The sequence below is a fragment of the Nerophis ophidion genome, linkage group LG11, assembly GCF_033978795.1.
Source record: "Nerophis ophidion isolate RoL-2023_Sa linkage group LG11, RoL_Noph_v1.0, whole genome shotgun sequence".
NCBI classification, from domain to species: Eukaryota; Metazoa; Chordata; class Actinopteri; order Syngnathiformes; family Syngnathidae; genus Nerophis; species Nerophis ophidion.
Window position 1 is genome coordinate 45,662,188 of NC_084621.1, and position 144,179 is coordinate 45,806,366.

Genomic DNA, 144,179 nt, shown 5'->3' on the forward strand with positions numbered 1-144,179 from the left:
TGTCCTTGGTCTTCCCCGTGGCCTCCCCGTTGGACGTGCCCTAAACACCTCCCTAGGGAGGCGTTCGGGTGGCATCCTGACCAGATGCCCGAGCCACCTCATCTGGCTCCTCTCGATGTGGAGCAGCAGCGGCTTTACTTTGAGTTCCTCCCGGATGGCAGAGCTTCTCACCCTATCTCTAAGGGAGAGCCCCGCCACACGGCGGAGGAAACTCATTTCGGCCGCTTGTACCCGTGATCTTATCCTTTCGGTCATGACCCAAAGCTCATGACCATAGGTGAGGATCCTTCTTCACCACAACGGATCGATACAACGTCCGCATTACTGAAGACGCCGCACCGATCCGCCTGTCGATCTCACGATCCACTCTTCCCCCACTCGTGAAAAAGACTCCTAGGTACTTGAACTCCTCCACTTGGGGCAGGGTCTCCTCCCCAACCTGGAGATGGCACTCCACCTTTTTCCGGGCGAGAACCATGGACTCTGACTTGGAGGTACTGATTCTCATTCCGGTCGCTTCACACTCGGCTGCGAACCGATCCAGTGAGAGCTGAAGATCCCGGCCAGATGAAGCCATCAGGACCACATCATCTGCAAAAAGCAGAGACTTAATCCCGCGGCCACCAAACAGTAACCCCTCAACGCCTTGACTGCGCCTAGAAATTCTGTCCATAAAAGTTATGAACAGAATCGGTGACAAAGGACAGCCTTGGCGGAGTCCAACCCTCACTGGAAACGAGTCCGACTTACTGCCAGCAATGCGGACCAAGCTCTGACACCGATCATACAGGGAGCGGACCGCCATAATAAGACAGTCCGGTACCCCATACTCTCTGAGCACTCCCCACAGGACTTCCCGAGGGACACGGTCGAATGCCTTCTCCAAGTCCACAAAGCACATGTAGACTGGTTGGGCAAACTCCCATGCACCCTCAAGAACTCTGCCGAGAGTATAGAGCTGGTCCACAGTTCCACGACCAGGACGAAAACCACACTGTTCCTCCTGAATCCGAGGTTCGACTATCCGGCGTAGCCTCCTCTCCAGTACACCTGAATAAACCTTACCGGGAAGGCTGAGGAGTGTGATCCCACGATAGTTGGAACACACCCTCCGGTCCCCCTTCTTAAAGAGAGGGACCACCACCCCGGTCTGCCAATCCAGAGGTACCGCCCCCGATATCCACGCAATGCTGCAGAGTCTTGTCAACCAAGACAGCCCCACAGCATCCAGAGCCTTAAGGAACTCCGGGCGGATCTCATCTACCCCCGGGGCCTTTCCGCCGAGGAGCTTTTTAACTACCTCAGCAACCTCAGCCCCAGAAATAGGACCCTTGTTCACAAACACTAAGACATCAGTGAGTCTTGTAATCCCTCCAAATGACACAGTCGCGGCTGAACTCAAATGCACTGACAAAAGAACGAATCATTTCATTAAGTGATTCAGTTCGTTCACTCAAATGATTCATTCGAACGAACAAAACGTTCGCGAACGACCCATCACTAGGGAGGAGGGTGGAGTGGTGAGGAGCACTGCACTGCGCTCACATTTTTTTTTAAATCGGAGTGATTCGCTTAATTTGGTGAAGTATCGATACCATCACACCAGTGTCGATACGATACCGATACTCACGATACGCCCACATTCTGTCTCTCACAGTTGAAGTGTACCATAGCAAGGGCGTAGAATTGGGTAGGGACGCTAGGGACACGTCCCTACCAATTTCCAGCCGCTACTGTGTAGTCACTATCAATACAAGCGCTGCCCGTAATATTTAGTCAATGATTATGGCACAGAAAGGGTTAAATGTCGGTCTCTGCTAGAAGTCCCGCCTCTAACCTAAATATCGCTCCCTGATTTGTTGCAAGTTTCATGCTAACTTACGTGTGATTGGCTGTCCCCGCTGTCACTCCTTCTGAATGTAAAAGCTAGCCTACATGCTAGTTGCTAGCGACCGGCTGAGAGGCAGTGCAACTGTCAGTGTAAATTGTTAACATGTCCGGCATTTGTTGTTCCTGATGGATTTTAATATCAGTGCTGTGATTTACCAATAAAGGCAATATGAAATAGGAATACTCAATCAATTTAATGTAGTTTTATTCAACCAGAAATACATATAATCCAATAAAATAGCCTCACTGTGGAAAAAACAGTCCCACCTATCCAAACGTTAGCTCCAAATTAGCACTGCATCTCGTCTTTTCCTCCGCTCTTTTTCAGGTGAAAGTCAATGCTCAGTCCCCTTTACCATTGTTAACCCTCCCTGGAGGTGAAAGTTAACCTTAAACATGTGAATTCAACTACTTTAGTCCGTTTTTTAACATCGTAAAAACATCAGCTGTCTTTTTCTACGGACTGCAACAGTCCGTTGTCATGGATACATGACAACAACTTCCATTCATAGCAGTCATGCGTGCCTGAGGCGGAGTGATAGCCTACGCTGTGATAAGGCTTTAGAATAGTAGCCGTGCTCAATATTTAAACCACGGTTAACAGCCAATCAGATCGCCTGATTTCACCTTTCCGTTTTATTTTGTTAATTTTTTTTTAGTTTCATGTAACATATTTGCAGTACAAAAGCAGCAATAGAAAGAAGTAGTTGAAGGGGAAAATTTTGAGTGATTTAAACACAAGTTGGGGAAAAGATTATTACAGTTCATTTATGTTTATTTACAATGTTGTATTGCATGAATGTATTTCTGATGTTGTTGATGGACAGTAGGCTATGTTCATTGACAGTATGATGCACAGTTGCACTACAGCCCTACACTAAAGAGTAAAGATGAGAACTCTTCCAAGTTGTCTCCTTTGCTTTCATTTTAGTTACTTTACCCTATAACATCTGCATGACGTGAAATTATGATTGCTAATGTAAAAAAAAAAAAAAAAAAACTTTCAGAGTGCTGCCTTGGAGCACTTTTGTGTCCCCACCAATCTCAAAAGCAAAACTACTCCCTTGTACCATAGTACAGAAAGTGACAGGAAGAAAGGCTCTGATTGTTTGGGGCCACCTGCTGGTTTACATGTACTTTATAAATCTCTTGACCTGGAATGCAAGACTTGCTCATGTTTAATATTCACCATATCTAGGTCTCTGTAAAATGTATGACTTTTTAAGACCATAATGACAAATGTAAAATCCATGTCACATCCATACTAACAAAAAAGTATACAAGTCGATCCCTGTACAGCTCTTTAGGATGGGACTTCCACAATGTTAACAAATGCTTGCCACCACAATGGCTCCACATAACATAATTATATGTTTAACACCTTCCCTAGTCATATTTTATATGAGATTGTATTACATATTTTACAACAATGTGAACAGTACAATTCCGAATGTTCTATACCAGTGGTCCCCAACCACCGGGCCGTGGCCCGATTGGTACCGGGCCGCAGAAGAATTTTTTATATAAAAAAAATAATAAATAAAAAAAAAAAATTTAAAATTTATTTTTATTTTTATTAAATCAACATAAAAAACACAATATACACTTACAAATAGTGCACCAACCACAAAAAACTCCCCTTTTCATGTCAAAAAACGTCCCTTTTTCATGACAAAGAAGAAAAAAAAAGAAAAGAAAAAAAAAGGACACCCCCCACGGGCCGCGGGACAAATTATTAAGCGTTGACCGGTCCGCGGATGCAAAAAGGTTGGGGACCACTGTTCTATACTGTATGTATCGCTGAGACGGTACTCGACGACCCTGACTTAATCAAGTTGAAAAACGTATTCAGGTCTTGCCATTTAGTGGTCAGTTGTACAGCGATAAGCGTCATAATTCTTCGCCAAAATAGACGGTCACAAAAAGAAATAGTTGAGAAATGAGCAAAAAGCAGCAGAAAACATGTTTCAAAACTCACGCCACTGTCCCGCCATTCCGGGCTATTCGGAGCAGACGTTTAAAGGCCTACTGAAATGAGATTTTCTTATTTAAACGGGGTTAGCAGGTCCATTCTGAATGTCATACTTGACCATTTTGGGATATTGCCATAATTTTGCTGAAAGGATTTAGTAGAGAACATCGACGATAAAGTTCTCAACTTTTGGTCGCTAATAAAAAAGCCTTGCCTTTACCAGAAGTCGCAGACGATGATGTAACCCGTGTGAGGGCTCCTCACATCTTCACATTGTTTATAATGGGAGCCTCCAACAAAAAGAGCTATTCGGACCGAGAAAACGACAATTTCCCCATTAATTTGAGCCAGGATGAAAGATTTGTGTTTGAGGATATTGATAGCGAAGGACTAGGAAAAAAAAAAAGGAAAAAAAAAAAAAGGTGATTGCGATTGTAGCTGAGATAGGCGCCAGCGCCCCCCACTACCCCAAAAGGGAATAAGCGGTAGAAAATGGATGGATGGATGCATTGTGAGCGATTCAGATATTTTTAGACACATTTACTAGGATAATTCTGGGAAGTCCCTTATCTTGTTGTGTTGCTAGTGTTTTAGTGAGATTATATAGTACCTGATAGTCGGAGGGTGTTTCCACGGGTGTCTTGACGCCAGTCTCAGAGGGAATTAGTCACGGCAGCAGCAGCACGACAGAAGCTCCGCTGATCTCCAGTAAAAGGCGACTTTTTACCACAATTTTCTCACCGAAACCTGCCGGTTGACAAGTGGTCAGGATCCATGTTCGCTTGACCGCTCTGATCCATAGTAAAGCTTCACTTCCGGGAATTTTAAACAAGGAAACACCGTGTGTTTGTGTGGCTAAAGGCTAAAGCTTCCCAACTCCATCTTTTTACTTTGACTTCTCCATTATTAATTGAACAAATTGCAAAAGATTCAGCAACACAGATGTCCAAAATACTGTGTAATTGCGCGATGAGAAGAGACGACTTTTAGCCGCTAGTGGTGCTGCGCTAATATGTCCCCTCCAACTCAAGACGTCACGCGCACGCGTCATCATTCCGCAACGTTTTCAACAAGAAACTCTGCGGGAAATTTAAAATTGCAATTTAGTAAACTAAACCGGCCGTATTGGCATGTGTTGCAATGTTAATATTTCATCATTCGTATATAAACTATCAGACTGCGTGGTGGGTAGTAGTGGGTTTCAGTAGGCCTTTAAGTTATTATGCTCCACTAACTGCGGGTGACAAAAAGTATTGTCCCTCTTCATTCGTAATCTTTCTAATTAGGTCAAGAAAATGTTGACACCGGTTAAAGAAAATATTGAAATTGCCACAAATGCGCCAGGATTGAGGCCAATTTACTTCAGTGGGTGTAGTCATGATGTCATTTGCGCATGCGGGCTAGTTATGGGGCGCATTCGGTTCACATTACAAATACAATTATTTTTGTTATATGAACTACATGAAAAGTTACGAATATTAGGCTTTTAATCCTACAATGTGGCCGTATCTTTGTTTCAAACATTTTCTAGCCTTCTACATGCAGATTTAGGACATACTTGCCAACCTTGAGACCTCCGATTTAGGTTTAGCTCGGTTGGTAGAGTGGCCGTGCCAGCAACTTGAGAGTTGCAGGTTCGATTCCCGCTTCCGCCATCCTAGTCACTGCCGTTGTGTCCTTGGGCAAGACACTTTACCCACCTGCTTCCAGTGCCACCCACACTGGTTTGAATGTAATTTAGATATTGGGTTTCACTATGTAAAGCGCTTTGAGTCACTAGAGAAAAAGCGCTATATAAATATAATTCACTTCACTTCACTTCACTCCGATTTTGGGAGTTGGGGCGAGGGGCGTGGTTGGGGGCGGGGCTTTGTTGGGGGCGTGGTTAAGAGTGGAGGAGTATACTTACAGCTATCCATCCATCCATTTCCTACCGCTTACTCCCTTTGGGATTGCGGGGGGTGCTGGTGCCTATCTCAGCTACAATCGGACGGAAGGCACGTACACCCTGGACAAGTCGCCGCCTCAACGCAGTATGTGTAGAAATCTTTATTTATAATTGAATCACTTGTTTTTTTTCCAACAAGTTTTTAGTTATTTTTATATCTTTTTTTCCAAATAGTTCAAGAAAGACCACTACAAATGACCAATATCTTGCACTGTTATACAATTTGATGAATCAGAAACTGATGTCATATTGCTGTATTTTACTTCTTTATCTTTTTTTTTCAACCAAAAATGCTTTGCTCTGATTAGGGGGTACTTGAATTAAAAAGATTTTCACAGGGGGTACATCTCTGAAAAAAGGTTGAGAACCACTGCTCTAAAAGCCGTAGATGTTATTGTCACATATGCATGCACAGTAGATGGCAGTATTGTCCTGTTTAATAGTGTCACAACATTGCTGTTTACGGCATACGAACTGCTTTACAGTAGACACAAACGTGACTGCTGTTGTTGTGTGTTGTTACTGCGCTAGGAGGACGTTAATGATACTGCCTAACAATAAACCCACATAAGGAAACCAAGAATTCGCCCTCGATCATTCCACAGTTTATATTGTGGGAAAGCGGATGTGAAAACAGGCTGTCGACACGTCACTCGGTTCCACATGGAGCTGGAGGGGGCGTGGCCTCCAGCTCCGCCTGAATTTCAGGAGATTTTCGGGAGAAAATTTGTCCCGGGAGGTTTTCGGGAGAGGCGCTGAATTTCGGGAGTCTCCCGGAAAATCCGTGAGGGTTGGCAAGTTTGATTTAGGAAAATGCTGGTTATGTGCAGAAGGGGCAATGCAGAGCATTTAGGGAGACTCCTGTGCCTTACTTCCACTTCTGCATTATTTCTTTATTTCATTGTTTTCTTGCTATTTGACAAGAAGTCAGATTAAGCCCAGAAGACAAAATAAAAACCAGTGTTTACTAGCACAACGTCTGTACAAATGACCAGTGATACACACCAGTACAGGTTACAATATACCAACATGAGTAGATTTACGCAACAATAAAGAGGAAAAAAATAAATGGTTTATTTTACATCTTTTTAAACCCTACTATATTGCCCAGGTGCGGATTGGCTGGCTAATCGTGGGAATAGAACCTGGGTCAACTCACTTGATTTATTCTGGTGCTGTGCAAATAATGCTCTCCTCCATACCTGTATGTCACGCCCCACACACACTTTTGCTAGCACACACACAGGCGTGCCGTTTGTGTTTTCAGTTCAATATGTGCAAGATGAAATTCCAGTTAAAGCGGCTCAGTGTTCCTGTCCAGTCACTTTGTGACATCAGTGATGTGCGTGTGTGTGGGTCGGTGAAAAGAGGAGATGATGTCATCGTAAAACTGATGACAGCCTCCCTTTCTCCATGTTGGGAAGAAAACACAGACCCTCATGATCCACCATCCTCCTCCTACTCCTCCTTAGTGCTGCTGGGATAGAATATGTTGTAATTTTTCAGTAAGAAGACTGTGATTGTTCACAAGGACACAAAAAAGGTGAATTGTTCACATTTAGAGTCTTAGCAACCTGCTTAGAAAGGATGTGAGCGAGGAAGACAACAGGAAGAGTAGTGACAATGAAGGAAAATGAAAAGGCAAAGTCCTTGGGTATTATTGTGTGAAGTTTCTGTTGCTATAAATAAAACCCGTCGTGACGGGGGAAGAGACAGAGAAGGAGAGATAGAGATAGATAGTGAGAGAGAGCGAGAGAGATGAGGGGAGACGTGAAGGTTTCTTTGTCAGGGCTGCTAGTGGACATGCTGGAGTCCTTCCTTGTCGTGCGGAAGTGATGCAGCTGATAAGAGTCATGTTCTCATGGCTTGGCTTACTGACGCCACCAGTTTGGACACAAAGCACAGCAATGGCAAAGTTCTCAGTCATGGCCATCATCACTTTATCCTCTCTTCCTCCTCAGTTGAGAACACAGAGAGCAAAGCTGCCACATCCCTGATTCAGGAACTGTTTTTGCTCGGTTCTTCTTTTTTTTTTTTTTTTTCCAAAGTCACAGTGGTGCAGAGTTAAATGAAGGGATCAGCTCAGATCAGTCCTCCAAGAAGGCTCACTTAAGGAAGTAGATTGATCCACCGAGTCCATGACCAGCACCTGTGTGTGGGACCCCTCTGATGTGAGGTTAATGTGGGCGGGGCTGGGACATCATCTTGAGCCGGGATTGGTCGATGACATCCAGCAGATTCTTAGCGTCCACAGCAAGGGCGTGGGCCGCAGTTAACATCTGTTTTTTATAGTCCTGCTGAAGACTGGACATAATACATACAAGAAAAAAACATTAGCTACAGGAGGATGATAACAACATTTTTACAACACCTTACTTACAGTGCAACCTTGAATGACAAACCCTCATTGTACAAACTTTTTATTTTACAAACCACCCACCAAATCTAAATATTTGTGTATTTTTAGCCATTTTACAGTATTTTACTAGTTTTGCTAGCTTAATGAGTCGGAATAAAAAAATTGACAAGGGATGGCGTGGCGAAGTTGGTAGAGTGGCTGTGCCAGCAATCTGAGGGTTACTGGTTCAATCCCCACCTCCTATCATCCTAGTCACGTCTGTTGTGTCCTTGGGCAAGACACTTCACCCTTGCTACTGATGGGTTCTGGTGAGCGCCTTGCATGGCAGCTCCCGCCGTCAGTGTGTGAATGTGTGTGTGAATGTGCGAATGTGGAAATACCGTCAAAGCGCTTTGGGCTCTTTAAAGGTGAACATTATCACAATTTCAGAAGGGTTAACACCAATAAAAATCAGTTCCCAGTGGCTTATTTTATTTTTCGAAGTTTTTTTCAAAATTTTACCCATCATGGAATATCCCGAAAAAAGGCTTTAAAGTCCCTGATTTTCGCTATCTGTGAAGCCACCGTCCATTTTCCTGTGACGTCATCCAGTGATGCCAATACAAACAACATGGCGGATAGCACAGCAAGATATAGCGACATTAGCTCGGATTCAGACTCGGATTTCAGCGGCTTAAGCGATTCAACAGATTACGCATGTATTGAAACGGATGGTTGGAGTATGTAGGCAGATAGCGAAAACGAAATTGAAGAAGAAACTGAAGCTATTGAGCAAATAGCTATTGACGCTATTCGGCGATTGCCTTCTAACCAACAATTGAGTGTCGCAGGATATCCATACATCTCTGTGCCATGTCTGCCTTAGCATCGCCGGTAAAATGTGCAGACCAAACGATCGGGAATTTCGCATCTTGTGAGACTAGAGCAACTTAAATCCGTCGATTGGTAAGTGTTTGTTTGGCATTAAATGTGGGTGCAGGGAAAGGCTGGATGCAAATATAGCTACAAATGTACATACAGCTAGCCTAAATTGCATATTAGCATCGATTAGCTGGCAGTCATACCGTGACCAAATATGTCTGATTAGCACATAAGTCAATAACATCAACAAAACTCACCTTTGTGATTTTGTTGACTTTATCGTTGGAAATGCATCTGCAGTATATCCATACATCTCTGTGCCATGTCTGCCTTAGCATCGCCGGTAAAATGTGCAGACCAAACGATCGGGAATTTCGCATCTTGTGAGACTGGAGCAACTTAAATCTGTCGATTGGTAAGTGTTTGTTTGGCATTAAATGTGGGTGCAGGGAAAGGCTGGATGCAAATATAGCTACAAATGTACATACAGCTAGCCTAAATTGCATATTAGCATCGATTAGCTGGCAGTCATACCGTGACCAAATATGTCTGATTAGCACATAAGTCAATAACATCAACAAAACTCACCTTTGTGATTTTGTTGACTTTATCCTTGGAAATGCATCTGCAGTATATCCATACATCTCTGTGCCATGTCTGCCTTAGCATCGCCGGTAAAATGTGCAGACCAAACGATCAAGACTTTCGCATCTTGTGACACTGTAGCAACTTAAATCTGTCGATTGGTAAGTGTTTGTTTGGCATTAAATGTGGGTGTACATTAAATTTGTGGCATTAAATTTGTATGTACAAATGTACATACAGCGAGCCTAAATAGCATGTTAGCATTGGTTAGCATGCCGTGCTAATCGATGCACACTCCACGTAAGTCAACTTGAATCCGTCCCTGATCGTGTTGTTACACCCTCCGACAACACACCGATGAGGCATGATGACTCCAAGGTACGGAAAACAGTCGAAAAAACGGAAAATAACAGAGCTGATTTGGCTTGGTGTTTGTAATGTGTTTGAGAAAATGGCGGATTGACTACCTATGTGACGTCACAACGTGACGTCATCGCTCCGAGTGCGAATAATAGAAAGGCGTTTAATTTGCCCAAATTCACCCATTTAGAGTTCGGAAATCAGTGAAAAAAATATATGGTGTTTTTTCTGCAACATCAAGGTATATATTGACACTTACATAGGTCTGGTGATAATGTTCTCCTTTAAAAAGGGTTATAAAAGCGCTATAAAAGTACAACCCATTTGTCAATTTGAAACATTCAGGAAGTATCCAGAGCACTGTCGCCCCTCCCCCTTTCTTCCGCTGCGCACCAAAACGATTAACCAACAAAGTAAAGTGGATCACATTTTTTATTCATAATCATTGCAGTCATCTGGCTGTAAAAGTTAAGGAATTTTGTGTTTTCAAACTGGAGGTACACCACAAGGCTAGTGGCAGTGTGTGTGTGTGTGTGTGTGTGTGTGTGTGTGTGTGTGTTAGCAGGGCTGCTGCATACAAGGAGGAAAGTTCAGCAAGTTGTTATTTCAACTTTGATATTGTATAGACAGTTGATTATTATTATTTGCTATGTTTGTTTGATATGCAGTACTGTATAATGCTTAATATTGTGTTCAAAGTGTACAAGCTCTTACTAAAAAAGCTGGACCCTATTATTCTTATTTACATAGTTTTACTGAATTGATTAACGTGGACCCCGACTTAAACAAGTTGAAAAAATTATTCGGGTGTTACCATTTAGTGGTCAATTGTACGGAATATGTACTGAACTGTGCAATCTACTAATAAAAGTATCAATCAATCAATCAATTGTATGGAGAAAAACAAATAATATATATAACAACTTGCAAATAATAATAATAAATAATATTCATTATAATATTAAGAAATAATATTTACAAACCCTGCTCAAGAACCAATTCAGTTCGTAAATAGAGGTTCCATTGTACATGCAAATTACATAATAAGTATACAACAGTTGGATTGGGTCAACATCATTAACATTTCTGCAGTTGTGAAGTTATTATGTATACGTTTTAATCAACATTTATTACTATGACATCATAAGACTATTACGGCCACACAGAATGGGAAGTCGGCATTAATATCAAAATACAAGATAGTAAAGCATACAGTCAAATGTACAGCATAATGTCAATGCAAGATGGACACGTCTAAGCATTAGTCTACACATTCAACTTTTCTTATAATCTAATCTTATTTAGTGTCAAAAACACATTTTTTTGGGCGTCACTACTACTCACATTTTTTTGCTGGTGGGCTCGGGATGTAACCCCCACAATTAGGGGGACTAGTTTACTGTATATGTACTGTATAGACAGATTTGACTTTTGTAAAATTGTACCCTTCGGTGAATTAAGTATTAATTTAAATGATAAAAAAAATAAGAATGAAGTCATAATCCAAGAAAAAAAAACATGTAGTGTGGAAAATCACAAAGAAAATTTTTAGATTCTGATTTGATTAAAGTAAAAATACTTTATAATGGGCATAAATAATCACAACACATAGACTGTTGCGGATGTTTTTACAATTTAAATGTAATTTAAGTTTAATTATAAACTATCATAATATACCAATAATAAACTAATAAAATAGTAAATGTAATTGTTAAAATAATAATTATATTGACTACTATTATATCTATGAGTCCTTTCAAATTATTATTTTTTTTTAGATCAGATTATACAAACCTTTGGATCGTGATTAATCATGACTAATTGCAGTAAATTACTTGCATAATTTAACATAATTTCATGAAGACAAACACAATTTTACTGTCAGAATGTCATACACAAACATCTTTAAAATGCTTTCCTAAGTAAACGTACTTTATTTGCTCGAAACGTGGTAACAGTTTTTCCTAAAGTCCCTGACCACATAACCTATGGTTCAATTTAAGGATCGCGTGATCAAATTAAATTGGGTGATTAGTCAATGTTTATACATGATTAATGTGATAATTTTTTGTGATTAATCTGATTTAATTAGCTTTTTAAATTGGACGCCGTAGTCTTCATACTTAACATAACATGATCATTTTGTTCTTTTTCAGTGTATCGCAACAACACATTAGTCGCAGGTAAAGCAAACGTTTAATCACTATGAAGACCTACCTGGTCATCACATACTGTTGAGCTAACTTCATTTTCCCAATCAGCTCTGCCAAGTCAGAGTTCAAAAGCTTTTGCGCCATCTCAATCTGCCAAAAACATGCGAAAAAACAATTATATTATTCTCACCACCATCAATATAACATTGACACAGACATTGTGTGTATGTACTGCATGTGCTAAGAGTGAGTGTCACCTCTCTGTGTGTGCAGGCAGGAAGTTGCGGTAGCGTCTCATCCACGGTGGCCAACAAAGTCCTCAATGCGAGGCCCACATCCTAAAAAAAAAACTGTGATGATTGCCACCGACGTAATGACAACAATACAAAGAACTTGGGATGCTCCGACCAGGCTTTTATGCCACCAAATCAGATCATCCATAGGTGAGATCAGCCGATGCCAATACCGATCCCATGTATTATAAATCAAATATATTATAAATGCATCAATATAATGTATTATATTTTTTCCAATTTATTGATGGTAAGTGCAACACATTATTGTAACTAGTTCCTTATTTTATTTTATAAAAATATCGATTTAATCACTCAAGTATTGATTATTAACTGATACTACCCTTGGTTTAGACATCATCAATTTATGGAACAATCTGCCCTCCTCTTACATGTCATGTACGGACTGTGACAATGCTGACAACAGTTGTTGTTATGAAATCCTCTCTCTTGACTTTTTTTAATCAACTTGTTCATTTCCTGTTGATAACTCCTTACTTTCTGCTGTAATGCGGTTCCATTTATATTTTTTAAACTTTACTAAGCACTTATTTTTTGTTATTGTTGAAAGCTACCTTAGTAGCAAGCGTAGCATGCCTGCTCCTGGCTTGCTCTCGGTGTGTAATAATTTCAGCTAGTCCTCCAGTGACAATGATACTTTAAGGTGCCATATGTAATCATTTCATGTCAAGTCATCATTAAATGGCCCTGATATGTCAAAAGACATGAAGAAAACCTCTATGACTGATAACAGTACTTGAGTCGGGATATGCTTATTTCAAAATTAGATTTACAGCCTCAAAATGTTGTTATTGTTTGCGTTTCGATGTCCCGCCCTCCACCGTTTGACCAATTACAAAGTATGTGAGTGTGTCACATCCAGGTTGCCAGTTACGCACCATTATCTTCAGTTCAGTTCAGTTTCAGTTTATTTCAAACACGCATACAATATAATGTAATGCGTCACACAATTCCAGTTGTTTCATCACAGCACGTCCGAAAAGGAATAAGAAGAAGCAGAGCTTATTGAATGCTACCCTTTTCATACCGTAGCAATTGTATCCAATTTCCTTGTTCTCTGTAACAGAACAGTAAACAAAAAGAATAATAGAAAAAATCATTTACCATAATAAGCAAATAAATATGAAATACATAAATAATCTTTGTCTCAAAAAAAAAAAAAAGGGGGGGGGGGGGAAGGATTCAAGATATTCCTCATAATTCTTGTTCTGATTAATGCCATTGATGTTGAGCTGTTGGGTCTGTATCCGTATTGGTTGTCTGTGAGTGTTTTGTTTTTATTTATGAATTTGTCTAATCTGTTGTTAAACAGTTTTTCAATGATTTTAGAAAATTGTGGAAGTAGAGAAACAAGTCTGTAGTTTGTAAACTGGTGTTTATCTCCAGTCTCATAAATTGGTACGATTTTTGCTATTTTCGTTTTATCTGGGAATTTGCCTGTTTGGAATAATAGGTTGCTTATGTATGTTAAAGGTTCTGAAATCTCTCCAATAACCTTTTTATTGTTTTCATATGAATTTTGTTGCAATTAGTTGAGGTCTTGGATTTGCTTTTTTTCACAACATTGATTATTTAAAATAATAAATGATAAATGGGTTGTACTTGTTTAGCGCTTTTCTACCTTCAAGGTACTCAAAGCGCTTTGACACTACTTCCACATTTACCCCTTCACACACACATTCACACACTGATGGAGGGAGCTGCCATGCAAGGCGCTAACCAGCACCCATCAGGAGCAAGGGTGAAGTGTCTTGCTCAGGACACAACGGACATGACGAGGTTGGTACTAGGTGGGGATTGAACCAGGGACTCCCGGGTTGTACCTGCCCACTCTTTCACTGCGCCACGCCGTCCCTACCTTCCCTTTTGTCACTCCTAGGAACATAGAGTTGGGGTTTCTATCTATGGTGTCATTCAAGTCCTCAACTGACTCAGGATCTGGAATCTTTTCCTCCAGATTTGGTCCAATGATCACAAAGTACTTATTGAAGCTTTCAACTACCGTATTTTTCGGAGTAAAGGTCGCTCCAGAGTATAAGTCGCACCTGCCGAAAATGCATAATATAGAAGGAAAAAAACATACTGTATATAAGTAGCACTTTTATACAGTACACTTGTGGGACGGTATAGCTCGGTTGGTAGAGTGGCCATGCCAGCAACTTGAGGGTTGCAGGTTCGATTCCCGCTTCAGCCATCCTAGTCACTGCCGTTGTGTCCTTGGGCAAGACACTTTACCCACCTGCTCCCAGTGCCACCCACACTGGTTTAAATGTAACTTAGATATTGGGTTTCACTATGTAAAGCGCTTTGAGTCACTAGAGAAAAGCGCTATAAAAATATAATTCACTTCACTTCACTGGAGTATAGGTACCATTTTTTGGGGAAATTTATTTGATAAAACCCAACACCAAGAATAGACATTTGAAAGGCAATTTAAAATAAATAAAGAATAGTGAACATCAGTTTGAATAAGTGTAAGTTATCCCTTCATTTATCCATCCATCTATTTTCTACCGCTTATTCCCTTTGGGGTCGGGGGAGGGGAGAGGGGGGGTCCTTTGACAGCTCTTTGATCTTGGCCATAGTGGAGTTTGGAGTCTGACTGTGTGAGGCTGTGGACGGGTGTCTTTTATACAGAAAACAAGTTCAAACAGGTTCCATTAATACAGGTAACGAGTGGAGAACATAAGAGCTTCTTAAAGAAGAAGTTACAGGTCTGTGAGAGCCAGAGATCTTCCTTGTTTGAAGTGACCAAATACATTTTTTCCACTATAATTTACAAATAAATTCTTTAAAATTCCTACAATGTGAGGTCCTGTTTTTTTTTTTCACATTCTGTCTCTCACAGTTGAAGTGTACCTATGATGAAAATTATAGACCTCTGTCATTATTTTAAGTGGGAGAACTTGCACAATCGGTGGCTGACTAAATACTTTTTTGCCCCACTGTATAGTCCCAAAAATACGGTACTTTATTCATGTTGTCATTTTTTACATTTCCATCCAGGAAGTATTTAGGATAGTCCTTTTTAGCACCATTTTTAATAATGCTATTTAGGACGCCTTATGTTGCTCTCATATTGTTTTTGTTCTGGTCCAATAATTGACTGTAATATTCGTAGTATGCCAGTAAGCTTGTTCTTATACATTTTTTACTTGTTTTCTGTTTCTGTAGATATTTGTGTTGTAAATGTTCTATATAGTGTATTCTTCTTTTTGCAAGCATTTCTCAGTTCATTTGCCATCCATGGCTGATTATTTTTGTTTTGCTTCTTACTAAGTTGTTTCAATGGACAGTGTTTGTCATAAAGCATCTCAAAGGTATTAAAAAAAATACCATATTCATCATTTACATCATTTTCACTGTAGACATTGTCCCAAATCTGTTTTTTCAGATAATTTTTGAGAGCTGTCATACTTTGTTCTGTACATATTCTTCAGAAAGTATTTTTGTCATCCATGTTCCTCTTCTTGTAGTTTCCGTCATAGATTTTGAAAACTGGCGGATGATCACTGATGTCGGGTACTAGCAGGCTACTTGTGGTATTGTTATAAAAATCATTAGTAAAATATTATCAATAAGTGTGGCGCTGTGTCCTGAGATTCTGCTTGGCCTTGTAATTTTAGGATATAAACTCAGGCTATACATTGTGTCAAAGTCATCTATGGGCTTTTGTTTGTCAGGGTTCAAGAGGTCAATGTTGAAGTCTCTACATACAAAGGTTATTTTTTGACTGATTTCAGTAAAAGTTGCCCTAATCCAGTTCTCAAACGTATTAATGCTTGACTTTGGTGATCTATATATAGAGTTGCTCGGTACGTTTTTGCTTTTTTCTTGACATATTAAAGTTAAAGTACCGTATTTTCCGCACTATAAGGTGCACCGGATTATAATGTGCATCTTCAATGAATGGCCTATTTAAAAACTTTGTTCACATATAAGGCGCATTGAATAGGTGCTACAGTAGAGGCTGGGGTTACGTTATACATCCATTAGATGGAGCTGCGCTAAAGGGAATGTCAACAAAACAGTCAGATAGGTCAGTCAAACTTTATTAATAGATTACAAGCAGCGTTCTGACAACTCTGTTCACTCCCAAAATGAATAAACAGCTGTTTTATTATTTTTCCCGAGGTAAAGTCAGTGACGTGGTATTTTGTTTATCTTTTCACAACAGCAAGGTATAACATGTATAATATACCGTTACGGTAAATCAAACAAGAGTGCAACAATAGCATGCTAACGAAATAGTGCAAAGCAATGACAATATATCAATAACTCAACATTGCTCAAACGTTAATGTCACACAGGACAACACACAAAATAAACATGTTAAGCTAACTTGGTTAAGTCATTCCTCATCCACGAATCCCTCAAATTCTTCTTCTTCAGTGTCCGAATGAAACAGTTGGGCTAAAACGGCATCCAACATGGCCGGCTCCGTCTCTTCGAAGTCATCATTAATGGAGTCAGTGTCGCTGCTGTTGTCTAGCAGTTCAGTGACAATTCCTGCCTTCCTGAAAGCCCGGACCATAGTTGAGTCTGATATATCAGCCCAGGCATTTACGATCCACTGGCAGATAGTGGTGTATGTCATTCGGCGCTGTCTCCCTGTCTTGGTGAACTTGTGTTCGCCTTCTGTCATCCACTGTTCCCACGCAGTTTGCAGTCTAGCTTTGAATGCCCTGTTGACACCAATACCTAGCAGCTGAAGTTCTTTTGTCATTCCACCCTTGTTGCTTCTCCACTTCCGCCCCATTGATTCGTTGATGTTTAATTCTCTCGCTGCTGCTCTATTCCCGTGTTCTACTGCGTGATTGATCGCCTTGAGTTAAAATTTTGCGTTGTAAGTGTGTCTCTTAGTAGGAGCCATTTTGGAGTCTTTAAACATCAGAATAAACACGGAAACGGCACGCCTCCCGCAGTCATATATCCCAGCATGCACCGCGCGCTTCTTCTTCTACGCGGGGAAAATAAAGCCGGCGGCTGAAGAAGAAGCGTAGACAAAGAAGCGCACTTCTTCTTCTAAGGGGTCAGCTGCTTACCGTAATTGCGAGACATCCATCCATCCATCCATCCATCCATTTCTACCGCTTATTGTGGCTCAATATTGGTCCATATATAAGGCGCGCCGATTATAAGGCGCACTGTCAGCTTTTCAGAAAATTTGAGATTTTTAGGTGCGCCTTATAGTGCGGAAAATACGGTACCAATGATTGTTACACACACTTCGTGTGGTGAAATTAGCCCTCTGCATTTGACCCATCCCCTTGTTCACCCCCTGGGAGATGAGGGGAGCAGTGAGCAGCAGCGGTGGCCGCGCCGGGGTTTTGAACTCACAACCTACCAATCTCAGGGCGGACACTATAACCACCAGGCCACTGAGCAGGTATTTCAATGGAAATACATTATAAGATATTATCAATTATCGTATTCTGTACACAGCTACTCCACCTCCGTTCTTGATTATGTTGATATAATTTAATTCATATCCTTCTAGGTCAAAATCCATTCCTTTTTTAGCATCCATCCATGTTTTTTGAGATAGCCATAATTTTGAAGGGTACATTGAATTGCTACAAAAAATGCTTCACATTGGTGTAGTTAGCATACAAACATCTGCTGTTTAAGTGAATAATCGACAGTTTGTTGTCCATTTTAATGTATCCGTTATATTGTTTGTCTGAATAATAAAAACAATTATTCCTTGTGTGAAAGAAAACATTTGTATCTGGATCTATATCCTTAATTAAGTCCGGACTATTGTAATCTGTGCTGCTGAAGGTTTTCAGTTCCATACTTTCATGTTCTCCAATCATTTGTGTTGCTCTCTGAATGTCTATAAGTGTAGATGAATGTGCACCTGAGTGAAGATCAACTTGTTTGGTAAACCCTTGGAGAGTTGTATTTTGTAGTCCAATGTCAATGTTTGTTTTCCGTCAGACTCCATTATTGTTGTTGTTGTAGTAGCCGGGCGTTCTGATATTCGTCAAAATCCTTGATGTCATTGACAACCAGGACTATTGTACACATTTGTGCCCTTCAGTTTTTTTCCTTGTGTCAGCAATGCCATTTTGGATTTCCTGTTTGGCGAGCTTAGCTATGGTGACTGGCTGTATATTGTTGCCTCTTCTGTTCAGTGGAATGCATGCATCAATGGTGTTAATATCGACACCAATTCCCTTTGATTGCAGAAAGTTGACCACTAGTTGCTCCGTTGAAGCAGCATCCATGTTATCTGGTTCTCTTCTGTTGTCAATTGCTCTAACATAGGATCGAGGATTGAAGGGTATCCCAGCAATGATGATGTCATTCTGTCATGTAAACTGATCCATTTCCTCTTTGATGTTTTACACAACAGTGATATTCCCCAGATTGGTGCCACCATTGGGCTGTTGTCTCTCCACAACACTGCTATTGTCCCAATGGGTGTTATTTTGTTGCGTGGCATGTAACTGTTGGCACAACGATGCATTCTCCTCGTTCAGCTTCTCCACCTGCTGTTCTAATCATTCACCCGTTCTTTGAATATTTTAAAATTCCTCTTTTCTAACATTATTTTCTGTCTTTGATGACCTGTTCTTGGATATCTGCAAAGTCTTTTTGTATACCGCCGTTCGCCTGTTCCTCGATCCTGTTTTGTAGAGCTAGTCCTAACTCTTTTTGAAGTCTTGTTTACCCCCTGATAATAGTATATTCACCCGTTGATGGCTTCTTGTCATGCTCATGGTTGCTCAGCGGTGAAGTGAAGCTGTTGGTGTTGTTCGCTTCTGCTGCAGCTCTATTGTGTGTTTTTTTTTGTTTTTGTTTTTCCCCCCATGTGATTATGCACTAGCCAGTGCTGTGTCCGCCTTTATTGAATGATCACTTGTGTGGTCCGAAGCTTTTAAAATATGTAAAACTCCTTTGCTTTTGTTGTTTAGCTATCTACTGCCACTGGTAAAATTACTAAACATTTCAGACATTAGTAAATCTAAAAGGCCTTGTTACGAGTCTCAATTTATTCCTAACAAAGCCAGGAACAAAACGAGGATTTGTATCAGGGATGCCTTTGAAAGATGGAGATGATTGAAGGCGGAGAAGATTTTTTAATCTGACGCCAAACTTGCTAATTTCCTCCTTGATAGGTAAGTAAGGCATTTAGGTTTTCTCAGTACTAGTAATAAATGGAAATGCATATTTCGTAGGTAAACTATATTGTCCAATATGGTCTATGATCTTGTCTAACACAGCAAGTATGTTTGTGCAATGAATGCTTAGTGTGATGGTGCTTTGCTCCTACTTTAATGCTTAGCATGCTAGCCCGGTCAATGAGACATCGACATACACTCTAACATGGGAAATATATGCCAGGTAACCTGTTTGATATCGAACTGACAAGGCAAAATATATTTTTGACAAATAAAACCTATGTGGATACGGGTAATGTCAGTGCTTATTTCATTCTCATACGAAATAGGCACACTAATACGCTGAGGAAATGGGTTCCAACATTAGCACGGCTGTTGTGGCAATGTGAAAAGTGTGGAAACAGCCAAATCAAATGATAAATGAAGTCCTCATTCGTGTTTGCTTAATGTGGACTACATGTACCAAGTTATATGGCAATATGAAACGTTTACTACAGTAGCCTATAGGCATACCTTGGTAAAATGTCTCCTCTTTAGTTTTGGGCGTACATTCAGTTGCTAAGCATGCTTTACTTATTTTCACCAGTATAACCATTGCTAGCGTTGGTTGTAGTTTGTTTTAGTCTTTGTTTTCTGATAGTACAGACAATAACCATATGATTACCATTTGTTGTGATATTGTACGCAGGCATGACGTACTTCTTCCTGAAAATAGCCTAATTTCTGTATAAAATGTGTTGGTTAGATATTTGTTATTGACAAAACGCTTGTCTATTCAGCTATTAAAGTCCCAGCACCTCAACCCCTAGTAAAAGGCTGTGGAAGTTTAAAGTTCCTTGGAGTGGCCCATCCGATAGAGCTACATTTGGTTGTATCTCTGGCAACCTCAGTCAGGGAGAGGGGAAGGGAACTACAGCATTTTGACCGTGATTGCAGTACCATTTCTGGCCAGATTTTTACATATGGCTCCTTTAAAATCAGATATCGACCAGGCCGATTGTCATTTTGATGCATATATTTTTTTTTAATCTTCTTATCGGTATCTGTTTTTTTTTTTTACAACTACAACATAACTACAACTACATAAACTGACACAATATATAAGCAATACCACTATGTAGTATAAAAAAAAAAAAAGACAAGTAGATGGGAATAACCAAGCACCAGCCCTTTTGCACTGCATGAGGAAAGTTCCCTTTTTATTCATTTAGGAATATAATTTACTCTCATTATCAATAATTCTCAATATGGAGAATTATATAATCTGACAGGGCATTTATTTGAGTGTTTGTGGGAATTATTCACGGCTGTTTGTTGACTTATACTCGTAATGTTTAAATAAGTTTTAGTGCAAATTAATATTTGCTCCAAATATTGATTATCGGCCTCTTTAACTACTAATAATCATATCTGTTGATCTCTACATAAGATACTAAAAAATGCACTTTATTTCCCGCAATGGAGGTAATGATTATTAACTTATTGGAGCAGCTCAGCAATATGTATGGAGACACATTATTATCTCCATGCTCGTCAACCACGTGACTCAAAATAAATACAGTGTCAGCCAGAGGGGATCAATGTAAGTGTTTGGCTTTGAAAGGCATTAGTCAGCAATGGCGATGACGTACTTTTAATTAAATTGGGCCAATAGTGATCGGCACATTTCCACAAAGAAGATTTAAAAACTGACCTTGACCATGGGAACGTACTCCTCTGGAGGAGCTGGCTGAATCTTGCTGGACATCTCGATCACAGCTTTCACCAATCCCGTCACGTTCTCGTACACCTTGTCATTGGAGCGGTCCAGATTGGCGGTGGGTGGGGGGCTGATCTCTTGGGGCTGCAGCTGAGTGAAAATCCAGATAACAGAAATGAGACGTTCAGTATAGAAATACATATACAAATAATTCTATCCATCTATCTAAATCATTAGTGTGGCTTTAGCACTAAAAATACTAAACTACACTAGAAAAACTATGAGGGTAAAACTATGGGATGGAAACTAGAAATCAATACAGTGCAAATCTCTGCCAAGACTGAAAAAATATGACTTTCTGACTTGTTTGATTGAAAAATGACTGGAGAGACAATATTGATTCCCAAAGGGCCTGTAGGTGGTGCTATTTCACATTACGAAGGACGCCAAATGCTACAATTTTACAGACCACCTTTATGCAATGCAGTGGGCTGTAATGGAAATAAGTGAGAAACAAAACATACTTCTGATACTTTATTTTGATTTACAGTAAAATATATTTGATCTTCTCTACCAAAGAGGTATTTTTTATTTTATTTTAATCATTTTGTCAAACCAAATAAAACAAGCAGGACCAACGAACCAAGAGTTTGTCAAAGAACTCTTGGTTCGTCAAAGAGGCCATTATTCAATATTTGGAGCCGCTATTCATTTGCAGTAAAAGATAGTTATGCATTACTAGTATATGTCAGCAAACAGCTGTGAGGAATTCCCACAAAACTTAAATAAATGTAGATTTTCGAAGAAGAGATTAAATAAATGGAAATGAGCATTTTTATGCTTGATGACATTGCTCAATCACTCCTCTTCCATTTGTACATGCAGGTCTGTTCTATGGCCACTAGATGGCTTTACCACACTGCTAGATAATTTACCCGGGTAAATACAGTTCCTCCTGAGTTGTCTCAAAATTGCATTTTAAATTTGTAGTTCTCTGCATTACACAAAAGCTCTGGTGACTCTTATGTACTTGTTCTCTTTAAAAAGCAAATAATTTAATGGCTATAAATATTTCTGACTTAAGCTGTAATGTACAGTTATTTTTACACTGCATATAAACACTGCTATTGTGTTGAGTTTGAGTTTATGTCGAACATGCATACATACAAGCATTGTGTTTCAAGATAATAGCATTACTGGGTGTGAGTTTTCCTTGCGTGGGCCTACCGAGGATTGATTGATTGATAGTACTCATGGGGTGTACCGATACGACTTTTTCACTTTTGATACCATACTGAAACGTTGCATGTTGGCTTGTACCGATATTAATCTGATATGGTATCAGCATAAATCATAGTACATACTTTTATTTGTTATTCGCAGTGTCACATGCGTTAAGTCACTACAAAAGGGTGCTATATAAATGTAATCCACTATAATTATTATCATTTCGCAGTGTGGAATATTAGAAAAAATTAGTCAGACAATAATGGTGGTTATGAACACACTAACGGTACCTTATGACAGATGTGTGCTTTTAAAGTGGAGTGTTAATCTGTGTTTTAGCGACACCTACTGGTCGCAAATATTCATTAATTTAAGGGCATGATAGGAAGTTAAATGATCCAGACACATTTGTTACCCGAGACGTTTTAATCCATGTTCAGCCTTGGAGACTTTGTATGTGTAAGTAATATGCAACTACCATTATTTTATACTTGTTTGTATTGACAAATCTGTAATGATTTAGAAGGCAGTATTGTTCAATTAAGGACACTTAACACTAGTGTGCTTAACTGTAGTGTATAGCCTGGTATGTTTACCTTTTCTAAATGGCTTGACTAAAATACAAATACATATCAAACTTGTGTGCTTATTGGAGGATATTTAGATGTTAATTGGTTGTCCAGATTTGCATAAGTAAACGTGCTGAACGACTGCTATCATCTTCTTTTGATGGTATCAGACTGATATCGGTATCGGATTGGGACACCCTCCTTATTACAATCTTGCCTCTGGGCAAAAACATTTCTATGGGATTATTGAAATGTATGTAATACAGTGCAGTGCAATCTGATTATTATGCTTTTATGTTCGCTAAAATGTCTTCAATCATGCTGTTAAACAGCACCTTGTAAAACAAGACAACAGCTGGACGGGAAGCCAAATAGGACTATGAAAACCATATACTCACATAACACAGCTGTCTATAATGCATTTTAAAACATTGGCAGCAGAGTAGTTAAACCATCAGTGAGGTAGCAATTAATTTCAAGAGTTAATAATGGCTGGAAAATATTTGCTTTAGGGTGAAACATGTGGTACTAACAGGGAAAAGTGTGTGAGAGAAATAAGGAATTAAGAAGTGTACAAGAGTGAACACACATACAAAGTGTGCCGCTTACCCGCCAGGGCTGGGGGTCGAACAGTAAGGTAGAGTGCAGGAGAAGGAGGAAGAGGAGGGATAGTGGGAGCACCAAACCAAAAGAGGACAGTAAGATATTAATGCTCAACTTTGAAATCATGCATTATTAAGACATGTTGCTGCTCTAGCTTGTGGTGTTGGTGATGTTAAACTGATCAATCAATATATTGCATCTTTTTTTTTTAATACCTTGAGTCCATCATTGTAGCTGTCAGCAGAGTTCAGACCAGCCAGACAGCTCCCTTGGCTCTGGGCCCCGGGTCGAGGGGGTTTCTTTGGAGGGGCCACAAGCTCTGCAGGAAACATCAAGAACACTGCATCACCCTACAACTTAACATCAGCATAAAAATAGATTTAAATAGATGGCTGGAGGAATATAAAGGCACTTTGAGCTCATGCAGGATGTAAGATAAAGACACTGCCTGCTGGATGAAGACATATTTATATCTGTGGAAGAGTTCTGCACTTAAATACACACTTAGAAGTTTAAATGGAAAGAGAAAAAACAGTGGTTGGTGAGACTGTAATTTAAAAGTTATGGGCCTGTATATTACCTGCTTTGCCCACTGGCTGGTAAATGTGTTGGTTTCCCGCCTGTACAAACAAACACATCAACAATACTTTGGGTTAGCAAGTATGCACACATAAGTAGACACTACACAGGAAATTAAACAACTTTACAGGCAAGACTGGAGAAAATCTGACTTAAGGTTGAAATCCCACCATACTCTGTCTGTAGATGTCATTTGCAGTAGTGTGTGTAGTCTACAACCTTGTTACATGTACAAAAAAACATTCTACGTAGTGAATGACACAAAAACAGCAAAAAAAGAAGCAGACCTGAGGCATGTTTTAATAAAGTAAACGGTGACAAGTCAGCGTAATGTGGTGCAATTTAATTTTCTCATGTTACCAGCCAAGTTATGATTTTTCTGTGTAGGAAAACAGAAGCAATCGTTCAAAAAGTCTAGCTGCAATGGGAGTCTCGTGTGGTTGACAGCCACAGACACCCCAAAATATTTGACTGCATTTTATGCACCAGTGCACACACATACACACATATATAGGAGGGAGATTTTCCCCACCACAAACCACATTCCATTTGGGAGGAGGAAGAGGAGGAGAAGGAGAAGGAGGAGGAGGAGGAGGAGTAGTGTGATGAATTACAAACAGAAACATCTGTGTTGTCTACGGCAACATTAGGCTGTAAGGCTAAATTGTTGTGGGATGAAACATTCTTCTTTGGCATGCATTATAAACATTAACGGTTTCTTGAGCTACTTATGGAAAATAATTACATTAAAAACAACAAAAATTTACACGGTGGAAGAGGGGTTAGTGCATCTGCGCCCGAATACGAAGGTCCTGAGTTCAATCCCGGGCTCGGGATCTTTCTGTGTGGAGTTTGCATGTTCTCCCCGTGAATGGGTGGGTTCCCTCCGGGTACTCCGGCTTCCTCCCACCCCCAAAGACATGCACCTGGGGATTGGTTGATTGGCAACACTAAATTGGCCCTAGTGTGTGAATGTTGTCTGTCTATCTGTGTTGGCCCTGTAATGAGGTAGCAACTTGTTCAGGGTGTATACCGCCTTCCGCCCGAATGCAGCTAAGATAGGCTCCAGCGACCCCCCGCCACCCCAAAAGGGACAAGCGGTAGGAAATGGATGGATGAATGTTTAGTTGTCCTGCTAAAAAACAAAACAACCAAAAGCAAATTTGCTACTTGAAAAAACAAAACACATTGAAAACATGCAATTACTTCTATCGTCTTTTCCCGATTAAAAAAAATTAACTACAACTGAGATTTATTTAATACTTACGGACACAGACAACCAAAATGTGTCCACCCAGACATCATCTGAATTTCGAACAGTCCATCTTATATTTGGTGTATGAAGATTTATAACTGCAAACCATCTTCCTGTCACACATACACACCTGTGAACTAATGAGATGCAACCGTGACTAGGGTTGTAACCAAAAAAGGTAATGAGGATAACTGCAGTAAAACTACCAGCATTTAAAATTGAAATGTTCTAAAAAAACATGATTGATAACTACTTTGATGAACTCACTGACTGACTGGTGCTAGCTCTCTAGCTTACATGCCAACATGAAAACAAAAGATGTCAACGTCTTTCTTGATTAAGAAATAACGTACCCCTATCTAAACTTGTATAAACACATTACTGTCTAAACAACTAAGCTATTCAATTGTGTACATTGAACCTACAAGCTATGCTCTCTTGGAACCTATCCCAGCTGCACTCGGACGGAAGGCAGTGTACACCCTGCACAAGTTGTCGCTTCATTGCAGGGCCAACACAGACAGCCAAACAACATTCACACTCCCATTCCCACATTATGGGGCAAATATTGAGTCGCCAATCTGCCTACTCCCCCCATCCTTACAGATGTGAGGAAGCTGGACTACCAGGAAATAACACACACAGTCATGGGGTGAACATGCTAACTCTAACCATAAATATATTAATTAAAGTTTTGCAAGAATATAAAACCATTTTGAAGAAATAACTTGAATAACACAAGAAAGTTGAAGTTCTTGTATACCTTACCACCTAAATGTATTTACAGTTATATAAAAAGTAGTTATTTTCACGATGCAGATTAGAAAAGACATAGCGATAACTGGCATAATACTAATTATGCGAGGGGTGTCAAATGTAAGGCCCGCAGGACAGATCAGGCCCGCGAACATGTTTCATCCAGCGCGCGGGATGAGTTTATAAAAATAAGCCAACATTTTTGAATGAAAGAAACAGCTGTTCTAAATGTGTCCAGTAGATTTCACAATAGCAATTTATGTAAAAAAATAGACCAAATGATCACATCACATCAGTTGAGGAAAATGAGAACAGTACATAAATAACATCCTGTAGTTATCAATCCATACATTTTTTACCGCTTATTCCCTTTGGGGTTGCGGGGGGCCCTGGTGCCTATCTCAGCTACAATCAGGCGGAAGGCAGGGTACACCCTGGAAAAGCCGCCAAATTAGATTTTTATCATGATAGATTGAAAATCAACACCAATGAGTTGACTGATGAACATTATTACATAATTTATTCAGAAAGTAAAAATAACGACAAATAAAGGTAGAATAATATTAACCGCAACATGTAAGTGTAAAAAAAAACAACAAAATTTAGATTTGTACATTTTCAGAATCTGCTTTTTGTATTTTTTAACAAAGAAAAAAATCTGAAGTTGTCTTTATTTTTAAGTTATCGTGCCGTGATTTTACCATTCCGGCCAACTGGGAGTAGATTTTTCTCCATGAATTATGTATTTATTCTGCATAGTGAAATATGCATCAACTAGCATTAGTTTGGTACACAATGTATGCCACCTGGGCTACATTCAGACGGAAATGTGTTTTAAGATGAATTTAATGTATGTCTGCTCTTGAATGGGATTTTGCTGAAAATCTGAAATTCTCCTCGGGGACTAACAAAGTTTACAATTGATGATTCATTTGCAACAATCCTCTACAAGAAAATTTGTGAATTTCAGTTTACATTCACTCAGCTAAAAAGCTAATAAAAAAAATCTCTGTTAGAATCTCGCTGCTGCCTATTTGTGATCTAATCACCCGAAGAGCACATTAGTTCTGAACATGACTGAGACGACGCCACGTAGGATTTTCCCGTGACCCTATTCTTCCCACTCGGAGTACTTTAACTGCCTTTATCTGGGTGAGTAATTACAGGTGGACAGATGTGGTCCGAAACCAGTTAACTCCGCTCTAACAGAGTGCAGATTTTTCTGGCGGCACCATAGAATAGAGAGAGCGAGAAGCATAACAATGGATGTTCAAGACTTATGTAATGGTTTTCTACAATAACCAGTGGTCACATGGGAATCCACTGACCCTAGCACGAACAGGTCACTTCCTGCTCCAGGATCACCCCCCGTTTGGTATAATCAAAATAAACACATGCTGCAGACAATTTGCAGTGAGTGAGACCAACCAGAACGAATGCCTCCAGTTAGCATGTATCTCTAATAGACATCTAACATTAGTATAACATAACAAATACAAAACATAATGAAGGATACAGTTGTCCTTTGTTTATCGCTGTTAATTGGTTCTGGACATAAAGACATTTCCGAGAAGTAGGAATTATTATTTATAAATCAAATATATTCATAACTAGAGCGTAAAAAAAAATTATATGCCACATTACTGAACAGCACGCTCTGATTGGTTTGGTAGGCGAATACATACTACAGTAGTATTGATAGTTTTAGTGTATTCAGCCATTTTTTGCCAGAGAAGGTCAAATTGAATGATAATTTAGGACCAACGTTTAAAAAAAAAAAAATGCTTAAAAAATATCCCAAAAATCTGCTATGTTGTGAAGCAGCGATATTTGAAGTGTGATGTGGCGAGGGACAAATTTACTTATAATAAGTAAAGTGAATTATATTTATATGCACTTTTCTCTAGAGACTCAAAGCACTATGCATAGTGAAACCCATTATCAACAAATGTAAGCTACATTTTGAACCAGTGTGGGTGGGTTAAGTAAACCAAGTGGGTAAAGTGTCTTGCCGAAGGACACAACGGTGACTAGGATGGCGGGAGCGGAGATCGAACCTGGAACCTTTAAGTTGCTGGCACGGCTGCTCTACCAATAAAGCCACGGCGCTCCACCCAAAAAATAATACAAAAAAATACAGAAATAAAGAGCAATACTCTCCCTACAAGGATGCATTTGTGGATTGCAATGGAAGCAATTGTGTGTGTATAAGAAGTTTAAACTATATCAACCATCCAATAGTGTTTTCTAGCTCCTTATCCAAATTGACTTACTTCCTGCTCTCATCAAGTTTCTGTCAACACAAAATGATAGAGGCTGAAAACAGGAGCTACTTACTGAGAGCGGGAGTCCTCCGTCATCTCGGTCCAGACTCCCCCGAGAGCTTCTGGTGTCTGGTTTCTAAACAAATAAACAAAATGACAGAAATTACCCATCAAAACAATCAATTTAAACATTGTTAGTTTTACTGAGTGACACAGATAAGTTCGACCATGGACTTGGGGTTTAAAGAATGCACAAAAAGCGTACGAGGCAAATATTCAAGAATGAGACTGCAAACCACAGTATCCCTGCGCAAGAATTCTAATAAACTCAGCAGGAGCAGAAAGTTGCAAATCTAACTGCTTCCATACACACAAACCTTTGAGCAACTTACCCCCAACATTTCATATTTCCATTTACAATAAAGAAGCATCCAACACACATTTTAGGACATAAAGAACCTCATCACCATCACTCCCCTCTTTGCCTACCAGCTGTCCAAGACAGGACTTGAAGACCAGCATTGCCATTGAGTTCATCTATGTTGCTTGATCAGAGTCACTGTGGATCCTTGTGTCTGCCAACACAATTCATGCAAATGAAAACTCATCCGAACCGTCCTACTTCCAGCGACCTTATTCATGACTCGAAAGCCAGGAAAAGGGGAAGTAGACCCAGAGAGGGGAGGAGAGACGGTGCACGCTGCCAATGAGCGGCCACGCTGACCAATTTCTACCACTTAGCCTAACTTTCTCCTCCTTCTATTTCTCACCCCTCTTTGAAGGTACGGCATTATAAAACCAGCCTGCCAACCACAAACACACTTATGTGCACACGCACACAGGCACACATATATTGCCTGCCTAGCTTTTCAACGTATTTGTGTGTTGCCAGTCAGCGATTGTGTGTGTTGCCTCGTCTGTTAGTATCTCTGAGACTATCATTAGCGTGCAATTCACACAAACCACACCTGCAAGCAAACAAAATCCTATAGACTTAGGCAGTTTTATATTTTTGAAGTGTCTTCTTCTCAGAGGTCTAAAAGAAACGTACAGTGGTACCTTGGTTTTATTTTATCCCAGTTTTAGTATAATTCCATTTTGGGAGAAAATGTTCCCCAAAAATAAATCTTGGTCGGCCTCGGTTTTAGTATACTAAAACGCAGTTTCAAGAACACTTACGCACGAAAGACTGCGGAGTCCCGACAGTGTGACGTGTATTGCTAGAAATGTCTCGCGCATGCGTGCGATTGCAAACTTGTGTGAGAACATAGCCGTTGTGAGTGCATTTTAAAAATAACAAAAGTGCCAACTCTTTGATAAATAAGGTGAGAAAAACTTTAGAAAGAGGTCGTACCGAAGTATGAAGGTGGTGTACTTGGGGCTCGCCCCTCCTCCCTCGCCGCTCATCACCGTCAAGAGTCTTTAATAAAGGTAAAAGTGATGTTGAAAGCTCATTTATCAATTACATGTATCATTTATAGCACGTTTCAAACTCAAGGCTTGGGGGCCAGATCCGGCCTGCCACATCAGTTTTATGCGGTCCTTGAAAGCCTGAAAATAGTGTGCGCCAATAAAGCATTTCATCCATCCATTTTCTACCGCTTGTCTCTTTATTTATTGCTAAATGTATATGGTTTTTCCCTTTTGATATAACAAAAGATTTGCATGCAAATGCATATATTCTGTTCCTGTTTGTTTCTAAAATGGTAAATTATCTGATCATGTAAAAAGATATTCTAAAAATGTTTTTGTTGTGAAAAATAATTACAATTAGAATGTGTTCAGACAATATGGTACCGAAATTGGAATCCTGACAATTTTCTAATACCAATATTGTATTTGATATCATACTTATTGTCAGCTGTCTGGAAGATAAATAGATAGGTAGTACTTTCTTGATTCCTTCACGAAAATTAAAATTTAATTTATGCTGTCTTTAAATTGCATTGAAGTGGTAATGTTTTTTGTGTGGCTACAATATGTCCTTAAATAAATCAACGGATCAAATAAATTTAAATGATTCTGACATGTTTGCTATTGAATACTTTGTAATATGCTTCTGCCTGGGAAACTTTGTGTCTGAAAGTAATAAGACAAATGTAGTTGTTTTATACTTGTTTATACCGACAAATGCCATGTTTTAGACTGCAATATTGTTCAATTAAGAACACCAATGTATGTCTAGCTTGAGGGCTATTGTGTGCTTAGCTGCTGTGTAGCTGCTAGCTCCTAGTAGAACAATCGTGTATGCTTATTGGTGGACATTTTGACGTTAACTGTCTGTCTGTATTTAACACACTGCAGGACTACCTGTATCAAAGCTTATATTGGACATTTTAGCTGCAAATCGATGTAAATTCACACTCTACTTATTTTTTGCTGATATCGGCCCGATATCAATCAGAACAACCGTGACCTAAATATCTGTGAATTAAGATTTCAAAGCAAGTAAAAAAATAAATCCAATAATTATGAGGTGATTATACATTTACATTCATATAAATATTGCACTGTAATGGGGACACATGAATTATATGCATTGTTTTTAATGTTTAAAACTAATTAATTCTTCATAAAAAGTTTTGTGTTAGCATTTTTGGGTTTCGGGAACAAATTATTTTTTCTGCAAAGGATTCTGTTTTCAACGACCTCTTTACAACAGATTAATAACAAAAACTAAGGAACCACTGTAGTTCTTTGTAAACAACAGTCTGTTTTCTAATAAGTTAAATGCCTGAAATTAGGAGCAATTTTGAGCTGTTAAACAAAACAAGGGTGACTAATATGAGCAAATATAACAGTTCTTAACTGCAGCTATGGAACAGAATTGTTGATGGCAACAAAATGCTCATTCATTCACCGAAAAAAAATTGTAATCACAACTAAACATGAATGAGGAACTTTCTGTATATGAGCATCTGAATAATTAATGATAATATTTCACATCAAGGGCTCAACGGTGGCAGAGGGGTTAGTGCATCTGCCTCACAATACGAAGGTCCTGAGTAATCCTCGGTTCAATCCCAGGCTCGGGATCCTTCTGAGTGGAGTTTGCATGTCCTCCCTGTGAATGCGTGGGTTCCCTCCGGGTACTCCGGCTTCCTCCCACCTCCAAAGACATGAACCAGGGGGATCGGTTGATTGGCAACACTAAATTGGCCCTAGTGTGTGAATGTGAGTGTGAATGTTGTCTGTGTATCTGTGTTGGCCCTGCGATGAGGTGGCGACTTGTCCAGGGTGTACTCCACCTTCCGCCCGATTGTAGCTGAGATAGGCACTAGTTCCACCTGCAATCCCAAAGGGAATAAGCGGTAGGAAATGGATGGATGGATGGATTGCACATCAAGAGTCAGCACAGTGAGTCACTGGCATGCTTTGTTTGGATTACTGTCGGGCTCCTTCTGACGTTATTACGCATTTTATCCAGGTTTGGGACTGCAAAGGGATGAGGTATTGGGTCACTGGTTGGGAATCAACTCAACCCTCAACATAGGCCGCATAATGGACCACGCTATTAACCATCAAAACGGTTAGTAAATATTAAAAATAAACACTATTTTAGTTTAAAATCACTCTTCCTTCATCACAACCACAGCATAATTGATAAGCATTTGATAAATTGGCTCAACTATGATGGAGACATGCATCTTGGAGATGAAACGCAAAAAAACGCAAAAATAAACAAGACAACTTTCCCATGCAGTAAACAATAACATATCTCAAGATCACACATAAAAGGGGCATTGGCGACACATAAATAAATGCTTGTCAAATCAGGTTACAGTGTATTGTTGAAATGCCTAAAAAGCATGTAAAGTATATGTAAAGTTTTGTCCACTGTGTGTTCCAAGTGTGTTACCAGCAGCCTTTCCTCTTGCTCCAGCCACCTTCGATCCTCCTCCATCTGCTGTTGTTGTAGCATCAGCTGTTCCTCCATTAACAGGCACTGCTGGCCTACACACGGCTGCAAGTCTATTTCCCTGTCCTACATACACACACACAAAAAGACACCACACGTACGCAAAAGGCGCACAAAACAAACAATGCACGACAGCAAACATGCAACACAGGGACACAAGGATGAAGACAAACACAGACAGCAACTTATGAGAAGCCGGAGCAATACAGTGGGCAGACACACTGGAATAAATCACGAATGTCAATGGCTTGTGTGGATCAGTGCTTTATTTGCTCTTTTTGACCTCCAGAAACTAAACTGTAGGTTTGGTAAGAAGTAACCAGATGAAAGTTGGTCTCCTACCTCCATGGCTGAGCCCCAATGGACCATGTCCTGTCCGTGCGACTGGGGGAGGTGCTGTACATGTGAGTGCGCATGGACGTGGTGGCGAGGGTGCGTGTGCGCATGATGAGTGTCCACCATTGCGGCCGACGGTGGGTAGAGGGCGCTGGGCACCGAAGGGAGCGTGTGAGGGCCTGGGTACCCTGCCATCTGACACATACAGAGAGGATCTTGGATATTTGATAATTTCTACCAAAGCACACGTACTGCATTGCACGTACACAAAGGCAACATGTCTTACACTTAGGAGATTGCTTACAATACCTGGTAGTGTCCAGGGTGCTGGGGATTGGGGTAGTAACTTTCACTGGATCGCGGACTGGGGTAACCTGGTCTACTGGGCTGTGGCCAGAAGAAATGAAAAAAGAGGAACAGTCAGAAGAAAAGACAAAAACAACTCAAGGACAGGGCACACAATCTCCCAACTTGTGTGCTTGTAAACTGTCAAACTGAACAGAGAGCATGCGTTACACACACACACACACGCGCGCACACACGCACGCACACACGCACACACACACACACACACACACACACACACACACACACACACACACACACACACACACACACACACACACACACACACACACACACACAAAGAACAACAACAGAACTGGTTAGATGTGATGTTATGTTACACAGTTGTAGTGTGAGTAAAGCAAGTCAGCGTGATAAAATCATGACACAGCTGCAGCCCAGCTTACTAAAAAGTTTCCGTCTTTGTCCACCACTTATCCACACTTTCAGTAAACTGCTGAAGATTTGCTAAAGTGCACCATCTACTGGTGGTAAAGGTGCCTAAAACCAGCAGGCGTTGACTAGTACAGATGTGCTATTGGACGCATTCGGTTTATAAACTTACATATAAATATTATACACTACACTTTCATAAAAGTGTATCATTGCAAAGCTATTCAGCTGGCAGCCCGGGGGACGAATCGGGCCCGGGAATGACACCGTACCGGACCCTGATTTCAGTTTTAAAACTTTAGAGACAAATATTTTTGCAGCAAATTCCTGTTGTATAGAGAAACTCTGACCACTGTAAACACATAGGCAGATCCTTGCATTGACATTTTAACCTTGGTAGCAAACATAGAAAACTGAAGTCCAAAATCCTTGCATTGATGTTTTAACCTTGGTAGCAAACATAGAAAACTGGAGTCCAAAATGAGGCTTTCTGCAAGCACCCCTTTAAGTACTCTACTTTTTCATGGTTTATCTAACAAAGGTGTTGCTGTAGCTTTTTCACTTCATGTGTAGCCCAATAGTAATTTGTTCAACTTCTTTAGTTACACCAGCGGTGTATTACATTCTCTATGTCCCAGTTCTAACTCCTTCCCTGCCAATACTTTCTAAATCATTGTGAAATGTAATATTTAACAGATTTTGTGTAAGTTTTGTGGCACACACAATTCACTGCCTTGCACACAGACACAATCCATCACTATGAAGTTCAAAGTGCAGTGCTGACATGGAAAAACAGCGCTGCCACAAAAACATGTCACAGAGACTTACAACTAGTCTGGATTGTGGCTGTAAAAATATTTTGAAATGTGATGTGATCGACGATAGCCAAACAAAATATGGCTTCAATTCTTATTCTTTTTTTCCACTAATGCACATGGGTTTCTTGAAATATTTTTTGTTGATAGAACATTAAAGATTAATAATGATTTGAACATTTCCCAGGATGTTCTTAACCGTACTGTAATATGTTAAACTACCCAGGAATAGCCTTTATTCTTTGTTTGTAAGACCAATGGAAGAAGGATATGGACAAACGTCATGACCAAACTAAACATAGGTTGTGATAAAGATTAATAATGATTTGAACATTTCCCAGGATGTTCTTATCCGTACTGTAATATGTTAAACTACCCAGGAATAGCCTTTATTCTTTGTTTGTAAGACCAATGGAAGAAGGATATGGACAAACGTCATGACCAAACTAAACATAGGTTGTGATAATCCGAGGACAAATCCACACCATGCTTGAAATGGATAAAAACAAATAGCTGCCATGACATGAAACACAACAAAGGTCAAACATCAACATGCTGGCAGGCAGACTGCACAATCATACTGACTGCAGAGGAAAAAGTTGCAACATTCTTGGTTCAGCTCCCTCTTGGGTGGATATTTTAGCATAACCGATATAAATTAATAATTACAACAATCAATTTGAGAATTGAGAATCATAAACATCGTAAACCTTGGGGTTATTAGGTCTTTTAGGCTAGAAATGTGGAGATTGCGTGGCATCGTGGTGATGCGGGTTGTTCTCTCATGGTGCAGTCGGGCTCAGACACAACGTGAAGGCAAGAAATATTGATTTATTTAACAAATAAAACAGGCTATTAAACAGAAAAACTTGCACAAGGCACAAAAGGCAAAACGAACAGAACTAGCATGGGAGCTAGAAAAAAACAAAAGACTTAGCGTGGAAGCTAGCTGGTTGCGAACAGGAATACAGGATCGGAATCAGAGTCGTCACTGTTGTGAAACACAAACTAGGAAGCAAGCAGGAGTGAACAAAGAAGGCAGGCTTGAATCAAGGCAGTGTTTAACAAAAACAGGTGTGCGTCTGGAAACCGCGGCAGTTGAAAATAATACGTTACTATGGTGACAGAACAAACAAGGAAGTGCAACCAGGAACTAAGGCAAACATTAGCAGAACATAATACAAAAAAGACTCAAAACCTGAACGTGATATGATCCGGGCAGCGGATCATAACAAGAAAAAAACAAATATGTTTTTCTACATATCTACAGTGTTCTCGGTAATCATACATGCCACTTTTTGGCAACAATTGTGCTCTGTTTTTTTTTGACCGTCTTAGTTATTGAGTATTATTGTAAAAAAAAAAAAAAATCATAATAAATCTATCACTTTGATAAAGAAGGTAATAAACAGTTGAATTCAAGATATAACTAGAAGTCGAAAATTACTAAGATATCGTTTGTTTGTCTCTCCTCTACCATCATCTCTCTCTGCTCATCACTGATTTTGCCAACAAGAGTCTTCAACAAAAGTAACAGTGATGTTCAATGTTAATTTATTCATTTTGTTTGCCGTTTCTATGTATTTAACTTTGTTTTCTGTGTGTAATCTATAATTATTGTTGTGTATATGGAACAGATTGTTTTTCTAGACATTATTTCTCATTCTTCAGTGGAATTTTGGAAACAAGAAAAAGGGTGTTAAACTGTATAAGTTTTATGTGCAGTACATGGCTTATATTGTTATCAAAATAAACGGCACACTGATGGTTACGATAGATATGAAAGTTTACATATTTCTGCTATAGCTGAGTGGAGTTAAGTTTATTTCGAACACGCATATATACAACATGACATAGCCCATATCCCAGTTTTTCTTTTCATCATGTTCGAAAAGTAGTAGGAAGAAGCAGAGTTTAAAAAATCCAAACCCTTTTCCTTAAAATAGCAGTTGCTAACAATTTTGTGCACTTCCTGTTCTCAATTTATTCACAATATAATCCATAAGTAATAACATTGAAAAATAATAAAATTATTAGCGAAGTAAGTTGTATTACGTATAGTGAGATAAATAAGATTACCAATAAATTCAGAGTATTCATCATGATTCTTCTTCTTTGTACAAGCAAGCAGCCTACTTGCAAACATGGGCTGACCAGATGGAGGGGAAGTAAATGAAGAAGAAAAGGATCCAGAAGAAGTTTGCGTTGATGATGATGACATTTATGATAATGAAGAAGTTGAAAAAGAAGAAGTTGAAAAAGAAGTCGAAGAAGATGTTTGATTGATCGATTGATTGAAACTTTTATTAGTAGATTGCACAGTTTAGTACATATTCCATACAATTGACCACTAAATGGTAACACCTGAATACGTTTTTCTACTTGTTTAAGTCGGGGTCCACGTTAATCAATTCATGGTAAAAAAAAAAGTTGAAGAAGAAGAAGTTGAAGTTCAAGTTCAAGAAAAAGATACAGAAGAAGAAAAATGTACCGAAGAAAAAAAAGATATAGAAGAAGAAAAAGATACAGAAGAAGAAGAAGAAGAAGAAGAAGAAAAAGATACAGAAGAAGAAGAAAAAGATACAAGAGAAGAAAAAGACAAACACAGAAGAAGAAGAAGACAAAGACACGGAAGAAGACGACACGGAAGAAGACAAAGACAAAATGGAAGAAGACAAAGACGAAATGGAAGAAGACAGAAAAGAAGAAAATGAAGAGGAAGAAAAAAAAGAAGGGGAAAATGAAGAAAGACCGGGGGCTCAGGCGGCCGTGACAGTCTTCATTTCCCGCCCCTTCAAAAAAAGGAGGGGGGAGTATGCTCAGCCCGTCAGAAGCCCGGCTTGCGTCTGGCGATGGAGGACTGTGGAGAGGCGGAGCCGGCAGTCCAACAGAGAGGCACGTCAAGATGGCAGCGAGGAGGCGGAAATGGCGAGCGAGCAGCAAGGCTAGCGCTCCGGGAGCGACGCCACAATCAAGATCAGGTGCATGGATCGCGCACCTGGGAACAATCTAGTAATTCTCTCACATTGTTTAAAAATGCGACAGCTGTGAAGGTCAAGGAGGGAGGCGGAGAGACTGGAAGGACCCAGAGTGAAGCTGACGCAGAGCGAGAGAGGATGAGAGCCCGAGACGGACGAGGAGCAAGCAGAGAAGAGTAGCTGAAAAGCAACCTGGACTAAGGTTGTATTTGAAAAAATAAACAAAGTCAGCCCTGCTCAACAATGTCTCTATTTGGTGGTCCATGAAACCCGCACGACTGCACGTTTAACGAGTTTCTTGAATTGGATCATATTAGTACATTATTTGATTTATTTGCTTAATCCATTCCATAATTTAATTCCACATACTGATATACTAAAGTGTTCCATCCATCCATTCATTTCCTACCGCTTGTCACTTTTGGGGTCGCTGGACCCATTCTCAACTGCATTCGGGCAGTGGGGTACACCCTGTACAAGTTGCCACCTCATCACAGATACTAAAGTGTTGTACGTGACTATAAATGTTTTAAATTACATGTATCTCTAAGGTTATATTTATTCTCTTTTGTTGAGAAGAATTGTATGTTCTTCGGTAACAGGTTGTAGTTTGCATAGTGCATAATTTTAGCTGTTTGCATATTCACTATGTTGTGAAATATATACAACGTTGCATATGACTTCATATCTGTTTTTCTTCTTCGCAGCTCAATACACACGATGGTCAAGCAGCTTAAGCGTAGCATTAAAACAAGTGAGAGTGAGTGGAAAGTTTAAGCAGAAAAAGTCGCCTTGCTGTTCTGTTCTTGGGTGTTCTAGTCGTTCAAATGGAGAGGTAGGGCAGAGTCCCGATAGAAGAGGGTCATGAAGGTAATAAAATCAGGGGGAAAAAAAAACTGCGTCGAAGGACGTGGCTCTAAAAAGTATAACTTTCATCATCTTGCAAAATACAATCGGCCGTGCCTGTGTCTGCAGTGATCACTTTGTAAAATGTTTGTTTGAACATTTGATTTGTTTGAGAAATTTTCTGTGAGGCAATCAAGTTTATTCTCTACTATATTAAGTGTTTGACAGAACTAAACATACAGAAAGGACAACAGGTTGAATTAGTTTGTGTTCTTTTGTGGTAGCTATGCCTAAATATAACTACGAAGACCTGGTTGTGCAAATAAACTAACGTCATGTTAAGTCCTTGTAATAAATATTTTAATTGTAAGTAATTTCTTGATTTTCATAACCGAAACTAAATGCTTCTAATTGTTGTTGAGCAGGAAAATCAAGTGCTTAATTCGACACAGATGACCACATTATGGTGTTGTTGGCGCTATCTGTTAGCATCAAGAAAATAAACCTATTAGTAATAATAAAGTAGATTCATAAATATTTCCTAGGCTCAACATCATATACTGAATCTTGATATCGCTAGCAAACATTGTTGAACAACAGGGACATTTATATCTAAATAAGGAGACAAAATATGAACTTCATACCATGAAACCAACTGCAGACATGAAATAGATAGATAGATAGATAGATAGATAGATAGATAGATAGATAGATAGATAGATAGATAGATAGATAGATAGATAGTACTTTATTGATTCCTTCAGGAGAGTTCCTTCAGATGTAAATGAGACTAACATTTGTAGCAGGAAGTCAACTTCAAAACAAACTTATCCTTTTTGTCTTTAGCGTCATGATCACAGCAGCACGGCACTTGTTATCTCAATCAAATATGGTACTTAGCAATTCAGGAATAATTCAAACTTTGTCTTTCATGGATGAATTTCAATTTGGGCATGCCTCATAGGTAAATACATTATGTGCCTCTAATCTTTCCTTCTTTAAATACTTTGAGTGTCAAAGTGTGGTTGAGGTGGGCAGTAACATCTTGGTCACACCTGGGCAAATTAAGGCCCGGGGGCGACTATTAATTATTTCAATCTGGCCCGCCAGACATTCCCAAATAATTTTTTTAGATCTTTAAGATGGAAAGTGTAGCTGCCATTATGATGTGCAGTGATGTTTTTAAATGACCACAAGAATTGAACTATACAAAGTATTTCAATGGTTGGAATCTGCGCTTTTGCACGATATACTAGTTACTATGGTAATTAATTAGTTACTATGGTAATCTAAGTCAGAGCAGCTTAGACGAGGCACCAAGCAGTGGGGGTGGGGAGCGTTTCTACAGAGTGTTAGCCTGAAATGTGGGTGTCAGGGACAGACGTGGACGGTGATTTTCACAACAAAGTTCTAAAACTTTGTTATATATCAGACTGTACAGTATATATCGTATTGGGGGGGGGGGAAGGGTAATTTTATTTTATTTTTTTCATTCAATTTTTTTTTTTTTGTAATGAAAAAAGGAGGTTTTTTTGGGTTGGTGCACTAATTTGAAGTGTATCTTGTGTTTTTATGTTGATTTAATAAAATAAAAAAAATAAAATATATATATATATATTAAAAAATCAATCAATCAATCAATCAATGTTTACTTATATAGCCCTAAATCACTAGTGTCTCAAAGGGCTGCACAAACCACCACGACATCCTCGGTAGGCCCACATAAGGGCAAGGAAAACTCACACCCAGTGGGACATTGGTGACAATAATGACCCAGTGGGACGTCGGTGACAATGATGACTATGAGAACCTTAGAGAGGAGGAAAGCAATGGATGTCGAGCGGATCTAACATGATACTGTGAAAGTTCAATCCACAATGGATACAACACAGTCGCGAGAGTCCAGTCCAAAGAGGATCCAAGACATAGCAGCGAGAGTCCCGTTCACAGCGGAGCCAGCAGGAAACCATCCCAAGCGGAGGCGGACCAGCAGCACAGAGATGTCCCCAGCCGATACACAGGCAAGCAGTACATGGCCACCGGATCGGACCGGACCCCCTCCACACGGGAGAGTGGGACATAGAAGAAAAAGAAAAGAAACGGCAGATCAACTGGTCTAAAAAGGGAGTCTATTTAAAGGCTAGAGTATACAAATGAGTTTTAAGGTGAGACTTAAATGCTTCTACTGAGGTGGCATCGCAAACTGTTACCGGGAGGGTATTCCAGAGTACTGGAGCCCGAACGGAAAATGCTCTATAGCCCGCAGACTTTTTTTGGGCTTTGGAAATCACTAATAAGCCGGAATCCTTTGAACGCAGATTTCTTGCCGGGACATATGGTACAATACAATCGGCAAGATAAGGTGGAGCTAGACCGTGTAGTATTTTATACGTAAGTAGTAAAACCTTAAAGTCACATCTTAAGTGCACAGGAAGCCAGTGCAGGTGAGCCAGTACAGGCGTAATGTGATCAAACTTTCTTGTTCTTGTCAAAAGTCTAGCAGCCGCATTTTGTACCAACTGTAATCTTTTAATGCTAGACATGGGGAGACCCGAAAATAATACGTTACAGTAGTCGAGGCGAGACGTAACAAACGCATGGATAATGATCTCAGCGTCTTTAGTGGACAGAATGGAGCGAATTTTAGCGATGTTACGGAGATGAAAGAAGGCCGTTTTAGTAACGCTTTTAATGTGTGCCTCAAAGGAGAGAGTTGGGTCGAAGATAATACCCAGATTCTTTACCGTGTCGCCTTGTTTAATTGTTTGGTTGTCAAATGTTAGAGTTGTATTATTAAATAGAGTTCGGTGTCTAGCAGGACCGATAATCAGCATTTCCGTTTTTTTGGCGTTGAGTTGCAAAAAGTTAGCGGACATCCATTGTTTAATTTCATTAAGACACGCCTCCAGCTGACTACAATCCGGCGTGTTGGTCAACTTTAGGGGCATGTAGAGTTGGGTGTCATCAGCATAACAGTGAAAGCTAACACCGTATTTGCGTATGATGTCACCTAGCGGCAGCATGTAGATGCTGAAGAGTGCAGGGCCAAGGACCGAACCCTGGGGAACTCCACACGTTACCTTAACGTAGTCCGAGGTCACATTGTTATGGGAGACACACTGCATCCTATCAGTAAGATAAGAGTTAAACCAAGACAGGGCTAAGTCTGACATACCAATTCGTGTTTTGATACGTTCTAATAAAATATTATGATCGACGGTATCGAAAGCAGCGCTAAGATCGAGGAGCAGCAACATAGATGACGCATCAGAATCCATCGTTAGCAATAGATCATTAGTCATTTTTGCGAGGGCTGTCTCCGTCGAGTGATTTGCCCTGAAACCGGATTGAAAGGTTTCACATAGATTGTTAGACGCTAAGTGTTCATTTAACTGCTCCGCAACAATTTTTTCAAGGATTTTTGAAATAAAGGGAAGGTGAGACACCGGTCGGTAATTTACCATGAGGTCAGGATCGAGGTTAGGTCTTTTAAGAAGAGGATGAATAACCGCTTTTTTGAATGCTAGGGGAACAGTGCCCGAGGAGAGTGATAAGTTTATAATATTTAGCACTGATGGACCTAATAATACAAAGAGTTCCTTGATCAGTTTCCCAGGAAGAGGGTCAAGTAAACATGTTGTCTGTTTTATTCCATTTACACGTAACAATTCCTCTAATGTTATTTCCTCAAAACGAGAGAAACTATTTTGGAGGGCAGTATCCGCCGTATATACAATCGTGTCAGTGTTAATAGAACTCCGTTGTAGCTGGGACGCATTGTCTTTAATCTCCTTTCTAATGACTTCAATTTTCTTACTAAAGAATTGCATAAAGTCATCAGCTGAGTGGGTTAAGCTACTGGAAGGAGTCCCTTGTTGGGTTAGCGATGCTACCGTACTAAACAAAAATTTAGGATCGTTTTTATTACGGTGGATGAGATTTGAGTAATATTTAGCTTTAGCTAAGGTAAGCATGCGTTTATAAGTTATTAAACCATCACTCCATGCTTGATGGTGCACCTCAAGTTTAGTCGTGCGCCATTTGCGTTCCAGCTGTCTGCATAATAATTTCTGAGCTCTAGTTTCTTCTGTAAACCACGGGGTGCGCTTTTTTGGAGCCTTTTTTAACTTTAGCGGTGCTATGTTATCAATGGTTTCGCGCAGGGCGTCATTAAAGTTGTTAGTGAGGTTATCAATAGAGCCCACATACTTTGGGAATGGGGCCATTACCGAGGGCAGTAGGTCAGCAAGAGTTGTCGTTGTGGCTGTATTAATGTTGCGGCTGCTATAGCAGTTATTATTATTATTAGTTTGACGAGCATGCGTCTGAACCTCGAATTTTATAAGGTAATGATCGGACAATACTTTAGTACACGGGAGTATCGTAACTTTGGAAACGGTGATGCCCCTGACAGGCACTAGGTCTATCGTATTACCGTTGCGATGCGTGGGTTCATTTATTATTTGTGTGAGACCACAGCTATCAATTACAGTCTGGAGCGCTACGCACGGTGGGTCCGATGGGGTATTCATATGGATATTAAAGTCCCCCATTATGATTATATTATCGGCGTGTGTCACTAGATCAGCAACGAACTCTGAGAATTCATTAATAAAGTCCGAATAGGGCCCTGGGGGGCGGTAGATAACAGCCAGGTGTAGAGGCAGCGGTGTGACAGACCTCATAGTAAGCACCTCAAACGATTTATATTTATTATTTATGTTAGGACTAAGGTTAAAGTTTTCGTTGTATATTAGTGCGACCCCCCACCCCTTTTGAGCGGACGGGCAATATGCGCATGTGTAAAGTTAGGAGGACATGCCTCATTTAGCGCAAAAAAGTCGTTTGGTTTAAGCCAGGTTTCGCTGAGACCGATGACGTTAAGATTGTTGTCTCTGATAATATCATTAACTAACAACGTTATGGGAGACAATGATCTTATGTTTAAAAAACCTATATTATAGGTAGTGGGCTGTTTTAGGGAGTTTTTGATCAAATTATCCGTAGTAGCAATATTAATAATGTTGTGTTTATTATGCCCAGTGCATTTAGTATAGTTACGACCATATCTAGGAATTGATACGACAGGAATTTTCCGATTGTTTGATTGTTGCTTTGATAAACTGCACGCATCATGGTTAGCCACCTCAGTAACGGGGATTTTCCGATTGTTTGTTTGTTGCTTTGATAAACTGCACGCATCATGGTTAGCCACCTCAGTAACGGGGATTTTCCGATTGTTTGTTTGTTGCTTTGATAAACTGCACGCATCATAGTTAGCCACCTCAGTAAAACACATGTCCAACTCTGAAACACTCAAAGCAGAAAAAAACTTGTTCTAATTTAACTGACTCCTTACCCAGACCAGTAGTCTCGCATTTTCCATCTAAATCCGTCTTCGGGATGGAGGAAAGTGGTGTTCTGTGGGGATTAGCCTTCTGCTTTGTTTTTAGCCCCGCTCGGCATCCGCGTTTCCGATCACACCGCTGGCGTCTGCTCCGTAGACGGCCCCCGCTGCTACTAGACTCCCCTGCTTCACGGGCCGCTGGATGTAGCCGCCGATGTATTCCCATGCTAGTTAGCAAGTCTAGCACGCAAGTGTCTATCAGTCCAAAACGGCCCGATATGTCCACATCCAGAAGTGTCTGGCGGTCGTATGTGATCACGGAGTGACCACGATGTGAGCCAGCCATAAAGTTTGTGGAATTGTCCGGTATTTCTGCCAAATGTTCCATCTTTAGCAGGAGCTAATAATAAATAATAATATAATAAATATAATAAAAAATTATTCTGCGGCCCGGTACCAATGGAGCCACAGCCCGATACCGGGCAGCGGCCCGGTGGTTGGGGACCACTGCTCTAGATCTAGACCTTCGCCTGAAACCCGGAAGAGCTCGGATGTGCCTCTAGGTCCTGTGATTGCAACTCAGCTATAGGGTGAGTTTAAAGAAGCCCTATTATGCAAAACCAACATTTCTTACTAATTGGTCCCTGTTTTTATTTATTTGTGATCCCCATAAGTCCCGAAAATTTGAAATCAAACAACGGAGGCATAGCACAATTTTTTATTACACGATTTTGCTTTCTTCCAAACTTACTGTTTTAATTTGACAGTTTATTGACAAATTTTGCCTTATTTATGTCATCGGATATCTCCGTAGATAGTCAGAGTTTACTTAAAGAGCTTTGCGCAAGTTCGCCATTTTTATTCAGTCGTAGTCAATAAGTTCCTTCAATTGTCCTGTCTTGTTGTGGGGCATACAGACTCTTACATGCATATGCATACAATGCTAATACAAAGTGGCGCAAGTTTTATCTTAAATCTGACAGTGGACTCGATATGGACGCGCTAAAAACTACAACATGGCTGTTGTGGTGGAGAAGCAGTCGAAGGGAGCTTGGCCAGGTGGGCCTGCAGGGGGGCTTCAGCCCATAAATAAGATTGCCCACAAAATGGAGCATTCTGAGGACGTTTACGTGCCTCCACTTTGAATGTGTCTTCTCGCTACCAGCCATGTTTTTGTTTTTAAAAGCTTCCATGTGGAGTCTACCGACAGATATAAGTTAAACCTATACAATACTTTGTAATAGAAATGGTAACAGTGGAGGATGCACGTGCACGTACGAGCCAGTCTTCCCCAGAACAATAGGAAAGAGGAAGAGAATGCACTTATTGACTACAATGGCAGACTCAAGTAAACTCTTTGGGTAAACCTCTACCATATATGGAGGTATCGGCTGACATCACTGTTGGGAAAAAAGTCACACATTGGGCAAATTCCAAACCGCTCGATTGGAGGAAGTACTAAGAAAGGCAGGATTGTTTTATATACATATTTGCCATGCCTCCACTGTTTAATTTAAAATTTTTGGGATCCCAAATTCACAAAAACAGGTCACAATAGGTGAAAATATTTAGCTTTGCTTAATAGTGTCCACTTTATTTGAAGCTGCTAAATAAATGAGTTTTAACGGTAGAAGTTTAAGCTGTCAAAATTTGTGACAGTCTTTTTTTGTAAAGTTCTTCATCACATATTATGGTTTTGTGCTGTTCGTTTCTTTTTGAAAATATGCCCATTTAAGAGCTTGTTGTTGGAATTTTTCTATTTTCTTCAAATTAGTTCGATCCTGAGCTCGGGATCTTTCTGTGTGGAGTTTGCATGTTCTCCCCGTGACTGTGTGGGTTCCCTCCAGGTACTCCGGCTTCCTCCCACTTCCAAAGACATGCACCTGGGGATAGGTTGATTGGCCCTAGTGTGTGAATGTGAGTGTGAATATTGTCTGTCTATCTGTGTTGGCCATGCGATGAAGGTTCGACTTGTCCAGGGTGTACTCCGCCTTCCACTCGATTGTAGCTAAGATGGGCTCCAGCACCCCCCGCGACCCCGAAAAGGATAAGCAGTAGAAAATGGATAGATGGATGGATAGTTTTAAGCTTTTAGCTGACGTTATTCTGGTTATGTTGATGTGCAGCACGTGCATGTTGGTACAAGTGTAACAATTACCATAGCAACACAGACGGTACTGGGGTATGGTTTTAAACGGTTAAAGTGAATATTACACCAATGTTAACTGAATTATTTAAGTAGATGTACGCAGTTTTCATGTGAATAAAATATGTAACCCAGTTGTGCAGGAGTGGTTCACAGCCTCATTTCATTGCAATGTTCCTACACAAGTATAACTGAAAAAAAGGATTGATGTTGAGCAGAAAAAAAGAATGTTGCAACATAATATAATGCATGTCCATTAGTGAGTAAGTATTTGTTAAATGCTTGCTACTGCGAAACAATATCACCTGCCTTTAATGGTCTGTGAGGGGAACGTGTGCAAGAGGTTGGACAAGGTGTGTGGATAGTTACAGGAAGGTCATGGCTTTTTTTGGGTGAATAGGGAGTGATTGTTGGCGGAGTACAACTAGAGGGCATTGGGAATAGTCGGTCGGCACATGAAAGAGAAAAAGGGAGTGGCAAGGTCCCCCTACACTGAGGTTGGAGTTGGACTGAGGCATTAGTTTGGCAGTGGTTTGGTAACAGAGAAGCTTTAAGTTTGGAATTCTGGAAGGTAAGGGAACAGGCATTTGACAATATGCAACTCAGAGAATTAGGACTGGGTTGGGAAGGGAGTCGATTTAAGTATCGAAGTAAGGGAAGGGCGCCGTTTGGTTTTGACTGGGAGGAACATGGTAGGTGGTCGTTAGTAGGGGGAATGATCTTGCAGCTGTCAGAACAAAAGTCAGCATGAGCGTGCAAGTGCAAGCTGGACCTGGGGTTTGTGTTGTGCTGAGTGAAACAACAACTGTGATACGTTTTGCTCTGAAAAAGAGGCGAGTCGAAGGGAAAAGCGGAAGAATGAGGGGAAAAAAGGAGAGATGAAGACATTGGAGGAGATATGGGTGAGAGGGTGCAAGGAGATGGAGGAGTAGGGTTTCCAATGCAAAGGGAAAGCTGTGAGGCAAAATGCTGGTATTGGTGGCAATGGTGAAGAGAGGAAGCGGACAGACAATCCAGACTGAAGGTGGGCTGCAGGGAAGGACGGCGACAAGGCTGCAAACACAATAGAAAGAAAAACGGTAGAGAATGCAAATAATGACCATAAAGAGGAACATAGATTCCATATAATTATATGGCTACTAGGTAGACTTAGCAGTGAATGGGCAAACTTTTTACAGAACTGTAAACATACAAATAATACAATATGTAGAGAACGTTCATGTTTTTAGGAGCAGGCTTAAGACGCACCTTTTTTGTTTCGGATTTTACATAATGTTTTTGTTCATTTCTATTTATTTATTATACATTTACTGTATACAATATTTTTTGTATCTTCATAAAATGTTGTACTTGTATTTGATCCTTTAAGGGAATAAGCGGTAGAAAATGGATGGATGGATTCCTATACTCATGGTTCTTACTATTTTACATGTTTTATTATTTTTACTTTCCAGCGCCTTTCAGAGGGTGCCCTTTGCGTCAGAGCTTATCGCCCACGGCTGTGGGAGCGCTTTGTATCAGCGTCCTGGTGGCCCTGGTGCAGATGGCTCTTGTGATAGTGTTTCTTCACCTAGCTCCTTTGTACTCAGTCATGCATTCATTTATGAGTGTGTGTGCATGTGTGTGTATGTGTGTGTGTGTGTGTGTGTGTGTGTGTGTGTGTGTGTGTGTGTGTGTGTGTGTGTGTGTGTGTGTATGTGATTGATGATGGGGGATGTGGGTCATCGGGGTATTTTTTTTATGTCTGTAAATCACTTTGTGTTGCATTAATTTTATGTACTAAAAACACTTCAGAAATAAAGTTTGATTGACTGATTGATTGATTCAGAGTCTACTTAATGATGTTGAGCCTGTTTATGACCAATATTCATTTATTATGTCCTTGCTTGTTTTGTCATAGAAGATGCGCCCAAACAGTATTTTAAACAGGTTATAAAACTGCCATTTTTAAACCTGTCATTAAAACTATTTCAGGATTTATTTTGTTCCGGCCAAGTTCCAGGTGAAGCGGTTGTGTTTCTGTGACTTTGCAATCATGGAAAATAATCTAAGGCCTTGTTCTTACTGTAGGTCAATTACAAGCTTTTTCCTATATGCAACCTGTATTGAATTGTTTCATGTCAGTGCAATTCCGAATGTTTATTATCCGACTCAGGCCTCTTTTGTATGTTGAAATAAATAATATATACTGTATATGTAATACGTCCTCAATGTGAATGTCGCAATCATCCAACCAGAATGTCATCAAAAAGTGATAAGCGTCATAATTACTTGGCAAAATAGACAGTTATAAATAGAAAATAGCTGACAAGCAGCAGAAAACAGGTGAAAATAAAAATGTTTTGCAACTCACGTGAAACTTTCAGCACCCCTGTCTCTGACTGCTCTTCAAGCAGACATTAAAGCAAAAATCTTGGGATCAGTAACTGTTGACTTTGATTGCACAAGATCCTTGTAATTGCCAAAAATGCACCAGTACTGAGTTGAAGCCATTTTTACTTCTAAACACTGCAGTGCGTGTGACGTCATGAGGTCATGTCTGCATGCGTTTCAGATTGCATTCACATTATAAATGTAATTTTTTTTGTTAATATGAACGGCCACTAAAAAGATCGGATTTGAAAAAAATTGGACATCCAACACTGCAGTGTCGGATGTCCAATACATTTGTTTTAATACATTTGTCAATGTATTAAGACAGCCCCATTAAAGAATAATAATTCTTAGCCACACCACGCTTCAAATATATTAAAAAATTAAAAATGTTTTCTACATCCATTTATTCACATATATTTCTAGTGTCCAACACACATCCAACACACTATAGTGGGACATCTGAGACTTATTTAATACAATAAAGGATCTTTAAAAACACTAATGTCTCAATATCATGTGTTTTTTCATGACATAATGTAAGTCTTTGTATGAAGTAGCCATGAGGAGGAACTAACAGATGTTTAAGATGGCAGTAAACTGGGATAAAGTAGCTAACAGCTGGGGAAACAAATTGTTGAGTGTTGGGTTACTGACTCTAGACTGCAGGTAAGTAATGCATATTTTTCCAGTTACTCTACTTAAGGTACTCAGCTGTCCTTGCTCATGTTGGTATGTTTGGTCTTTGTAATGTATTTCATTGAAAATGACCAACTGGTGGAAGCTGAATTATATCACAACTTCCACAGTGAATGATGGGTAGTCGGATTATGCGATGTGTACTGATTTTAGAGATTAATTCAACCTAAAACACATAGAAAAATGTGGTCTTACCTTTGGTGGTGCTTCATCAGATCCTCCTGAGTCCCAAGAAACGGTGACCTGCCTCCTCATCTCCATCCTGTTCCTCTCTTTCTGCTGAAGCTTCTCCTCCTCTAGTATGGTACTGCAAAATGAGAAAAAACAAGATGTGATAGGTTTTCTACTGCTGCACTAGTCAGCAGACAGGTTTTTTACTGCTGCAGTAGTCAGCAGACATGGTGTCCTAATGTCCAGTGTTGTAGTCCAACAGAATATGGTTTTGAACCATTTAGCACTGGTATTCTTGTATAATGTGGCTCAGGTATAATAAAACATATCCAGTGCAATCAAAAGCATAATGACATCTTGATCAATCAGGTCTTTAAAAGCACTTGAACGATCTCGATAAATATAATAGACGCATGCGCACTTGTAATAAATCTTTTCAACAGATGCTGCACCATGAGCACGCACCTTTAGCAGACCGTTATCGTAATATAGCCGTATGCTAATGTGATTACATGAAGACAGAGCAATAAAAATGCTCTCTGAGAAATGCTAGTGTCAAAACAGTGCACCTTCATAGCTCGACCCTGTAATAAGTGCAGTAAAAGCAATCTGTTCCAGCTTTAGAAACATGAAAGCACTTTCCATATCCTACCGTGGAAAGCGAATTTCCTTGCTACATACAGTAGGTCCTTCTTAACCAGTTCACTGTCCCTGCTAATCCAAACCGTTAAGCTTCTCGAAAGAGCTGATGGTTCCACAAAACAGAAGTTGTTTGGAGGATTGAGCACACACTCTTTCTGCTGTCCTGTCCTCAACATGCTATTTTCAGCCACATCATTACCCTCCTGTACTGTTGTCTCCTACCATGTGTGTGTGTCCGTGCACCTGTCCTCGTCTGTCTCTCGGCAAGCTTTGTCCTTTATCCCCATTAAAACGCACATTGGAATGACAGTGTCAGTGGTAACATTCCCCGTCAAGTTTCCTGCTGAGATCATTAGTGATATACTGTGATTAACTAGTAACACACATTTTAAAAATGCAGGACATCTATGGAGTTATTTATGTGCTTTTGTCCAACTGTCACCTAATTCATAATACACTAAGTGCATGTGTTACTAGTGACATTATCTTGTGATATTAAAGCAAAGCAAAGGTTGAGCTGACTTTACATTTAGCTTGGATCCTGATTGGCACATTTTTTCTTTTAATAATGTATCTGGTTATGACAACGACTGTAGTTTGTCATCATTGAGTTTATGATAAAAAAAAAACATTGCAGTGTATCGTCTGGTTAGCACAGTCCTTCACAAATAGTGGGGCGGGCGTCCCTGGGGTACATGCTTTTTTCCCCGTATCAAAATATGACGAAGCACGGTGGGAGACGAGGAAAGTGTTGTTTCTTCAATGATGATGTTATGTAGAGGTATAGGTATCACAATTTTGTAGACAATTTATACCATTTATAGTCACAATGGAGAGTGGAGGGGCGTACAATAGATTCTTCTTTCTAGGGAGGCGTAACAGAAAATATTTGAGAAGCACTCGGTTAGCAGCAGCTGTTAGCCTTTCCTAGACATATGCAGGCAGAAGACATAACATAAGTGCCAGGCCTCTAACGGAAGGGAATTTTTGTGTATATGTAATTGGCAAAGTATATCATCAGCAGGGTGTAGGTTACACCTGCTGTTTTAATAAGTTTTCATTATTTTTGGGAAACATGGTTTTATTTAATTTTACTCAAAGGGGACCTTTGATGATTTTGATCTACATATACAACACTTGATGTCTGGATAATATGAATTGGGTGTGCTTTGGAGTAAATGTTGCATACATTTTGCTCCCCAGTCACTCTTATAACCGGCTCTTTAAGTCTGTCTGCAAGATGTTTTATTCTGAAGGCCTTTTCCAAATGCAAATAAAAGCATTCACCCCTCCCCCTCTCTGAAAGTATCATAATTCATATTTTAATAATGCCAACTGTTTAAATATATATCTTGAAGTTGTCATCGCTATTTTCTTTCCAGACACAATGGAAAATAACCTTAATAAACATTTTATAAATGCATCCACACACAACATTAGGTACACTTACACACTAGCCGATCGATTCTGACTTTGCATAGAAAACTGCTTTTTGCAGCATTTACGCCACTGCATGTGACACGTCAGTGGTGTTTTAGTTATTACATTACAGCATACCACGATTAGATAAAAATAATACTTTATACCTTTTTGTGTTAACTCATAGCTTGAAACCTCTGGCTGAAATCTTCACTTAATGTCTAAATACATTCATCCACCTGATGTCACGACGTAGCCAGACTGTAAAACTCCGCAAACATAGGCATCCAAAACTGTTTGCAAGTTTACGCCAAAATGCATGAACTTATGATGCGAGGAGTTGAAATTGTTTAACACTGGTATCAAACATTACAACATTTCTACGTCTTTAAAAATACGACATTCATTAATTATAGCCTACATTTGCAGACTCACACAGCACTGTTGTTGAAACTTGCTCTCCTTGTCCCAAAGCGAGCCTCGCCGGTCTAGGCAAGTTGATTTCCACTGGCTGATGGCCGACGTCACTAGTGAGCCTCGCCACGTATAATTCAAAATCTCACAGGAGGAACGATCACATTAAACTACTTGATTTAGGCGATGTAATGGTGGTAACCTCACCTCCCAGTAACATCAACACTCCCTCCCATCAAGACCACACAACCATCTGGAACAACAAGGGCTTTGTTTATTTATTCAGACTGAGACAACACCAAGCTTTAGTGTAAAAACCCTTCTCACTTGAGAGATATCCAGTGTAGACGAGTGGCAGCAAATTGGTATAACTACGTAAGACCTTAGATCATTAGACTCAACTGAAATGTAAAGTAATTTGTGATCATGTGGGAATACCAATTGTCCAATGAGTTGTGCTCAAAATGCTTTGGGGGACATGCAAGCATATATGCAACACAAATATCCTCCATGTTTTATTATTAGACATATGACCAAAAATGTTTTCATTGAGCCCTGCGATGAGCTGGCGACCTGTCCAGGGTATACGCTGCCTTCCGCCCGATTGTAGCTGAGATAGGCACCAGCGCCCCCTGCCACCCCAAAAGGAATAAGCGGTAGAAAATGGATGGATGGATGTTTTCATTGATGGCGGCCATGTTTTTCAACTAATCGTGGTCAAATTTTACACGCATTCTTGTCAGTGTCCTAAAAGTATGTATCAAATGGTGTTGCTTTTTCAAATTTTCTTGTAATCAGACCATATTTTCGGTATATTAGTGGAATCTTTACCTGCGATTTGACTGAATACCCTAAAAGTTTCAGTGAGTGTTTTGTAGAGTGCTTTGAGCTGTGTGAGAAATTTCAACTTATGGGGTCTCACTTTGGGGTTTAGAAACAGTGTGGTGTATTTGGCAGAAAAAAAATAGCACAAGCAACTCAGTAGGTGTTTGTCATTTGGCGAGTAGAAGAATATTATATACAACAGCTTTCACTATTCTGGTAAAATGTTTTACATTGTCATTCCCTAATTGCATAATTGACCATGAAATTTGATTCAAACAGACATATAATCGAACTTTGTTTGGTAGCTTATTTTGTGTTTTTTTTATTGTCGCAGGGTTGAGTGCTTTTGGTAATGGTGGGAAGGACAGAACCGCTGCTCATTAGTTTTCAAAATCCTCCACTAACACCAGAAAAAGTCACAAAAATTTGTGGCTAGCCACATTTTTTCTTTTAAAGCTGGTCTAGAGATGTCTGAATACCCGCTAAATATAGAACCTATGTTGCTAATCGTCAATGCTGACGCAATGTCTTCATTCTCTGGTAAACTAGGTGGTTATGAAGAAGCAGTTAAGTAGCCTTCTACTGTACAGACAAGCTAACAACAAGCTGCATTGAGACAGTCCCATTATAATGTGTTTATTAGTGAGGCTATAACATGTAGCACTAAATTTGATTGTACCAATCCAGAGTTATAGAGAAAAAAAAACTAGATTTGTTTTTACAGGATTTCTTTCTTTTTGCCCAACTTCCCACAAAATAATGTTCATATGTCTCAACGTATCATTTAGTAGAACACCAGCTCATTTAAAATAGCTCACTAAAGGGTTAACATTTTTTTGGATTAAACTCTTAGTATTTTTTAATTGTTCAACTCAGACATGATGCTTCCATTTAGTGACACGTTAGCACAAAATAGTACAAAGGCAACAGCAGCACTGTTCAAGTAGTGATCTGCTTCCGAGAGTAAAGAACAATTTAAATGCTGACAGTCATATAAATAAAACACACAATTATTTATTTTTGTCAAAGTAGCTCAAATAGTGATTGAAAACCTGCACTAGATAGAAATGCATACTGAAATTTAAGATGCAGATGAACAAACATGTTTGATACAAAATGTGAGTTGTGGATACTGACATTTTGTTAATGCTCTTCCAAATAACATATTGCCTTTTCTAGGTTGAAAGAAGATATGAAAATAAGCATTAGAAAAATGAGTAGCTCTGTGCTATTTTTATTTTGTAAAAGTTGGAGTTGAACACCTACTCAGTGGCCTTGTGGTTAGAGTGTCCGCCCTGAGATAGGTAGGTTGTGAGTTCAAACCCCGGCCGAGTCATACCAAAGTCTATAAAAATGGGACCCATTACCTCCCTGCTTGGCGCTCAGCATCAAGGGTTGGAATTGGGGGTTGAATCACCAAAATGATTCCCAGGCGCAGCCTTTGCTGCTGCTCACTGCTCCCCTCACCTCCCAGGGGGTGAACAAGGGGATGGGTCAAATGCAGAGGACAAATTTCACCACACATAGTGTGTGTGAGACAATCATTGGTACTTTAACTTTGTACAAAATGTAAGTTGTGGATACTAACATTTAGTCCAAGCTCTTCCAAATAACGTATTTCCTTTTCTAGGTTAAAATAAGATATGAAAATAAGCATTACAAAAATGAGTAGCTCTGTTATATTTTTATTTTGTAAAAGTTGGAGTGGAAGACCCCTGGTTTAGGTATATATCATTCAAAGTTTCATGAGAGTTCACATACAGTGTAATGAAAAACATCCCCAACATACTATAGGTAATTCGAAATCTGGATAAAACTTCACATTTGGTAAAAAGTACCATATTCAATCCCTTTAAACATGGTCACATGCATTTTTAATTAAACTTTGATGGAGGTCTGTGCTTCCTGTGTTATTTTGTCACAAATAGTCAATGAAGGTTTTCTTGAGTACATTTGAGACCCAGTTTGTGTATACAAACTGCAAGTTGAAAAACTATTCATCGACAGTGATGTTTAAGATTAAGATGCCTACATTCATACATCAGTGAAGTCAATGTACTACAACCTGATGCAGCATTTTGTCTTATAGATAAAGAGACAGATAACAAAGTCAGTACTTTACCTTAAGACGAGCACACTAATAGCAGCAGTCTTTCCTCTCAACATCCACTTCTACAGCCAATAAAATCCACAAATGAGGTGCACTTAGGGACCAAGTTAAATAACTAATTCCAGCGTTGCTAACAAGACAAAACCTAATTCTCCCAGTAGCGTGCTATAAAGCAGCAGAGAAATCAGCAAAGTGTGACAAAAACAAGTGAGCAAGCTTTCACCACTTGCAGACAAGCTCTTTCGAAGCGCACTCCTTTCTTTCCTACACTCATTCTCTCTCACTATTCCGTCTTTCTCTGTGTCTGTTGGCAAGCTGCAATTCCTGGCAGCTGCCCACTGATTAAACACACACACACACACACACACACACACACACACACACACACACACACACACACACACACACACACACACACACACACACACACACACACACACACACACACACACACACACACACACACACACACATTGGTCCTCAGAAAACTGTAAGGGAAGCTGAAAGCTGCATATTTGGCAGGCGGGACCTATAATTGATATTATAATATAAACGTTTTCCAGACCAAGAGAGGACCCTTTACCCTTTAATAAGCTTGACAACTTCCTCTTGTGAATACCGTGAATTACTTTACGTGATGGCATGAGAATTAGGAAATATTTTAGTTTCGCATTGACCGCCAAGCATGTGTGGAACAAATATGCTGACGTGCATGAATTTGAGCAGTGTGGCTGCTTTGAAATGAAAGTATGAGGCACAACAAGGAAAAAAGTGTATACAGGAGAAGTAGAAGACTACAAATACGTAAAGAAAAGCTGACGTACTTAAACAGGAGGTAGAGTATCACGTAGGAACTTAAGGTGTGAGTCATACTGGTTTGGAGACAACTCATAAAACCGCTGCAGTTAAATATGTACTCTTACTTTCCTATTTTACCATTTCAAAGACAGAAAAAGAGACATAAAATATATGTATCTAAAGGAAACTTTTAGTGTCATACTTATTTCTGTTTATGCAAATGTGCAAAATATAACATGAAGGATTAGCTAAGAGACCACAAGTTAAACTGTCTTTGCAGCAGCAGCAGCAACTAAAATGATACTACTGTACTGTGACGGGAGTACCAGAGTAATCACAGTGACCCCTGTTGTCCAAAAAGTGGAAGAAATATTACATTTAAATTCTTTTACATTTAAAATTGGACTTTTGTAGAAGTAATGTGAGTGTGGTAACACCTGAAGGTAAATGTGTGAGATTAGCAATGCTTAGGGTTCAGTGGAATATCTGTAACAGCTGTGTTTTCACAGGAAAAATCTTTTTAAGCTTCTTTCATGCAACCTGTTTTAGTAATAGTGACACATCTCACGCATATCAATGATAAAGGGAACCATGTAGTAGATAATTCAAGCTTAGAAGGAAATATGACCATGGTTGGCGACGTCAGACGGTAGATTTACTACAGAAGTATGAGTCAGTTGTGCAGTCTACTATTACAAACTCCGTTTCCATATGAGTTGGGAAATTGTGTTAGATGTAAATATAAGCGGAATACAATGATTTGCAAATAATTTTCAACCCATATTCAGTTGAATATGCTACAAAGACAACATATTTGATGTTCAAACTGATAAACATTTTTTTTTTGCAAATAATCATTAACTTTAGAATTTGATGCCAGCAACACATGACAAAGAAGTTGGGAAAGGTGGCAATAAATACTGATAAAGTTGAGGAATGCTCATTAAACACTTATTTGGAAAATCCTATAGGTGTGCAGGCTAATTGGGAACAGGTGGGTGCCATGATTGGGTATAAAAGCAGCTTCCATGAAATGCTAAGTAATTCACAAACAAGGATGGGGCGAGGTACAGCCCTTTGTAAGCAAATTGTCGAACAGTTTTAGAACAGTGGTTCTTAACCTCGGTTCGATCGAACCCTAGGGGTTCGGTAAGTCGGGCTCAGGGGTTCGGCTGAGGTCGAAACACACCCGACTCATCGTGTAAATAAAAACTTCTCCCTATCGGCGTGTTACAGACACGGCAACAGCAGAAGTCAGACTGATTTGCAGGTGTGTAATTTGTTGTGAGTTTATGCACTGTGTAGGTTTTGTTGTTTGAACAAGGTGATGTTCTAGCACGGTTCATTTTGTGCACCAGTAAAAAATATGGTAACACTTTAGTATGGGGGAACACATACTCACCATCAATTAGTTTCTTATTAACATGCTAATTAGTAACATATTGGCTCTTAACTAGTCATTATTAAGTACTTATTAATGCCTTATTCGGCATGGCCTTATTATAACCCTAACCCGAACCCTAACCAAATAACTTTAAATTGAGTATTTGTTACTTAGAAAATGTTCCCTGAGTGTCCAAAAAACTCTAAATCAAGTCTTTGTTACTTAGAATATGTTCCCCATACTAAAGTGTTACCAAAAACATAAAACTTTTTGTCTTGAATTAGAAAAAAAAAAAGGAGGGTTCGGTGAATGCAAATATGAAATTGGTGGGGTTCGGTACCTCCAACAAGGTTAAGAACCACTGTTTTAGAACAACATTTCTCATCAAACTATTGCAAGGAATTTAGGGATTTTACCATCTACGGTCTGTAAAATTATCAAAAGGTTCAGAAAATCTGGAGAAATCACTGCACGTAAGCGATGATATCACGGATCTTTGATCCTTTAGGCGGTACTGCATCAAAAACCGACATCAGTGTGTAAAGGATATCACCACATGGGCTCAGGAACACTTCATAAAATCACTGTCAGTAACTACAGTTGGTCGCTACATCTGTAAGTGCAAGTTAAAACTCTACTATGCAAAGCAAAACCCATTGATCAAAAACACCCAGAAATGCCGCCGGCTTCGCTGGGCCCAAGCTCATCTAAGATGGACTGATGCAAAGTGGAAAATTGTTCTGTGGTCTGGACGTGGTGTCTTCCGGAACAAAGAGGAAAATAACCATCCAGATTGTTATAGGTGCAAAGTTCAAAAGCCGGCATCTGTGATGGTATGGGGGTGTATTAGTGCCCAAGGCATGGGTAACTTACACATCTGTGAGGGCACTATAAATTGCTGAATGGTCCATATAGGTTTTGGAGCAACATATATTGTCATCCAAGCAACGTTATCATGGACGCCCCTTTTTATTTTAGCAAGACAATGCCAAGCCACGTGTTACAACAGCGTTGCTTCGTAGTAAAAGAGTCCGGGTACTTTCCTGGCCCACCTGCAGTCCAGACCTGTTTCCCATCGAAATTGTGTGGTGCATTATGAAGCGTAAAATACGACAGCGGAGACTCCGGACTGTTGAACGACTGAAGCTCTACATTAAACAAGAATGGGAAAGAATTCCACTTTCAAAGCTTCAACAATTAGTTTCCTCAGTTCCCAAATGTTTATTGAGTGTTGTTAAAAGAAAAGGTGATGTAACACAGTGGTGAACATGCCCTTTCCCAACTACTTTGGCACATGTTGCAGCCATGAAATTCTAAGTTAATTATTATTTGCAAAAAAAAAAATAAACTATGAGTTTGAACATCAAATATCTTGTCTTTGTAGTGCATTCAACTAAACATGGGTTGAAAAGGATTCGCAAATCATTGTATTCCGTTTATATTTACATAAAACACAATTTCCCAACTCATATGGAAACGGGGTTTGTAGAACACAAAGGTTGGAAAATTGACATAGCAACATTGTGGGCTCAGTGGCTTTCAGCACACAGTATGCAAAAATGTAAAGGAGATTTTCAAGATTAATTCAGACATTGCAGAAATAGTGTAGTACTGTGCAAAGGTATCGTTGGATATGTTGAAAGTTTTCAAAGTGGGAGGCACCAAAATATTTTAGGAGAGTTGCAGTAGCTTCAGAAAAATAAAACCTGCTAAGCAAACTTGATTTATAATTAATTGAAAATTAATAAATTTTTACATCCTACGGGAAGTGAGTAAACAGAGTTCTGGAGTCGGACCAGAAAATTATATACAATCTATCACCCGTGAGGGGAGGCTCAGGTATGTTGTTTTAGAAATACATTAATTACCACATTTGTGTCACTTAGTTCTTGTCCACACAAGGAAGTTTTTAGGACTAAACAGTAAAGTATTGTATCGTTTCGAACTTCCATCCACATGGCAAAATTGTTCTGGGTTAGCTGCAACAGTATGTAATAATGAGGATGCGGAGTGTGGTTTTTACACGCAAGGATATTGGCACTGCTTCAAAGCCATAAGAACCATGCACGCAACAACCGGTAAGTACAACAATGATGGACAACAGAGCTGTGTTTGTGCTGCTATTAGCAAGCATCTCTCCTTTTTTGTGTCCATTCATCATCATCTTGTGTTTTTTTGGTGTATATAGTAGTTAAAGACAACTCGACTTCATGTGCACGTGCTCTTTTCGTTTCTATGTAGGTGTAGAAAATAACATTGTTTTCACTCAGTGATTTGTTGCCGTCTGGACGTGACGTATCTATTCATGTGGAGGATGTGATTTTTTTCTCAACCCGCCAAACGACTGGGCCTGAGCAGAACACAGACCTCCACGAGGCTGATTTGTTAACAATATTATAGTTGTATTTGTGCTAATATTTGCATATGTTCTAGTCTAGTTAAAAAATCTGGTGTAAATTTGTGTTGTAAAAATCACTAATTGTGTCAAAACAACTGATGTGAAAAGGTTAAATATTACAAATTAAAGTGTACCTTTGCACAACACAGTATACCTTAAGAATTCCCACATAAAGATCTTTCAAATCACAATTTAAATTAAATACCTGAGCTGGGTTTTCAGTTCATTGAAGCGCGGCCTTTTGCTGGGATCATACGACCAGCACTTCGTCATCAAACTGTAGAGGGTAGGGGGGCACTGCGGCGGCATGGCCAGTCGTTCTCCATTTTCTATCCTGCCAATGACGTCATTGTTTTTCACACCTTGGAAAGGCTTAATGCCGTACATTAAAATTTCCCACATACAGACACCTATGCAAATGCAAAAAAAGGCACAAAAATGTAGCCAAATATTAGTGAGTAAAGGGTGAACATAAAAATATTTACTGTATTATGTAATGCTAAGGTATGTGGAACTTACCAAACATCCAGACATCACTGGCTGTGGTAAATCTTCTAAAATTGATAGACTCAGGAGCCATCCATTTAATAGGCAGCTTTCCCTTAGATGCTGGTAGACATAAATGAAACAAATTGTTACGCTTTAGCAACAATTATCTTAAATGTATTGAAATTGCTAATTTTACCTTTGTAGTAAGAACTGTCTTCCATGTAACGTGACAAACCAAAATCACCCAGCTTCACACAATCCACGGTGGATACCAGGACGTTCCGTGCTGCTATGTCCCTGAAAAGGGAAAAGATACAACTCTTTCACACAGAGATCCCATAAAATTGGAGCATCAGCGCTAAAACAACATAACCGGCATTTATGTGTCTCAACCTTTTACACATAGAACACAGAGCGATGTAGCATCCCATAATCAGATAATGTGTGAAGATGTCTGTGCCGTGTCTGGTGGGACATAAAAAATACTTGTCATGGAGCAACAATTGTTCGCTGGGTGGGAAAAGTGGGTCTTAGGTGTTAAAATTGTACTACTGTCTCGACTTTCATACAATGCAACATCCTCTCTTATGGTTCTATTACTAACTGCGAAGCCATCCACTTTGTCCCAGGTGCTCTTTGGAAAAAAACACTTTTGGAGGCAGTGTCAAAAGGGTATACTGTACAGCTGACCGTAAAGGCCTACTGAAATGATATTTTCTCATTTAAACGGGGATAGCAGGTCCATTCTATGTGTCATACTTGATCATTTCGCGATATTGCCATATTTTTGCTGAAAGGATTTAGTCGAGAACATTGATGATAAAGTTCGCAACTTTTGGTTGCTAATAAAAAAGCCTTGCCTGTACCGGAAGTAGCAGACGATGTTCGCGTGACGTCATCAATGTGAGGGCTCCTCACATCCTCACATTGTTTATAATGTGAGCCACCAGCAGTAAGATTTGGACCGAGAAAGCGACAATTTCCCCATTAACTTGAGTGAGGATGAAAGATTTGTGGATGAAGAAAGTTAGAGTGAAGCACTAGAAAAAAAACAAAAAAACAAAAATACAAATAAAAAAAAGGCGATGGCTCCAGGCGGCGGCAGTGGGAGAGTTTCAGATGTAATTAGACACATTTACTAGGATAATTCTGGAAAATCCCTAATAGGCTTATTGTGTTAATAGTATTTTAGTGAGATTACAAAGTCATACCTGAAAGTCGGATGGCTGCGGTGAACGCCAGTGTCTCTGAAAGAAGCCGAGGAGCCAAGATCACAGCTGCCTTTTTGAGCTGCAGGATGAGGTCGCGTAATCCACTCAAGTCTCCGGTAAGAGCCGACTTAATATCACAATTTTCCCATCCAAAAACTTGCTGGTTGACGTAGAAAAGCATGTTCGCTTGACCGCTCTGTGCTAAACCTTTACAACAAACAAAGGAACACCGGCTGTGTTTCGGTGCTAAAGGCAGCTGCAATCCACTGCTTTCCACCAACAGCATCCTTATTTGACGTCTCCATTATTAATTGAACAAATTGCAAAAGACTCAGCAACACAGATGTCCAAACTACTGTGTAATTGCGCGATGAAAAGAGATGACTTTTAGCCGTAGGTGGTGCTGGGCAAATATGTCCCCTCCAACCAATAACGTCACAATCACGCGTCATCATTCCGCGACGTTTTTAACAGGAAACTACGCGGGAAATTTAAAATTGTAATTTAGTAAACTAAACCGGCCGTAATGGCATGTGTTGCAATGTTAAGATTTCATAATTGATATATAAACTATCAAGACTGTGTTGCGTGGTCGGTAGTAGTGGGTTTCAGTAGGCCTTTAAAGTCTCCAGCAAGTGGCGATAGTCAGGAACGTCACAGTCATGTTTAATTATTAGGATTACAAGTAAACTAGACACTACAATTTATCACTCCACTTCAAGATCATAATGTCATTAGATTAGTGTTTTCATACCCACCATTGTTCTCTGAGTAATTTAATTTGATCAAGCCTTTTTTAACATTCCACTCTACAAAATAATAAAAGTATGTGCTATGATTTGAGCTGATATCATGTCGGATTAATATTAGTATCGGCCAATATCCAACTATTGTATGGGAAGTGAAAAAGTTCTGTTGGTACATCCCTGATTAGTATAGTTATGTAAAATCTTCTTAATCAATTTCCATAAAACTGTCAGGAGGGATGGGATGAGTATGAATGGCCGAATTAATAATGCTGTGATTCAGACAAGAGAGAATGTGGATATGTTTAACTTTTTACTTCCAAATAGAAAACGACAACAACCTGCGACGTCATTTGGTGAAATGTAAAAAGTAAAAACTGCAAGCCCATCCATCCATTTATTTTCTACAGCCTGTCCCTTTTGGGGTCATGGGGGGTGCTTGAGCCTATCTCAGCTGCATTTCGGCGGAAGGTGGGATACACCCTGGACAGGGCCAACACAGATAGACAGACACATTCACACTCACATTCACACACGAGGGCCAATTTAGTGTTGCCAATCAACCTATCCCCAGGTGCATGTTTTTGGATGTGGGAGGAAGCCGGAGTACCCGCAGGGAACCCACAGGGAACCCACACATTCGACATTATTGACGTTAGAGCCCTTTCAATGCTAGACAACACACTTTCTGAGGCCGTCCGTCTGTCATATTTTGTGTTTGCTTTCAACTGGAATGCTTTGAGGTCATACCTTGGAAGTAGCAAGTGCATAATTTTCAAACTTACCAACCAACTGGAATGAAAGTTAAATTCCATACAGATAAGGTAACCTACCTGTGTACAAAGCGTTTGCTCTCCAGGTAGGCCAATGCCGTGCTGAGCTGGTAGGAGTACAGGATGAGAGTAGCCAGGTCTAGGCTGTACTTTCTCACTTGCAGGAAGGAGCGTAACTATGAACGGCATTCGAGTCTACCATTAGATTCAAGGTAGAGTAATAACAACACACAATACACCATCAATGGTTATCTTACCTCTCCCAGTGTGCAAAGCTCCATGATGATCCAGACTGGATTATCTGTAATGACGCCCATCAGTTTCACAATGTGAGGATGGTCGAACTGACGCATGGTGACTTGAGGTGACGAAAGATTGGGTTGTCATTAGTATTCACCTCCGAAACTTCTGAATGTGATCTTTTGAGTGCAAACACTAATGAAGAACTTACGTGCTTCTTGGAGAAATTTCTCCCTGACACTGTCCGATGTTGAGTTCTTACATGTCTTCACAGCTACTGACAGTGCCGGGTTCTCCTGCAGGATACAGATACACCAAAACATTGTCACACTTAGTATTCATGAGATATGTTATGGTTATAATTGATTTCGAATATGCATACGATTACAATGTGGCACGTCAAATATATCCAGTTTCTCATTACAGTGTGTCCGAAAAGGAGTTGGAAGAAGCAGAGCTTATTTAATCTTACCGCTTTCATAGCGATTATAACACATTTAATTGATCACATCCTGTGCTTAATTTGGAGCACAAATTAAATAAATAAATACTCAATACATTTCACATGAATGGTTAAGTAAGTTGTGATTCACATAAGGAGATGGATGGATGGATGGATGTTTATCAGGATTCTTCTTCTTTGTACTTTGTAAACACTTTGAGTTTGAACTTTACTTAAACTGGGTTATATAAGGACTTTGTTTATTTGCTCGATCCATTACATGATTTAATTTCACTTACTAATTAATTCCACTCACTGATAAACCAAAGGTTTTAAGTGTCACACGTGCATACAAATGTTTTAAGTAACATTTTTCCCTAATGATATATCTCTCTTCTATTATTGAAAAATATTGGACAGCAGGTTATAGTTTGCTTTGTACATAATTTTAGCTGTTTGCAAATTCACCAAGTCATTGAATTTGATTATTTTTGGGTTTGATTTTTTTCTATATCCAACATTATGTAATATTGTAACTGATCTTTTTGAACACACGGATAATGAATGAACTGTACTTTTGTAATTATTTACCCATATTTGTACACAATAACTTAGATATGGTAACGCTAGTGAGCAGTAGAGAAAATGAAGTGTATTTTTGTCCAAATATATTTAATTTTGTATTTCTTCCCACCCTATGCTATATATGTTTATGTGGGATTTCCAGTTAATTTTATCATCTTATATCACACCTGTAAATTCTATTAAATGTACTGTTTACCTTGTCTATTTCTGTCATTTTTACTGTTTCCAAACAGCATTATTTTAGTTTTACTGAGATTTAAATATAGTCTGTTTGTGTCAACCATCTCTTTAATTTATTTATTTCTTCTGTTATTATTTGTTTTAGCTTCTGTGTTCTCCCCTGAAAAAAACACAGTTGTACAAGTAGAACTAACTTTAAGTCCTTTGTAACTTTACAAAGATCGTTTATACAGCAATTGAACAATTTTGGTCCCAGTATTAACCCTGCCAAGGATATATATAGAACTGTTAACGTGTTCGCATAGCTTCACATATTGCTCCCTTTTGGTTAAGTAGCTTCTTACCCAGTTCAAGGTCAACCTATTGATTCTATACTGTTCTAATGTGTTAATTCAGATATTATGCTTAAATGTGTCAAATGCTTTCATTAAATCCATAAATATTGCAACTGCACACTGTTAACCATCTATTGCATTAGTAATTTGCTCTATTATTTCGATTTCATTGAGATGTTAAATTCGTATTCGAATTGGCTGTCCGTAAGTGTTCCAATTTTATTTATGAATTTGTCCAATCTGTTGTTAAAAATGTTTTCAATGATTTTAGAAAATTGTGGAAGTAAGGAAACTGGTCTACAGTTTTGTAGTCTTCTAGTGTAATCCTTTATCCCAAATGCACATTTGAAGTCGAGGTTGTTTTAAGTGTCTGAAAAAGAGTGTAATGATTGCCGCCATGTGTATTTAATCCCCATCTATTTTAGGAACTAAATGAAATAGGATCCACTGCTAATGTGACTTAATGTTAATTACAATGCTTTAAGGATTAGGTTATTCTCACATTAAACCATTTAACTGTAGCCAGGGGACCATTTACAGGGGACTTTATTTAAATAAGATTTAAATTTAAGCTTCTTAATGTCACCATGTGTCGGGAGCTAGTGCACATTACGTCACAGACAGAATTACTGTCCCCTTGTTCTCCCCTGTTCTGTACATATGCTGTTCTGTACGTGTAATGAGTGCTGTGGTGTTTATAGTACTGCAAATTGTGAATATTACACTGCAGACAATAAATTGTACACTGGACACAATTCATAAAGAAAACTTTACAAGTGAAAGAAAATCTGAGCAAGTGTAACAATGTTGAGCAATAGAAACATACAATTTAGCGCAGAATATTGTACTCTTATTTTTGTGTTTGTTTACCGGGCTGATGTAGACTCCTTGGTGGACGTCCCCAAACTGACCCTCACCTATGCAGCGGCCCAAATCAATACGGTCCCTCTGAATCTCATAGTCCTGTGCTGAATACACAATACACATGGACATGAACACAAGCGAACACACACAAAAAAGGCAGTTGAGTAAAAAAGGATACAAACATACACACCAATAAACACACACACTTAAGGTATACATTTGCATTTACCAAGCTTGTCAGAGAAGTGTGCGCAAGACTTAAAATAAAATTTGAGTGTGATTCTGCAAATTTACATAGCGGAAAATGTACGAACCAGTTATGTGTGTAATAATATATATCAAGTTATCAGTTGATTATTCTACCCTGGTGAGCTTGGTTGCAGTCAACATGCAGTTAAAGCCGAGCATGAGCCAGTTTCAATTATTCTGTATGAGCATGAGGTGGTACACAAAACAATACGTTGATGGTGTAAATGTGAGACTGACTTTGTTTTTGTCTTTTGCTCATTGTTCTCACTAAAATGTTTTTGCTTTTGTTCCTCAAGCAAATATGGTCCAAACTGACAATACAAACACAAAGAACAAGGGCTGGGGTAATACATTCAGGTCTTCATTTACAGTTGCAAGCAAACATAAAATGATCACAACCAAAGCAAAGTACCACCACGATATAACCAGACTTATGTTGTGTTCAAATTGTTACCTTGATCTAGTCCATAGTATTCTGGGAAAATTGGTTATTCATAGGAGACAAAATAACTAACTGTGAGTTCAACAGCAACCACATTTGGAATATTTCAGCATAATTGATTATAGACCACACTGTCTCACACTAAAGTGTCTTTTGTGAAAAAAGCAAGACTTTGGTAGTGCAGATAATCACAATATATTTTGGGTACCTCTTTTAAAAAAATCCTGAAGATACACAGTAATATCCTGATATTTATTCCCATCACATGTACGTCAATTCATCTTCATCTTGTGACACCCAAACAAAACAAAAATATCAAGCAGGCTTATAAATATACAAGAAAATGTGTGATTTCAGTGCTTCCCCTTTTTGGGTAAGTTAACTAAGTGTGACCACAGAGTGTCTTTGGTCTTGAGTTAGGTATCTAAAACACTTAAAAAGGGGACCAATACAAAATCATGTACATTAAAACACTTACTTCCTGATACGAATTGGATATGCTTTAGTGTACATTTTATGTAATTCTGCTCCACAGTTTATAAACCGTTTTTTGAGTCTGTCTGCAAGTTGTTGGACTATTTTTCGTGTTTCCTCACAGCCTGAAGCAGACGGGCAGATGCCTTCAAAATGCTTTTCGTGACTTGTTTCAATAATAATTATCATATTGATAATATGCATTCTGTGTTACACAAAACTGCCTGAATGTGTGATTGTTTTCATCATAAACCATGTAAGTATGTCTCCTTTTAATAGTAATTGTTACATTAAGACATATAGAAAGGTTGTGTGCATGTGTTTGACCAAAAAATACAAGTAATCTGAAACATTCCAAAGATAATACATGTTTAAAAGTGATGGAAGCATTTTTAATAACATTTTAAATTTTTTGAAAAAGAAAAGACATAGCTCTGAGCTGAATCCTACTTCACTACGAGGCATAAAGAGCAGGAGAAACGCTAAAGACCAAATGACACACACAAGCATGCATGTGTGGCTCCTTTGGTACCGTCCACACACTTTACCAAACACTTTAAACTAACCCCGGCATGCAATCTACAAAGTCTGATCAGAAGTGATTCGATACATACACGTCTTGCAATTTGTTTCAGCATTTGGATGTTTTACTACTTACTTGAAGGCATGGTATAGGTGTCTTCCTCATCTATGATCTCAGCATAGTCATCTGTTTCTATGGAGCCATGGAGAAGTATAACAGACCAAAACACAGGATATTAGGCCTCAACTGATGATACATGAATTTATATAAAAACAATACACAAAAGAAAGCACACATCCTGACAATTGTAGCAGAACAACATCGATGGACAAAATTACCTTTCCTAAAGAATGCCACCATGTCCAACATGGAGTACATGCACAATTATAGTCAAATGTGCACACAAGTGAAGGGGACTTCACAGAGTGATGTGCAATGAAGAGAGGCAGACACAAAGAGGAAAGGGGAGGGATGGAAACGGTTGTTCTTTCCAGAATGTGTCACACAAAAACACGTTGAGTCATGGAGAAAGCATCATCATTTACAGACGCGCACAGAGATCCTCTGCTCGCATGCGTTACAATCAAACATACAGTAAGAGATGATATTGTTTACCATCGCCACTAGTGTGCCCTGTAGACGCCACATGCACCATGAGATGCATACAGAGAAGGGAGGAGAGAGTTTTAAAGGTTAGTATGCATGAACATGTATCATCAATTCTACACTAATTTTAATGTCATCCTGCGTAACTGGAGGTTAGTCAGAGGTTAGGAAAGAGTCAACGCAGAAACTAAGTGGCAGTGATGAAAGCTCTCTATGCAAACATCTGGTCATAGAGAGACCCTTCACTGCAAACAGAGGGGGCTTTCAGGGTGCACACTCTTGTCTACTAAGCCTTCAGCTACTCAGCGGTCATTCACAACATTGAAAGCACCAGAGAGAGACAAACAGTGAAGGCCAAAGTAAGTCTTCTACCTGACACACAAACTGCTCTGGTTCGCACTCCCTCCATCCGTTTTTCCATCCGCCTCTCGTGATTTGACACTCTGCATTGGATAAAATAAAATGATTTGGTAATTAACTTGTGGTTGAAGCTCCTTCCACATGAATGTCATGTCCAACACAATGTACTGTGACTATAGCAGCCCTGCCAAATATTCAAGACATGTTATGCTTTATTTTAAGGCTGTCAAAAATAACGTGTTTCATCACAAAAATATCGCAACAATCATGTATATCAATCAATCAATCAAAGTTTATTTGTATAGCCCTTAATCTCAAATACCCCATAGGGCTTTACAAACCACAACGACATATGGATCCCACATCCAGGCAAGAAAAACACTAATCCTAATTGGAACAATGAGAAACCTTGGAAGGGACCGCAGTGTTGATCCAAAATCAGCCGAGAAAGCATCGTGTTGACGGGCTGTATGGCCTTTGATTGAGTCATATACACACAGAAAATGTTTGACAAGTCAAGTAGCCAACCAATCACAGCTTTAAAGTCCATGTAGCCATGATATGAGATTTGTTGGAGGTTCACAGCACGCTACACAAGAGAGTTTACAGTGAAAGAACGAGCCAGTAATGTTAACATAGGAGCACAATTTTCAGGTGTAAAATACGTAACTCAAAAGTGAAACCGACGAAATGCAACAAAATAGGCACCTTGAGAGCAGCAAAGCATACAGTACAAACATATTCAATGGTCAAATGAGAGTACAAAAAGGGCACATGTTGGCAGGTCTGCTATAAGGTTTCTATATTTTCTATATGCAAAAATTGATTATTTTTGTATTTGCAGTTGCATAACAATGTGTATGCTGAATGTAACAATTTGACAGAGTACAAAAAAAGAATGCTATTTCTAACAAACAATAGGACTTACTTTGGCAGAGATGGTAGTGCTCTGTCGCCCTCTGCAAGACAAAATAAATCAGCTACATTAGCGAGAGCCAACACATCACTATGTTCTTTGCACAAAGTTATTTTTAGAAAAAAATAAACACAAGACGTCTACTCAAAGTGACAAACTGTGACAAGCATCTCCAGTCAGAAACAGAGTTAATTGTCTGGTTGGATGTCTGTGTTTGTATTATATTGACAGTATTGCTACAGCACTTCATGATTTATTTCCATGTTAACCACTGCAGTGCAGCAAGCCTAACAAATGTACATACAGTAGAAACCATATTCTGTCCTACCCTTGTGGACTCTGACGATGAAGGAGTGAGTAGCTAAGGAGAAGAGTCGACAGTAACCGTCAATCAAGTCGGCCATGTTTTCTGCTGTGGTCAGTGAAGCTGTGGTTACTGTGAGGGGCTTCACAAGTATGCAGAAACACACAGAATTAGTCGGATAAAAATGACCTGAGAGGCTTTATATGATTTTTTTAATGAGCAACATATCACATATTAATTTGTTTACATCCACCCAGAAAAAAGAACTAAAAAAAGTGACGCGGATATCTTTTTCCACTGGTCCGTTCTACTGTAAACACCGCCCACTCTGGACCGACACATGCTGCAATTGCATTCATCTTTACCAGAGGACTGTGTCATTACCAACTTTTCTACAGTACGATGACTAATAAGCATAGGCTAGTGTGAGATTGTTACATGCACAATAATTTCAACTAATTGTCAGGGATGACGTGTGTGTTTGTTACCTCTGGAGCTCCTGCAACGTTGAGCTGCAGCATGCCTTTCCTGTCCTTCTCCTCCAAAGCTGAATATTGGATGGACTGAACCTGGTTGAAGTTAGCTAAGTGGGTAGGCTGAAGACATAAAGATACATTAACATTAAACAGTGATTAAACATCTTTTATGTGACTGAACAGCTGTCTTAACAGCTGTAACTAATCGCACAGGCAAGACACACCAGAAGAGGGCAGTGTGGTAGATTTCTATTTCTTCCTTTAAAAAGAGCATGAAGTGATGAACCCTGCAGCTTAAATGTTCATATAAGGCAATATACACACATGTATTGAGATATCCAATAACGGTTTCATATCGACAAAAATGTCAATATTCTATGATAATACTCACCATTGAGCCCTTATCTGTGAGGTAGCTGATTCCTTCCTCTGGTCCGATTGCCAACTCGACTGATATTACCCAACTAGACTGGAAAAGGTAGAAAGAAAAACTTTAATTATTGTTATTATTATTTTGGTCGACTTCATCACACATCTAAAATCTAATAGGTAAACGTGATCCCTACTTTTAACATTTTCACATACCACTCTTGGCTACTTAAGTAGGCTGTTTAATGAATTTTAAGCATTGTATTCTGCCATCTTATGGCTTTTAGTACATAACTTTGTACACTACGTATGTACAACAAACCATACACGCGCATTATCTTTGTGCGTTGTGAGCTAATAATGAACAATATGGATCATTCTATCATAACAACAACATGACTGCAAATTGTGCATTATTTCTTTGGACTGTTTTGGTGTGTGTGCATGCGCTTATTGCAAGTACATGCGTACGAAACATGGTGAGTGACAGTGACAAGTTCCTCTGGCAGACCTGTTTTTTTTATTCAATACAATGAGTAGGGGATATAGGGGTGTCCCGATACAACTTTTCCCTTCCGATAGGGTACAGATATTGGAGTTTTAAGTGTTGGTCGATACGATTTAAAACTGATACGGTATCAGCAGGAATTATAGTAGCTAGTAATCTGCGGGGTTAAAGTCCCTTCTTTCTGTTCAACCCAGCATTCCAACCAGGGTCGCTGGCATAATAGACGAGCGGGCCAACTACCAAGCTAAAAGCCCGAGCCATTAACCTGATAACAAGCACAGCTCTTGAGGTCATCAGGGAGTGAGATTTAGTAAAGTAAACTGGCTAGCCTCTGTTATACATACTTTTATTATTTTGTAGTGTGGCATGTGAGAAAAGGTTTGATCAAGTGAAATTGGTCAAACTGAGAATAATGGCAGGTTTGAAAAATACTAACTTTATTGCATAAACGTATATACTTATATTATTTTTTTAGAAGACTATTACAAAATGTTTGATCAAGTAAAATTACTCAGAACAATGGTAAGTATGAAAAAACTAATGCCATGTCACAGATTTACACTTTTAAAGTGGGGTGTTATTTTGTGTTTTGTTGAAACCTAGTGGTCAAATAATTCATTAATTTAAGGGCATGATGCAGGACACTGAACAATCCAGACACAATCGTTAGCTGATATTGTTTAATAGGCTTGTGCCTTGGAGACTTTGTATCTGTAAGTAATATGCATCCATAATTATTTGATACTCATTTGTATTGGCAAATGTTGTGTTTTGGACTGCAATATTGTTCAATTGAGGACACTTATTATGTATGCCTAGCTTGTGTTCTATTGTGTGCTTAGTTGTTGTGTAGCTAAAATCTCCTAGTAGCCTACCATGATTATTTTATGTAAACAACTTGACTACAAAGGCAAGGTCAAACTTGTGTGCCTAACCTGAGATGTCAACTGGCTGTCGAGCTTTGCACAAGTCAACGCTGTGCAGGACTGCTCGTTTTTTTTTGCTGATATCAGATAGTTACACCCATAATAGTAATAGAGAAAAATATACACATCTAAAAAATATACATGTAACATAGCTAGCTGTTGGTGTTTTTGATATAGTTTCGGTTTGAAAAATGTATCTGTGAGCAAGTTGCAAACGGCTCCCTTAAATTATATATTTAGTTAAAGATAATGCTTGTATCCGTAAGTGGCATCAAACATTTTCATTGCTTCTAAATTTAGGTTTACATGTACACATATATTAAACATTTATCCATACAAAAACATTAATAATTTTTTTTTTTCTGTCAGCAATCTATTGTACTTATTTAACAGTACATTTATTCGTACACACACACACACACACACACACACACACACACACACACACACACACACACACACACACACACACACACAAACACACGCACACAAAGTTAAACTAAATGTATCTAATGTGTGAAAGAAAGGGACAAACAGAAAACTTTCTAACCTGACCTTGTTTTAGTTCTGGTAAGCCATTAACAAGATAGCATTCCACATGCAGTGCTAAATAAATTCCCAATTTCCACCAGAAGGACTTGATAAAGCTGAAAAGCGTGTGAACGTCCTTCACTGTTCCGCAAAACATGAACAATTTGTCTCCATGGACTCACTGCCGCCTTACCCCTAAAGCACATTTGAAGCACTCTTTGTCGAAGTGGTAAATGGGAGAGATTATCTCAAAGAACTTGTGGATGCTCTGTTCATCGTTGAGGTTGGCAAACTGCTTAAAAGTCTGCTGGATCTGCTTACGGAGAGCCTTTGCCTGAAAAAGGTGGAAAAAAATTTGAACAGCAATTAAAAGGCATGGCCATTCTTCAATAGGCTTATGTAGCCCATGGCTTTGGCAACATCATGTTCAATTTGATTCTGTTTAATCAGGTACTCAAACATCAAGACAAATATCCTTTGTGTCAACATTCATTCAAACAAACAGTTTGTCCCACAATCAGCAGAGAGACTCACACTTCACTGACCAAAGGACATTTCTGTCATTGCTGCTCACCTTTAAAGAGTCTAGTAGGCTTTTAGGGAAGAACCTTCTTAAACCAACATCTTTCCTGAAAACACACATTGAGAGCACGACATTTGACATTAATTGTATATTCACCAGGAAAAAAAATCATTGAAGAAATCAATGTTACTCTAGGAGTTCGTAGTTGGATTTCTTGTCAAGGGCATTTGCTGGCATCTCTCTGAAGAAACGCCTGCATAATATAGGGAGGATGGTTAGAACAATCAGGAAACTTCTTAATATAATGTTTGCAGGTATACAGACTGTATTTTGTCACCTTATTTCCAGACAGCCCAGTTTCAAAGCGATATCTTGATCCACCTGATCTGCGATATGTTGCATGTAGTCACTTTTAACCTGGTGAAATAGTGTGACAATACATTTTTTTTTACTGTAAATGGCATTGGTCATTATGTAATGGCAAAAAAAACACCACCATCACAGAAGTTGTTGAGGCGTTTATTTAGGGCCCTATTCTCCCGTTTGCGCTGTTTTTTGTTTTTTACACACTTGAAGTTCCGCACGTTTGTCTTATTCGTATTCTTCCATTTAGCCTGCAAACACCTCTACCCAGCAAAAGTTAGGAAAAAGTGTGAATGTCAGGAATGATGGCGGGCTCATTTCTAATGTGGTGGAATTTACCTTGACGCTTAAATTTTTTAGTTGTGTGAAATTGTGGAACATTGAATTTTACTAACACCAGTGAATGTTATTGGAGTCCATGTAACACTTTACATTTGAAAAGGCCGCATCAGGCCAGTGCTTGTCATGTGAGCGTGTGTCGCCATGGTGATGTAGTGCAGTGGTTCTCAAATGGGGGTACGCGTACCCCTGGGGGTACTTGAAGGTATGCTAAGGGGTATGTGAGATTTTTTTAAAATAGCAACTATTCAAAATGATTTATAAATATATTTATTGAATAATACTGTAACAAAATATGAATGTAAGTTCATAAACTGTGAAAAGAAATGCAACTATGGAATGTTCAGTGTTGACAGCTAGATTTTTTGTGGACATGTTCCATAAATATTAATGTTAAAGATTTCTTTTTTTGTGAAGAAATGTTTGAATTAAGTTCATGATTCCAGATGGATCTCTATTACAATCCCCAAAGAGGGCACTTTAAGTTGATGATTACTTCTATGTGTAGAAATCTTTATTTATAATTGAATCACTTTTTTTTTTTCAACAAGTTTTTAGTTATTTTTATATACATTTTTCCAAATAGTTTAAGAAAGACCACTACAAATGAGCAATATTTTGCACTGTTATACAATTTAATAAATCAGAAACTAAAGACATAGTGCTGTATTTTACTTCTTTATCTTTTTTTTTTTCAACCAAAAATGCTTTGCTCTTATTAAAAAATGTTCACAAGAGGTACAGAACTGAAAAAGGGTTGAAAACCACTGATGTAGTGTGTGTATGCACGCTAAAACAGCTTCATCTTCCTGGCTGTATATGAATAATAAGTGGTGGCGGCTTGGCTCAGATAGTAGAAAAATTTGAGAGTTCCCGGCACGAATCCAGCTTCCGCCATACTAGTTACTGCCGTTGTGTCCTTGAGCAAAACACCTCACCCACCTTGCCTCTGGTGCCACCAACACTGGTGTATGCATGTGTGTGGCAGGACTCCCTTGTTAAAGAGATGCTTAACCTCAATGGGATATTCTTGGGTTATTTTTATTTTTAATTTAATAAATAGACAAAACTTTGTTCCACTTACTATTATAACCACTATGATGTTATTTGTTATTTTAAGAGTTCTGTTTAATACAAATGTTTGTGAACCATGACACATCAGAGGGGCTTGACAGCTTTTGTGTGTGTGTGTGCGTGTGTGTGTGTGTGCGTGTGTGTGTGTGTGTGTGTGTGTGTGTGTGTGTGCGTGTGCGTGTGCTTGAGCGGAGGCTCATGAAAGTTTAACTGTTGAAGAATCAATCAACTGTTTAATTCAGTCCTTGTATCCTTATTTCAATGGATGTTCCCCGGTGTCTAAATTCAAGCGATCAGAATAGATTTGATACTTCCCTGGAATTTTTTTTTCATTATTTTATTGTGTGTGGTACACACTGCATTCAAATTTCAACTGCAATATAATGTTTCATGTTTCTCTTACCAGGGTCGCTGGACTTAGACCAGCCTCAAGAGGCTAATGAGAACAAAAGTACTTACAGTAAGTGCCCATTTTGGATGAAGGTGTGCACTGACAGACTTAAGTTAAAGGGGAGAATGCGTTGCAGGCATAATCCGCACAGTCGCGCACCTTTTTTCACTCAAAGGCTTACTGAAACCCACTACTACTGTATATGAATAATAACAAGCAGTCTGATAGTTTGTATATATCAATGATGAAATATTAACATTGCAACACATGCCAATAAGGCCTTTTTAGTTTACTAAATTGCAATTTTAAATTTCCCGCTAGTTTCTTGTTGAAAATGTCGTGGAATGATGACGCGTACGCGAGACGTCACTGACTGTCAGGAAATATTAGAAGCTGCACCACTCGCGACTAAAAGTAGTCTGCTTTAGCCACATAATTACACAGTATTTTGGACATCTGTGTTGCTGAATCTTTTGCAATTTGTCCATTTAATAATGGAGACTATAAAAAACAATGCTGTTGGTGGAAAGCGGTGTATTGCAGCTGTCTTTAGCACCGAGACACAGCCGATGTTTCTTTGTTTGTTGTGAAGCGGAGCGGTCAAGCGAACATGTTTTCTCTACGTCAACCAGCATGTTTTTGGATGGGGAAATTGTGATATATATCTTATCGGAGAAATCATTGGATTATTCGTCATCCTGCAGCAGCGGCAGCTGTGAGCTTGGCTCCTCTACTTCTCTCTGAGACACTTCGTGTTCACCGCAGCCATCCGACCTCGAGGTATGTCTTTACAATCTTTTGCAATCTTTAAAATCTCACTAAAACACTATTAAAACAATAAGCAGATAAGGGATATTCCAGAATTATCCTAGTAAATGTGTCTAATAACTTCTGAAACGCTCACACTGCCGTCGCCCGGAGCCGTCGCTTTTTTTTTCTATTTCTTCACTATCAATATCCTAATTCACAAATCTTTCATCCTCGCTCAAATTAATGGGGAAATTGTCGCTTTCTCGGTCCGAATTGCTCTTACTGCTGGTGGCTCCCATTAAAAACAATGGGAATATGTGTGGAGCCCTGCAACCAGTGACGTCTCGCGCACATACTTTCGGTACAGGCAGGGCTTTTCTATTAGCGACCAAAAGTTGCGAACTTTATCGTCAATGTTCTCTACTAAATCCTTTCAGCAAAAATGTGGCAATATTGGGAAATGATCAAGTATGACACATAGAATGGACCTGCTATTCCCGTTTAAATAAGAAAATCACATTTCAGTAGGCCTTTAATTACATGGGAGAATAGGGCCCTTAGTTACTATATTTTTGTGACCTTGTATTTTTCTCTTCTTCTATTGTGTTGTCGCACCTGGTGATAGAGGTAGTTGAGCGAGGGTTTGTCTTCCGAGAAATGACTGAGGTAACCTTTTGGAAAGTAGCGCATCCGCAGCTCGTACCTGAGAATGGCAGAGATAAAGTTAATTACAGTTCATAATTTTTTACATTTTTTCACACACAGGCAAAATGAATACACCTGTAGAATCCAGATTCAATACCTCTGAGACGATGACTCATTTTCACAGAGAGATTTACATTTCATAGCCACAATGTGCAAGACAGTGCAACCATTATATACTACAGCCTAAACTACACAAACCAAAGTCAGACTTGTCACGTGGAAGCTGACAGTTGGCCCTCGACAGGACGTTTGAGTAAAAAAAAAAAAAAAAAACATGACTGAACAGTTGCTCAACATGAAATATTATAGCACTTACAAGTTTAAAACACCACATCAATAATCAAACAGGACAATATTAATGTATATAAATGTTTGTTCAGAAAAAAAATATATTTTTTTGGTTTAACATGATGTTAAAGGTGTTTGATAAACACGTTAAGTGCAATATGATAACGTGCAAAAATTGTCTATGTGAGGGAATGTGTGACTATTTATATTTTCGATAGAGATCGATCAATTGTTGGTCGGGCCGATTATAGGCGCCGATATTTGGCATTTAGACATATATCGTATCGGCCTCTTTTTATCTGTCTATTTTTATTTTTGCAACTACAACAGAACTACAGCAGCAGATACAATAATAGTACACGCTATTTTATAGCTTGCTTATTCTGTTCACCGCATGGTGTTTGAATCTTAGTAAGTCAGGCCCTTACTATACAAGTAAAGAGGAGCAGGCAGCAGCTCAAACATTAGTATTCCTTCTTGAACACGCAGGAAGAAATTATGTCACCCAGCTTGAAAAATGTCTCCTCTATAAGCTACGTGAAGGATCCCAGAATTGATTTTATTTAAATGTTCACAATATTTCAGAGTTACTCAAAAGTAAACCTTACAATGTATTTAATCCATAAACTGCTATAAAAGTGTATAAAATTGAGTGGATGGCGAGTTATTGTGATGGAGAGAAATCCCATATACTTTTTTGACCAATTTCACCAGGAGATTTCCCATATTTTGAAATGCAAATGTTGATGCTTCTCTTACATGCAAGATTAGATACACATAATAAAGATGCTTGTGAAATCCCCTGATGTTTTTTGGTGCTAAATTACCCACAACATTATAGCTTCATAAAACATTAGGTTGCTACTGGTCCAATGTTTCCTAAAAAATAATGTTAAAAAAAAACTACTTATAGCCTTGTCCAACTGTTTACTGACATATACTATTCATGTTTAACTACTGTAACTTTTACTGCAATTATATATGCACCTGGGGATAGGTTGATTGGCAACATTAACTTGGCCCTAGTGTGTGAATGTGAGTGTGAATGTTGTCTGTCTATCTGGGTGTACCCAGCCTCCACGCGACCCTGAAAGGGACAAGCGGTAGAAGATGGATGGATGGATATATAGCTCCAAATATTGGTTATTGGCCTCCTTGACTAATAATAATCGGGATCAGTCCTGAAAAAAACATAATCGGTCGATCTATGATGACAATGACAATAAAGGGTTTCAATTATATTGTATAATCCCTTTTTTCTTGAGTCTTCAATGAATGAAACACTGTTAATACAGATTAAAAAAAAAAGATTTAATTGTGATTAATCACAATAAATCCACAATAATCCTGTAATTTATCTGATAGCATACTTTGATAGCACTAACTGTTACATTCTAATAATAATGGATATATTCATTGGAAATTTCAAGGTAATTATCATAGAAAACCTTACTCATATCAGTATGTTTTAATCATCTCAGTAGGAAGGTGTGAGTATAACACCAAAAAAAGGCACAACTCTCTTATAACAGGACGGCATGTGGTCTCTTGACCGTAAAATGCTTGAAATTTAATTTATAAAACATATTGGGATTATTGCTACTCTGAAGCAGTTTAGTTTATAAAGAGCTAAGAAGGCATTGTGACATCACTGCATGAGTGACACTAAGTGCTGGCAATGGAATGAACTGGGTCAGGAGGACAGTGGTGAGTGGGGATGCTGCAAGCCTACAAACAGATATCAGAGAAAATGAAGAGAACAAAATGAATAAAATACCTTTGTTCAATAATGAATGAAGCACAAGGTGGAAGAGAGAAAAATTACACATGTTGAAAAGCAGAGATTCAAAGAAAAAAAAAAGATGCGGGAGATGAAAAAATACGACGCAGAGTGAGATCAAAGTGGAAAATGCTAAGTGTGGCCACATGAGACAGACGGAGGGAACGTAAGCAAAGGGAGATATAGAGGAGTGTGATAGAGTCAGTCCATCCCTTGGGCTGCGGCTGCTGCTGATCTAACAATAGCTCGACTCTTGTGGGCTTGCAGCTTTTCCGCCCTCTAAGGCACTGCTCTTCTTCTTCACATTAACAATTTGAAAAACGTGTTTTTTTTGTTTTTGTTTTTAACTTCACACATATTTGAGTGCAGTTCACTATAAGTCATACAATGATGTAGCCAAATGAAGAGGCCTTAGTTCACTTATGAAGTAAATATAGGTTAAAAATTGATGCATGTGCTAACATGAGGCAAATAAAACCACATCTTTCCAACAAATAAAACCCTAGGTCACTTCCTCAAAACACTGTAGGAACATCATAAGAATAAAGACGTCAATTAAGTCACCAATGACTCAATTAATCTAATAATTTGCAAGATGAAAAGGAAAAAAAAAAATATCACATGAAAGACGATAATAAATACACAACACTTTCACTACCAATTTTTACACATGCCAGATAAAGCAGTTCTTTTCATGTGTTGTTTCTCATGCTTTTGAGTGGGTTTTCTCAAATAGGTGGCCTAAATTTGCTTCCTCAGAGAGTACCTATGACAAATGTATTATTTTCTGTTTTATAAATGTTGTTACGATATTGGATATGCGTGTTAAACAATGTGAAAGCGTTAAATCATAAGGTTTATGCATTTGGAGTGATGTCACATTAGTAAAACTCTCAACCAGAGGAAGGTAGAGGGCCAAATTTACTCCATGGTTATGAGAAAACACAAAAAAGTGTGATAAAGCATTAGCTTCATCTAATTCTTAGGAAAAGCATAATAACATTGACGTGCAATATGCTGTGACATAAATGCTGCTCAAAGCATAATCTTTTTTTTAGTCTGAATTGATCGAGTGTACAGACGTAACTAATGTTGTGACCAGATGAATCTACGACTTTGTAAACACTACAGGGTAGGATGTCCAATTCTGATTTATTTGTCAAATCCAATCTTTTAATGTAGTCGTTTACCATTAAAAAAATACTATAACTAATGTGAACGTACATGCAGACATGTACGTGCTTCAGCGTTTATGGATGTAAAACATGGCTCCAATTCTAGTAGGTTTCAGTCTTGGCGCATTGCTGGCAACTTCAAGAATTTTGTGCCAATAAAGACATTTTCTGAACCAAAATTTTGCGCGCAGAAGATTAAGAAGGAAGAAAGAAGATTAAGAAGGAAAAAAAAAAAAAGATGGAAGAGGTCAAGCATTTTGAATCTCGCAGTTTGTGGAAGATTTGCTTCGATTATGCTCATTTGTCAACTATTTATTGTGCAAACGTCTATTTTAGCAAATAACTATTTGACGATGTGTTGGTCGGATGAACTCGGCCGCAGCATTCAGACTGCATTCGATACATCCGATTTACAGTATATCCACATACGAAAGTGGCTTGGGTCAGATTTAAAACATTCCGAAATACACTCTTTACATTGACATGAACAATTCTGATACAGGTCACACATAGACGAAAACAAGTGCATTGACCTGCAGTGTGAACAAGCCAAATTGTTTATGAAGTTTATTTCTGACTGTATCTGGAAAAAAATAGCGGTGAAAACATGATATTAAAGCAAAATGTACACCAAAGCATATCCAATACCTATTTTCTAGACCACAGGGAAGTGTTTTTAATGTAGATTAAAATCATCATAGGTCCCATCCATCCATTCATTTCCCACCACTTGTTAGTCTCCTATCCGGCCTTTAAGCTAATTATAAAACAGCAGAATGCTAATTAGCCTGATTGTCTCCATTATATCTCTATATTTGGACAATCAAGCTTGAAGCAATAAGCCAAAACACTGGTGCAATATTACCTCCACTCTTCCTGTGGGTGCTGTTTCTCATATTTCTCCCTGACATGAGAGACTCCCAAGTCAGGATGTAACCAATGGCGTGCGTCCGTGTGCAAATGGGTTAAACGGAGGCCAAGTGAAGTGACACAGCGCAATTTGTGGATTTCCGCTATCTTTTGGATGACTCCCTGTAGCACCAACGGGGGATGGATAAAGAACAATGTGAAGGGCAAAAGGGTATGATGTACAAACTTCAAAGTTGTAACATACCCTGACATCAGTAGCATCTCCATGTCTGATATTACTCGCCCAGGTGCTTGGTTCACTGTTTGTCTCAAAGTAGTGGAAAATCTTTAGAACCCGATCCATAGAACCCGGTGTCCGCTCAAGACCACCAGCAGAGCCACTGGTACCAACACCAGTACTGCCGGCCACCCCGGACCGGGATTTAACCCCACACCCACCTGCTGCAGAGTGTTTGAGGTTTGGCTCCAAGTAGGAAGACGTTGCCATGCCTGACTCAGATTTTCTTAGCGGGGCTAACTGGCTGTCATATTCTGTAGAGAAACAGAGAAGACAGAGGTTCAAATGAGACTTTTTGAAGCTCTAAAGGCGAACTTATTTGCTCCTGATCCAAATACTACACCTGCAAAATTTAACATGTCCGAAAATTTTAGTGGAAAGTAGGAATAAGCAGTTTATTTAATCCAAATTGATGCTATAGAAATAGTGTGGAACTTTGATTTACAAACCCTTCATTTTAAAATAAAACAATATCAGTTGGGATCATTTTTTCACCTATAATCATGTCAGTGATAACTAATGTATTCACAACTGTTATTCAGGACACAGTGTCTGCATTTACCAGAAAAACTAAAGTAAAACCATCAAAAATAATCATCTCCCATGCCTAAATGAAACTGTACAGTTATTAATGAAAAAAAAAAGAGATGATGATCTTAAAATATCAATCGAAACAAGAAGGGTGAATGATAGACAGACATTTACTTCTTTTAAAAATAAGGTGGTAAAGGAAATTCGACTTAGAAAAGCAAACTCCTTTCTTAACATTATTAGTACTGCAAAATGAAATGAGTAAGAGATCTGGAGAAATATACAAAAACTGATGGGGAAAAAGTATAGTGCATAGATACATTAGGGAGCTACAGCTAGATGAGAAAGTCAGCTAAGATCAAAAGGACATTGCAACAACTTTTAACAATTATTTTATAAAGTCAGTTGAAGATCTGACGCGAAGCAACTGCCTTCAGGTACAATACCATACATCAATACCACTGAACCAATTCACAAACCCTTTCTTAATTTGTGCGTAGTGTTACAATGACAAGTTGATAAAGCTATGTGAGGTCTCAAAAGATCTAAAGCCAAAGTTGGATTTTGTATGGAGGTAAGTAACATTTATAAAATATCACAAACAATATTTTATAGGACCCTTAACTACTATTATGAATAAATCCATAATTGAAAGTTCCTTCCCTGAATGCTGGAAGTGCTCTGTCATTACAATAGGGGTGTAACGGTACACAAAAATTTCGGTTCGGTACGTACCTCGGTTTAGAGGTCACAGTTCGGTTCATTTTCGGTACAGTAAGAAAACAACAAAATATAAATTTTTTGGTTATTTATTTACTAAATTTGTAAACAATGGCTTGATCCTTTTAACATTGGGAACACTATAATAATAATAACGTTAATCTACATTAAACTGCCTCAAGTTGTTGCTTAGACGAAATAAAATGACACAACTTTTCTTTTACATATAAAAAGTGTAACATTAAACAGTTTCAAGTCAACTCATCGTGCTTAATTTATTACAGCATTTGGGAAGCCTGTAGTTGATTTTTATTATGCAAATGTTATATTTGTATCAACATGTGTTAGGAGGGACCCTACCATTCAAAACTAGGCTGCTAAATTACTAATGATTAATGTAACTATAGCTGAAATCTCCCGAAATTCAGCCTATTTTCACGTCTGTTTTACCCAACCACGCCTCTGCCCCACGCCCTGAAATCGGAGGTTTCAAGATTGGCAAGTATGCATTAAATCAACATCACGTAACAACAATCTTAGTGTACTACAGGTGTCAGTGCTCGGTCCACTGCTTTTCAGTTTGTTTATAAATGATCTGCCAAGTTGTTGTGAATCAAATGTCACCTGTCAAATGTATGCCGATGATGCTGTTCTATATGTCCAGAACTAATCCAGCCCGCGAGATGAGTTTTCTAAGTATAAAAATGAGCTGGAATTGTTTTTAAGAAAGAAACTGCTGTTTTAAGTGTATCCAGTGGATGTCGCAATAACAATTCTTTGTATCCGCTTCAATGAGCGCGTGCATGACTTCAGATGGGGCGTAGCTATTTGCCGTGTGGCGACACTTTTGTGTTTGGACACTACATACTCACGCTGCTTATTAGTGATAGTATACAAAATGTGGACTGTTATATTCATGTTTTGATTGTCAAAAATATTGTTGGTAATGTGACCTGTGACATTTTATACCCAAATAAATGCTTTTGATAATCTGCACATGTCGTGTTGAATTTACGACTGAGGCCACATTGTCTGGGCGCACATAAATATGCTGAAATAATATGTATTACCTTCTAAGTTTATGTGTGATTACTGAAATTAGTCTAAATTCACAAGTTTTGTTGTGGAAGATGCTACATATGCACAGCATAATCCAAATGCTATTAGTACGTTTGTACATAAGTTCAGGAAAACTAATAACATCCTGCAAATTTATTTTGATATTACAATTTATTTCAATTACTGACAGATTAAGAATTAACACCAATGGGAATATTTTAAAACTCTGCCAGACTCAATTGCACCTATTTGACTGATGAATAGTATCACATCATTTAATCAGAAATTGTGAATAACGACAAATGAAGATAGAATACTACTAACCGCAACATGTAAGTGCAAAAAAAAAAAAAAAAAAAAAAACAACATTATGATTTATACATATTCAGAATTGTGCTTGTTCTATTTTGAAACAAAGAAAACAATCTGAAGTTGAACTAAAATGAGTTACAGACACCCCTGTTTTATATGGTGTTAGTGTCTCTATAATGTAAATGGAAGAACAATAAGTGTTTTAGTTAATAATAAAAAATAATAAATCTAGAGTCGTGTACAGGTAATCTGATAATACGTGTATATGGTCTATAATGTTCAACGCCGGATGATGTATACAGTAAAATACATCCATCCATCCATTTTCTACCGCTTGTCCCTTTTGAGGTCGCGGGGGGTGCTGGAGCCCATCTCAGCTGCATTCGGGCGTAAGGTGGTTTACACTCTGGACAAGTCGCCAACTCATCGCAGGGCCAACACAGACAGAGAGACATCATTCACACTCACATTCACACAATAGGGTCAATTTAGTGTTGAAAACAAGTTAAATGGTCAATTAGTAAAGCTATCACAAAACACAGACCAAACCTGAGTGGTGAGCACGTTTGAGTCCGATCACTGCCTTCACTTGCTGCCGTAATATGCAAAACGCAAACCAGGGTAATGACACTGACAGATTGTTGATATCTCAACATAAGCTTTATTGCTGATCAGTTGGAACTTTTAATCTGATGTCTCTATTCTCCTCCATATTTTGTCAACTCTGCATATTTAAGTGACGTATGTAATGTGTCACATGTTGAACATTTTGTTTATCCTCACAAAATCATCCAGCACGGCAAATAATAGATAATAAATATATTATTTGAGTATAAGTTTGAAAAGGTATAAATTATGTGTTTTTTTTAGCAAATGGTGATTTAAATTAATTATTTCATAACATTTCAAGCTTTTTCCAGGTCTACTTTGTTCGAGAAAATTACTGTTTGCATTCCAGATAAGAATGCATCGGTACAGCAGCTTTAAATTGCTGGGGGCTGTGGTTTACCTTCTATCAAACTATTTCAGATTGAAATACATAACAAAAAATTAAGACTGCCAAAAATAATGATAGCTAGATTAAGTCATGTGATTTAACATACAAAATATTGCATTAATCATGTATGTACATACGCAGATTAATCACATAATTTATTTTGATTATACATGCTCCTTTACCTTGCATATCATGTAATTAAACTTTTAAAAGACATAAAACTGTTTCCATGGATGATATCCCCAAAGTATTTGACTCCCTTACCATACCATGTTGGAAAGTTCAATGGTTTCTTGCTAAACAAAAAATCAGGATTATTCCAAATAGGCGTAAACTGGCAGGGAGTGAGCGGGGACACAGTTATTTTCAAAAATTCGCACCAAGCTGTTAATGTAGTGCGTATATTAATACTTTTAAAGCAGTTGTGTTTTCTGAGAATTTGGCTAATAAAAAAAAGTTACTGTAAGTTGTACTTAAAGTTTTAAAAAGTTACAAATTGAGATCTCCTGGCTGAGTGATTGTTCAATCTCCAACCATAAATTATCTAATAATTTGGGATTGATCCATTTTAATATATATATTTTAGTTTATATGCAAGGAAGTAATAGGAAAAGTTTGGGAGTTCTAGACCCCCATATTCTTTGGGTTTTTGTAAAGTTTTAAGGCTGATTAGTGCTGGTTTACTTTTCCAAAGAAACTGATTGATGTGTGAGTCTAGTGATTTAAACCAGATTTGTGAAGGTTTGGTTGGAATCATTGAAAACAGATAATTAACCCAAGGCAAGACCATCATTTTGACAGTAGAAACCCTTCTCATAATTGAGATGGGCAGTGTCTTCCAATGCGCCAGATCATCCTCAATTGATTTTAAGATTGGGGAGTAAGTCAAGCAATTCAGATCTGACAATGTGGAGGAAATATTGATACCCAGGTATTTAATGTTCCCTTTGTGAAGTGGAATCGATGATGTGCTCTGAAAGTCAAAATTAATTGGTAACAAAGTAGATTTGGACCAGTTCATGGAGTAATCTGAAATAGAACTGAATTTATTAATGAGTGAAATTTATCTTGAAGAGAAGAATGTGGATTTTGTAGGAAAAGTAATACACCATCAGCATAAAGGCTTATTTTATGATGAACGGTTATGATATGGATGCCTTTAATATTTGCATGCTGTCGAATTGCGGTTGCAAGAGGTTAAAAAAATATAGTAAACAGTGACGGAGGAAGTGGACACCCTTGCTTAGTGACCCTCATAAGATGAAAACTTGGAGAGATTTGGCTGTTTGTTCTAACCGAAGTTGTAGGGAAACTATACAGGACCTTGATCAATGCTATAAATGAGTCTCCAAATCCAAATTTCTGTAGAGTAGCTAGAAGAAAATTCCAATTCACTCTATCAAATGCTTTTTCAGCATCTAATGAAACAACGGCTGTTTTTAGGTTATGAATAACAGAATAGTCTATCACATTGAGTAGGCGGCGAACATTGTTGGACGATTGTCTCTCTTTGATGAAACCTGTTTGATCAGGTTGTCCTATATATGAAGTGACTTTTTCTAATCTTTAAACTAATACTTTGCAAATAATTTTAAGATCAGCATTAATGAGGGAGATTGGACGGTAATCAGGTTTATCAGGTTTTAGCAAGAGACTGATAGTGGTCGAGTTCATATTTGGAGGAAGGAATGAGTTTTCTTTCATCTCTAAAGTCATATTTTTTTGTAAATATCGGAGCTAACAGTGACCAGAATGTTTTGTAGACCTCCACAGGGAATCCATCAGGCCCTGGTGCTTTATTGTATGGCATCTGTTGAAGAGAATCGTGAAGTTCATCTACAGAAATAGCAAGATCTAAATTTGATACCTGTCTTGTATTTTATTTAGGTAAGTCTATACCATTGAGAAATGGCTCAATGTCTGAAGGAGATGGGTCAATTTGGGGTGTATACAATTTTCTGTAAAAGTGTCTAAAGAGGGAGTTAATTTCCTCAGAACATGCGTAATGTTCCCAGCTGAATCCTTAATGGATGGTATAGAGTTATATATTTTGTTTAATTTTAGTTGGTTAACCAAATATTTGCTTGGTTTTTTGTCATGATCAAATTTTTCTAAGCGTAACCGCTGGAGCAAGAATTGACTTTTCTTATCAATAATTTCTCTTAAATCTAATTTTAGTTTTCTCAATTTGTTCAGAGTGTGTCAATTTTGTGAGTTAGCATATGCTATTTCTAATAGTTTTATTTCATTTTCAAGTTCCTGCTCAAATAAACGTTTATTTTTCGTCTTGCATGATGAATAAGAAATAATTTTTTCTCGCATAACTACTTTTACTTACTCTCAGAGAACGCAAGCCGTGATTTCTAGTTGATCATTAAAATAAAAAAAATCTGTCCATTCTTTCTCAAAATAGTTAAGGAAGTCAGGGTCCTGTAGTAATGATGTATTAAGTCTCCATTGTTTTATAGGTGCAGTGATAGTTTTGTTAGTGAGTAACTGGGAAAAAATAAGTGTATTCCCTATAAGTGCGGTGATAAGAACGGCAGGCATCGCAAAGACCATAATCGTTCATATATTGCTTAAGTATTACCACTGACTGAGACTCACGGTGACTCCCAGTCACTCTGGACTGATTTATATTTGTATTAAATACCAGAGGTGGGACCAAGTCAATGTTTTGCAAGTCACAAGTAAGTCTCAAGTCTTTGCCCTCGAGTCTCGAGTCAAGTCCCAAGTCAAGACAGGCAAGTCCCGAGTCAAGTCCAAAGTCAAGACTGCAAAGTCTCAAGTCAAGTCCCAAGTCCTGCATTTTGAGTTTCGAGTCATTTCAAGTCCTATTAACCACAGACTAATACATTTACGCAGATTGTGTATGCTTTTAAAACGCTGTATGTATTTACAGTATAATAAAAAAAATTGTGCTGACATTGCACTTCATAATAGCACTATTAAACAGTTATCTTAAAAATTTAACCCATTCCTTTACAAAATGAACACATTTGAAAAAACAAGTGCAACTGTACTTATTTGCACAAAAGTGTTAACATTGTATTTCCATGGCATATTACATTGGAACTAGTTCCACACCAGTTTATATCCTGTTCTTACCTTATCTCATTGATCTCATCTCATACTGAATGTGTTGATGTGTGGAATATGAAATATTTGAAAAATATGAAATATGAAAATATATATGAAAAACATAACTTTTAAATACACCAATGGTGCAACTGGACACATCCTCAGTGATGTAACCTAGGATCACAGGGGGTTTCGGGTCTTTCAACAATCAGGCCCCCTCCCCTAGGCGACCCAGCCAGGGTTGATCAGGCCCCAGCCTGTGTCCAGGTAGCGCTACTGCCCTACATGCCACGCCTCTCCCCTCCTGATCCACAGCCACCTTGATGCCACTTCTGTTGCATCTGTGACTAACTTCATGGCCCTTTGCTGGCTTGCCACTGTGATGCCAAGCATTCTGTAGGCCCTGCAGAGAGATTTGCCCACAAACCCTCGACACCCCACTTCAACAGGCCGGCACATCGCTCGCCACCCATTGCTCCGACACTCCTCCACAAGCTGAGAGTACTTTGCGCTCTTCCTCTCATTGGCCTCCTCCATACGGTCCTCCCAAGGCACTGTGAGCTCCAAGAGGATTACCTGCTTGGAGGCCACTGAGGTGAGCACAATATCTGGCCTTAGTGTTGTTTTAGCAACCACGTCAGGGAATTTCAACTGCTTTCCCAGATCAACTGACAGCTCCCAGTCGCGTGCTGTTGCCAACAGGCCAGACGAGGTGTTCCGGGCAGCCGGCGTTGACTTCTCCCCAGCCTTGATGAAAGCAGTACTCTTCACTGGGCGGAGGCTCTTGCTGTGACTGACTCCCCTGCAGATGGCATCAGCTATGGCCTTCAGGACCTGGTCATGTCGCCAGCGGTACCGCCCTTCACCCAGGGCTTTTGGACAACAGCTTAGGATGTGCTCCAAGGTTCCTCTCCTCTGGCAGAGGGGGCACCCTGGTGTCTCCACCTTTCCCCAGGTGAAGAGGTTGGATGGACTTGGCAGCACATCGTAGACCGCCTGGATCAAGAACTTTATTCGATGGGGTTCGGCTTTCCAGAGCTCGGTCCATGTGACCTTACGCTCTGATGCTTGTTCCCATCTCGGCCAGGCGCCCTGTTGCCGCATTCCCGCCATCTGGCAGGCTCGCCTTTCCTCAACTCCTGCTCGCACTTCCTCGAGGATCAGTGACCTCTTCTCTTTCCCCTGCGCCTTATCATAGCGAGGTGTTCTTCTGCTACCTAAGCCAGATCTCCCCTGCGCCACTGTTCCCACCAAAACCTTTTGCCGTAGCCTTGCCTCTGCAACATCCACAGCCTCGACAGCTCTCCACTTCCGCCCCGTCCTGACTTCAATCCCAGCCTGTGCAACCTTTGGGTCACTGGACTCCCGATACTGTAGGAGCTCCCTGGACCGTGTCACCATGAACTCCTCACTCAGGCTGCTGATGGGGAGCTTCAGTTTGTTGTTATGCCCGTATAGAGCAATGCTGCTCAGGCTTCGCGGCAGTCCTAGCCACCTGCGCAGGAACCTACTGACCCTCATCTCAAAGCCTTCCACCGTTGAAATGGGGACTTCGTACACCATGAGGGGCCAGAGGATCCGAGGGAGAATCCCGTGCTGGTAAATCCAGGCCTTGAACTTGCCAGGAAGGCCAGACTTATCCACCACGGTCAGCCAGGTCTCCAGGTCTTGGTTGGTCGATCTTGTGGAGGCTGCGTCTCTCAGGCTGCAATTAAACACCTTTCCCAAGCTCTTCACAGGTTCCTCGGTGAGTGATGGTATTTTGGTGGTGCCAAGTGAGAAGCAGAACTCGCCAGTAACCTTTCCTTTCTTTAGCACTAGGACCCTCGACTTGGCCGGCTTGAAGTTCATGCGAGCCCAGGAAATCACCTCCTGAAGGCCATTCAAGATCCACCTGCAACCTGGGACGGATGTAGTGGTCACTGTCAGGTCGTCCATGAAGGCTCGGATGGGTGGCTGCCGGACTCCAGACCTGGAGAGGGGACCTCTGCACTGAACTTCCGCAGACTTCACCAGCATGTTCATGGCGAGCGCAAAGAGGATGACTGAGATCGTACAGCCAGTGATGATCCCCTTTTCAAGCCTGTGCCAGTCGGAGGTTGTTTTTCCGGAGGAGACTCTTAGATGGAAGTTGGCATAGTAGTCCAGAATGAGGTCTCTGAACTTCTTTGGAATCTGATGCCGATTCAGTGCCTCTTCGACCAGCTTGTGGGGTATGGATCCATAGGCATTTTCGAGGTCCAGCCACAGAACAGCCAGGTCCCCCTTATTCTCCCTGGCTTCCCTGATGAGCTGAGTGACCACGCCTGTGTGCTCCAGACATCCAGATACCTCTGGGATCCCTCCTTTCTGGACCGATGTATCAATGTAGGAGTTCTTCAGGAGGTAGTCTGTCAGTCGCCTGGCCATGAGGCTGAAGAAGATCTTCCCTTCAACACTCAGCAACGAGATGGTTCGGAACTGATTGATGTTCTTAGACTTCTCCTCCTTTGGGATCCACACACCCTCTGCCTGTCTCCACTGGTCTGCTACCTTGCCCCTCCTCCAGATCACCTTCAGGATTCTCCAGAGTCTGTGGAGTAGTCTTGGACAGTTCTTATAGACCTTATAAGGTACTCCACTGGGCCCTGGAGCAGAGCTCGTCCTTGCCCTGCGGACCACCTCCTGGATCTCCTTCCAGCCGGGCTCTTTCCCATCGAAGTCAAGCGTTGGTGTTGGTGGATTGATCAAGGACCTGCAGGGGCCTAGGTCTTGTTCTCTGCATCCATCGCTGTAAATTTGCTTGAGGTGGTGGTCGACCTCAGCTTTGGAGCAGGCCAGTCTACCGCTTCGCTTCTGTCCTAGCAGCTGTTTTGTGACTCCAAAGGGATTCGCCAGAAAGGCAGCTCTCCTCCTGGACCTTTCCTTCCTCCTCCTCCTATGCCACTCCGCTCTCCTGAAGGTTATTAGCTTCTTGCAGATTATACAACGTAGTTCCGCAAGAGGCCCCCTATCCTCTTCACGTGCAACCTTGAACTGCTGTCTTAAACACTTCAGTTCCTGCCTGAGCTGATGGATTTTACTCGCTCTATTGTTCATGATGTAGGGGGGCTTCGCTGCCCGCTTCTCCTCAAGTCCAAACCTCTCTGCAGCGAGGCTGATGATGATCGTGGTCATCGTCTTGAGGCGTCGATCAGCATCCCCTTTGGCTGTTGTTTCCAAGATGGTATCAGCATCTTCATCAAACTGGAGCCACTCTTTCTCCTTGCTAGCTTGGGGCCACTTTACCCGACGATGTTCTGATGTCCTGTGTGCTTCTGGTGGTTGCATCACCTGGAGGCTCCGGGCACTGTGGGGTGACTCCGGGCCTGGCTCCTCCTGCGTCTCACCAGGCGTAGTTCCTGTGCACTGTGATTCTACCACCTTCTGCTTCTGCATACACTTCATCCTGGCCTGGTGGATCCGCAGGCCATGTCGGTTCTTGCATACCTTCCCACATATGCATTCCATAGTCGTCGTCGTGTTACCATTGCCATGTGTCGTCAACCTTTGATCCGTCCAGTGGGATTCTCTTCCGCCCCCCCTCTCGGGAATCCCTGGGGGTAACAAATACATGAAAATAACAAGGAACAGAGTTGTACTTTTTAGAATTCACGGCCCTATGGAAAATTAACCAGCCGCCACTGATTATGATGCATTCTCATTTTAGGCAAAGTATAAGACAATACTTTCTTAACAGTATAACTGTAACCAGGAATAAGTCTTCAAGTAACAATATTCAAGTACTAACTTTGTTGGGTAAGACAGAATTTGCTTTTATTCTGAATCCAGTAAAACAGATTGGTGGTTTTAGCTGATATAAAGACTTTCAGGTGTTTGTATACGTTTATGTTTAAGTTGGCGAACACTTTTATCCAAAGCAACATACATGAAAAATACATATAAAACAATCACTGTAAACATGATCATTTAAGGGAAAAATGTAATACAAAATATTAATACAAAGTGTTACATGATCATTTAAGGGAAAAATGTAATACAAAATATTAATACAAAGTGTTAAGACAGAATAAACTCTCTGCTGTTGCAGCAACAGAAATACAGTCTATAAGATATATATATATCGAATGTATTCATACATTGTTTATGTAGGATATATGCATGTATATATAACCTAATCATATTGTTTCTTCGACTTAGAAATAGCTGACCGTTTTTCCCCCCCCTTTTTGGGATTATTATTCCCAGTTTTGATCTTGGATGTCTGGTCACTTATACCATATAAGAATATTCTATTATTGTTAAGCAAACTATGAACACGCCAAAAAATTTGTCCTTTATCATAGTTACACGTATGACAAAAAAGCGCGTGAATATCAGTGGTGTTCAGTGAGGTAATATAAATTATATAAATTAAATGCGCCGACAGTTCATTGCTCCTTCCAAATGAATTGTACTGAGTGGAGGGGATCACCACTCCAAGATGGCGGCCGCGCGTCTCGTCTCGTCTGCACCAGTAGGCAGGAGTGGTCGATGCTGCGTCTACTTATAAGATGTCTATGGTTCTAACGTTAGCAGTGAGTTTACAGCCTCACTGATTTAACTAAACAGCAAATTCAAGTTACATTACTCGGCCAATAAACATTAGTTTACATTCAAAACTTACTCTTCTTTGTGCAACTTCAAATGTCGAACGAAGTTGGAAGTTGTTGCGTCTCTATCTGTAATCTTCGAACGAACCGCATGCTTTGCATATGGCAATTCGTTTTTTGTTGACCTAGTTATAGTTTTTATACCCAAACAAAACTATTTTTGGCATAACTTTTCCTCACTGGCGTGTTGTTTGAGAGCTCTTTTTCGTTGGTTTTCCTGCAATTTGATTGGCTGAATGCTGTGTGACGAAAATAACGTGGATGTAATTTGATTGGCTGTTGTTCTGACAGGTAGCGCGCACACTGTCATCGCACACACGCTGACAGACATGGACAGATACGGAGCGCTCCCGAATAACTTTTTAATCGTTGGGTTTTGGGGAAAGTAGCAAGTCATGTCAATTCAAAAGGCTCAAGTCCAAGTCAAGTCACAAGTCATGGATGTTAAAGTCTAAGTCGAGTTGCAAGTCTTTTTAAATGTTGTCAAGTCGAGTCTAAAGTCATCAAATTCATGACTCGAGTCTGACTCGAGTCCAAGTCATGTGACTCGAGTCCACACCTCTGTTAAATACTGAGTTGAGGTCTCCTCCTAGAATCAAGCAGTGGTTTGAGTGAGGAGAAAGTGAAGAGAAGAAAGTGTGAAAAAAGGAGTCGTCGTCAACATTTGGACCATAAATGCTGGCGATACAAACGTTTCTCCTGTCAACAGAAACATTAAGAATGACATATCTTCCCTCTACATCAGTAATGGAGTTATGCTCCTTTACCTTAACCACGGATGGTTACCTAAAAGGCGGCAAAAGTTGTTTTACAGTCAATGATCAGGTCAATGCATATGTCTTTCCAAACATGAGTATGGAAACTCCAATTATTGTGCTCGTTGGCAAATTTCACTTCAAAGTACACCCAGACAGGACTTTAGATAAAATAGTTTTGAGCAAATAAATGATGCAAGTGTAAGTGAGTAATAACATGTGATTAATCATGATTGGGGATGTAATGATAAACGGCATTAATGATTACTGCGGTAAAACTCCAGAAGATTAGTATCACTGTTTTAAATTAAAATGATCTAAAAACCATCATTTATAACTGCACAATGATAAACTCACGGACTGACTGGCACCAGCTGGCTATCTTAAATGCTAAAATGAAAACAAAAGATATTAACATATGTCCCCATTAAGAAACACATACTCCAATCCAAACCTTAAACACATTACTGTCTAAGATATTGAATTGTGCACATTGGACCTACAGGCTGTGCTCTCTAGAACAGAGTGATCGTTCAATACTCTGAAGGATTACGAGTACACTCATATTAAATGTGCATACCGTTTCATTCCTAAATATGATTAATCCAAATTTAAATGTGTAAATATTCTGATTGAAAAATTTATAATTTGACATGTCTACAAAAAAACCCCACATAATTACACAAATTGCATTTTTTAACATTCTTTTAATAGGCTTGACAATAATTTTGGGTAGGCCCGCATATGTAACTACAATGACAAGGCAAGTGTTGCTGAGCTGATACACATTCACCTCAACCTTTAAAATCGAAGGTTCGGCAACACTATGGGTGCTACTTTTGGGTAGGCCCGCATATGTAACTACAATGACAAGGCAAGTGTTGCTGAGCTGATACACATTCACCTCAACCTTTAAAATCGAAGGTTCGGCAACACTATGGGTGCTACAGGAGAAGCGGGTGTCTTGATAAAACTAAGGCTATTTGCTAAACGTGCCATGCTGCTGTCAAATCCACTGGAAGCACAACAAACCTTGTAACTAATTCGAAACGGCGAAATCAAATCAGCGTTGAGTAGGGATATTTAAATCATGATGTGTTGTGATCAGGACGTAAATCGTATCTCATCCTATCTAATATCAGAACGTTGCTTGTGAATCGAGATGTATATCCTATCCTGTTGGGTAGAGTCCAGAGACGCCCATCCCTACATTTTATCTTATGTAATACTAAATGTTTCTCTTGCTCCCAGAACGTCTTTCATTTGTATTATTATAATGTGCTAGGACTGCAGTGTTTGTAGTTTGTATTGTGACTGGCTTGTGGAATAATCAAAGATAATGAATGGGCTTGAAGTGACAGTTTGACAAATGCGAATATCCATATTCATTACAGGCATAGTACTGGGAGTAGGGAAATGTGTTTTTGCATATGCACTTAAACACCTTGAACACACACTGCGTGGCTCTAGTGCGTGCGTGTGTGTGTGTTTCATACAGCCAACCAGCTGGCCGGTCAGCAAATGAGTCAATGTCAGGCCGGAAAAAACACTGACACAAGGTTCTTTTAGAAGGCCCTAATAGACCCACAGTTCGACAGAAATCAGGTGATTTTAAGTAAATGAATTCTCAAGCAGTAGGAGACTTAGACGGACAGAGTGTTTGTATGGGTGTAGGCTGCACTATGTTTTTCCTCTACTCTCAACGAAAGGACCGCTAAGCTAAGGTGGCACTTTCAAACTCCCTATGACAGCCTGGAGTGAGCGTGGAGAGCATTATAAAAATGTTGGGCACATACTGGTGTTCACTGACCTTTCCAAAACTCCTTCATTGTAACTAAAGCAGAAAAAAGTAGTGTGTTGTGTAACAAAAGCTTTGTAATTCTCTGCAGGTAGGAACATTCACACACCATTGACTTCCACATGTTTGCGTTGATAGACTGTTTTAAAATCCATCCTAGTGAATTATATTTAATTGGTACTTCTTCCCACGGCCCAAAAAGAAGCACATTTGGCTGAATGAACACGCTTAATTGTCAATAGATTTGAATGTGTCTCCTATGATTGACTGCTGACCAGTCCAGGGTTTCCCCAACTCTCTCCAAAAGTCAGACAGGATAGGTTCAGAATCACCGGTAACCACTGAGTTACAAGTGGTAAAGAAAACGGATAGATAGATAGAAGGTTTTTCCTTTTACTTTGGACTTTTCTGGGAAATTCCAGCAGGCCTCAAACCGATTAACACAGCATCAATGTTCCAAGTGAACATCCGCAACTAAAATGAATCAGTCCCATTATTGTTATTAACTCATTTTGTAAACTGTAAACATAATTCAAATTTCCACAGCTTCTGCCTGAAATTGATCTGCATTGTCTAATTATTTTCACAGGAAGACTTGATACACTTGACTATAAAAGCAATGAAAGAAAATGACTGCTTTTGTGTCCAATGTACTGCCTGTTGTCTGCTGGTCAGCACTCTGAACACCCTCATGCAAACCGAGACATAAGCTACGTTCACACCGCAGGTGTGATGCCTGATTTAGATTTTTTATTAAATCCTATCATTTTATGAAGTTGTGTATGTGACATCTATGTAGAATGGTATCTCAACTTAGGAGAATGATTCGTTCCACAACCAAGGTCGTAACTCAAAACACCTGTATCTCAAAGCAGCTATGCCCCTAGAAATCGGTGCTTCGCCCTCCCGAAACACCACAACTTAACCCTGTAGCATGCCTTTTCAAAAAACAACTAACTTTTATATAATCCATCCATCCATTTTCTACCGCTTGTCCCTTTTTCTGTAGTCGTGGGGGGTTCTGGAGCCTATATAAGCTGCATTCGGGCGGAAGGCTGTGTACACCCTAGACAAGTTGCCACCTCATCGCCGGGCCAACACAGATTGACAACATTCATGATCAAATTGACACACACTAGGGCCAATTTAGTGTTGCCAATCAACCTATCACCAGGTGCATGTTTTAGGAGGTGGGAGGAAGCCGGAGTACCCGGTGGGAACCCATGCAGTCATGGGGAGAACATGCAAACTCCACACAGGAAGATCCCGGGCCCATGATTGAACCCAGGACCTTTGTATTGTGAGGCACGTGCACTAACACCTTTTTTCACCGTGCTGCCCACTTTTAGATAACACTGTTTGAAAACAATTACAATACTGTCTACTACAAACAACTATAGGAGCTTTATATAATAATGTATTTAAATTAAACATAATTTACCTTAGGGAGTGGACTAATGCGGGACCCCCTCAGTAGGGCTGGGCGATATGGCCTTTTTTTAATATCTCGATATTTTTAGGCCATATCGCGATATACGATATATATTACAATATTTTGCCTTGTCCTTGAATGAACACTTGATACATATAATCACAGGAGTATGATGATTCTACAGTATGTGTCTACATTAAAACATCCTTCTTCATGCTGCATTAATATGTGCTACTTTACACTTTCATGCAGAGAGGGAAATCACAACTAAGTCAATTGACCAAAAGTGTATTTATCAAAGTTATTAAGCAATGGCACAAACATTCATGTCATTTCCAAAACAGAAAGTGCAAGATTGTCAGAGACATTTTAAGTGTCAAATAAAAATGAGCTGCATAATAGGAAATCAAATAGTATTCGTCCTTCACTATGTGGTAGTTTACTACGGTTATGAAATTCTCTTCATTCTCTAGCGAGTGACTTTTCAAATGATGCTACATATTAGCAGTAATGCTACTTTTTATAGCAACGCTTTTGCCCTACACTTGACAAATTACGGTAGTCTGTTCGACATATTCCCACTTGAAGCCGAACCACCGGCAGACGATGGACCTTACTGCGGTTTTTATTGGGAATTAAGTCTTCCTTCATTTGTTACCAGATCCGCACCTTCTTTCTCTTGTACGGCTACGTTAACATCACAGCTAAGGTTACCCAGTCTGCTACCTCTCTGCTGGGCGAGGGCGTATAAGAAAGTAAAGTATGTGACGAATGACGTGACAGTATTTGATGTGTGTAAGAATGTGCGCCTGCTTGTCTGTGAGAAGGAGACACAGGAAGGAATGGGAAGAGCCTGTAGTGTAATGCCCGCAACTAAAAGCTACTGCGTGAGAACGTATACTCGAATATTACGATATAGTTATTTTCTATATCGCACAGAGACAAACCCGCGATATGTCGTGTATATCGATATATCGCCCAGCCCTACCCTTCAGGCTGCTTTTTTGTCCAGTGTTGCCAAGTCTGTATATCATCCATTTATTATAAGCTATTTGTTTTCATAGAGCTGCTGCGTGTTTGTCTTGTGGCATGTGGCAAAACCAGGTCTGACGTTTCTGAGGGACGGACCAGAGAAGTTCGTTTGTACAAACTTTCTTAGTTTTGATGGTTGGAAGGCAGGATAGATCTTTGAGTGGGATCACATGCGCACGTCAACCGTTAATCAAAAGTTATGTTTGTTTCTTGTGTACATAAAGTATGATCAAGAATGTAACAATACATTAACTCTTTATTGCTTAAAAAGCAACAACGTGTTATGTATTACTTCAATAAATAGCGAAAATGCTCATAACTCAAGGAATGGTCACAACTTAAATTATAACAAAAAGCTTGTATTTGAAATTACTTGAGGTACCACTTTTGGCCTATTGAAAACAGAATGCTTCTATAAAACTGACACTCATGTGCACAAACCATGCAGCTGCAACTACTTTATCACACAATAACAGTACAGTATATTACATTAAAAACATTTAAAGTATATTCGGGCCATACTCTGTGTCAATTTTGTTTCTGAAGATCACCAAAAACAGAGTTGTCTCCTTATGTTCAGATTCAATCATATCCTTGTAACATTCCAAACAAACCTAGTACAAAAAAAAAACAGTCTACTGTAGCTCTCATTCTCAAAGATTTCTTTGAACATTCAAAGGGGACATTACAGCGGAATCTCTAAGGCCAAATTCAATTGTTCCATTTAGAAATAATAATGAGATAGACATTTGTTAATTTCATTGACGGATAACTGTTTTTATAGTTATTGTCCACAACCTTTTTTTCCATTATGAAAAAAAAAAACTTACAATAATTCACATATGAGACGAAAATGTTGACAGATATGAACCGTTGCAAAAACAATAACATAATATGGTGGATATCTTTCTCTAATATGATTTTCAAATGCCCAAATGTTCAATGTATTTAGCGGCTCATTATCTTGCACAATCAACCTAGTGGATGGTGATATTGTACTAGATAGAATTTTAATTATGTTACAAACTATAGACTGGATGTTGGAAACATTCCTCCTTTCATTTCATATTGTCTACACACGTGCACCAAACCCACATATGCACAGCCTCCCATACTTGCTGAGAAAATAAAAGAATCAAACCAACTAACCAACCTACGCAGTCAGTCAGAAGAGCGGCAAGCGGCTGCCAGTCCTACTGCCCCATTTTCTCTGTGGGGTTCCACTGACTGACAGTAAGCCAGTTAAACCACAGAGGGCTGGAGTTCAGCTTTGGCCTGTAACCGCAGCAGTGAGATGGTTTCTCTTCTTATCTAATTGCTATCTAGGTTACTGGCACAACCCTGGGGGAGCCTCTTATTGGCCTTAACGTATTTCCTAACCATACATTTCACTTCATTGCAGTTGCTCCCTTGTCACATCCATCTTTCTGATTTTCCCATCCTCTCCCTTTGACTCTTCATATGCAAGACTTAACCTTTAAACTGTAGCTCCACAGTGTCTAATCTCCCCCCATCACTCACAGACATTTTAGTTCCATCCTTTACATCTACATTTGATCCTTCTGTCGTATTGAACCACCTTGCTTCCTTCTTTCCTCTCATCTTTCTCTCATCCTCACATAATTTCCTCTCCTAAACTCCTCATGCCATTCAGTTTTTCTTCCAAAGATTGATTGTCTGTCCAGAAAAGATAAAGATTCATATTTGGTATATTTTTAAACATGCTAATCAGAGATGACCTACATATTAAATGTGTATGTTAATGAGAGATAGTTTTTTCAAACAAGTCCAAAAATTTAACTTTCCAAACAATGCTGCAACCAAATGAACACATTTTATAAAAATCACTGTTTGCAAATAAAATAACTGTTGTTGAATACGACACCCCTGAGCATCAAACAAAAGGAAAACAACGGTTTTGTATAAACAAATATGTCTACTACTCATATAAGTGTCTGATCCATACCTTACAGGTAAACTATATCTAGTTCTGATCGTTTTTTATGTCCAGTTATGATATGAAAGCGACTGCTCTGGAATCATACTTTTATACTTCAATGCATCTAAAGCTGGATTAATGCTGCAGGAAAAGTGCACAATTCCAAACATGTTTACATACCGTATATCCTCCTAAGAACCAGCGTCCTCCGCAGTGAACATTTGAGTTTTGCATAACAGGGGAAAATATTTCTGAAATTTGTGACTCTGACGAAAGAAATAGAACAAAAAAAATGTCCACTGCAGAGGAATCGCCAATTAAAATATTGTAAATGTCTTAGTATTAAAATACTAAACATGGTTGAAATAAACTGAGCAGCAAGAGTCTATTGTGATGTATTTGGTACACTTGATAAGTTAAAACAAATATGCAATTCCACTTTTCTCAAAATCGACAGTAAAGTTATGTGAATACAAAATTATTGTTTTAAAGGGACCATATGTAAAAAAATTAATGTCAAATCATTAAATGGTTCCGATATGTCAAAAGGCATTAATAAATCATGTTCTTTTCGAATACCTCTATAACTGATAACCGTAGTACAGGTGTGATATGCTATTATCAAAATTAGATTTACAGTCCCGAAATCTTATTGTTTTCATTTCGACGTCCCGCCCTCCACCGTTAGACCAATTAGAAAGTCTGTGAATGTGTTACATCCAGGATGCTAGTTACGCACCATCCTCTTCGTCTGGCTACTGCCACTGGTAAAGTTACTAAACATGTCAGACCTTAGTAAATCTAAAAGGCGTCATTACGATTCATAACTTGTTCATGACAAAGCAAAGAACAAAACAAGGAGTTGTATCGGGGATGCCTTTGAAAGATGGAGATAATTGAAGGCTGAGATGATTTTTTTATCTGACGCCAAACTTGCTAATTCCCTCCTTGATAGGTACGTAAGGCATTTAGGTTTTCTTATTACTCGTAATAAATGGATATGGATATTTTGTATGGAAACTATATTGTCCAATACAGTCTATGATCTTGTCTAACAAAGCTAGTATGTTCGTGCAACGAATGCTTAGTGTGATGGTGCTTAGCTCATAGTGTAATGCTGAGCATGCTAGCCCGGTCATGACACATCGACATATAGGCTAACGGGGGAAATATATGCCTGTTTGCCCGTATGTCTATGTGTATTAGAACTTTCAGGTTGGAGGACAGAGTAAAACAACTTGCACTGAGCCTAGTCTATAAAATCCGCTACACTTCCTTGATACCGAAATGCATGTCAAACTACTTCCATAACGTATATGACCGCCATAACCACAACACCAGGGGTAGCTCCACATACCACATTAAACACAGATTCCGATCTAACAAAGGTCTTAACTCATTCTCCTTCTATACCACATCAATATGGAATGCACTCCCAACGGATGTAAAAAGAAAGAAAGTGCATCTCTATCCTCCTTCAAAACCACACTAAAAAAACACCTCCAGGCAACTTCAACCCTTGACTAACACCCTCCCCCCTCCACATCCCCGGATGGTAAATAATCAAATGTATGTACTCTTTCTTATGCTTTCTGAACTCACTATGTTCACTGCTCGCCGTAAATATCCCGCCAAGTCAGACCTACACTGTTTCAATGTCTATTTGTCTGACGATGCAATTGTTGATGACTGAAGTGCTGATATCAACCAAACCTAACCCCCGCCCGCACCAACCAACCAACCCCTCCACCCCACCACCACATGCCACCCCCCGGATTGTAAATTAAGTAAATAAGCTGAGGTAGGCGCCAGCGCCCCCCGCGACCCCAAAAGGGAATAAGCGGTAGAAAATGGATGGATGGAATTCAATGTATATACTCTGATGATTAACTTGTGTGATGACTGTATTATTCTGATAGTATATATTTGTACCATGAATTGATTAACTTGGAACCTGACTTAAACAATTTGAAAAACTTTTTCGGGTGTTAACATTTAGTGGTCGATTGTACAGAATATGTACTGTACTATGCAATCTACTAATAACTGTACTGTGCAATCTACTAATAAACGTTTCAATCAATCAATCAATCAAAGACAGGGCAAAATATATTTTCGACAAATAACACCATTGTGGATATGGGTAGTGTCAGTGCCTATTTCGTTCTCAATATGCTGATACGCAGAGTAAATGGGTTCCAACATTAGCATGGCTGTCATCATGGCAGTATGAAACATATGGAGACAGCCAAATCACATGATAAAATAATAATTCCTCATTCGTGTAGCCCAGGGGTCGGCAACCCAAAATGTTGAAAGAGCCATATTGGACCAAAAGTAAAAAAACTAATCTGTCTGGAGCCGCAAAAAATTAAAAGCCATATTACATACAGATAGTGTGTCATGAGATATAAATTGAATTATGAGGACTTAAAGGAAACTAAATGAGCTCAAATATACCTACAAATGAGGCATAGTAATGCAATATATACATATAGCTAGCCTAAATAGCATGTTAGCATCGATTAGCTTGCAGTCATGCAGTGACCAAATATATCTGATTAGCACACTCCACATAAGTCAATAACATCAACAAAACTCACTTTTGTGCATTCATGCACAACGTTAAAAGTTTGGTGGACAAAAGACAGAAAAAGAAGTGGCATAAATCACGTCCGAGAGAGTCGGAGAAAGTTATGCATGTCAACAAACTAGGGTGAGTTCAAGGACCACCAAAATTAGTAGGACAAAACAGCGCTTGCCAAATACTCGAATCAGTGAAGCATGTTTAATATAAACATTATGCTTAATAGCATTTAGGGGAGGTTTGTCTTCCTGCAGAAACCAAATTAAAACCTTTTTTTTTTCCACCCTCATTTTCATTTTTCATATATTTTTGAAAAAGCTCCAGAGAGCCACTACAGAGCCGTTGGTTGCCGACCCCTGGTGTAGCCTATAGGCATACCTTGGTAAAATGTCTCCTCTTTAGTTGTGAGCATACATTAGGCTGCTAAGCAAGCTCCACTTATTTTCACCAGTATAACCATCGATAGCGTTGGTTGTAGTTCGTTTTAGTCTTTTTTTTTGATGGTACTGGCAGTAACCATATGATTGACATTTGTTGTGATATTGTACGCTTGCATGATGTACTTCTTCCTGAAAATAGCCTATTTTCTGTGTGAAAAGTGTTGGGTAGAGATTTGTTATTGACAAAACGCTTGTCTATTCAGCGACTATGGCCCAAGCACCTTAACCCCTAGTAAGCGGCAGTGGAAGTTTGAAGTTCCCGTGGAGTAGCCCAGTCGATAGAACGGGAGGGGACTACAGAATTTTGACCGTGATTGCATTACCATTTCTGGCCACATTATTACGTATGGCTCTTTTAACTGGGGATTGTAATTAGTATTGATGTAGAAAACAATATTTCTTGTACTAAGTTTGGTAACATTTCTGGTATTAAACGTAAGAATTTTCATTATTTAAACTCACTGTAAGGAGTTAATCTTCAAAGTGATTGAAAGTTCAATCAACGTGATAACTAACAGAAAGAATGTTGAGATTTATATCATTGTATTTGAGTCAACGTTTTTCTAATATTTATCGAAGTGAGTTTATTTGTGAAAACCAAGACATCACTAAAGTTGAGTTGAATTGCAATTCCAAAGCAGCTGATGAACTTAGTCGAACGAGTCGAAAAGACATGATTTCAAGTGCTGGTTCTCAGGATGATATCTTATTTTACTATGCTTAAATTGACCAAACACCTGAAACAAGAAGTCAATAGGCCCCAAATACAGACCTGATCCACTTAAAGTTAATCCAATCTAAATGTCTTCATAGACAAATAAAATTTCATTGTAATCAACTTTATGTAACTGTGGATAATCTTTAGTACATACTTGGTAATGGATGCTGTGCATAGATGCAGACTCCTTTGTTCCAGCAGAGCGGGATGCAGCCACTGTTCTCCATTTGTTCTGTAGGGAGTGGAGTGCAGTTCCAATCCTGGCCCAAACTAAATTGCTGGCCACCGTATTCAGCATAGAGCCTTAGGTGTAGCTGTGTCCTGAGCGCTTGGCCATTACAGATTGTGTATTCCTTTCAAAAGATTGATATACAGTAGATGCACCAAGAACAACCACCAAAGATATGTGCCGCTGTTTACACTGCTGTCATCATTACAGTAGTAAAATACATTTAATAATCAGGCCAGGACCGGTGAAGATTGTTTAATACCATACATGAATAGAGCTAATGTATTTTCTGTAGCATCCATCAAGTGGTCAAGCATGACAAAAACTCACTGAAGAAAAGTTGCTATTATCATTTAGTGCTGTAATATTGGCTGCTTATCAAAAGATTGATGCTTACTCCTTGAGACTTGACATCGATCAGACAGCCGGTGCAACATGGCATGACCTTTGACCAGGAAAACACCATCAACATTCATGTGAAATTATCCTCAGCCTCAAGCCCATTCCCTGCGTTAGAGAAAAATTGTTCCACTTCAGGTTAAAAAAAAAAACCTCACTAAATATCAAATGTTGATCTTCAGGCAACAGCTGTTTATCCATGTAATCGGTCCTTGATGTGAAATCCATAGAGAGCAGGGTCCCCGCAACACCAAATATTAGATCGCTGGACTAAAACATCCACGCTTGTCTGGTCATTCCTTGATCTTATCCAAAAGGAGACAACAGTATGGTTGAGTGCATGAAGCAGAGAGAAGCTGGCATCAGAGAAGAACGCCAATGTAGGGCAAAGAAGGGCAGAGAAAAGTAGAGCATTGTGAGGGAGAGGTAGATGGGAGCCACTGACTGAGGTGAGCAAAGATGCAGAATCTAAAAAAAAAAATATGAGAAGAGGGAATAAAAAGGCTTGTTAAAAAAAAAAAAAGGCTTAGCTTCCCCACAATGCACCGGGCCTGCAGGAGTTAAACAGACCAAGCAGGTGTCTGATGTCACCAGATGACATCAAAGGATGGAGACCTGAAAAATGAAGTGAAGCAGAAGCAACCAAAGTGGTAATGTGAAGCCAAGCAGAATAAGACGACCATGAAGGCAAAATCATATTGCAGAAGTGGGTTGAAGGGAAATGATGTGGGAGATACGTTTGTGAGTCAGGCTCTGTTCTGTTGCAGCAGTGGAGCAAATAGATCCCAAAATCGCTTTACATCGCAGGCTGCCGCAGCCGAACACAGTTATCCAGTGCATGTAATGCAGTCTTGTAGCTGCGAGTGCACCAATGAGTGAGTGTGTATTTGTTTAAGCATAAGGAAAAAATGAAAATGTGAGAGTGAGCGCATGCAGATAAACATGTCTGTGACAGCGTGAATGTGAGCGGGAGATTTATGGAAGACAAAACAAGTGTGTGCGTGTCGACAAGATTCCCAAAGGGTAGACACTTTCCTTTGTCTTATGTGAAGGCTGCAGTGTGAAAAAGTGGTACTGGGCAGAGACAAGTGTGTGTTTGAGTGGTGTTTTTGACAGGATAGCATATAAGAACAGAAATAGACCATAAAATGTACAATATGGTTACCAACTAACTTATATAAACGGGCTTCACATAAGCATGGATGCGCACACACGCGCGCACACACACAAGGGCTTTACAAGGAACTCCTGGCACTGAAAACATTTCTATTTATTTTACTTTGGTTTCCTCTGATCTTACTTCCTTTTTGTCATTTGTAAATTATGCAATTCTGTGTTTGTCTTTTTTCACTGCCAGCCCTGTTTTTTTTTTTTCTTTCAATACTACATGCGTTTGTTTGCACACTTTGCCTTTGACCCGGCTTACGCCTGTGTCCTCCTGTACTCATTTCACACGTTGTTCTTTTAATTGCCGTTTTCACGGTTAACTTACGATCTACCCAAGCAGAAAAAATGGAAAATAACCATCTGGCTAACAATGGTTGATGTTGTCATGATGTTTACGAGTTCTGTTTTGTAGAATAATTGCTGGTTAAAAACTGACTGTCGGTATAATAGCCAACATACACAAGTCTTTTGATATGGCACACATATTGTGAGGATGCAATATCGAAATACATTTTACAATGCTTAACACTAATAGCAAATACAAAGCAATTGGTTTGTCAGTTAAAGCACTTCAACCAAAGAACAGCAGTTTCAGAAAAAAACGTATTTTTCCAGACCTGCTATGTTAAACATAGCGCCATCCACATTTAAGGATAAATTACTTAATTTTGAGTTTCTACAGAGAAATGGTTTGGCATCTTGACTATCCTTGAATATAAGTAAAACTAAAATAATGCTATTTGGAAACCGTAAGATAAACACAAATACAAACAGACGACTTAGACATTGACAGATCAAAACAAATCAAGTTTCTAGGTTTACGAATAGATTTGAGTTGAGTTTATTTCAAACATGTACACACTTACAATATGATACATTAAAAAATTTCATATAATTTCTCTTTAAAACATGTCCAAAAAAAGTAGGAAGAAGCAAATCTTATTTAATCCTACCTCTTTTCCACTTTGGGGCATTTACAAATACATACTGTACGTTCACTTACTGTCTTCTTTTTGTAACACAATAAACTTCAGTGAATTATTAGTACAGCAGTTCTTGCAATAAATAATTAAGTCGGTCATGATTAACATTCTTAAATGAAGAATATCTTGAATGCAATATCCATCCATTTTTTACCACTTGTCCCTGTAAGGGTCCGGGGGGTGCTGAAGCCTATCCCAGCTGCATTCGGGCAGAAGGCGGGCTACACCGTGGACAAGTCGCCATCTCATCGTTTTCAATAGGGTTAAAGGTATTTGTCAAGATTCTTGTTCCTTGTACTTTGTAAGCACTTTTAATTTGAACAGCCTCTTAATCTGGATCATAAGAGTAAATTTTTTAACTTCTTATCTTAATCCATTCCATAATTTGATTCCACATACTGATATTCTAAAAGTCTTAGGTGTTGTATGTACATACAAATGTTTGTTAGTTTTGCAAACAGCAAAAATCATGCACATATCAAACTATAACCCGCTACCCAATAATGTACAACAATTATTCTTAACAAAAGAGGAAAAATATAACCTTGGGCAAAAATGTGACTTAAAACATTTGTTTGTATGTACAACACTTAAAACCTTTAGGATATCTGTAAGTGAAATTAGAATATGGATTAGATTAGGCAAAGAAGTTAAACAAAGCACTGATATGCTCCGCTTAAGGAACTCAAAGCACAACGAAAAAGAATCCTAATAAACATTTTGAACTTTAATGAAAATGACACAATCTTTTTCATCTCAGTATGTGAATAACAACTTATAAACAACGATCTATTCATAATACCGTTATTGACTATTTATCTAATGTGTTTAAGTCACAAACTGAGCACGGGAAGTGAACAAACAAAGGTGTTAGAAATTGCTATTAAATGGAAAAGAGGCAAGAATAAATAAACTCTGCTTTTATAACTCCTTTCTGGACATGCTGTAATGAGAAACTGGAAATATATAATGTAAGGTACCTAGGGGTGTAACAGTACGTGTATTTGTATTGAACCGTTTCAGTATGGGGGTTTCAGTTCGGTACAGGGGTGTACCGAATGAGTATATAAGCTAAAGTCTTAACAAGCTGCTATGCTTCTTCTGCCTCTCTCAGCACCCAGCATTGTCCCACCCACACAACCATCTGATTGGTTTACATGAAAGCGATAACAGCCAATCAGCAGTGCGTATTCAGAGCGCATGGAGTCAATGCTTCAGCGTCGAGCAGATAGGTCTTTAGCAGGGGAGCATAAGGCAGCGTACGCTCCCCCAAATGATAATAAACACCTCCCAACTGCTAGTAACATCACTATTAGCCCTTTGACGTTCTAGAAACTTAAACTGCAGCTCAGCTCGGCCGCAGTCCCGGCTTGAGGTGAAGGCTAATCAGCTTTTAGCGTAACGTTAGCTCATTTTGCTATGTCCGTGTGTGTGCATGTGCATGTGCATGTGCATGTGTGTGTGTGTGTGTGTGTGTGTGTGTGTGTGTGTGTGTGTGTGCGTGTGTGTGTGTGTGTGTGTGTGTGTGTTAGGGGCAGCAAAGCACTGTCAGTCTGTTATTTCACTTGAACTCCATGATGTTCAGGGATGAATAGTCTCTCCCATTGCTATTGTACTATTTTTCAGCAATAGTTACATTAATCATTAGTAATGTAGCAGCATAGTTTGAATGGCAGGGTCCCTGCTATCACATGTTGATAAAAATATAACATTTACATAATAAAAATCAACTAACTACAGGCTTCCCAAATGCTGTAATAAATTAAGCATGATGAATTGACTTGACACTGTTTAATGTTGCACTTTTTATATGTAGAAGAAAAGTTTTGTCATTTTATTTAATCTGAGCAACAAGTTGAGGCAGTTTAATGTGGATTAACATGGGCAGAATTATTATAGTGTTTCCAATGTTGAAAGGATAAAGCCATTGTTTACAAATTTGGTAAATAAGTAACCCAAAAATGTATGTTTTGTTGTTTTCTTACTGTATCGAAATTGAACCGAACCGTGACTTCTAAACCGAGGTACGTACCGAACCGAAATTTTTGTTTACCGTTATACCCCTAACCGTACCATATTGTAACTGTATGCATGTTTGAAATCAGTTCAAACCATAGCCATAACCATAACAGTGAGAGAAAAGAAACTCTGGGAGAGCAAAAAAAAAATAGTATACAGACAATGAGTTTGTTAAAAATCCTGAATATTAAAAGGATTGGCATTCAACATAAATTATTATTTTCAAAATATAATAAATTCAATGAAAAAAAAAAGCCATTAATTTGAGCTTTTAAACAACAGACAGCAGCACTGTGCCCAGGAATCATTTATCGAACCCAATACAAAAAAAAATCTGGTTAGAAGTTTGACATGTATTCAAATATTTAATAAAATGTGGTTATATTGTAGGGCTATTTCTATGTTTAATAAATACGGTTATAATGTACTATATGTGCTGTACAAATAGTTTTTTTTATTTGATTCCATCAGTCGAATAGATGAAAATCATATTAAAATACTAAAGCCAAAGCAAACTATGAGTGCATGAGTGTCAGGGTGATTAAATGTTATTTTTATTATGCACAGTGTTCCCAAGGTCGAAGATGTCATTGCCATTGTGTTCCAAAGCAGCGAGACCATCTCATCACATTTCAGGTCTCAACCTTGACGTCAGCTCTTGGACACGCATCCCACTGGGACTTGCCAAAGTTAGCCTTGTGACATTTGATTTATCTTTGAAACCTTCTCAAGCAACACACACTTCTAGTTCCAAATATAATACACCCTATAGAACACAACTGTGACTTAGCAACAATCGAGAAAAACGTACAAGCCATGAAAGCTGTACCTCTAAACCTAATTCCATCCCAGGACACATTTACACCAGGCGTTTTTTTTTTTTTGCAGAGCAAGGCATTGCAATACCAGAAAGATGCTGGCCAAGTAAAAATGCAATATGAAGAAGTTAATTGCGGAGAGCTTTCTTTTATAATATTATTACAGCATATCATAGCAATCCCTAGTTTCCCTCCATCAAGGGATACCATCTGTGTGCAGTTAAGAGATTACATTAGCTCAATCTGATGGGATGCTTAATAAATGGTTTGAGGCAATGCCATGTCTTCATTGATTTTCATCTTGCATAATTCGTTATGAGTTTATTAATATTATGTTGATTTATCGTACAACTCACAGCATAATCTCAAGATCAAAAAACTGTTTTACAAAAGAATCCAATTCAATCCAATGGTTGAACTATAACATTAAGTGGGCACATTCTGTACATTAATTACATAATAAGAAACAACAGTTTTTGTACTCACCAGCATAGTGTGATATTCCGGAAATATCTGAAACACAAAATAAAAATATTGGTCATTTTGAAAGTGCAGCTATAAACATAGTTGTATTGAATGATATTATTTTCATTTGATGGCTGGGTCTGGTCGGTTTACTTATTAGCATGTAAAAAAACAGACAGAGCATGGAAATAAGAGATAGCCAAGTCAAAGTTCATGTTTCTATTTGCAAATTGGAGCAAAGCCATTGTGTGATGATTTAAATTGTGTATGTATGATAATGTGTGTTTATTTATCTTTGAATTATTAAAATGTGATTTTGTTAAGCATCAGTGGGGTACATGGATTATATTCACATTTCTTTGGTGCAGAAAGTTCAATTCTGGCTCCCACCAACCAAATGTTACTATTAGTGATGCCAAGGAAAAGCCAAAAGTTCCCTCCTTTGGGAACACATGGCTTTACAGTTGAAATACGCAAACGGACAAAAATGGAGTGGCTAATGCAGATGTAGTGCGTAAGTATTGTTCAGTAGATATTGGCTACCAGGCTTCAAGCTGAACCTAATACTACTATTACTTGTGAACCAGGTCTGTCCAACGTGCAGCCGGGGGGCCATTTCCATATGTACATACATACATAGTTACATACATACATAAATACGATTTCAATAAAGTGTTGTACCAGCTTGCTGCGGTTCAAATTTATTTGTGGCAAGACACAACAAGTATAATAATGTATGGCAAATGAGAAACACTGCTTTCGTTTCTACTGGCCTTTATCACTGATTAATGAGTGATGTAAGGTTACATAAGAAAATCACAAGACTGTATTTATAAACAAAACATCAAAGCATGACAAACGTATTTGAAATGAATAAAACAGAAACAACAGTACTGTTAGTCCAAAGAGATGAGCCTAGCTTAATCAAACTTCCCGTTATCTATCAATTCATTCAACATATTCCAGCGACTGGCGTGAGAATCAGCACCTCCACGTCCAAATCCATGGTTCTCGCCCGGAAAAGTGTGGCGAGCTATCTCCGGTTTGGGGAGGAGACCCTGCCCCAAGTGGAGGAGTTCAAGTACCTCGGAGTCTTGTTCACAAGTGAAAGAAAAGTGGATCGTGAGATCGACAAGCGTCTTCAGTAATGCGGACGCAGTATCGATCTGTTGTGGTGAAGAAGGAGCTGAGCCGGAAGGCAAAGCTCTCAAATTACCGGTCAATCTACGTTCCCATCCTCACCCATGGTCATGATCTTTGGATTATGACAGAAAGGACAAGATCACGGGTACAAGCGGCCGAAATTAGTTTCCTTCGCCGGGTGGCGGGGCTCTCCCTTAGAAATTGGGTGAGAAGCTCTGTCATACTGTAGGAGCTCAAAGTAAAGCCACTGCTCCTCCACATCGAGAGGATGCCACCCGAACGCCTCTCTAGGGAGGTGTTTAGGGCACGTCCGACTGGTAGGAGGCCACGGGGAAGACCCAGGACACTTGGCTGGGGAGAAGGAAGTCTGGACTTCCCTGCTTAGGCTGCTGCCCCCGCGACCCAACCTCGGAGAAGTGGAAGAAGATGGATGGAACATATTCCAGACAACAAAACGGCACTGTCACCACAGAATAAAATCAACCCAGCTTTTTCACGTCTACAAACAATGACCTAAAAATTCAAACAAAAACAGAACTGAAACATCTGTCACTGCTGCTCACTGACACTCACTTCACCACATTGTACTCCTACGCGTGATGCTGTCAGCCTTCTTCTTTCTCCCTCCAGCTCAAAGAGAAGAGAATAGCTGCCTCTGGCTGCAAACCCAGAAGTGATGCCACGCTGAGGGCAAGGTGCAATTCCACTTTCATTGTGGCAAAAACAGATTTGAGCTGCTCTGCAATCATCTACCTCTCAGAAAACCGTCATTGTCAGCACCACATTCTATACTAAACCTGTATGATAACATTATGTTCATTGATAAAAAAGATGAATAACTTTTATAACACAATGTGACTGCAAACATGATCTTATATTAATACTAAAGACAATTGTTAGAGCTGCAACAAACAACTATTTTGATAAACGACTAGTCATTAACTATCCAAACATTTGACTATTATGAACCGTACACTTATTCATAACTTAGCCATTCTGCCTGAGATATTTTAGGCATATTCATTCAGAAATATTAATTATACCGTAACTGTGCTGCTCATTAGGCTGCTACAAAAATAACTATTAAATGTTTGTCCACTTAAAAGCAAGGACAGGCAAAGTGCTGACAAAAACAAAGTACAGTATAATTTTTGGTGAAAACAACAACAGTCAAAATGGCAGAAATTGCAACAAAATGCCAAAGCGATCTAGCTTCTTTAAAAAGAAAAGTGAATTTTGTGATGATGATGCGCAATAGGTTTATCGACAAAGTTTGGCTGGCAGACTATGTCTAAGATGACAGTTAAATCTATTTTCCACACAACATAATTTTTCTGATGTTAGCTGAGAAGTTAACTAATACAACATCCTCCCGATGTCCAACTTGCTGCTTTAAATAAACAAAAACCCGAGCGATGACGTCACTGACTATTAAGGCTGTCTTCCATGAAATATTTTCATGGTCACATCATCATCATTCCTCGGATTTTGCCCATAGATGACAATCAGTCAACTCTATGAAATAAATAAAAAAAGAAATAAACAGATGATGATGATATGAAGTAGTGTACACTAAACTGGTCACTAGGTGTCAGTAACATCACATGGGTGTGATCCAGCCCTTATATGTAAATATTTCACGTTTAATAAATATATTTATAAAGTGAACAAAGATTAAAAAGAACATTGATCTGATTTGCAACTTTTTACGCGTCAAAAAAAATGCTAACCCACTGTTTGTGAGGTTCTCGGCTCTGGTGCAGCACCAAGTGGACATCAAACTTGACTAAATAGTGGAAGTAAAAGTCTAAACAAAGTTTCTGTATGTGAACAAGCTGAAGGATCATTACCATTGTAAAAGGAGCGCTACACCTATGGTACAAGGTGGTGCTTCCACAGCCAATTTGCAGTGGGACAAGAGCGAGATTCGGCCGGCAAGAGGCACGGGATAGCACGTAGGCCTGGGCCGATATTTGATAAGTCTGTCAACCGACGATAAATGAAAATGAAGTTGATACATTTTCCAGTGCCGATAAATCACCACTTGCATGCTTCACATTGTTTTCAGCAGCTATGCGCATTTGTACCACAGAGGAATGAAAAGATGGGGGTGAATTATTTTGTTTTTCTGTCCTGTCCAGCTACTCAGACAAATCTTATTATTGACATAGATGCCCATATTTGATGTCAGCTCCACGTAGCCCAGCGCCGCCAGTGTCAGCTCCACGTAGCCCAGCGCCGCCAGTGTCAGCTCCACGTAGCCAAGCGCCGCCAGTGTCAGCTCCACGTAGCCAAGCGCCGCCAGTGTCAGCTCCACGTAGCCAAGCGCCGCCAGTGTCAGCTCCACGTAGCCAAGCGCCGCCAGTGTCAGCTCCACGTAGCCAAGCGCCGCCAGTGTCAGCTCCACGTAGCCAAGCGCCGCCAGTGTCAGCTCCACATCGCCAAGCGTCGCCAGTGGCAGCTCCACGTCGCCAAGCGCCGCCAGTGGCAGCTCCACGTCGCCAAGCGCCGCCAGTGGCAGCTCCACGTCGCCAAGCGCCACCAGTGGCAGCTCCACGTCGCCAAGTGCCGCCAGTGGCATCTCCACGTCGCCAAGCGACGCCAGTGGCAGCTCCACGTCGCCAAGCGCCGCCAGTGGCAGCTCCACGTCGACCGCCAAGCCCAAGTCCAAGTCGACCGCCAAGCCCAAGTCCAAGTCGACCGCCAAGCCCAAGTCCAAGTCGACCGCCAAGCCCAAGTGCACGCCGACCGCCAAGCCCAAGTCCACGCCGACCGCCAAGCCCAAGTCCACGCCGACCGCCAAGCCCAAGTCCACGCCGACAGCCAACGCCTGCCACGATGACGACGCGCCCGCCTCCTTGTTGGCCACGGATGTGGCTGCTACGTGGGCGTCCACCACGCCAAGGATGTCGACCTCCTCGTCGGCCACAGTGGTGGCCACTACGTGGTCGTCCGCCATGCCAAGGGGGTCGGCCACGGATGTGGCCGTTCCCGGGTCGCCCACCTCAGTCCTCCACGCGTCGCCGCCACCTGACTCTGCCCCGTTGGATACAGGGACATGTGGTTTGGCAATCTACCGCCATGTCCCCCTCCCGCCCTCCCATGACTCTAGATCATTGTGGGACATCTGGAAGCTGTCCTTAATGGGGGGGCTCTGTCACGTCTGTAAATCTGGTTTCTATGTTTGATCATGTTTTGTTTTGTTTTCTGGACTCTTGTTCCGTTTTTTCTTTTCCTGGTTTGTTTTGTTACTATGACAACTCATTGCTTTTCACCCTGCCCTTCTAGTCACGCCCATGCCCTCAGTCCCGCACCTGCTCCTGATTATTCACAGCCACTATTTAAGTCAATTTCTTTCTGTCCATCAGTCTGGGAACATTAACTTTCATTACCCATGCCGTTCTAACTATCATTGCCTTTCGTACTTCATGCCATGCTCTTCGATTAATCCACGCCAAGTAAGTTTTTGTTTTTATTTATGTCTTTGATAGTATCTTTTGTTTGTTTGTAGATAGTATTGCCACTGTGCTGTTTTTGTTCTAAGTTTTAGTATAGATTAGTATCCGCCATCGAGAGCGCTTTTTGTTTTGCCTTTTATTTTGTATTTTGAGTATTAATAAAAACAAACATGTACCTTAATTCACGCCTGGCTCGTCCTGTAATCCTTCTGCGTCGAAGGAGCATACACAATCCATGTCCAAGCCAAGTCATGACACATGTGTGGTGAGATTATTCTCTGCATTTGACCCATCAGCCTTGATCACCCTCTGGAAGGTGAGGGGAGCATTGAGCAGCAGCGGGTGTTGCGCCCAGGAATCATTCAACCCCCAATTCCAACCCTTGATGCTGAGTGTCAAGCAGGGAGAAAATGGGTCCCATTTTTATAGTATTTGGTATACAATATTAAAATATATGAGAAAGGTAAGTTTATTGCATTTGAACGGTAATACATGCATTATTATTATTATGTATTATTATTACATTAGGGCTTCACGGGTGAAGAGGGTTTAGTGCGTCTGCCTCACAATACGAAGGTCCTGAGTAGTCTGGGGTTCAATCCCGGGCTCGGGATCTTTCTGTGTGGAGTTTGCATGTCCTCCTCGTGAATGCGTGGGTTCCCTCCGGGTACTCCGGCTTCCTTCCACTTCCAAAGACATGCACCCGGGGATAAGTTGATTGGCAACACTAAATTGGCCCTACTGTGTGAATGTTGTCTGTCGATATGTGTTGTCCCTGCGATGAGGTGGAAACTTGTCCAGGGTGTACCCCGCCTTCTGCCCGATTGTAGCTGAGATAGGCACCAGCGCCCCCCGCCACACCAAAGGGAATATGCGGTAGAAAATGGACGGATGGGATGGATGGATTATTACATCAATGGTTAATTAAGTCTCAAAAAAATATAGGAAATAATTTGTAGGTCAATTAATCAAGCAAAATTTGTTACCGGCCCAGGCCTACACAGTGCTTTGTGTCTATACAGCACAGCATCCCAATGAGTCTCAATACGTCTCCCATCTAGAATTATCTCCCCAACAATATTATTGGGTGCAGAAAAATATTTTTGATATAATAAAAAATGTTGGAGGCCAAAACACAGCCAGCTGTTTACGTTAAGGTTAAAGTTCCAATGATTGTCACACACACACTTTGTGGTGAAATTTGTCCTCTGCATTTGACCCATCCCCATGATCACCCCCCTGGGAGGAGAGGGGGTCGCGCCCAGGAATCATTTTTGGTGATTTAACCCCCAATTCCAACCCTTGATGCTGAGTGTCAAGCAGGGAGGAAATGGGTCACATTTTTATAGTCTTTGGTATACAATATTAAAATATACGAGAAAGATACGTTTATTGCATTTGAAAGGTAATACATGCATTATTATTATGTATTATTATTACATCAATGGTTAACTAAGTCTCAAAAAAATATAGAAAATAGTTTGTAGGTCAATATATCAAGCAAAATTTGTTAACAGCCCAGGCCTACACAGTGCTTTGTGTCAATACAGCACAGCATCTCAACGAGCCTCAATACATCTACCATGTGGAATTATCTTCCCAACAATATTATTGTGTGCAGACTAATATATTGGATATAATGAAAAATGCGGAAGGCCAAAACACAGTTAGCTGTTTACAGTAAGGTTAAAGTTCAAATGATTGTCACACACACTGTGTGGTGAAATTTGTCCTCTGCATTTGACCCATCCCCATATTCACCCCCTGGGAGGTGAGCGGAGCAGTGAACAGCAGAGGTGGCCGCGCTCGGGAATTATTTGGTGATTTAACCCCCGATTCCAACCCTTGATGCCGAGTGCCAAGCAAGGAGGCAATGGGTTCCTTTTTTTGTAGTCTTTGGTATGACTCGGCCGGGGTTTGAACTCACGACTTCCCAGTCTCAGGGCGGAAACTCTAACCACAAGGCCATTGAGTTGGTTCAGGCCACTGAGCTGGTACGTGACGTAGTACCAGGTAGCAGCGACCTGAAACAGTGAAGAAGACATGATGAACGCAATCGATCTATCCTCCCAACACACCTGCTGAACATCTCAGCAGGTACTCAACTCGCTTTCTTCCAACGGAGAGGGTATGTGGGTTTAATGGCAGACGATTGGACTGCGAGGTTGATGGTTAAGTCAGATTTCTCTGAATCGAATCGTCAGGTATTGGACTATTTGAAGACAGCCATACCCTCTATTAAGGAAAAATTTTAGTAACAATTTTTGTTGCACCCTACTAGATACTGTGATTTTGAACACGGGTTGTTCACAATGTACCGTTTAATGCGAGGAAAATTTTGTTGCCTTTCTGGGAGTTGTGCAGGTTAAGTTTACTGGGTCCTTTTAGATTTGAATGTGTATGGGATGCAGGAAAGTACATAGCAATATCACTGCAGTTACAATTATTTAGCACCATTCATGAGTAGTAATAGAAAATGCTGTATGTTACTATTGCATTATGGGTGTGTGAAAGGTTAATAACAGCCTATGGAAGGTTTATAAACAACCTAAAATGCATACCATATTCACATAAAAGAAAAACTGTCCCTACTTTGCGTAAATCTGCCTATCACAGGGGGGTTTAAAATGTAACTCCTGTCATAATCGATGGAATTTTTTATACTATAAATATCAGCTATCTTGATGTACTGTAAATCAAGATTAACCTTTTTTTGTGCAAGATGACTAAAATACTACACATATTTTCATGCTGACTGTTTTGCTTTGAACTTCAAGCTTACATGTTGCCTCACGGGCAAGAAAGGGGACACTTGAGAACTGATAGTAGAGATCCTGTTTTTAACCCTTTGCAGAGAAATGCATCAGCTGCCTTGAACCGCTGACAAAGCAGTTTTCCTCAAAACAAGCAAGTGAGCAAGTGTGGAAGCACTTCCGTTACAGTAAGACAGTCTATTATACTATACACAGTAAGTCCAGCAGCAGCTTTGGTTATTGTATGCGATTTTTAAGTTTGCTTAATTCTAGCTCTAACAAGTCTTTAAAAACTGACAATACAAGGCATCCTAGAAGTGCATCTTGGTAACATATTTCATACCTTCCAATCCATTTGTTTGCCAAACTATGCGTTCCTTTACAAGCAACCAGGTTTATCAAAGCAAAAGAGGACAGGCTGACACCATAGCAGAAGCGTCCTTGTTTGCGCTGCACACTCAGCCAGTGTGTGAGGTTTCCACATGCAACTGCTTGCATGGTGGCGAGCAGCGCAAATTCCTTTCCAGCCCTCTCAGCCTGTCAGACCCTCTGTACCTGCCTCGCACAAACCAGCCCAAATAAGACACTCCCGAGCCGACCTGCCGCTACATACCTCGATTGGTGCAGCCAAGAAAATCCCAGAACTGCATGTTGGCAGTCTTCAGGCAGAAGATTACACCTCCGCTCTACACAGAAGCGTGTATGTGTTCCCCTTCTCCTCCCCTCTCCACTTCCTAGTTGTGCTGTATGCCTTCACGTAGGAGAGGGAGAACTCCCGCCTCCTCCTGATTGTTTCCGATTGACACACCTTTAAGTGTCATTTCATAACAGCTGCCTCCCGAGCCTCCACTTGCTTCTCTTCCCATGGTGCACCCCTGCCCCTCTTGCTTTCAATTTCACCCACTCGCCCCTGCCACCCCCTAGTCTTTATTTCGCCCTGACAGAAGCTAGACAGGTGTGACCATCGATCCAACGTCATCGCTGTTGCTTCCTTCGTCCCTGCCGTTTTGGATTAGTGGCAGGAATGTGAGAAGCGATGCCCTTGGACATGTGGATAAAAGCCAAAAGCTGTCAGATGATTCATATTGGTTTAAAAATGTCTATGCATGCAATTTTCATGATTTAGAAACAGCTCAGTACCATAATAAAAAAGATATTAATATAAGGCTTGTGCACATTATCACGTCTGGCGGTGTGGCTCAGGTGGTAGTGCGGCAGTCTAGCAACTGGAGAGTTTCTGGTTCGAATCCAGCTTCCGCCATCCTAGTCACAGCCGCTGTGTCCTTGGGCAAGACACTTCACCCACCTTGCTCCCAGTGCCGCTTACAAAGATGTATGAATGTTTGTTGTGGTCAGAGGGGCATTGGGAGCAAATTGGCTGCCATGCTTGGTCGGTCTACCCCAGGGCAGCTGTGGCTACAATTGTCGCTTACCAGCATCAATGTGTGAATGTGAAATGTATGAATGATGGGCTCTCAATTCTGTTTGTAAAGCGCTTGAGGTCTGGAAAAGCACTATGGAATAATAATAATAATGGATTAGATTTATATCGTGCTTTTCTATTATTAGATACTCAAAGCGTTCACAAAGAAGTGGGAACCCATCATTCATTCACACCTGGTGGTGGTAAACTACATCTGTAGCCACAGCTGCCCAGGGGTAGACTGACGGAAGCGTGGCTGCCAGTTTGCGCCTACGGCCCGTCCGACCACCACCTATCATTCATTCACCAGTGTGAGCGGCACCGCGGGCAAGGGTGAAGTGTCCTGCCCAAGGACACAACGGCAGCGATTTGGATGTCAATAGGCGGGGAGCGAACCTGCAACCCTTAGGTTTCTGACACGGCCGCTCTACCCACTACGCCATGCCGCCCCTATATAAATCTAATCCATAATTTTTTTTATTATTATTATAAGGTGTGAAACCCTGAACTAATTAGACCATCCATTTTCTGCCGCTTTTTCCCTTTTGGTTCGCGGGGGGCGCTGGTGCCTATCTCGGCTACAATCGGGCGGAAGGCGGCGTACACCCTGGACAAGTCGTCACCTCATCGCAACATTCACCTGCGAATATAAACTTAAGCTTTTTTTTTTAATTGAATGAATCACTTAATTGCTGCAGCTCTAAACTGGAAAATTTGTGTCTTAACATTGGAAGGATAAAAACGATAGTGAAAGCGATTCCTGATGATTCACACAGTAACAATAAAAGATGACATGTCCAGGAATAGCTATAAGTGAGTCAGGAAGACCAACAATACCCTTACTTGTATTCAAAGATGAACATATGATGGCCATGAATGAGTGTTGATTGCATTGCCAATAATAACAGGGATGCAGTTAGTGGCTGATGAGCTGTGCGCCTGATAAATGACATCATATATCATATACATTTAACTCATCAACTGGTCATTTGTGGCACTCTAACAAGATTATAAGCAATAAAGCAGTCAGTAGAGTGCAGTGTTTTGATTCAAGATGGTTAACTGAGACATGCTATCTGAAAAAAAAACATGCATCCTTGCTTCATTATTATTTTTGTGCATGACATAGTGAGGACCTTTGCACCCAAGTCACCAGAGGGGTGGTTTCGACCACTGCACCACTCAATGTCTGCCAGGAATACAAATTACTGATATTAAAATTGACCACTTTATTTTCAACGAATACAAATATCGTACAATTATCGCCAAATGGGCAACAAGACAACCCTCATACAGCATCCACGTAAAGCCCATTGTCTGTCTGTTAGCCCTTTAATGCTAAGCTAGTACGGCTAACGGTAGGCTATACCCACCCAATCCGCCCCCAAGTCGGATCAATACACACCCGCTTGAGGCTCCCCGGCCAGGCCGCACCTACGTCCAGTCACCGGGCACCTTTTTCCAGCCAGTCCGCCAGGATTTGCCACATTACTCCCAGTGATATCCCAGAAATCCCGACTTGGAGGTTGTGTGTACTGTCTACCCGCCGCGGGTCCCCTTTCTGCCAGCTCTGTGGCGGAACAGCGCCGTGCCCGGCTGCCAGAGTCACTGACGCTAGCAGTCTGTTAGCAAGGCTGCCGCCGCTTTGCTGCATCTGGAGCGCCGGAGACAGGGCGAGGCGATACGGCAGGTTGTGGTATCGACTCGATAGCAAGTAAACAGAGGCACCTTCACTGATACCGATACGTTTGACTTTACATTTTTTCCCTTTGCTTACACACAATTTTACTACCTGTGTGTCTTTTTTTTTTTTTCAAAAGGATTTACACTCTTTTTCAAAACACCATATTCAATTTTCTTAATTCCTAGATTTGTTTGCAAAATGACACACTCGGTCAAAACATATGCCAATTAATCAGAATAAAGCACGCATATTTGTAAAAAATGCAGTTTTATTGTCATCTCACTCACACAGACTTGAAATGATAAAACACGTGTGAGTTAACCAGAAGCAGTGATACATACACCTTTGTAATAAAAACTATTTCACTATAAGAAATCACATGTTTGGGGAAAGTACCTCAGAGTCTTGTTCACGAGTGAGGGAAGAGACACCATAAGTATATGAATGCAGGGGCGCCGCTAGGGATTTTGGGCCCCATGAAAAGAATCTTTGCAAGGCCCCCAACACATAATTTCATCATCATTAGGGGCCCCCCTCCATCATGGGCCCCTAGAATCCCCCCCCCCCCCCCCCCCCCCCCCCTTTTCGGCACCCCTGTATGAATGTAAGGCAAATAAGAAACACTTCTTTTGTTTCTACTGGCCATTATCAACCATGTTGTTGATTAAAGGCCTACTGAAACCCACTACTACCGACCACACAGTCTGATAGTTTATATATCAATGATGAAATATTAACATTGCAACACATGCCAATACGGCCGGTTTAGTTTACTAAATTGCAATTTTGAATTTCCCGCGGCGTTTCTTGTTGAAAACGTCGCGTAATGAGACGCGTGCGCATGACGTCACGGACTGTAGAGGACATATTAGCGCAGCACCATTTGCGGCTAAAAGTCGTCTCTTTTCATCGCGCAATTCAACAGTAGTCTGGACATCTGTGTTGCTGAATCTTTTGCAATTTGTTCAATTAATAATGGAGAAGTCAAAGTAGAAAGATGGAGTTTGGAAGCTTTAGCTTTTAGCCACACAAATACACAGTGATTCCTTGTTTAAAATTCCCAGAGGTGAAGCTTTACTATGGATCAGAGCGGTCAAGCAAACATGGATCCCAACCACTTGTCAACCAGCAGGTTTCGGTGAAAAAATTGTGTTAAAAAGTCGCCTCTTACCGGAGATCTGTGGAGTTTGCGCCGTCCTTGTATCTGCCGTCGACTTCCCTCAGAGACTGGCCTCAAGACACCCGTGGACACACCCCTCCGCCTATCAGATACTATTAAACTCACTAAAACACTAGCAACACAATAGAAAGATAAGGGATTTCCCAGAATTATCCTAGTAAATGTGTCTGAAAACATCTGAATCCGTCCGAAGGCAATCGCCTTTTTTTTTAAACTTCATTTTTTATTTATACATTTTTTTGTAGTCCTTTGCTATCAATATCATCATCCACGAATCTTTCATTCTCGCTCAAATTAATGGGGAAATTGTCGTTTTCTCGGTCCGAATAGCTCTTGCTGCTGGAGGCTCCCATTAAAAACGATGTGAGGACGTGAGGAGCCCTCACCCTTGTGACGTCATCGTCTGCGACTTCCAGTAAAGGCAAGGCTTTTTTATCAGCACGAGGATGTTCTCTACTAAATCCTTTCAGCAAAAATATGGCAATATCGCGAAATGATCAAGTATGACACATAGAATGGACCTGCTATCCCCGTTTAAATAAGAAAATCTCATTTCAGTAGGCCTTTAATGGGTGATTTTAAGGTTACATAAGAAAATCACAAAACTGTATTTATAAAAAAAACATCAAATAATTACAAATGTATTTGAAAGGAATAAAACAGAAACAACAGTACTTTTAGTCCGAAGAGATGCTCATAGCTTCAACAAACTTCCTGTTACCTATTAATTAATTTAACATATTCCAGCGACTGGGATGAGAATCAGCACCTCCAAGTCCGAGTCCTGCATGGTTCTCGCCCGGAAAAGGGTGGCGAGCCATCTCCGGGTTGGGGAGGAGACCCTGCCCCTAGTGGAGGAGTTCAAGTACCTCGGAGTCTTGTTCACGAGTCAGGGATGAGTAAATCGTGAGATCGAGAGGCGGATCGGTGCGGCTTCTTCAGTAATGCGGACGCTGTATCGATCCGTTCTGGTGAAGAAGGAGCTGTGCCAGAAGGCAAAGCTCTCAATTTACCGATCGATCTACGTTCCCATCCTCAGCTATGGTCATGAGCTTTGGGTCATGACCGAAAGGACAAGATCACGGGTACAAGCGGCCGAAATGAGTTTCCTCCGCCGGGTGGCAGGGTTCTCCCTTAGAGATAGGGTGAGAAGCTCTGCCATCCGGGGGTAACTCAAAGTAAAGCCGCTGCTCCTCCACATTAAGAGGAGCCAGATGAGGTGTTTCGGGCATCTGGTCAGAATGCCACCCGAACGCCTCCCTAGGGAGGTGTTTAGGGCACGTCCGACCGGTAGGAGGCCACGGGGAAGACCCAGGACACGTTGAGAACACTATGTCTCCCGGTTGGCCTGGGAACGCCTTGGGATCCCCCGGGAAGAGCTGGACAAAGTGGCTGGGGAGAGGAAAGTCTGGGCTTCCCTGCTTAGGCTGCTGCCCCCGCGACCCGACCTCGGATAAGCGGATGAAGATGGATGGATGGATGGATGTTTGGGGCATTTTGCCCAACCCTTTTAGTTAATGGGATGAATGATTACTGCAACTTGACAAAATATATTAGCAAATCCACAGCAATCGTCATTGTTTACTTTTAAGTTGGCCTATACATAAGGATGGAGAAGGGTGGAGATGTAATGGGCTGACTGTACGTGTATGAGTTGCTACGTTCTGGCACTGGATCTCAAGACGCGCTGGCTTGTGAAGGCAGGTCGCTCATCACCGGCAGGTGTGTTGATTGCAGCCGTGCGGAGGCGCGACCGCAGCCGAGGGGGAACACCTGTGGGCGTGACCCGCGGTGCACTCAGTAGTGCGCACAGCAGAAAGAGAGGCGGCAGGAGTATGAACCCTAACATGGGCCACTTCATACCTAAAGTCCAATACGTTTAGCTAATATGTGTTCTCTGATTCTCAAGTTTTGTATACCCAAGAGTTGGGCCAGGACAAGGCACCATTGCGTGCACACGTACAGTCATGCGTGCAACGTAGCCGAGTCATTGAATGACTGTGATGCGATTGCTCTTAGCAGGGTTTTTTTTATATTAACCAACACATCTAACTAGAAGGAGCTGAGCCGGGAGGCAAAGCTTTCAATTTCCCATCTTCACCAATGGTCATGAGCTTTAGGTTATGACCGAAAAGACAAGATTACGGACACAAGCGATCAAAATTAGTGGCGGTGCACTCCTTTAGAGTTCGAGGGAGGAGCTCTGTTGTTTCCAAGAAGGAGCCGCTGTAGTGGCTGCTGGTTGCTGGAGCTCTGCGCTCTTGTGTATCCTTCTAAAGCAGGGGTGTCAAACTCAAATACAGAGTGGGCCAAAATTTATGTTATGTTTATGTTGTGTTACGGTGCGGGTGTTCTCCCGAAATGTGTTTTGTCATTCTAGTGTGGTGTGGGTTCACAGTGTGGCGCATGTGAATGTTGTGTTACCGGCGGGCCAGCTCTAATGTTAATTTGATATTGCCTCAAGGGCCAAATGAAATTAAACGGCGGGCCAAATTTGGCCCGCGGGCCAGAGTTTGACACCCATGTTCTAAAGTGTTCTTGGTATGTCCCTCTTCTTTTCATGTGTTTCTGCCTTTAGGGGCTGCAGCGCAACAAGGGGTGCGTAACACTTTTGTGACTTCTGCGGTGCTTTTTTCTGAGCTTTTGGATATGCCCGTCGGGGAGCCTTTTGGCCATGGCCATGTTTGCACCGGAGACCAGCTGCTGGCTCCCTGCCACACCGTAGTCCACGTGGAGAGACTGGAGGAGATTTTGCACTTCCTCCCTGGACAGATTCTTGCTCATCCGCGTAGACTGGACATGGGCCGAGAGCTAGTGGGCGGACTAGGACAGAGTCGGTTCTCTTGGTTGCTTTGTTCTGTCTCTGGCTGCGCTACCCCTCAGCAGATGGTGGCATGAAGCACTGCAGAGGCCACCGCGGTGTATGTGGGTGTTGAAATAGTGTTTTTGTTTTGTTGTTTGTCAATGCATGGTGCAATCGTACATGTACAATATGTATTAGTTCAGGGATTCTCAAACTGTGGTACGTGTACCACTAGTGATTCGTGCAGGGCTCCATCTAGTGGTATGCCAAAGAATCACTTGATTCTTGTACAGTATTTTATTTTCCTGTGTTCACAGTGTTACTGTTAAAACTGTGTGTACTGCTACAGAAACCAAAAATATTAAATATACTCGTTAAATAAAATATTTTCCTTTTATTTTTAATGTTGGTCATTATGGTGGTACTTGAAGAGCAAAGTTTGGTCTGAGGGGATTTTTTGTGGAAAAAAGTTTGAGAACCATTGTATTTGATTTACATATTTTTTGATTCTTTGTTGTGTTTAATGGCGCCGCTAAAGTGGCAGCTTGTTGCATCACATTTTTGCTCCATTTTTTAATGTCTTTTATGTCCTTTGTAGTTGTTGATGTTTCCTTCCTTCTTGTGGTTTTTTTTTTACCTTATTTTTTGTGGACTTTTTGTATCTGCACTGCAACCACATAATTTCCCCATTGTGGGATAAATAACGTCTATCCTACCCTATCCTATCCTATCCTATATGCGAAATAAACATGTATCTTTTCATTAATATGATTACTCCTTGTTGGTTCATCATGGTAACTGACACATTTTGTAATACAAATAAATAGAAAGACTCAAAATAATGTAAACTTTCTTACCTGCCCCTACATTTACATGCGAAATAAACACGTCTCATTACATTAATGCAATCGCTCCTGTCGGAAGTAATTAAATGCCAGTAGTCCACAATAAAAATGATCAGAACGTTTCCGAATAAAACTAGAAGTACTCCACGAACTTAGGAAAATAGCAGCACTAGTGTTTTGATGATGACAGGAGCAAAAGGGTCAAACTTTGAATACAATGTGCCATTATGCCACTGTATGTGGTTCACTTACATTTGCGATCAAAAGTTTACATACACTTGTAAAAAACATAATGTCATGGCTGTCTTGCGTTTCCAATAATTTCTACAACTCTTATTTTTTTGTGATAGAGTGATTGGAGCACATACTTGTGGGTCACAAAAAAACATTCATGAAGTTTGGTTCTTTTATTAATTTATTATGGGTCTACTGAACATGTGACCAAATCTACTGGGTCAAAAGTATACAAACAGCAATGTTAATATTTGGTTACATGTCCGTTGGCAAGTTTCCCTGCAATAAGGCACTTTTGGTAGCCATCCACAAGCTTCTGGTTGAATTTTTGACCACTCCTCTTGACAAAATGTGTGCAGTTCAGCTAAATTTGTTGGTTTTCTGACATGGACTTGTTTCTTCAGCATTGTCCACACGTTTAAGTCAGGACTTTGGGGAGGCCATTCTAAAACTTTAATTGTAGTCTGATTTAGCCATTATTTTACCACTTTTGATGTGTGTTTGGGGTCATTGTCCTGTTGGAAAACCCAACCTTCAGGCTGATGATTTTAGGTTTTCCTTTGGAGATAATCCTCCTTTTTCATTGTCCCATTTACACTCTGTAAAGCACCAGTTCCATTGGAAGCAAAACAGGCCCAGGGCATAATACTACCACCACCATGCTTGATTGTAGGATGGTATTCCTGGGATTAAAGGTCTCACCTTTTCTCTTTCAAACAACTAAATTTTTGTTTCATCTGACCACAGAACTTTCCTCCAGAAGGTCTTATCTTTGTCCATGTGATGTCAGTTTAAACAAAAATTGAGCTGTTTGGCCACAATACCCAGCACTTTACAATTGTATGTAAACTTTTGACCACGACTTTAGATTACTTCAATGCTGTACAGTACAGAAAGACAAGTACATGTAAAGTTATGAAGAAAAATGATCACATATTACAAGCATAAGACAAAAGGCCTTCAAGTTATACATGGGATTTAAATGTGATGTCATGATGTGCATACCACATGTAACATGGAAACGGGGATATTAAATTTTAATTCAGCAAAACACACAAAGCCTTTTATGCTACTGGTTAAGTGACACATGCACTGAATATTTAAAAAGTGTGGCCGTGCACGTATTTCTCAATACTGCAAGTCTGTGCACATTACATTTTGGACCTTAGGTAGTATTTTGAAAAAAAATATTGGCCTAAAAATGTTTCTCTTTATTGTACATACTGGAATTAAAGCATTGACAAATATAGAATGCAGCCTTTTACATTACACCCAAGCACACAACAAAACATCTTGTATGCCAGGGCCCTTTAGCACGTTCATCCCATGTTTAAATACATTCTTAAGAGATTCTTCTCATTTATTATTCATCACAGCGTCATACTCCAAACGAGAAGCTTTGCGGTCGGGATGCAACCCCCTCAAACATCCAATTCTAAATAAATGTGATTATAAATGCCGGCACAGCTTTATGTCAACAATGCACAGACCCACACACTCTGCATTCACACTGCATTACTTTTTTCTGCACATTCAGTAGAATCTGTACACACACACAGTGACTTTGTGTCATGAACTGTGCAGGGATGATGACAACAGTATTTTTTTCAAAATTATTTTATTTAATGCAGCCCATCTGGGTAAAGAGCAAAGATTAAAATAAAACCCTAAGTCATTTTAAAAATATCTGGAAAGCTGTGCCGGATGGATTATATCAATGTTGCTGCTTTCCATGAACTGGACCTCAAACACAAATGTGCACACTACCATCGAGTGGTACAAATGAGTTACTACACAACAGAGTTTGTTGCTGCCTGTTGGAATGTAGCTTTTTTTTATGCTGCATGAACAATAAGTTTTACATTTCTGAAAATTATTCCCTGATAAACGTACAAGGAAGAAACAAAAAAAAAGTATTTACATCTTTGTGTTACTCATATAAATAAATGTGTGTGTGTGTGTACATATATATATATATATATATATATATATATATGTATATATATATATATATATCCAAAGACATGCACCTGGGGATAGGTTGATTGGCAACACTAAATAGGCCCTAGTGTGTGAATGTGAGTGTGAATGTTGTTTGTCTATCTGTGTTGGCCCTGGTGAAGGTCGCATAGCATGCAAGAAGAGGGTGGAGCTAGGTAAAAACAGTTATCATTTAACCAAAATGTATGAGATAAGTGCAGTGTGAACTCTAGCATGCCACCTCAGTGGACTTTGAAATCAATCGGTCCATGTTGCTGTTGGAGAGGCTCTCGATGGAGGCGTCAGTGTGGGAGCGTCCACGCTTCTCCTCAGCACCGTGTGAGTGAGTGCGACCGCGTTGCAGTTCGTTGGTGTGCGCGCGGCTCCGAGAAACTTCCATGGAGGAGACGCTGGAGCCAGAGGCCGTACGTGAACGCAGTCTGGTCATACTGGCACTGGACACTATATGGAGAGAAAATACTTGCATTAGTGTAAGTAAGTAAGTAAGTACATTTTATTTATAAAGCGCTTTTCACAGATAAAATCACAAAACGCTGTACAAAACACAGGTGAAGTAAAACAACATTTCAATTAAACCAGGGGTCACCAACGCGGTCCCCGCGGGCACAGGTAGCCCTTTAGGACCCGATGAGTTGCCCGCTGGCCTGTTCTAAAAATAGCTCAAATAGCAGCACTTACCTGTGAGCTGCCTCTATTTTTAAAATGTTATTTATTTACTAACAATCTGGTCACGTTTTGCTCGACATTTTTAATTCTAAGAGAGACAAAACTCAAATAGAATTTAAAAATCTAATAAAATATTGGTCTTCACTTGTTTAAATAAATTCATTTGTTTTTTTACTTTGCTTCTTATAACTTTCAGAAAGACAATTTTAGAGAAAAAATACATCCTTAAAAATGATTTTAGGATTTTTAAACACATATACCTTTTTACCTTTTAAATTCCTTCCTCTTCTTTCTTGACAATTTAAATCAATGTTCATGTAAATTAACTTTTTTTATTGTAAATAATTATAAATACATTTTAATGTAATTCTTTATTTTAGCTTCTGTTTTTTTAGACGAATAATATTTGTGAAATATTTCTTCAAACTTATTATAATTAAAATTCCCCAAAAATATTCTGTCAAATCTAGAAAATCTGTAGAATCAAATTTAAATCTTATTTCAAAGTCTTTTGAATTTCTTTTAAAATTGTTGTTCTGGAAAATCTAGAAGACATAATTATTTGTCTTTGTTAGAAGTATAGCTTGGTCCAATTTGTTATATACTCTAACAAAGTGCAGATTGGATTTTAACCTATTTGAAACATATCATCAAAAATATATATTTATTCTGAGAAATCATTAAGATGATCAGTGTTTGCACAAAGATAAATATCATTAATTATTAATATTAACAGAATTGAGCAAATTGGCTGTTTCTGGCAATTTATTTAAGTGTGTATCAAACTGGTAGCCCTTCGAATTAATCAGTACCCAAGAAATAGCTCTTGGTTTCAAAAAGGTTGGTGACCCCTGAATTAAACCAACAGGGGCAACATCATAAAAATGATTCAAAGTGGATTAAAAATGATAGTTAAAAGGTGCAATAATTAAAAGCTTTACTAAAAATACGTTTTAAAATGTTTCTTAAAAGTGTCAACACAGTCCACATAATGAAGGGACTGGTGCAAATTGTTCCAGGGTCTGGGGTCTGTAGCCTGGAATGCCGGGTCTCCGCGGGTTTTAAAACAAGTTTTCAGGATCTTTAGAAGACCCTGCCCTGAAGACCGGAGGCTGCGCCCTGAAGAGGAGGGGCATAGCAAGTCACTAATGCACTGAGGGGCCCTACCATGCAATGCATGGAATGTCAGGACTAAAATTTTAAACTAAATGCGGAATTTAACGAGAAGCCAATGAAGACTGGATAAAACGGGGGTGATATAGGCTGTTCTGGGTGCACCGGTCAAAAGTCTGGCAGCCGCATTTTGTACAGTCTGAAGTATCTTCAGCGTGGACTTGTTGAAAAGGGTGAAAAGAGAATTGCAATCGTCAATGCGAGACAAAATGAACGCTTGAATGATAATTTCGAGATCCAATTTTGAACTTTAGAAATATTTCTGAGATGATGAAAACAGTTTTTGGTCAGTTGGCGACAGTGAGCCTCCAAAGACATTGACTGATCAAACACAGCCCCAATGTTTTTGAGGCTGCTTTTAACAGATGCACCCAGAACACCAAGGGAGTTCTTGATCAGGGGGATCATTTTATCAGGGGCAATTATCAGAATTTCCGTTTTGTTTGACTTTATCTGGAGAAAATTTGAGGACAACCATTTTTTAATACAGGATATGCACTCCAAGAATTCAGATAAAAAGTGAAACTCTGAATCATTGCATTGAAGGAGCATAACAGTTGAATATCATCTGCATAGAAATGATGAGAAACATTTTTAAAACCTGCGGCATCAGATACAACAAAAATAAAACAGGCCCCAGAATGTGGGATCTGAGCCGAGGATGTCGTTGTGGCTTGTGCAGCCCTTTTTGACACTCGTGATTTAGGGCAATAAAGTAAACTTTAAAATGATGGATTGATTGAGAACAGAAACCTGGGCCACACCACGTGCCAGGTTGGACACATTTTACATTACGTCATTAAAAGCAACATTAAAAATGTAAGAAGTAAACCACTGGAAAACAGCACCAGAAAACCCCATCTCAGATATTTCAAAGGTGTAGGAATGAATGTAAGTAAGGACAAATATGTGCAGTCAAACACTTATTAGCACTGTTTTATGATGAGCAATGTTACACATCTGTGACTTACGGTATCCCAGGCCTTGGATGAAATATTTGAGGGCTTCAACCACTTTGGCTGGCTGTTAGAAGACACAATAAATGTATATTTTCAACATGAGTTTGCAGCGGCAAGTCACCACAGTGGTCAGTAATTAATATACTGGCATACCTGAGCCACTTGAGGAAGTCCTCCACAGTCAGCCATCTAGTGGGTCAAAACATAAGAGTTGCATTATGAGATGATATTTAACAACATTCAGTGTCTGTCTCTGTCATGAACCGCAGGAGCTCAGAAATTTCCGTGACACCCCCTAATTGAATTACTGTTGAGAACTTGATGATGTTCATTAGAGTTACATTATACATGCCGCTGACGACAACACTATTTTCTTTTCATTCCTGTCACACACTTCCTCCGTTACCTCTGTGTCCCTGTGTACTTACTACTTTTAGTAGGTAGACTAGGGATTAGAGTAAGCACTGCTGCCACTTATCTGCAGTTCTGTGTATCGTTCTAAGATGAATAATACAGCGTAGACACAACCAGGGGGTCTTCACCCGCTATTTTGAGGAACCCCGCAATACTTTAAGGCTTACGCTTACCTTAAGCAGTGTGGTCTTTGTTGGGTTGAGCTTGGAGTTGCAGTCCACCACGACTTCCACAGCAGGAGAACTGTCTCCAACGACCAGCAAAGTAGAGCATCTGGGACACATCACAAAGGAAGACTTTGATAAGTGGGTGGTTCTTTCCTGCAATAATGTGTTCTCCCGTTTTCAAGTCTGGCTCCAAACAAATACAGTACTGAACAATGGGACACGCCTCCTAGGGGATGAGCTACTTTTCTTACCCATTCTCAACTTTAATGAACAGCAACAAATTACTTTCTGGCATGACCGCATAAGGCAAGGTGTGTAAATGTATGAGAAAGTAAATATGAATTTAAAACATCGGTGTTATTGACTTTTTTTGTATTTTCTAGAAATATATACCCGTTTGCTCTACAATTACTTAAATTAATTACACAAATTCCTTAGACAAAAGAAACTCAGTTTTGGTTGCCCCTAGAACGCTGTTTATAACAGCGAATAAATATGAATATAAATGTATGAGGATTCGCCCAATGACATTATTACACAACTTCCGATGCATTTGATAATTATATATTTTGTTATGTACACTGTAAAAAAAAATAAAAAAATGTGGATTTTCGAGTAAAATAAACTGGCAGCTCATTTGACAGAATTCTACCGTAAAATGTAGTATGATTATTGTGAATGGAAAATCTGTACCTCAATTTTCAAGGTAACATTCTGGCGACTGAGTTCCACGTTTTTACCGTAAAATTTATTGGACAAGCGGTAGACAATTGGATGGATGGAACTTGCTTTGAAATCATGAATCAAGAAGATATTTAAGTATTACTCTTGGTTTGAACAAAAATGTATAATCATATGACATTTTTTGCATTATTAGCCAATATTAAAGTTTAAAGTATATGCAATTGCATGTAATACATGTATTTTATTCTGTGAAAATGAAACTGACGAATACATTTAGTAAGAATAATTAGGTGTTTTATTGATGTATATTATTTCCAGGTTTCTTCGGACCACGTAAATGATGTGGCGGGCCACATCTGGCCCGCGGGTCTCGAATTTCTCACCTGGCTTTAAAGTAGGAACACTCACATAATGCAGCATTTTTTTTTAATTAAAGAGAGGCCACTCTGCGTTTTAGGCCTGGGTACTATCATTTCCTATAAGATAAGAAAAATTATATCAAAATCTAATCACAGAATGTTATTTATGTAGTTTGATCCTTTTCTTCGACTGATGTACTAACATCAAGTGGTTTATTTTGTACATATGTAGCATCATCTAAAAATATACAAAGAATCGCTATTGCAACATCTAGTGAACACATTTAGAACAGCAGTTTATTTCATTAAAAATGTGGTTATACTTAGAAAACTCATTACGCGGGCCGGATTGAACCTGTTCACGGGCCTGATCTGGCCCTCGGGCCATATGTTTGACACCCGTTATACATTTTAATGTTGATGTTTACAGCAATAACAAAGTTCACCTATAGATAGAGGATCGGAATACTGGATTTAAGGCGTCAAAGACAAAGGTTTTATCTCCGCATCCTCGTTTCCTCGTCACCAAGCCCATGTCTAAAAAAAAAAAGGTTTGAAGAATTCCCCATTTGGGCTCTTTCTTGCTCTCGATTGACCGGCAGGTGCATTTGTAAAAGCGAAACCAACACAGTAAAATACCTGTGACCAATACATTTTGTTAGATATTTCACTCGACAGGATCCTTGACTGTTCAACATAAGTCAAGTTCAACAATTTCAATCTCATCACAACTTGGCAGTGAACTAGAACAGTGATTGTATGCCATCGTGACCTCTGACCTCACAATTAGGGCTGACTGTCGCACAAACGCTTAATTCAGTTGTCTAGGGCCACAACCGATGGTGGGGGCCACCCGATCATGGCTTTTGTACGAATGTGAAGTTTGTTCTTTCATTTAAATCTGTCAGTTACAAAAGATGACATCATAAAAGTCAAGGTCAAATCAATTTTGCTGTCAAAGTTTAATAATAAGGTTGTTTGAATCAAATCAGGCATGTGTGACACGATGTCTACACCCCTTGCAAAAATGCAAAATAATGTATTCCTCCTGTTAGCAGCAAACCAAACATCAAATTATTGATAGAATTTCAGTATAATCAGGATGAGGTGATAGAAGAAAAGTGAAAATATAATAAATCTATTTGTGCCAGAAGTGGACAAAGTTATGGTAAAGTTTCATGTTTGCCTCTCATAGCACATAATGTGATGCGTTCAAGAAACCATGATCAAAGTTCGAAATGGAAGTGTTGATATTTGTTTTTAAGACAGGGGATGCTTAACCCCCAATAGATAAACTAATTATGAGAGTATTAATATGACTGTTATTATTCACTCATGATAATCCATGAATTAGCAAATATTTATACCTTACATTATGAAGTAAAGGAAATCGTGGCATATTTAGAATGACAGGTTCTAAGAAGATCACGGGTACAAGAATTAGTTTCCTCCGCCGGGTGGCGGGGCTCTCACTTATAGATAGGGTGAGAAGCTCTGCCATCTGGGAGGAGCTCAAAGTAAAGCCGCTGCTCCTCCACATCGAGAGGAGCCAGATGAGGTGGTTCGGGCATCTGGTCAGGATGCCACCCGAACGCCTCGGCACGTCTGACCGGTAGGAGGCCACGGGGAGGACCAGGGACACGTTGGGAAGACTATCTCTCCCGGCTGGCCTGGGAACACGTCGGGATCCCCCGGGAGGAGCTAGAGGAACTGGCTGGGGAAAGGGAAGTCTGGGCTTCCCTGCTTGGGCTGCTGCCCCCGCGATCGGACCTCGGATAAGCGGAGGAAGATGGATGGATGGATGGATGGAAGGTTGTATGAATATCAAAACTCAGATTCTGGCTACTTTATATTACATTTTGGTCAGTTAGCAAATCAAGTAAATAATGTGTTTTTAGACCATCTAAAGATAACGACTGTGTGTTAGTTACATTAGGTTTAGGTTAGGGTGGGGGCCCTTCAGGAGTCTAATAATAATAATAATCATATTAATAATGCATAAGTACAATTTAAAACCAAAATGGGACCATAAACTACATCTTGTTTAGGGCCACACAAAAGCTCCAAGTTAAACCCGACATTTGTCCACTCGAAGTCCCTTATGGTGGTTCTTACTTGAGGGTCCTGGCATTGATGTTTGCCCCTTCAACAGGCCTCTCCACTTCAAGAGCACAGCGGCTATTGTAGGCACGGAAGAACTGAGCCACGTTGTGCTGGTTCATTGATGCCGTGATGTGGTGGCGGTATGTAGCAATGAGATCATGGTTGGTCTGGATCTCCTCCTAAAAAGCCAGTTTCAAAGTCAGCAAAAAGCAATATTATTATAATTAGTTATTTATTTTTTATATTATTTTGAAAAAAAAAAAGTTTTATTTACGTATTTATTTAGTATTTGATATATATTTTACAATGTATTTATTGCAAATGTTTTTTTACTTTCAAATAAATAAATAAAAAAGCTGAATAGGTAGCTTGGGTGAGAAGCAGGAAAACTGTTTTGTTATTTAATTGTGTTAATAAAAAAAAAATTAAAAATAAATAAAAGCAGTATTTAATAACCAACTCGTCCTGACGACTCACTTTTCCAAACAAGTGAGTGATGATCGTGTCAGGGAGGGTGTGAGTCCATTCAGTAATCTGTAACAGACAAAGACAAGTACTGTAGATATGCTTTATTCATCATGGCAGGAGCCAGTTATATGCATGGCTGACACTTGCAGTGCTGACCTTGTTTGCAACAGTGTCTATTAATCCTTCAGCATTGGGGTTGATGTTGATCAGAACCAATCCGTCCACCAGATCAGGGTGATTCAGCTAAAACACACACATACACACATTAAGTAACTTTTATAGCCAAATCTGATCTCGACCGCACATAAATGATAAATACCACGCACTTAAATGCACCATCAATACAATTATAAGAGGACTTTTTTTTTTTTTTTTTTTTTTTTACATCAATTTAATGACAATGTTCTAAGGAAATAGTTTTTTTTTTGCTGAATAAAAGAAGTGGACAAAAATATGTATATTGCTCTGGTGTTGTGTAACAAGCAGGGGTGCATCGTCAAATTCTGGGGCCCAATATGCAAGACTCCCAAAGGCCCCCCCATCCCACTCTAGACCCAACGTCGCCACCACCCCATTCACACACACTTGGTATGTTTACATGCACTACAAAACTAATTATTGCATGAAATTGGTTGAAATCAGTTTATAAAACACATATAAATTACTTAATTAGATTTTTGACATTAAAAGATGGGATCAACATGTCTATAATATATCTAGATAATCCCCGTACTCAAATAATCTGGTTTTGGGCTTTTTTTTCACTAAAAGGGGCAACACATTTATTAAAAAGTTGCCAGAATATGAGTTCCTATCACAGAAATATGATTTTGAATTTGTACATTTTTTCTTTACTTAAGAGTGAAAGTAGACATTAGCTCATTCATGTTTAAATATCATCAGTGGATAATATGAATCATAATAATACATCATATTGTGATTATACTATTTTACTGCATATCCTGAGGGTTAAGTCTCCCCCATCTTTGAAACATTGTGACGCATCTGTTTCTTACTTTAACTGAGGGTCTTTGAACGCACCACAGTTATGTGTAATGAGATGCAAAAGTGAAGCTTGTACTTAACTTTCTCCTATGCTGCCACAAATAATTGTGGTGTATGTTTACATTTATTTTTATTTATTTATTATTATTTTTGTACTTTATTATATGTTTACCTACCAAGTTATTCTTTCCTCCAAAATGTTGGTGCTGTGTGTAAATGTAAGTGACAATACTGTTCTTCAATAATGAGGTCATATTTGTTTTATTTGAACATTGATGATGTTGTCTTTTTATAATTCAAATATTTAAAGGACATAAAAAAACTTAAAACTTTACAAAAGCCCAGGAGAAGGGAGAAAGGAGGAGTGAGAAGGGGTGGGATTTAATGAGCTCTGCTTCTTCCTACTCCTTTTCGGACAAGTGTAGGTCTGTAACTGTTAACCTGAGTCTGTGCCCCAAAGTAACCTGACATGCATGTCCAGAATAAATTAAACTGAACTGAACATAACAGTTGGGGTTGGAAAAAGAAGAATTCCAAGACTCACAGCAAAATTGGCCAACACGTAAGCCCCTGCTCCAACTCCCAGTCCAATCACAGTGTGCAACCTGTTAAGCACGTTCAGAATTAGGACCTGATCTAAGGTATTAGTTTGAGATTATCATGAGGATTATCAGGTCTGTCTCACCTAAAGTGTTTGAGCACGGCAGGCAGTGCTTCGGACAGCTGGTCCATGGTCGGGTAGGAATACCTGAGAGGTCAAAAGTCAACATTTCAAATAAGTACTATTACTATATACAATAGTCGTAGTAATAATATTAATGATATTGAAGACGACTGACGATGTTGGGAGAGTTTTGGCCCCCTCGTGTTGTCCTGGCGCTTCAACGTGACAAACAGGAAAATGCGTAATGATTTCTTGCATGTCCTCATGTGTGAACAGAGTATCGAAACATGACTTGTCTATAAAGAGGAGAGAAATCAATATATTGGTATACTGTAAATCAATATCATAATAAAAACAATTACAAAACTTCAATCACATTCTTGAATATACACATTCTAAAGACACTGCAAACTTGTATTCTTGGAGATCTGCATACATTTATTAATGTGTCATCAAATAATAAACATGCATTTTCTGCAATATGCATTACAACAAAAAGAATAATGCTAAAAAATGGATGGTTATAGATAGTCCAACTCAAAAAGACTGGTGGATATGGAGGCGAGATCGGTCGAAAATAACTGCATTTAGGTTAGATAATGAGTCATATGTTAAAATATGGGATCCATTATATGTTTTAATTATTTAATGAATATAAAATAGGACTTTTTCTTCCTAAAATTTGTGGTTGTCAAGCTTATAAAATGTTACTGTTTTTTAATGGTGATGGCAATGATAAGTGACAATGATAAGTGACAATAATAATAATAATAATAATACATATTGTTTCTGTTATTGAAATTCATTTGCTTGTTTAATGTTTTTAATCACTATTATTTTGTTATGATCATTATTGTTACTGCTGTTATTAATTCTAGTTCTTCCTTTTTTAGTATTGTATTTGTGTGTCAATGACTGTGTACATTTCTATCCTAACTTCCTAAGTATTGCAAAGTTGGGATTGGGTTGAGGTTGGAATTTGGTGGTTCCATTTTATTTTATTGGATTGATGAATATTGTGTGATTTGTTTTGTAAATAAAAAGAAAGATAAATAATAATAAAAAAAAAGGCTAAAAACTAAATTTACAAGTCAATTTCTCGAGATCTATGATAATTCATAACCAACGTTTTTATTAAAAAACAATGGCCAATGTCATACAGTAGTTCTACGATGCTGCTATTGAGGACATAAGGAATGAATACGTACGGTTTAGGCCCACATCATGATATGTTAGAATGACCGGGCGGTTTGCTTTGGGCGTCCCCGTCATGACGCAGTGGACTTGCCCGTACTGAGTGTCCACATGCTCCTCCTCAAATACAGAAAGAATGGCGCACACTTGTTTTCCACATTCATAAAAAGTAAAAATGCGATGTAAATATGCACTAGAATACTCACGGTGATGTGGGGCTCAAAGACAGAGTCACACTCATTATCTTCCAGAACCATGGCTGCTGGTGCACAGAAGATCCACGGGAGGCTTGCAAAAAGATTTGTATAGCGCACAAATAGGCTCAGGCTCTGTGACAGAGCATCCGTTTGAGCTTCTTTATATACGTTCAGATCATGCCGCTAAGCTCCAAGTCCAACCTGTCTCACATGAGGCCAACTGGCCCCGGTTTTAATCTCACCTCAGGCTGCTTCATTTCCAAGTATTAGAGTTGACAACTCCATATCCTTACCATTCAGTTTTTATGCTTTGCGTAATACCTTTATACAAAAAAAGACACTTTCATACATTCATTCATGATTTCTGAATTTCTCAATTTCCTTTGTATTTCATTTTGAACATGAACAATAATTTAAAAAGTGTTTTTCAACCTTTTTTCAGCCAAGGCTCATGTTTTTCATTAAAAAAGTCCGGAGGCACACCACCAGCCCAATACAATAAAAAAAAAAAAAATTAACTCAGCAGCCGATATTGACAGTGAAAAGTCCTTCTCGCAATTGTTGGATATGAATTCAAACCATAACCAGCCATGCATCACTATAGCTCTTGTCTCAAAGTAGGTGTGCTGTCACGACCATGTCCTGACTTATTTTGAGTTTTTTGGTGTTTTTCTGTGTGTAGTGTTTTAGTTCTCTGCTCTGCACGCTGTAAGTCTTTGCTGTCGTCTAGCATTCAGATTTTTGTTTACTTCGTAGCCAGTTCAGTTTTAGTTTTATTCTGCATTGCCTTCCCTAAGCTTCAATGCCTTTTCTTAAGGGGGTACTCACCTTTTGTTTATTTTTGGTTTAAGCATTAGATACCTTTTTACCTGCACACTGCCTCCCGCTGTCGGTTGCATATTGTGATCATGAAAAACCATGTTCCCGACATCTACAAAGCAGTTAGGTACCTGCTGCCACCTATTGATATGGAAGAGTATAACAGGGTTACTCTGCCGAGCTCTAGACAGCACCGACACTCAACAATGGCACATTATTTGCGGATTATAATTACTGGTTTGCAAAAAATATTTTTAACTACAGATGTCAGATAATATCGGCAGTCCGATATTATCGGCCGATAAATGCTTTAAAATGTGATATCGGAAATTATCGGTATCGGTTTCAAAAAATAAAATGTAAGACTTTTTAAAACGCTGCTGTGTACACGCACGTAGGGAGGAGTACAGAGCGCCAATAAACCTTAAAGACACTGCCTTTGCGTGTTGGCCCAGTCACATAATATCTATGTCTTGTCACACACACAAGTGAATGCAACGCATACTTGGTCAACAGCCATACAGGTCACACTGAGGGTGGCCATACAAACAACTTTAACACCGATACAAATATGCGCCACACTGTGAACCCACAACAAACAAGAATGAAAAACAAATTGGGAGAACATCCGTACCGTAACACATAAACACAACAGAACAAATACCCAGAACCCCTTGCAGAACTAACTATTGCGGGACAGTACAATATACACCCCCCGCTAAACCCGCCCAGCTCAACCTACTCATGCTCTCTCAGGAAGAGCATGTCCCAAATTCCAAGCTGCTGTTTTGAGGCATGTTAAAAAAATAATGCACTTTGCGACTTCCATCCATCCATTTCCATCCATCCATTTCCTACCGCTTATTTCCCTAGGGGTCGCGGGGGGCGCTAGCGCCTATCTCAGCTGCAAGCGGGCGGAAGGTGGAGTACACCCTGGACAAGTCGCCACCTCATCGCAGGGCCAACATAGATAGACAGACAACATTCACACTCGCATTCACACACTAGGGCCAATTTAGTGTTGCCAATCAACCTTTCCCCAGGTGCATGTCTTTGGAAGTGGGAGGAAGCCGGAGTACCCGGAGGGAACCCACGCAGTCATGGGGAGGACATGCATACTCCACACAGAAAGATCCCGAACCCGGGATTGAACCCAGGACTACTCAGGACCTTCGTATTGTGAGATTGTCTATTTAAATAGGTGTCCCCCAGGGGTCCATATTGAGTCCCATGTTATTTACTTTCTATATCAATGTTTCGTGTCAAAATGTATGGTAATTTTTTATGCGGTTAACACTATTTTTTTATTGTCCTGCTTCATCATTAGCAAGTGCAATCTACTTTTAATGTTACTCAGAAAAATACTTTATCAGTTAAGACATGTACTTAAGTCTGGCAAAACTAAACTGATGGGCTTTTCAAAGTCTAGGAGGGATGTCGGTCAAATTGTTACACTAAATGGGAAAATGATTGTGCCTCTGTCTACAAACCCATCCATCCATCCATTTTCTACCGCTTATTCCCTTTGTGGTCGCGGGGGGCGCTAGTGCCTATCTCAGCAAAATCGGGCGGAAGGCGGCGTACACTCTGGACAAGTCGCCACCTTATTGCAGCTGTCTACAAACATCTCGGATTTTACCTGGAGGAAACATTTTCCCTAAATTACCATATCGAGCGTCTTGTGGCTTTTGTGTTTGCCATTTCTATGTTTGAAAAAGGAGTGACACGAAGTGGAAATCTATCAAGTCACACCACCACACTTAAAATAAAAAAAATAAAAATCAATAATTCAATAGTTTGCTTGCTTTGAAGTACTACTAATAACAGTATTGATGAACCTAACAACAGTAATCACAACATAAATCAGATAAACCCCTGACTAATGATCTAGTAAAACAGACCTAACAACGAAAAGGAAAAGGTGGTCTTTATACTTTCTCATCCTCACATCTTTGAAGAATCATGTTTTTATACTTTTTCTACAACTGCTCTAAGTTCATACATTGTTTAACTTTATTACTCGGGCCATTTCAGAGTTCCATCCATCCATCCATCCATCCATCCATCCATCCATCTATTTTCTACTGCTTATTGGAGGATCACTGAAATGTGATCCTCCATTTCAGTGTTTTACACCATCATTTAATTTGCAAAAGCTGTTTCCTTTAACTTCTCACTTTTAAATTCGTAAAATATACAGTATATATAATATTTTCCCTCTGGGCGGCACGGTGACAGAGGGGTTAGTGCATCTGCCTCATAATATGAAGGTCAGTGAACATTTTTGACTGCAAAAATAAAAGCTTTTACTTCAATCATGACAATGACATCACTCCTTTTTTTAACCTGATTTTTCCTACAAAGTATAAACAAACAAAAGCCAAACAACGTTTCACATCAGCAAACTGTGGTTTCACTGTGTGTCTCCTATGAAAACAACTGTAAGTACAGTAGGCAGCACAAGTAAACAAGTTCCATGCGTCAGCCTCAACACGGTCAGCCAAGCCATGAGCGGGTCATTTCCCTAATCTCAGTGTGCCATCTGTTGCTCGCAGAAAACATTCTGTTTGCTGTCCATGACTCTCTACTGCTAAATAGGGAGCCAAAAGCTTGTGTGCAGTGCATCACTTTACATTCTTTACATGTCCTTGCATGTCACTGGATGGGCTAAAGCAATGTTTTTGAAACAGTTATGCCGTACAGCTACTGCAGGGGTGTCCAAAGTTGCCCGTGCGGGCCATTTATTTACTGTAAAAAATAAATGAATTGATGAGATGTATTATTATTATACTCATTTATTTGTTTGTCATCTCAAACACATCCACAGCACTGATGCATCATTGGTGGTGCTGTCTTACTACATTTTAGTGCAGCTTTTGATCTCATATATTGGGGTTTACTGTTGAGAAAGATCTCGGTATATGGTTTTAGGGACTGCGCAAGTAGTTGGCATTATTACTCAGTGGCCTAGTGGTTAGAGTGTCCGCCCTGAGATCGGTAGGTCGTGAGTTCCAATCTCGGCCGAGTCATACTAAAGACTATAAAAATGGGACCCATTACCTCCCTGCTTGGCACTCAGCATTAAGGGTTGGAATTGGGGGTTAAATCACCATAAATGATTCCCGGGCGCGGCACCGCTGCTGCCCACTGCTCCCCTCACCTCCCAGGGGGTGATCAAGGGTGATGGGTCAAATGCAGAGAATAATTTCGCCACATCTAGTATGTGTGTGACAATCATTGGTACTTTCATTTAAAATAGTCCTATTCAGATTCTTTTTCTTCATTCTAAATACTGCACGGTCTAGCTCCATCTTATCTTGCCGATTGTATTGTACCATATGTCCCGGCAAGAAATCTGCGTTCAAAGGACTCCGGCTTATTAGTGATTCCCAAAGCCCAAAAAAAGTCTGCGGGCTATAGAGCATTTTCCGTTCGGGGTCCAGTACTCTGGAATACCCTCCCGGTAACAGTTCGCGATGCCACCTCAGTAGAAGCATTTAAGTCTCACCTTAAAACTCATTTGTATACTCTAGCCTTTAAATAGACTCCCTTTTTAGACCAGTTGATCTGCCGTTTCTTTTCTTTTTCTTCTATGTCCCACTCTCCCGTGTGGAGCGGGTCCGGTCCGATCCGGTGGCCATGTACTGCTCGCCTGTGTATCGGCTGGGGACATCTCTGCGCTGCTGGTCCGCCTACGCTTGGGATGGTTTCCTGCTGGCTCCGCTGTGAACGGGACTCTCGCTGCTGTGTCTTAGATCCTCTTTGGACTGGACTCTCGCGACTGTGTTGTATCCATTGTGGATTGAACTTTCACAGTATCCTGTTAGATCCGCTCGACATCCATTGCTTTCCTCCTCTCTAAGGTTCTCATAGTCATCATTGTCACCGACGTCCCACTGGGTCATTATTGTCACCAATGTCCCACTGGGTGTGAGTTTTCCTTGCCCTTATGTGGGCCTAGCGAGGATGTCGTGGTGGTTTGTGCAGCCCTTTGAGACACTAGTGATTTAGGGCTATATAAGTAAACATTGATTGATAAACATTGATTGATACATTAGTGTTTTTCAACCTTTTCTGGTGCAAGGCACATTTATTTCATTGAAAAAAATCTCGAGGCACACCACCAGCAGAAAACATAAAAAAATTAAACTCAGCAGCCGATATTGACAATAAAAATTTGTTCTCGCAATTGTTGGATATGAATTCAAACTATAACCAACCATGCATCACTACAGCTCTTGTTTCAAAGTAGGTGATGCCCTGTCACATCACACTGTGACTTATTTTGAGTTTTTTGGTGTTTTCCTGTGTGTAGTGTTTTAGTTCTTGTCTTGCGCTCCTATTTTTGTGTTGATTGTCATGTCACGTACGGATGTACTTTGGGGACGCCGTCTGCACCACACACTGTAAGTCTTTGCTGTCGTCCAGCATTCTGTTTTTCTGTACTTTGCAGCCAGTTCGGTTTTAGCTTCGTTTTGCATAGCCATGCCTAAGTTGCAATGTCTTTTGTTTATTTTTGGTTAAAGCATTAGATACATTTTTACCTGCACACTGCCTCCCTCTCTCATCTGCATGTTGTGATCACGACAAACCATGTTCCCGACATCTACAAAGCAATTAGCTACCTGCTGCCACCTACTGATATGGAAGAGTATTACATGGTTACTCTGCTGAGCTCTAAACAGCAACGGCACATTTGCGGATTATAATTACTGGTTTGCAAAAAATTATTTCAACCCAATTAAGTGAAATGACATCATCTCCCACGGCACACCAAACAATATCCGCGATACAGTGATTGAAAAACACTGGTCTACATAACATGTCATGGTGCTTTGGTCAAAATGTTGCATTGATTTTGTTTCGCAGACCCTCTTCAAGCCGCTTTATGACTGTCTCTTCAGGAAGCGGCTTTTTGTGGGCGGACTCCCATTTTCGTGCCAAAGCTCTCCTCTAAGTCAAGCCCCTCTTTGACCACGTTTGCACCTGGTCAACCATGTTGTAGTTTTTATGCGCTTCTATATCAAGTCAACTGACAGCGGATCGACAAGAGGATTGATAAAAAGAAGAATCCTGCATGATCCCAAACAGAAAGGACTTCTTTCGTGCACTTGCCTGCTATCTCTGTATATCGGGGTCCAAACATACATTACAACATAACACTGGTCATCATATATAATTTTGAGCCATTGCAATTGTGAGAAAATCCTTAAAACATTTGAAATGGTGCACCCAATTCTTGTTTTAAAAAGTGTAAAAAAATGTATTTTAACATTTTAGCCTCAGAAAAGAACAAATAATCAACAACTCAAAAAGAATACAACATTCGTGGCCATGATGAATGTATGTAAACTACTACTACACTACAGTGCAAATATTAATAACTATATAAAGCTTCTGTCACATTGTAGATGCACGAATAAAGGGTGTTAAAAAAGGCCATTGGGCCTTAAACTTGGTCAACACTCACAGTTTAGCATCCTTGCTTTTGGTTGGGTGCTAAATTCAAAGGTGCAAAAAGCAGACAGTAACAGCTGGTTGAACGGAAACAAAGCAGATTGTCCTGTATCGCTGTCTTCTAAGATATATTACCACTGCTCCAGCTGTCTCACACATGCACGCACGCACTCCCCCCCCCCCACACACACACGCAAGCATGCACACGTACACACACGTACACACACACACACACACACACACACGGTTGTGAGAAGTGTGTGGGTATAGCAGGTAATCCATTTAGTCGCAGAGGGCAGCAGATGGTTCTTACTCAGCCTCACGTCAATGTGCAGTCTTTTTAGCATCACTCTAACCCTTAAGAAACAATGTCCTGTTGGCCTAATTCATCACCGACCTCTGTCCCACATTTTTAGCCATGTTGATATGCCATTACAGATCCAAACCTTCTTTCCCGGTTACATCGAGTTCAACCAGGGCCTTGACTGTGTGCAGTATATGGCCGCAGCTATGGAGCATTTTAGTAATCAAGTGGTCTGGTAACTAGTTTATTCTATTAATCAAATCATTGAATTAAAACAAACGTTATATCCTCAATGCATGCGGCACGAAAAATACCAAAGCATGATAACGCATTTTAGTACATTTTTTTTCTATTCTCATTGTTGCTTTTTATTTTTATTCTTATTGTAATATTTATCTATTTTGTTTCCATTTATACACCCATTATTTACTTTTTACTTTTTAAATTCGATCTCAATTTTGAACACTGCTGCTGGAAATTAAATTTTTCTGAGGGAACGCTCCTGAAGGAATTAATAAAGTAATGTATATCTGTGGAGAGGCGGAGCCGACGGTCTGACAGACAGGCTGGGCATGCTGGAGCCCGGCCCAAGATGGCAGCGAGGAAGCAGGGATGGCGAGTGAACGGCGAGGCGGGGCGTGCCGGGAGCGACGCCACAAATGAGATTAGGTGTGTGGATCGCGCACCTGAACATGATTAACATACCTCCTTTTAATGTATAAAAGGGGTGAAGGAAGAGAGAATGGGGTAGGTGATGATGCGGATAGAAAACAGCAGACAACGAAGGAGACAGAGCGCAAGAATCAGACAGAGGTACGAGCAGCAGAGGGAGACGGAAGACGCCGCGGAAGAGCGACCTGACCGCAGACAAGCTGGTTTTGAAAAATAAAGCGAGTCAAACCTGCTCAAAATCATGTCCTTCCTTGGTGGTCCATGGAACCCGCAAGACAACGGCTTGAGACCATCACACTATCTATTTATCTAGCTGTCTATCCATCTATCTATCTATCTATCTATCTATCCATCTATCTATCTATCTAGCAATCTAGCTATCCATCTATCTATTCTGCAACCTTATTACAGTGGTACCTCAATTTAAAAGTGCCCCAATCCAAGAGTGTTTTTTTTTTTCATAGTTCTTTTAGTTGATTTCACATTCAGATTAACAACAAATTCAAACCCTCTTCATCCCCTACCCCTGCTGTCACTCAAAACAAAAACAAACAAAAAAAAAACAAAAAAACAAAAAAAAACAAACAAACAAAAAAAAAAAAATATATATATATGTATTTTTATTTTTAATTTTTTTACTTTTGTTTTTGTTTTGAGTGACATCAGGGGTAGGGGATGAAGAGGGTTTGAATTTGTTGTTAATGTGAATGTGAAATCAATTAAAAGAACTATGAATAATAATAAAAAATACACTCTTAGATTGCAGAATATATATATATATATATATATATATATATATATATATATATATATATATATTAGGGGTGTGGGAAAAAATCGATTCGAATACGAATCGAATCGTTTATGTTGTGCGATTCAGAATCGATACTCATTTTTAAAAAATCGATAGTTTTTTTTTAAATTTAAAATGTTTATTTTAATTTTATTTTATTTCTTTTAATCAATCCAACAAACCACTACACAGCAATACCATAACAATGCAATACAATTCCAAAACCAAACCTGACTCAGCAACACTCAGAACTTCAATAAACAGAGCAATTGAGAGGAGACAAACACGACACAGAACAAACCAAAATTAATGAAACAAAAATTAATATTATGAACAACAGTATCAATATTATTATAATTTCAGCATAGCAGTGATTAAAAATCCCTCACTGACAATATCATTAGACATTTAAAAAAATAATAAAAAAGAACAATAGTGTCATAGTGGCTTACACTTGCATCGCATCTCATAAGCTTGAC

At 39.6% G+C, this 144,179-nt stretch overlaps 3 protein-coding genes across 7 annotated transcripts; all 3 read right to left on the reverse strand.

Annotated features, from left to right (window-relative positions):
- Positions 1-6,682: 6,682 nt before the first annotated feature.
- On the reverse strand, positions 6,683-102,734 carry LOC133562185 (focal adhesion kinase 1-like). Of its 5 annotated transcripts, XM_061916134.1 has the most exons (36): positions 102,625-102,734; positions 102,153-102,351; positions 79,934-80,220; positions 79,685-79,851; positions 75,487-75,574; positions 72,292-72,371; positions 72,145-72,207; positions 72,006-72,060; positions 71,625-71,765; positions 69,489-69,566; positions 69,110-69,217; positions 68,646-68,763; positions 68,330-68,360; positions 67,414-67,484; positions 67,051-67,068; positions 66,571-66,627; positions 65,451-65,471; positions 64,754-64,851; positions 62,553-62,637; positions 62,359-62,459; positions 62,162-62,277; positions 59,568-59,668; positions 59,402-59,491; positions 59,088-59,292; positions 48,917-49,028; positions 33,089-33,166; positions 32,786-32,974; positions 32,384-32,509; positions 29,879-29,944; positions 28,598-28,660; positions 24,251-24,290; positions 23,886-23,989; positions 21,266-21,421; positions 12,386-12,466; positions 12,193-12,278; positions 6,683-8,114 (listed from the first exon to the last, which is right to left on the reverse strand). In XM_061916134.1, exons 1-36 carry the CDS (start codon positions 102,697-102,699, stop codon positions 7,988-7,990), a joined length of 3,681 nt encoding a protein of 1,226 aa, XP_061772118.1. In that variant the 5' UTR covers positions 102,700-102,734; the 3' UTR covers positions 6,683-7,987. The 5 variants fall into 5 exon arrangements, with proteins under 5 accessions (XP_061772118.1, XP_061772119.1, XP_061772120.1 ...); XM_061916135.1 differs by lacking the exon at positions 65,451-65,471; XM_061916136.1 differs by lacking the exons at positions 65,451-65,471; positions 67,051-67,068.
- Positions 82,732-118,501, reverse strand: LOC133562186 (uncharacterized). Its single transcript, XM_061916140.1, has 3 exons — positions 118,261-118,501; positions 108,100-108,126; positions 82,732-90,241 (listed from the first exon to the last, which is right to left on the reverse strand). The coding sequence occupies exon 3, from the start codon at positions 90,153-90,155 to the stop codon at positions 86,940-86,942; it is 3,216 nt and encodes a 1,071-aa protein (XP_061772124.1). The 5' UTR covers positions 90,156-90,241; positions 108,100-108,126; positions 118,261-118,501; the 3' UTR covers positions 82,732-86,939.
- Positions 118,502-124,612: 6,111 nt separating this feature from the next.
- Positions 124,613-135,811, reverse strand: LOC133562188 (protein NDRG1-like). The gene is made up of 12 exons (XM_061916142.1): positions 135,665-135,811; positions 135,473-135,578; positions 134,440-134,560; positions 134,286-134,348; positions 134,145-134,205; positions 132,752-132,838; positions 132,605-132,661; positions 132,140-132,306; positions 128,988-129,087; positions 128,554-128,589; positions 128,413-128,464; positions 124,613-126,043 (listed from the first exon to the last, which is right to left on the reverse strand). Exons 1-12 carry the CDS (start codon positions 135,713-135,715, stop codon positions 125,811-125,813), a joined length of 1,134 nt encoding a protein of 377 aa, XP_061772126.1. The 5' UTR covers positions 135,716-135,811; the 3' UTR covers positions 124,613-125,810.
- Between the last annotated feature and the right edge of the window lie 8,368 nt (positions 135,812-144,179).

Bases quoted from the DNA above. Each gene is read 5' to 3' on its own strand.
- LOC133562186 (XM_061916140.1), bottom strand. From the start codon at position 90,155: ATGGAATGCATATGTGGGAAGGTATGCAAGAACCGACATGGCCTGCGG.
- LOC133562185 (XM_061916134.1), bottom strand. From the start codon at position 102,699: ATGTTGATGGTGTTTTCCTGGTCAAAGGTCATGCCATGTTGCACCGGC. The intron at 79,852-79,933 runs GTATGTTACAAC...TTGGTGCTACAG, and splicing joins GAGATGCTACTGATGTCAGG to GGAGTCATCCAAAAGATAGC. The intron at 12,467-21,265 runs GTCAGTTTTTAA...TTTTTTTTTTAG, and splicing joins AGTACGTTCCCATGGTCAAG to GATGTGGGCCTCGCATTGAG.
- LOC133562188 (XM_061916142.1), bottom strand. From the start codon at position 135,715: ATGGTTCTGGAAGATAATGAGTGTGACTCTGTCTTTGAGCCCCACATC. The intron at 135,579-135,664 runs GTGAGTATTCTA...TCTGTATTTGAG, and splicing joins TCTTTGAGCCCCACATCACC to GAGGAGCATGTGGACACTCA. The intron at 132,662-132,751 runs GTCAGCACTGCA...TGTCTGTTACAG, and splicing joins TAGACACTGTTGCAAACAAG to ATTACTGAATGGACTCACAC.